A 142601-nucleotide genomic window follows, 5' to 3' on the forward strand; every position below is an offset into this window, starting at 1 on the left:
TATTTATTTCCCAGGCCTGTGCTGCCAAAGGATCTAATTTCACGTCTCTTTCCACAGTGAAATCAGAACAATAACAGAGGAGGTTCATTAAAAGCTTTCAAGGTTTCCGAAACATCCTTTTCCTGAGAATTCCCTCCGTGTGGTTTGTAAGTTGTGTTTATCATCCTGTACACATGCTAATTTTGTATATAAACAATGAAATCCCACAGGGACTAATTTGTGATGTTTTGGGAAAGCTCAGTTGGCATGCATTTACTGTATAAATACCGGATTTTAGAGGTATAACAGATTTGGCCATAGATAACTATTAATAATAATTAATAATAACTGTGTGTGTACATATATATATATATAAGTGTAATTGATTCCATTGATATATTCGTGATATATGTATGATGTAGTAACATCAGTTTTATTCAGATGCCAAAACTGAGCAAAAATTTAGTGCAAATGTTATTTATGTGGCTAAAAGATAAAATGAAATTCTGACAGTTTTTCAGGTGAATTATATTTCATTCTAGATCTCCTAATAACACAAGATGGTATTAAATGCTTAGTTTTATGATCTCTGTATTTTGGCAATGCAACGATGATTGAGATACAAATGTTTCTTTTTGATACGTGCATTTTAAAATTAATTTTCATATAAAATGATGTATGGATGATCAAATAAAAGTTGCTTCAGTCCAGTAAATGGTGAAATAATAAAAATGCAATTTATCTTATGTTTACTTTAGAAAAAGCATTACATTTTTAAAGTGAAGTGATGTGACGTGACATACAGCCAAGTATGGTGACCCATATTCAGAATTCGTGCTCTGCATTTAACCCATCCAAAGTGCACACACACAAAGCAGTGAACACACACACACACTGTGAACACACACCCGGAGCAGTGGGCAGCAATTTATGCTGTGGCGCCCGGGGAGCAGTTGCTCAAGGGCACCTAAGTCACGGTATTGCCGGCCTGAGATTCGAACCCACAACCCTAGGGTTAGGAGTCAAACTCTCTAACCACTAGGCCAGAACTTCCCCAAAACTTTATGAAGTTATCACATTAAAAAGATTACCTGAATAGGACAATTTTATAGTTGTGAATATTTGAACTATCAATCAGAGGACAGAAGGCATGAAGAGCAGGTTTTTCGTCAGAGTTCTGACCTTGTTCATTTATAGGAAATTCATGTACTCTACAGTAAGGCTTTATAGGGTTAAATGTTCATCTGATGCCAACACAAAATGCCTTTACAGCCATGGGAAGGTTTTTCCACAAGGAGCATTTCATCTTATAAAGGAAACAGCACAATTAAACTTATTTTTGTCATGGAAAGTTTTAAATAGGCCAGTTAAAAGGATGAGGACAAATTCCATAATGATGAGCAACAAGCTCTGCTACACACCACTGTACACATATTAACACACATGAAATAAAACTTCTGGATTAGGCAATTATTATGTGAATGAATAAAGATTAACTTTAAGATGATTAAGATGATTTAAGATGATTACGCCTGTTCCAATAGTGTGTCAAGTCAGAAAATAAGGAACATCGACCAAACACAACTTTCACATTTGATGTAAACAAAGAAAAAACAATCAACAAGTTACACGACAAGAATCCTGATGCAAATTAAAATTCCTAATGAATGCATCCATTTAGTTGTTATTCAGATTCTGTCATTTACTCACGCTCATGTTGTTCCAGACCTATGAATTTGTATCTTCTGCTATTTTTAAACAATAATGGTAACCAAACAGTTGAGGTATAGCTATTGACTTCTACAGTAAGGAAATAAAATACTACAGAGGTTGGTTACCAACATTCTTTAAAATGAAATTTTCTGTGTTCAGAAGAAGAAAGATATTCATACAGGTTTGAAACTTGAGGATGATAGAATTTTCCATTTTAAACTATCCCTTTAAATTTGAATGGAATCCACAAAAGAAAGTTCAGAACGTCGCATAGAAGAAGACTGTGCAACTTGACTTGACAAAAGGTTTCTTTTTTTCTACACAAAAAAGTGGAGCAACCGATTAAGTTAATTAATCTAAGGAGAAACAGCGGAAGACATCGGAGTAAAAGAGAAACAGGAAAATGAAGGGGGAAAAGGCACCAGGAAACCATCAATTGTTTACACTCCATAGAAGATGATTTCACAAACACATGGAAGTGAACACGTCACATAGTTGCTTCTGATGATGCGCTTACTGTAAACAGACGCTTTTAAGAAAACCCAAGTCTTGCACAATAAGCCTTTAAAAGTGCTCTTTTGTTTGCACATGTCCAGGCAGATTTTTTCTTTTCTTTTTTACACAGAAAGCTCTCACCTGAGTTTGGTCCCGCTGCCGTGTATGTCTCCTCCTTGTCCTCTTCTTGCATTATCTCTCCATCATACTCTGGATTTGGGGTGTCTTCCACCGGCACCACTGTGAAGTTTGTGGGCATTTTTTCCCTCACACCATGTGCTCAGTGTTATATTCCTTGAGTCTTTTCTCTCTCTCTCTCTCTCTCTCTCTCTATCTTTCTCTATCTCTACGTCTCTCTGTCTCACCACAAGTCTCTTGGGCTCGCCACAGTTCGAAGTTCTCTGACTTCTTCACAACTGTTGTTCAGACGCGGCAGCCCATGTGATCACTCTCAACCAAATAAGCAGCTGTACACAACTCCTCCCTCGAGGAGCGACGGGCTGTTCTGTCCTGCCACAAAGCTTTGAGCTGGTGCTTCCTGTTTCGTGTTAACTGCCCTTCTCGTTGTACCTGTGAATGCTGGGAGGGAGATGATTGTTTGCCGTGTCAGAGAGTCATCTGAGACTGGCCAAAGTGACGGGAACAAAAGGCTAAACACAATGTGGCATTCCTCAACCCCAGCCCTATTCCCTGCCCTACCCCCTTTATGACGTTCCTAAAGGGAAATGTGTGCTACAATCACTCCATTCAGGAACCATTAGGACTGGAGAGGAATTGACGCTTAAAATAACTGCATCGCTACTGTTTCTCTGGAAAGGCTATAACTAAAACTGCATGAATGTTTGGTGGACACCATGTTTTTACACAGAACTCTGGAGTGTTGATTAGCATAATTCTTTTTAAAAATATGTATGCATTGGTTTAAAAAAAAATAGGCATAGAAAATGAGTTTCTGTTTTCTGCTTCAAGGGTGTGTGCACACACATACCCTAACTGGACTGCCAATGACAACGCACTCGTTGGTCATGTGAAAGAGGCTGATAAGGTTCTCAACAGTTAACTATGCTGACTTCACAGGAACAACCCGCAGACCTGCATAGCAGCTTTTCAGTGGTGGAGAAATCGAGAAATCTGCTGTTGTGGCTGCAAACTAGAGAATAAAAGTCTTCTGTTCTGTGAGGTCCAAGCTAAATTCTCACAAATTGGTAAATATGGAGAAAACAATAGCATTTTGGAAGTGGTGTTCACAACAGACGGCCTATATAATCTTTTCAATGAAAAATGAAAAAAGTTGTTTTTTTTTTGGCCATATGTGATTGACTGTCTGTCAACAATCCAGCAGGTGGCAGCCTATACAGTTTTCGAACAGACTGGATTTGGGCTCTTGCAGAAGTTACCAACTGAAGCATGGAATAAAAAGCTAAAGGTTAAATAAATAAAATATGTATGTTAAAAAAATTATAATATAATATACATATTGTTTTGAGAAATACACTTGTACTTCTATCTAAAAAGCTGAACTAAATATAAACTGGAGATGCTTTCTTTAATGTATACTAACAGCATTGTGAAGTTCATTATGTCACTGTCCTATATAGGGTATTATAAGCTGTGCATTGCACTTAGTCAGACAACTTTACCTGCACTGTGATAAGATTTCAACAAGAGCTTTGGATGAGTTTGAATTGTGCTCAAAGTTTTCTTATCTAAAAGTGAATTATTCAAAGTAGTGGTCGACCAGTATAGTTCTTTTGACAGCCGATGCCGATTTCTTGGAAAGCAGGGGGGCCAATATAAAGCCGATATATTTTTGTTATTTATATTTTAATTAATATTTTAAAAAATTGATAATTTAAAAAATCTATTTGATAATGGATTAAAAATAAATGTGTAAAATAAACATATACTTTAGATGACAAAGTTTTTTAAACAAATAAATTAATATTTAATAAAAAATATAATTGAAAATGAAGTAAACACTTTAACCAACAGGGCACTCAGTATTCTGGGAAGTTTGTGTGCATTGGGAATAATATTTTTCAAATAAATCCAGGGTAACATTCATTAACATACAGCACACGGAAAATAAGGACATGAATATGACAGTGGGCAAATGCATAAAGTGCAGCATAATTTGAAATCATGAGTTTAAAGTTTAAAGCATTCAATTCAAACGGACCGACCATCACACAGAGAACACGTGATCATGCTGGATACACACTTCACAAGATCTCACAGCTGGATTTGGCAAAGTTTGCAAGGTTTGTGAAATCAAATGTTCATTAGCCATTTCAAGATTTGTTTAAATGATAAATGTATATTTGCTTAATGCTGACGAGCAAACGAGAAAGTATTAAAATGTTTGCCTTTCTGTTACTAACTATATAAAAGCAATTGTTATAATACTTTTTGTATTCATTAATTCCTTTGTTTAACTGTTCTATCTGATTATCATACAGACTTCTATTTAGACAGAACTGTTAACAACGACAGTAAACAAGAGAGAGAATGTGAGCACTGTGTGTGCTCTCAGGCGCTGCCACTGTCAGCGCCGTCAAAATCAAAATCCCGCCTCGAACACATCAGCCAAGCAGAAAAACTTTTTGGCCGATGCCGATATTTGAAAACTGCCAAATATCGGCCGATATATTGGTCGACCACAAATTCAAAGTTCTATCTTTATGATTGATTGATTGTAAACCAGGGACCCCTACCAACACTGTCAGACAACCAAACCTAAATCTAGTATGGAAATGCTATATTTTATTGGTAACTTGGGCTGACAATGACATGGTGAAGAAATTTCCCTTGCGATGATTTTGAGCGGCTATCGCAGTATGCACTATTTTTTACATCTATCTATCTATCTATCTATCTATCTATCTATCTATCTATCTATCTATCTATCTATCTATCTATCTATCTATAAACACACACACACACACACATATGTATGAGTGTGTGTGTGTGTTCATATTGTGGTCGCAACAGCCCTTTAACAACTCTAATACAATAACAATTGTGCTTCATTTGTGTTGCAGTAGTATGCATATTTTACTCAATGTACTTTAAGCAATCAGCAAGATTTGAACTTTGATGTTAACAATAACTTATATAGGGAACCCACTATGAACATTTTTAATGTCTTTCTTATCTGACACAAACGGCTCAGTTTATGAAGCTGATGATCTCAATCTGGTGTCAAGGGCTGGACTTAAGAGCTACTGCTGTAAAATATTCAGTATCCACATACAGTTTATACATTTGTACATTTAAAACAACTTAAGAAATCTGCAGTACCCTCTTGGACCCCCGATAGAAAATAATTGATCCAAACAAAGAATCCACTTATATTATACCATCTTTATATTTAATTTATACATACTGGTTGTATGTTTTAAGAAAGAAAGTTAATTTGCAAATACATGGAAATCATCTGAAGTTTACTCTATCCATGTTGTCCAATCATAGTACTAGTTTAATCATTTTTCTTAGCTTTTCTTCTACCAATATATTACAGTTTGCGCTCGACCTGGTCTAACTTACCACTCTAAATCAACTTTGTGCTCGCTGAAGAGTGGCACTCTGAAAGGTAACATCAGGAGGAGTGAATCATGCAGTCCTCCACACCCATGACTCCTTTCCCTCCCCAACCATCCTCTCAAATCTATACACTACTACTCAATCTTATTTTTAAGCGCTCCCAAACACAGAGGGGATGTTTCACAGTGATTGAGTGGACTGGGATAGAAAGTAGATTTGCATACATTTGCAAAAAAAGGAAGGAGGTGACGTGAGGTAATAGCGCAGACAGATGTTTTACTGAGCGCGAGGATGCGCGCAATGACAGATTCAAGGCGTAATTACTGTGTGACTTTAAAGTGGCGCGCGCTCGTGTTGCGTTGTTACGTCGATGAGGTGTAAATGTAAAGCTTGTTTGCATGTCTGAGTCCTGGCAGCGCAGTCAGTTTAGCTCTCTTATTGAAAATAAGCACAAGCAGAGGCGGAACTTGCAGAACTTTTTGCCCCACTAAAGTAGGACATAATGCCTGTTCGACGCGGACACGTTGCGCCTCAGAACACCTTCCTGGACACCATCATTCGAAAATTCGAGGGTCAAAGTAAGTGAATGACTTTTGTTGTTGCTTACTTGTTTCGTTAAATAAGCACTGAATATGTTCAGATGTTTATAATGATGGTGATGATGATGATTATTATTATTTTTTTAAAATAATTTTATAACCGGTATTCGTTTTTTCAGACTTTTATGATGACGACGATGAAGATTATTATAATTAAGAAATGTTTTTGTATTATTTGAATATGTGATATGTGGATCATTTCGATCATTTGAATATGTGAACTGTTTATTATTGGTAACTTTACAATTCACAGCATACACTTATGGACATTATATATTTTTTCATCTAAATAAACAGATTTTTGATGTAAATGTATTCATTTTATATATATATATATAATGTGACATTGTATGAAGTATGTGTTTTTTCTGTGAAAAGTGTCTTAACAACTGTGTGACTTCAATAATTAATTTTAATTTCAGCAATTTATTTAATTGTATTGCATATCACTGAAATTTTGTCTTTCTTTTAACTGAGATAAAAAAAAAAGACATGCTTTCATTCACAATGGTAGTTTTTTTTTTTTTTTTTTCTACGTGAATGTGATTTATGAATGTCTTGCATCTCTTGCTTTACCTTAACAGATCGCAAATTCATTATCGCCAATGCTCGAGTTGAAAACTGTGCCATTATCTTTTGCAATGATGGTTTTTGCGGCATGTGCGGCTACACACGTGCAGAGGTCATGCAGAAGCCGTGTACCTGCAGTTTTCTGTATGGACCGCATACTGGACGACCAGCGGTGGCCCAGATGACCAAAGCCTTACTGGGCTCTGAAGAAAGGAGAGTGGAGATCTCCCTATATAGGAAAGATGGTAAGTTTCTGGGGGTGTTTCTTATATTTATATATTTAAACATTCATTTTTGTAGGTGTCATTACAGTGACGATTAAAACAACTGACCTAGAAGCATACCAGGACCACAAGCAATTTCATGCACTTGCATTCATATGATAAATGTTTGTCAGTGGCTTGCAACCTTGCACTCATTATATTTCTTTGGACCCACTAGTGCTTACTCCCTAAACATTATATTATTTATTTTCTGCTGAATCCTTCTGTGATATTTGATGTGTTCCTTGATGATTGATCTTGGAGTTTTGCCTCTCTTGTGGCAGTTTCTCTTACCCATGCCACCGTTTATTATGGATACTCAACTAAAAGATGAGGATTACAGACTAGTACAAGGGCTATTCTAATTATTTTTATTTCTGTCCTCTCTTATTTAAAGATAGCTTTTCTGGATGATGTATTGATTTCCAGGACAGCTGGGAGTATAGGAACAATAGTCATAGAAGACATCATTGCAAAGGACAGTTTCTCACTATCCAGATCAATTCCCAGTGCTATGAGCCAGTAACCCAAATGGTTGCATAAGGGTGTCATAACATTGTGTCCTCTAGAGGTGCTTAGGACAGAGGTCAATGCAAACAGTGCGGATTTGAGTTTACGTTACTAACAAGTCAGCAACTTATCATAATCCATGAACTACCAGAAATGCTCCTGAATTACTATTTTAAAGGGAAGAATATGCCAGCATGTTAACAGAGCAGATAAACATACACATGGTCCATCCTAGAGTTTGCCCGAGCACATGGTATTTTTCCACTGATCTGGATGGTAGGAATACTTCTCAGTGTGACCCTTTGTAACCTAACCACCCTAAATTTCTCAGGTGTGCTCAGGCTACATTTATTCATTCTGAAATATGAGACCTCTCATTTTCTGACTTCCTTACGCTGTCTTAACAATGAAGTTTAGGATATACATGTGTACAGTCGTGGTTGTGTATTGACTTATGTGGTCTGTGGGTACTGTGTCATTGTAACCTACAAGTCAAATCTATCACCTTATGCCCATCAGGATCGTCATTGGACGGCATGTTCAGTATGTGTATCAGAATGCAATAGCAATATAAATATAAGCTATTGTTGGTGTTCAGATGCCATGTTTGAAAGTTTAAGCATGTTTTATGAAGGAGGTGTGAAATGCATTATGTGAAATCCTTGTTCATTTCTAGTACAGACTAGTTACCAGAGCTTTATTGTTATAGCAATTCTTCAGTCAGTCAGTCAGTCAGTTTTTTTTTTTTTTTTTTGGGGATTTGTGCTGAAGTTTGTGGATGTATTGACAGCATCTAAAATGTAAAAGTATTAATGTATGCTACAGAAATGTAAAAATGTTTATCATAAATATATTCATGTAGTTACATTTTACTGTTTTGAGACCCTAAACCTTTTTAAAAAACATAATAGGCAGATAAGTGCAGAATAAATAATTTTAGTTAAAATATATTACTATAAAGATGTTTTTTCTAAATTAAATTGAGGTCTTTTCTTATGAAGAGATTTGTTTTATTTGTGTTAATTATTTATTTTTTGGGGGGCTTGTTTTAACATTTCAATTTAGTTTTGTTATTTACATTCTATTTAAATTTTGTCATTTAGCAGACACTTTTATCCAAAGTGACTTACAAATGAGGACAATTGAAGCAATCAAAACCAACGAAAGAGCAATAATATGCAAGTGCTATGAATCGCAGCGAATCGTGAGTTGAGTGAATCGTTACAACCCTAATCGTACATTTTATTTCTAATTGACCTCAATTAAATACTCCAAAAGACGTTTCATGCAGATACACAAAGAAAACAGAGAACAGCTTTCATCATTCAACAACATTCAGTGTAAATGATATGGGAAGAGATGTGCTTTCTTGTGTATCAATCCCATAAGAACCCTAAAAATTGTTGAGAATTAATCAGTAGCAGGACTTAGCACCAAGATTTTTTTTGTTACTCTAAACCATAAATTCAACTAAGATGTGTTATAAATGTGTAGATGGCTATAGTCCAGAGGGTCATTTATTACTGAAAACTAATGTGAGGTAATGAAGGTGTCATGGTCAGTAATAACGTCATGCAGTCTGGAGAGGACTACTGGACGTTTCTGCACAAATTACCTGCTGCAAGGACACACAAAAAGCTCCTCTGAGGGAACCTTGAAGGATAATGATGCTTCAGCTAAATTCTGCAATACACAGGAAAGCCATGGGGTGTATTCAGAACCTTCTAGGGATGTACAAAAATGTAATTTTGAATAGAAAACTAGTATAATCAGCATAAAGAATTTTGTTTTATGAACCTGAAGAAATATTACCTTCTCATTATGTTACCCAGTGCACCATTGCCCATTTTCCTGTAAAGGCGAAGATCCTTGCCACTTAAGAGAGTCCTTGGGAAGGACTTTGAAAGCAAAGCGTGGAACTAATGGTGGTTTCACCAGTATTCCTCCCACAAAAGAGCAATTGCTATTACTGGAATGTCCAACCCTCTTTAAAGCCTGTTGGTCCTCTGAGGTTTATCTATGTAAAGCATAGCAGATGATCACTTAATGATGACCCCTGAGGCAGATTATGCTCTTGCAGTAAATGATCTGGGGATGACTTTTAATAGGAACTCCCCATTTCAAAGCTTGCTACATTTTGTTTTTCTTTTCCTTAATGAGATAAATCAGAGCCTCATTAGTTTGAGCTTTATATTTGATGAAAATAATGGCATTATTCTTTAACAGAAAAATGTAACTGTAATTTGTTGCTTGTCTTTATGCAACAATAGTTATTTATAGTGGAATAACCAAACTGCTCTTTCCCATAATAAAACCTGTTCATCATATAATCTATTGTATGACTCCAGAAAGTTCTGAAATACTTTTCATGATGTTTTTTGTTTGTTTGTTTGTTTGTTTTTTGTCATTTTTGGAGCTTGACAGTCTATGAACCCTATTTATTTTCATTAAAGGAATAGTTCATCCAAAACACATATAACACATTTAAATGCACCTATTGTACATATGGGATGGTCTGATGGTGTATGTATCTTTATATGCACAGATCTGGTGAAATTTAGCATATTGCTTGCTCACCAATCATCTGAAGTGAATGGGTGCCAAACAACTGATAAAAAAATATGACAAGTAACCCACTCCGTTAATTAAAATTCCAGTTGTTCAAGTAGTGTCTTGTAAAAAGAAAAGTTTTTATGAAACAAAGTTTATAATTTCAAACAGTTTATTCTAGCTAAAATATCCATATTATTGCTATTTTCAGTAACACTTTCTCTCTTCTGAATCAGTAAAGAAATATGCACAAATCAAGCACTATATACAAGTGACCACAGACCACAGTCGGTGATATGTGCAGACAACAGGGGATGGACTTTTTGCATTAGAGGAAGCATTATTATGGATTAGGAACATGGATTTTGCCCAGAAGCAAATGTTTAAAATTAAAATGCTTTATTGTTTCATACAAACCCATAGATTTTACTTCATAAAATATTAACACACTGTCGTGTGGAATGTGATTGTGATGTTTTTATCAGCTCTTTGGACTCTCATTCTAACGGCATCCATTCACTGCAGAGTATCCATAGGTGAGCTAGTGATGTAATGTCACATTTCTCTCTTCAGTAACTATTCAGTCTTTGGATGACCTGAGGGTGAGTACATTTTCAGCAAATTTTCATTTGTACTTGAACTGTTTGTTTAAAAACGTAAAATAACAGCTTTATTTCCAGTATTTCCAGTATCTTCTCTGGACTATCTTATAAGTATGAATAACTTTTTAAGAAGTATTTTTTAAAAACGATAAAGAAATGATAAGTAGTCACTTAATGATCAAAAACTCAAAAACATGACCCAATTATGAGCATAACAATGAAAGATCAATGGAAGACCTATGATCAACAGATAAGACAGAGGATGACCCTGCTCATCAGTCTTCATATTCTGGTAATGGCCTCCTCAGCTATAATTAGACATAGTAATGGCTGAAACCATCTCTGGGAGTTAATTATTAAAATGTCCGTTCTTCATCCCTGAACTGTCATAGGAGAGTCTAGTCAGAAAGCCCTTCTCAGCGTTCATCAGAGTTTGGAGTAACTTACTTTTCAGATGCTGATATACATTATGGATTTATTAGTTTGTATGTTGTTAACCTGGTTTTGCCGACAGTATCACCATAGGATCAAAGTTAGAGTCAAACTTGATGAATACTTTACAAGTGATAGAAAATGTTCGAATACAATTCATCTTTAATGTTAATAGATCCTCTGCTAATTTGTTTACAGTCATCTTCTAGACCAATTCTGTTTTAATTGTTTAAGGGTTAGTTTGAGTATAGTATACATGGACAGTCTACCATGCACACAGTTTCAATGGAGGGACTGAGAGCTCTCGGACTAAATCTAAAATATCTTAAACTGTGTTCCGAAGAGAAACGGAGGTCTCACGGTTTTGGAACGACATGAGGGTGAGCTATTAATGACATAATTTTGATTTTTGGATGAACTTACCCTTTAATGTTTAGTTATCATATATCTATTTTGCTCCTAAAAGAACATTGTATTTAAACCTTTTGTTTGTCCACTGACTTATTGACTATAGTGTGTTTATGACATGCCACAGGTTCAATGTTTCACTGGCCAGATTTCTAGGTATTTTCAGAGCTGACAGTGTAACATGAACCCCTGGCAGGCTTGTAGTTGGTGTTTTCCTAAGAGGAGTCACAAATACGCCAGCAGTTCAGCTCAAACCTTAGGCTATTATCTAAATTTGCATGCTATTTGTTTTATGATATTCAAATCCTACAAGTAAATCGAGAGGATAGCAGGCACAAGCTCATATACTGGTGATACAGAGCTGCCTGCTACATCTTGCTTTCTTTGTTATTGCAGCAGGTATTCTCAAGAATAAACACTTGGAAACCATTCAAAAAGTAAATCTAAAATTATAGAGTTCTGCAAATTTTAGCAGAATTTGTGTGCAACTCATTCACATCATTACTCACTTCACTCAGCCACTATTTATTAAGTATTCTAGCTAATTTGATAGTGTTTTCTGCTGGAAATATGAGTGTAGTGTTTATAACATTAAAATCCATTCTGTAGAAATTTGCAGTTAGATTTTGTTTATTTTGGCTGATTTGAAAGTGCTTTCAGAAACAAATACTAGAAAGTGACTAACACTAGAATCCACTTTGAGATCTTGAAAATTTTTCAAATGAAATTCTAAAAAAAATCTACAAATTATTTTGTATACCATCTTATTTATCAGTTTCATTTAACACAATGGCTAAGGTATACTCAGAAACAATCTCATGATAGTGGAAAAAGGTTCTACAGGTTATCAGAATTTTCTTTACCCAAAGGAAAACATTTTTAATAACTCACTGACAGACTCATTTTGGTGATCCCAAAACAATTCTACTATGGGACTGTGAAAACCTTTTTTGGAAGCTTTGTTATAGCATAAGAATGAATGAACCACAAATAAATATGTGTAAAATAAAGAGAGAATATGTTTCCTTCTTTGTGGCACAACAAGTAAAAGCAACCAAATGGAATGTACTGAAGCAACTGACATAAAAACTGCAGTTCAGTAAGTGTATCGCATTGGTGATACAAACTGCATGAGGACAAAGGAGATAATCAAAAAGTCTTTTAATCCGGTAATTCCAGGAGAGCAGGCACGAAAACCAGACATAGACAGAGAACGGACGAAAACTAAGGGAGAACTGAGGACCATGAACCAAACAAAGCGTCAACAGACAACAGGTGAACTGAATGACATAATCAGTCAACCCAGGAAAACTAGGTCACAATGGAGAACAAGAAAACAGTAAACAAAGCATGGATGTAACAGTTCACTCCGTCCAAGTAAGGCTATAACTAAGTTCAACTGAGGAAGGAGGGTGAGGGCTCTGGAGGAAAGCATGGAGTAAGAGAAAGGCAGAAATAAAAAGAGTCCAAGAGGGAGTGGAGGGTGGGAGGAGCCAAGGGGAAGCCAGGAGAAGGAGGAGCCAGATGTTGGTCCAGAGACCAGCCAGAATGAAGCCCCAGGGCGGAGTCGAGGAGGGAGGAGCCATGGTGGAGAAGGCCTTGATGGCACCCTGGGGACAAATGATAAGAAGAGAGCCACTGGAGGTGGAGACCCAAATGGAGCCAAGCAGACGGAGAGACAGGGCGACACTGAGAATCCGGAGGGCCAAGGCAGAGCTGATGGCTCAGGTAAACATGGTGGAGGCAGGGATCCAGAAGAATGTGGCAGAGCCGGAGCGACTGAGGACAAAGGTGGAGCCAGAGGGAAAGAGGAGCCAGACAGAGCCAGAGGGATGGAGTGAAGAGGCGAAGCCGAAGAATGGAGTCCCAAGGCAGCGGATGGTCAATGACTGATGCAAGTTTGTTCGCTGGCTCGTGTGTCATGGCTGTGACACCTCCATCGCTGGCTGGTCTATGGTTTGGGAGTGGGGCTGGAGATGACCTCATCAGCGGGGCAGTCGGAGAAATACATTTAATTTTTCTCCAGCACCCACTCCACAAATGCGGCGAAAGTGTCCCTGGGATCTTCCACTGGAAAGCATGTCTTCAACTGCTTGCTCAGTCTGGTGTGGTAGAAAACACAGAGCGAGCTATCAGGGTAATTTGTCAGGCACGCAAGATGTAAAATATCCCGTGTGAAGTCTTCCAGTGGAAGGTCACCTTGCTCCAGGTATAGCATGACCACAGCAAGAATGTCCATGGTGACAGAAGAAAAAAAAAAAATTTAGTGCGTCCTTTAGTCTCGCATTGATGATACAAACTGCACGAGGTCAAAGGAGATAAACGAAAAGTATTTTAATCAGATAAGTCCAGGAGAACAGGGACGGAAACCAGCTTAACATAGACAGAAAACAGACAAAGACTAAGGGAGAATTGAGAATTTATAAGCCTGAACCAAACAAAGGGAACTAATGAGATGATTAACAGAAGACAGGTGAAGTTAAGGAAACTAGGTTACAACGGAGAGAACAGAAAACAAGGCATACATGTAACAGTGAGTCATATTTTGATTCAGGAGCAATAATAATTCATTGAAATGAAACTTCATTTTACAAAGTGAGTCATGTGTTGGTTCAGTATTCACTCTGACAGATTCAGTGACTTAATTCATTGGATTCCTCAAGCTGAATCAAACAACTCCTGGTTTTCCTGGGTTTTAGAGCCCTGATTTTACCATTTTTAAATAAATTCTGTGAATGAAAAAAATTTAGAAACAAATAACACTAAAAATCGCCAACATAGTTTACATCAGGACTCTAGTATGCCTGCTAATCTGCAATTGAGAAACCTTATTAATAAATCTAAATCACAAAAAGGATTTTAAACTGATCAATTAGTATTTTTATACTATAACCACCACTTCCAGGAAAATATCTGAAATATCTATCTGAAACCACAGGATAATATTGATACAGTGCATCTAAACCTAACAAGAGGATGTGGTGGAGAGGAGGAAGAGAAAGATGGTGGGGGGGGGGGGGTCAGGTTTCAGAGCCACTAAATCCCATTATTAATTTCAGTTTTCTATGGTGCTTATGTTCTTATGAAAACAATACAATTTCCTCTGGTGGCATTAACCTCCCTCATCCTAATAGCCGTCTCTGTCCTTGGTACTGAAAAAGCCAAAATCCGATTTAGTTTGTATGGTTTACAAATGAAAGCTTGCCTTTTTTATGGATCTAAACAGACATACCTTGACATTTGCAGATTAGATTGAGATTCACTTTGGAATGTTTGCGGGCATCTCTTGAAAGGCTTGGTTTTACAAATTAGATCATTAGTGGTAAAGTCACACCCTTTTGTATTTCACTAGCAGTGTTTTTTTCTTGAGAAATGTTGACATAAAATGCCTTCATGGAGCAATTAACATGTATAATAATAGCACATCAGCATTTCTGCTCACCTGTGTTGGTCTGATACCTTATACCCTCTGAATATAATGACGTGGAAGATGCCGTTGTTAAGCAGCAGATGGTTATGCTCTTCGTGACTGTGTTTTACAGAAGCAGATGCTGCTGGTATGAATGAAATGATTTACAGAGCAATTGAGGAGTGTGTTTCACTCTATAATCCTTAGAGATGGCATCATGTTCCCGAATTCCATTGTTGTCCTGTCTGCCCTTGAGTTCATCTCACTGTGAAGCACTCCTGGCCATCAATACTGGCCCATCAGACTGGCACAGAGAGGGGCTGATTGGTTTGGCATTGTGAGAGAGCAGGAACCACAGTGCCAATGTGGGAAGGCTATCAGTTGCCACAGTGAAAAGTCAGGGCTCAGGACATCTGCCAAGCTGGTTATCGCAGACCTTAACACAGACCTTTGCCGTGCTCAATGATTGTAATAGCATTTGAGGTGGACAGGTTGTGAATAATAATAAATCCATTTAAATACTTAAATACTGTCTGCACCAACTATGTGTTTGCAGTGTAAAGAGGATCTTTTGTTGTTGGCTGCCCTCTAGTGGTAACAGAAATGTGACAAGAGCTGTTGAGTGACCATTATTGGAAAAGTTCAGATTTCTCCCCTTTTCGCAGGTGTGTGTTTGCCGTGCTTTGTGGATGTGGTTCCAGTTAAGAATGAGGATGGCTTAGTCATCATGTTCATCCTGAATTTTGAGCTGGCAGATCAGCAGGACAGACCCTTCGACAGCTCACCAGGCAGAGAGATCAACCACAAACACACCATCCCATGGCTCTCTAAAGGTACTTATTGCTTACATGTCTGATAACCAAAATTGCAAACCAGTTTTACAATACAGTATGAACCAAAATTATAAATATTAGTGCTGTCAAATGATTAATTATAATTAATTTTTTTGACAGCACTAATATAGATTATAAATCTTATGAAGATGCATTATGAATATTTTAATTAGAATAAAAAATGTTTATTCTGTTTATTGCCGTTTCATAATTTAGAATGACTGCTGCTTACTGAAAAGTTGAATAATTTATGTAAACAATGCGTTATTTACTTGTCCATTTTTTGCGTTATGGCATCGTTGAATGCTTTTTAACTAAATGGTAGTATTTATTGGTAGACTTGGTTTTGAAGAACTGATTAGTGTGAATAAGTTGTAAAAAGAACATAGATGTTTTCATAATAATTTTTATGCTTTTAGAGTCAATCATTCACTAGCAACACATCTATAAAAGCATCTATATTGGAATATTTATATACTGCTTGTTAAACATTTTATGTTGCCAGATTACACACCTCTTTTTAAATGACTGTCAATGAAGATGCTTTCAGGCAGCAGTATAGTTATGGTTTTTGTTGGAGCTACCATCATTATGTTTTAATAACATACTGCAGCAATAATCTGACATATACTTCCTTATATACTTATATATCCATATACCTCATAAACCTCCTTACTCTTTGGCATTTCCTCAGCTAAAAGGCGGCGTCTCAGGCTGCCCCTGCCCTTGCTGCGCTCCCTGAGTGGCAGTAAACAGTCTGTGAATGAAGATTCTGAAAGAGGCCCCATGCAGCCGATGCCCCATATGGGCCATGAGTCCATAACCCTGGACAAACTGCTCTCCCTGCCTGAGCGCTCTGCACTGGGAGGATCTCAGCAATTTTTTTGGGAAGATAAGGCACAGAATGAGCCTGAAAGTGAGCCAGGGCCATCAGAAGCATCCCCACCCCTGCCTCACGGCTTCTCTCAGTCCTCCCCTCGTCTGCACAACCTCACCTCAGAGGCATCTCCATCAACCTGCAGCATGGCACACAGCCGCTCCTGCGAGAGCCTGCGGCCCTCACCCTCCACCAGTGACTTCAACTGGGACAGGAAACTGCCCGTCAGACCCAGTAGTGCAGGTAATGACACACCAGCTGGCCAACTCACTGTAAAGAATTGTGCCATTAAATAACAGTCATTTACTGGCAGAAGGGTTGCCAGTAAGGTACTGTTCATTTACAGCTCTCAACCGTTAATTTACAACTCTTAATTTTTTTTACAGTGTTTTACCATAATTCTACCATGAAAATGAACTCCACTCCCATTGCTTCAAACAGTTGAGTTTAAAAACTAGCATTCATGCGATGTCAGTACTGTGAACTTATTTCTGTTGAGTTCACTGAGAAGGAATATTTCATAGTGTAAAACTGAAAACACTTAATGTGTTATAATAAAGTAACTAAAAACATGACTTTTCCGTAACGTATCCGCAACGCCACATTTACTGCCTTTATATAAAGCAGCAGAACATCAGTCTTTATGGCTCATCATTGACTGAAGCACATCCCTTAAAAAAAACTATAAGCCCTGCAACAAAATCCTCAGTTTTAGATGAACACTTATAAAGTGTGCACAATACAAAGTGTTTGAGTAACACTCAATCAGTGAAGTTAATGAGATGATTCTGTGATTAACTGATGATTGACCATTAGTGATGAACACCTGCTGTTAACAAGCAGAATCACTGAAAGAAAGAGGAATTTTTAACAGTGTAGTTAACCAACTAGGTTCTAACTTGTGTTGCAAAAAAAGAGGGATAAGAGAATACCACCATTATGGATGACAATCCAGTAAACAGTTGAATGGTAACTTTGCAAAAAATATGACCACTGAACAGTTGCAACTGACCAATCGGAATAAAGTATTCAAGAGAGATGTGTGATAGTTGAAAACAAAAGGAAAGTCATTGATAAGGATATTAATTAGATCTTTGTTTTATTTTCTTCTAGGTGCCATGCACTACAAAGCCAGCTTGCAGAATGCTACTTCCGATTCAGATCTCATTCGGCTCCGGACCTCAGCTCAGGGCCCCCGAATATCACACACCTTAACAGATATGAAGCCAGACCCCTTAATCGCTGTTCCACCGGGTGAGATTGACATAATCTCCCCCTGCAAACTGATAGACCGGACCCATAACGTGACAGAGAAAGTCACTCAGGTGAGGTTAAAAGTCTTATTGAGAATGTGACTCAATAACAAAATTGCTCCAAAAATAAAGCAGTTGGGGAATGTCAGATAGAAAAAATATATATATTCTGCATCAGAATACCTAAACATTATTATTACAACAATTAACTTACATAATATAATTAATCTGCAGATTAGGAGTTAATAAATGATATTAAGTGAAGATCATGTTCCATGAAAATATTTTGTAACAATGTAAAATGTTATAAGTTGACTTTACTTAGTAAAAGTGAGGAAACCGATTGCCTTAAAATTTCAAAGTAGTGTGTTAATTTTCAGTTTGCAAAACTTAAAACAGTTTGTACATAAAACTTTATAAAGTATACTAAGTACCGCTTACTTAATCAGTTGTGTTAACTTTTTATAAGTTTTCACATTACTTGAAAAAAATTGGGAAAACGAATGCCTTAAAATTATCAAGTAAGCTGAACTAAAAACATTAAGTAAAGACAAAAAGCAACAACCGAACTGATGTAAAACATTTTTCATTGTCTACAGGTAGTACAGTGTACCAAACAATGTCATTCGAGCAACGCAAAATTCTAAATATTGTTTTTTTGTTTTGTTTTTTACATATGATTAATACTTTTTTAAAAAAATGTATTATGGCAATGCAAAAAAATAAATAAAGGTTTTACAATATAACATTGTTCTAAGAGTAGGAAAACATTTTCGACCAGGGTTCAACAATGTATAACTAAATTAAAATAATTGTAAAATTTTTGTGCAAACACAAGCTTAAAGGGATATTTCACCCAAACATGAAAATTGACTCTCCCTCATGTCATTCCAAACCCACAAGATTAGTCTTTGTCTTTCTAAGACTTCTTTTAAGGAAACCTTCGAGACTTATGTTCCTTCAACGAAAGTCCAGGTAACCAAAATATTTTAATTTCTTCAGATTTTATTTGGTGGATATGGAGTGGATATGATTTGTTTAAATATGCCTTAATGACGTTTTTAACATATTTTAAGTTTTGGATACCTGGACTGTCAACAAAATGACAGAAACCTCTCAGATTTCATTCAAATTGACTTGATTTGTGTTTCAAACCAAACCAAAGTCTTATGGGCTTGGAATGACATGAGGGTGAGCAAAATGACAGAATAATATTTTAGGGTTTTCTAAATCTCAAACAGCCTTGACTTTCATCATCAGCAGATTTTTAGTGACTGTAGTTTTGGTTTCAGAGATTTGTGTCCAATGGAAAGAAAGACTCAAAGAAAGTTTAATAAAATAAAAGTTGTACTTGAGCTTTAAAAAAACATCTTAATGGAGATTCCTAGCTGTCTTCTGCCAACACAGTCAGAATCCGATGGAAATCTGGTGTACGTCACATTCACAGTCCTATAAACACCCAGCTAGATTACAGTTCATGGTACATTTCAAATAATCTCACAAATGTACATTTAACTTGAGAATTTGGACCATTATCTTATTCTCTAGTATGTACAACTAAGAGAGACAAACAATGGTTGTTAAATATTGTGTACAAAATTAATAGTACAATTATGGCAGAACAAATGGAAAGGTGATTCAGCTAATTTTTGTCATATTTTTTAATTGCTCAATTATTATACATAAATCTAACATATAATAGTTAGATTAAATATGGAAACGGTGCAAAGCTACATTGGATGTGATATAACATAACATGCACATAACATATTAGTGCCTGTAAAACACATTCAAAATAACATTACAACATATACTATATCAGTTAATTCTTCATCATTCATGAAAAAAATGGTAGGGAGTAGATGTAAACCAAGTATTTTGAAATTAAGAACACTTCATGAATTTTAATATTTAGGTCAAAAAAGCTTTACAAACGATTTAAACAAAAATGTATTTTGCTCATATTTCATGAATGATTCAGACTAAAAATAAATAAAACATAAAAACTCATTGATAAAAAACTTGCCATCAGTGGTGGACGAAGTACACAAATCAAGTACTTGAGTAAAAGTACAGATACGTATAGTAAAATATTACTCCAGTAAAAGTGAAAGTACTCCTTTTTCAATTTTACTCAAGTGAAAGTACAAAAGTACTCAATTTTTTATGTACTTAAGTAAAAAAGTACTGAAAGATAGATGTTTGCAATTTTATATAGGCTACTTAATGTAATTTTATATTAGAACATATATTTTTTAATAATCTTACTGCTCAAAATACCTGGGATTTTTAAAAAAATAACCACTATATGGAGTCAAGATATATTTTTGTTGTTGATATGGACTACGCTGACGAGAGTAATGTTCACTGTGAAGCTTACACTGTGATGTCCCTGAGAGAAAACAGAGATGACCATCTGATCTTCACCAGTAAGAAAAAAAGTGTTTTAAAGTTTGTTGTTTTACAGAACATCACATTTATATATGACATGATAATAAGGCCTGAAGTTAGGAAGAACATTTTAAGGAAAATATAATTATATTTTCATAATGATTTTTTCCTTCTCAAATCTTGTCTGTGGTGTAAAAACACCCCTGGCCAAACAGGGTGCATCTCTTCCCCTCTTTGATAATTACTGTAGTTACCATGTTCTAAACATCACATCCTTTCTTTTCTACCCAGATGTAATAAATAAATATATATATATATATATATATATATATATATATATATATATACACACACACACACACACACACATATATATATATATATATATATATATATATATATATAGGTGATTGAACAAAAATATTTGGACATTATCTACCTCAAGTTAGCACCAGCCAGCTTGTTAGCTAGACAGTTAGCATCAGCTAACAATATTTACTTATTTTCAGTACGGTTATGAATAAACATTCATGTCTGTCTACTCGTCTAGTTAATCCAAACAATATAACGTTACTGTTGATAAACAATATAAAAACAGACGTCACATAGGACATGGTAGCATTTTAATAAAACTGTTAATATTACGGCAGCGGGGAATTTGAACATGCATGGGTTATTTTATTTAATCTGGGTTAGTTTAATAGTTATATATATATATTTTTTTTTTATTTTTATTTTTTTTTACCTAAAACACAGAGACGCTGATTGATGTGTCTGCATCGTCTGCACTCGAGCATTTCAGCGGGCTTAAACAGATCACTCTTTACAGCGGATTTAGTTCCCAACCAACTGACAATTTTGACCTAAATAGGATTTTCAGTTACAATAATTAATCCTAAATTTCGACATTAATAACTTACTTTTAGCAACATCAGACGCACGCGCGTTCACAAGATCTCCTGGTTCTTACTTCTGGGGACTCGCACTAAACGGTTCATTTGAATCAGTGAGCGGTCGACTCCAGAACAGCTGCAATCGGATCATTCTAATTCGTAAACGAATCGTTTGGTGCGATTCGCGATCCGATTTAAAAGTTTATTTTTAAAAGACTCAGTTCCTTCATGATGAATCAGACACCGCTTCTCCGTGTCGGAGCACGTGATATATTATAGGGAGTAACGATATGTTTTATGAAATGTAGTGAAGTAAAAAGTACGATTTTATGCTTTGGAATGTAGTGAAGTAAAAGTAAAAGTTACTCAAAATAAAACTACTCCAGTAAAGTACAGATACTTGAAAAATGTACTTAAGTACAGTAACGAAGTAAAGCTACTCCGTTACTGTCCACCACTGCTTGCCATCAAAGATGGCATAACCATCATAACATCAGACATAACATCACATCCAATGTAGCTTTGCACCGTTTCCATATTTAATCTAACTATTATATGTTAGATTTATGTATAATAATTGAGCAATTAAAAAATATGACAAAAATTAGCTGAATAACCTTTCCATGTGCTTCAGATCGACTCCACATATTTGTGAAACTGCGCATGACCACTCTAAAAATATTGATTATTTTAAGTTCAGCTTACTTTAATCCATTTTGTTTAATAACTATAAAAACAATAACAGTGCTAAAACGTTTATTTTACTTAATTTTATTAGTAAGATCATCAGTTAAATTTTTCAGTGATGTTTCCTACTGTAAATATATCAAAACACATTTTTTAATAGTAATATGTATTGCTAAGGAATTAATTTGGACAGCTTTTTTTGAATATTTTGATTTTTTTGCCCCCTTAGATTTTCAAGTAGTTGTATCTTGGCCAAATATATATATATATTGTGTGTGTATATATATATATATATATATATATATATATATGTGTGTGTGTGTGTGTGTGTGTGTGTATATATATACAAGCACACACACACACAAGCAAATATTTCATACTAAGCTGACAAAGTAAGGAACACAGTAAGATTGCAAAATATCGGCCAATTGATTAGCCTGACTGATATATATGCCTGTCTTTGCATAGGTCATTAATAGATTAGCCAGTGGTTTCTAGCCATATTTTATCCAGTTGGTGGCAGTAAAAACTGCTTTTATGTAATATATATGGATGTAGCACTGGTCATTTAGGAGGGATTTTAAACTGTGGTCTGGGGGCATTCTCCACAGCCATGTAAAAAAACTGTAGTTAATGTACATGCAGTTCATTTATGCAGTCATTTATAAGTATCCCACTGGAATATCTAATTCCTGGGGTTAATGCAGCATCCTGGTCAGGGTCATATAGGTGACAGCTCTGCATAACTGGCTGAACAGACACTTGCCATCCATGAAGGGCGTACCAACAGAGCGCAGAGGGAATGAGGTCATGCCAAAGGTCACATGGCACATGCCGCGAGGTGTCCTTCCATTTTCAGCTGAGTTGTCTGGATGCCCCATGACAGAAAGATCTATATCTCCACAACTGAGTAGCCATTAGCACTCATGTGGATGTGTGTTCAGAGATGCTTAGTCATTTGTCACTGTTTAGAGTAGTGCTCTGTTGACATAATCAGTTGTTTCACATTTTTATGTTGTAATTTATTTAATTAAAGTTTATACATCCACGACATATCTAAATATCATTCAAAATGAATAAAAAGTGTTTTCATTGTAGTATTTTAGTTTTTTGTTGAGGTGGTGGGGGGTTCACATTTAAAAAGCAATTTTGGTGTTTATTGTGTAATACACAATAATAATACACAAAAAAAAAAGTAAAAAAAAAAAAATTCATGAAGCTAATATAACGATAATGAAGCTAATATTCATTTCATGAAGCTAATATAACACCGGCACTAAAAACTTTTAAAAATAAGTTGAGCTCAAAACTCACTTTCAGTCAGCAGCGAGTGTTTAATAACTTTATCCGTTGTTGATTTTAATCACCATTCAAGGCAGAAATATTTATAAGCGATGCAAAAGACTGCAGGCTAGGTATTAACGTTACCATAGTAAACACGGAAAATGTGACCATTTGGAAAAATCAGATAGCTTTATCTGTCACAAGTCTTTTTGTTTTTTGTTCGGGGGCTTTTATAAAAATATATAGAAATTATAATTCTTTCTAAATGTGCTGTAAATAGGCTATGATTAATGTATCACTTATTATAGTAAAACATAGATGCTTTTGTATTTAAAAATTTAACAAAGCATGCAAATAAAGCTAGTCCCAGTGACTTATTTCTTATTAGTTTTCTGATAACTTCTCTTTGTTGGTGAAATGATGGTGTTCCATGACGTTGTTCCCGAGCGGGATGTAAAGGGGGCCTGAGTTCTTGCCTGACCTGCCAGAACATCCACCTCAAGCAATAAGCTCTTTCCATCAGAAGCTCTTTATTATTTCTCTTTTGTTTTATGTGTGGGTGGGAGTGGGTGGTGGGTCCTGGAATTATTGGGTAGGATGACAAAAACTGTTTGTTTAGTTAATGAATTATGCAGTATGGAAATGTTATGGCGCAGAGCAAGTTGTATTTGTTCGTAGACAAAACTCATGAGAAGTCCCTTTTGCCCATTCACAGAGTGATGATGTTTTAACTGTCTCCAGTTTCTGTAAAATGCTTCAATACTACCAGGTCTATAGCTAAGCCATATGGCTGATCCTGAATGGATGTTGATAGACATTCATTGTTAGATCTTGCAAACGGAGAATGGCTAATGAATATGCTAAGTCAATTCAGGTGAAGTTGTGACTACATGGACTTCCCATTGAGTAACTGTGGTCGAGATCGCAGGATGCGTTTTTGCATTCAGACACCTAGACAGAGTGAAATACAATTCCAGGTTCAATTCACTTCCAGAATAAACATTTCCTAATAATTTACTCACACCCGGCCCCCATGTCTAAATTGGGATTGTCCAAATTGCAGTTTCACTGCAGCTTCAAACGGCTTTACACGATAGCAGCCGAGGAATATTTTCGTGTATATACTTTTTAAACACAACTGCTCGTCTTGCACTACGCACTTAAGAAAAATGGTTCTAAACAGTACCAGAAAAGGGTTCTTTGGCTTGTAACAATAGCAGAACCCTTTTTATAAGAAACAAGCTTTTAAAATGCTATATAGGACATACATGGTTTTATAAATAAGCTATTTAATGATTGAATAATGAATTTGATGATATTTTCATTAATATTAGTATCTTAACATATTTATAGCATTATTAATAATGATTATTATTATTAATATTATATGTATATATTATTTATTCATATAGTTTTTTACTCTTCTATCTGCCTGATATTACAATATCCAGCAGTGTCTGTTAGGGTTTTACATAAAAACAACAACAACAACATGTCAAATAGGTACTTTTATTTTTTAATTACATGTGAATTTGTACCAAAAATGACAGTGCTCTAACAACAGTTATTAGCAAAGTACATTAATAAATGACAATTGGCATCGAGCATAAATAAATACTTAAAAAGTCAAAATAAAAACTGGAAATAGTAAAATGAAGACCAAGTTCCAGTGAAATAATGTATTTTCATAATCCTCTATGATGCCTGTAAGTCCATCTTTATGTGTATTTTGGTGTGATTGAGTGGCCGTTTCTCTTTGCAGATGACGAGGTTGAAGGATGTGACATAATCTGAAATACACAATTGATTTCAGAGTTACAATGTGTCTCATTCCATTTGTTTTAGTTAAAACAAAACAAAAAAAGGATCATAAATTAAATATGTTTGTAACGTAGTGGTGATGAGGAGAGAAGTATCCTTAACTGAACAGGGCTGGTCACACTTATTTGTTCTCTGAAAAGAGAAAAATACATGATTTGCCATCCTCAACCAGAGCTGCTCACACATACATGTGATCAAAAAAGAAAAGGGGAAATTACATGTTTGTTTGAAAACCAGATACAATTTTAAAGTTAAATTTCTATTAAAATTTAAGAATGAAATAATTTACCTATTGAGAGTGTGTTGAAGTTTGTATTTGAAATCTTGGAGAAACTAAGAGTCCATTAAATTGATCAAAAGTGGCAGTGTGTAACAGTGTTAGCGTATTTACTTTTTCCAAATCAGTGCTGTTCTTTGTAAATGTATATTTCTGAAAGAATTCCGAAAGACTTGTATCTCCACAAAAATATAATGCCGCCACACAACTGTTTTCAAACTGATAATAAAAATGTCTTGAGCAGCTAATCAGCATATTAGAATGATTTTCTGAAGAATCGTGTGACACTGAAGACTGGAGCAATCATGCTGAAAATTCATCTGTGCCATCACAGAAATAGATCTGGTTTTAAAGAATAGTGTAAAGCATTGCAACCCCACACTTTGTCAAATGTACGTCAAATACATTTATATAGATAGTCAAATTGAAGTGCAGCACATTTTATTTTTATCTCAGGCTCTTGACATATTCCCTGCTTCCTAACCAGGTGGACAATGGCAGATGATTACATGCTGCATTGATCAGCATGTGTGGGATGCACAGTGTGTTTGCGCTGTGATCAGTGACTATTAGCTCTGAGATGTTCTAAGAGTGGATTTTGCTTTTATAACTCTCCCACCTTGATACTCAAAAGGCAGTGCATGATGTTTCAGTTACTCATTAGTGTTAGTTCATAGTTTTCACCATGTGTAGTAGATTCTGCTGTGGAATCCAGACAGATAAAAGCATTTCCTGTGAGAAATATTTTTTTTTCAAGTGGTGTCCCAGATGTGTCTTTTTAGGCCTATACTTACAACAGCTGTGGCCAGGCTCCATGTAGAAATTACAAATGTTTTGATGGTACTTGCGTTGATGATAGAAAAAAATCTATGAAATTTATGCTGAGCTCAAGGGGCATAATTGCATAATCAATAATTTAATGAATTGTAATAGATTAACACATTAAATTAACAACCCAAATATACATTTAACTGAGCAGCGGTAGAAATGAGTAAAAAAAGTTTTTTTTTTATAAACATTTGCTTGTTTTCTAATAAAGTATTAGATTAAATGGCCTTTAGTAATGATGCTTTATCTTCTCAGGCCTCATTGTGGTCCGTTTTTTAACATTTATTCATGTGCTACCCATGAATATTTTTTTATAATGAGGATAAGTATTAAAATTTGCTCTTTAGAGAGTTGTCCTGTTTGGAGTTGAAACAGAATGGAGGATCTACTACCCTTCTGTTTTCAATCTAAAATGCATTACTTAAGCCAAAAAAAAATTCTGTAGCTGATACAAATGACCTCAGTTCATAGTAACTTGAAGTATTCAAAGTAAATAAATTGTGACTGTAAGGAACCTGGAAAGAATGGTTAAACGAATCTACTGATATTTCATTTTAATTATTTGTGACGTCCTGGTTATAACAGGCTGTACACTTGAATACACCATCACTGAGCACACTGTTAATAAATGAGCAAATATAGCTTATGGGGCATATCATTAAAGAACTGAGCAAACATAAATTATGTACTTGAATAACATTCCAGTGTGGACTGGAGAGACATAAATGCTTTTGTTCATATTTTCACCACTGCAAGTGCATTTTGCATGAATGCACTAATGCATCTAATTTTTACTTAATGTATAAATTAATTTCTCAGCAATAACTAGAAAAGATGGCACCGATAAAGGCTGTAAAGGAAAAGGTTTATATCAAAAGATCAATTCAAAGGCATTACATTTTGAGTGTTTTTGCCCTCTGGATGCTGTAATGTTATCATCCTTTTGTTGTAACTGACTTATTTTGCTGTCTCTCTGAATGGCGCTGGACTGGATCCAAAAGCTCCATTAGTTTGCAAAACTGCATTAGAGGACTCTTGGCAATGGCAAATTACAATTGTAATATAAAAATATCATAAAGAAATGAAGCAAAATACTGAACGTCAGACAGATATGTTCCAATTAACCATCTCTTCCAGACCAAGCTGATGGGGAATTTAAAAAGTAGTGTTCATCATTGCAGTTTTGCAAGAGTTTTTCCAGGAAAGCATGCTGATTTTCCTTGTAGAGGCTTATTTGATTGTTTCACCAAAATTATCTGAAAAGTGCCCCATTCCATAATACATCATGATGGATGTGCAAGGTTTGCCATTAGTCATCATGAAATGTGCCTTTAGCTATGAGTATTTTGGGCAAGTTCAGTTGAAACTTGTGTCTAACTGAGCAGGTTTAGAATAAAGACTATTCAGTGCCTTTAGATATTTTGTTCATATTTAAATCTCCCAACAAACTGCAGAGAGTTTTTATCATTTTAACAGTAAACATGTAGCTAAAACTGTATGTGTGTTTAATTATTATACGATTAACCAGTTTTTAAGTGATTGTCAGCTGTGAACATCTGTGCAAATGTAGGAGTCCTGGATATCTTGTTAAAAAGTCATTAGAGGAAGAGTTTCCGCCAAAGTTTGCTGAAAATGTACCCACCCTCAGGTCATCCAAGATGTAGATGAACTAGTTTCTTTGTCTGAAATTTAGCAATGCATAATTAGCACTTGCTCAAAAGTGGATCCTCTGCATAGAATGTGTGCCGTCAGAATGAGAGTCCAAACAGCTGTAAAAAAAACATCACAATAATCCACAAGTAATAAACTTGACTTAAGTGCAAGTGGTGAAATGCTAAATTTCTTTAAATTTAATCTGATGAAGAAAAAAAAAAATCATCTTAATCATTGATGGCCTGAGAGTAAGTACAGTTTCAGTAAATGTAAATTTTTGGATCAACTACTCCTTTAGAGTATCAATTAAATTACAAACTTTTTAATAGAATAATACATTGAAAGTTGGAAGACGATATTGACAGTTTGAAAGCAGGCATTTACACAAAAGTCTGACATTGAAACACTAGCACATACAAATTTAAAATTCTGATGTGAATCCAAATTATATATTCTGAAAACAATGCATAATGCCCTATGGCAATAAATCAGCAGAGTGGATGGTAAAGTCACATAGACTGACATAATAAAAAGAAGTAAACACAATTTCTTTCCAAAGAACTGTTTGTGGGAGACTTGAATAATTTATCATTCCTTCAGAATTATGTATGATGACTTCAGGCATCTTAATTTTAATATACTGTTTATCTTCCCAACAGCCTGCTCTTCTTTTCTGTCTTTACTCATAAACCCAAGCATGATATTATTATGCATTATTCTAGGAGCATGAGAAATTCCCACTGATATTAAGAATTGTTTGTTGTAGTGGCATGATAAAATCATTTCTTAGTTTTGTCGAGGTTTACTATCTTTACGATCAGCTCAGTGAACTTAGTGTCTGTCACACTATATTAAAAGGCCTTCGGAGAAAAAACACATCTGGAGTCACATTCAAAGCAGCCTGAAGTGTTATTATATTCAAAGAAATCATATTATCTTTGCCAAGGTTTTTTTGACACGTTAATGACAGGAGAAGACAGACATACTATACAGTGCCTTTTCTTTTGATGTCTTTGTATTAAATAGCTTTTTTTCGTTGTGTCTCATATGCATTGTCATTATTGGTTAAACTAGATTTCTCTCAGTATGTTGATGTGAAAAGTGACTTAGCATGCATGTTGTCAGTCATGGGAAAGTAATTATGTTGTCAGGGGTCATTTAGAGTAAATACATGACCTACCGATCAATCGTTTTCATAGTGAATGCTAACCAGCACATGCCAAAAAAATAAGTTAATGGTCAGAGATGTATTTAGAAGGGTGTAGGGCTTTATTTTCACTAGTTGTTTGGCAGTGAGTGCTTAATAGTGTATTTTGGTAACACGTTGCATTAAGATTAATTTAGCTAATGCATTTGGCATCTTAAACTAGCAATTAACAATAACCAACCTTAATAAATGTTGTAAAAGTGATGTAAATTTCTGCATACACTTTACTCTTCGAACATTTGGTAACTTCTCTTTTATTCAAAAAGTTCACATTAAAATGATCATAAGTAATTATTTAACAATGTTAAAAAGATGTATATTTCAAACAAATGCTGTTCTTTGGACCTTTCTATTCTAATATCTTAAAATAGTAGTGTATGTTAATACATTTTAGCACTTCAACTTTATGAATTAACATGTAATTATTGTTATATTACTATATTACTAAACCTAAATTAATAAATGCTGTAAAAATGTTGTTCATTGTTAGTTCATGATACCTGATGTTAACACACCAAAGCTTATTGTAAAGTGTTCCCTATCTATTGATTGAGAATAAGTATACTGATGTGAGCAGTGACCAACATTTTATAGAACATTTTATTAACAACATACATTTGTTTGACTTTAATTTCATACTTGTAATTTAAGTATGATTAATCCTAATGTGGGTGACAATTATCATAAGAGAAGCAAGTTAGAGGTGAGGGTCTGTAACATGCCTGGGAGCTGGGCACATAGAGAAAAAAATACTTTTTTTAGCGTGTTTGTGCTTATCAGGGGAACAGAGGATATCCATCAAGCCCTGCAGCTGGGCTACTGAGAGCGAGGAGGTGGATCAGTCAGCCAGCTGCAATTACATCTCTTGCCGAGTGGGACTTCCACAGAGAAGAGAGAGAGAAAGAACACACACAAACATAGTGTTTCTGAAAGCGAGGGAGGGAGGGATGGAGAGGAATACCAGAGGCAGTTTACTCTCTTTAAAAGGCAAAGCGTGCAAAAAGTGGAACAGCTGCCCTGACAGCTTGATGATGGATCCATGCTGCTGCCATTCAGATTCATTTGGTCTTTTCTGGTTTTTGTGCTAGAATCAAATGTGAAGATAGACAGTTTGTTCATGTTGTGCTGATTCACTTGGAGCGACCGAAACAGCTTGAAAAGGGGATGAGCAGCAGGAGGACTTGAAAGACTGGATGATTTGCTTTCCAACTTTGAAGGATGGAAAAATGAGCGAAATTTAAAGGCGATTCAGGGGTTTATTGGAAGTCACTTGGGAGATACATTCTGAAAGAGATGCCTTCAGACTGACGGAACTGAAGTGGTCCACCTCAGAGGATGAGAGTGTTGGCTGTTCCTGCAAGCAGTGGGTGAAATGAACAGTGGTGTTTAGACAGCTATCTTTATGGGGCAGAATTATGTCCTTTAGTGCCAGAGGCAGCATTCCTCAGGAGGGGGTGCAAGGGAGCAATGAGTGGAAAAACACACGGGTCAAGAGGGCTGTTCGCATCTCTAGTATTGTCGCACATGAGGTGAGTTCCCAAGGAAGGTATAATTGTTTTGAACACTTTTATATATACTGCTGTCAAAAAGTTTGGGGTCAGTAAGAATTTAGTTTTATTTCACCCATTCTTTCATTCAGTGAGTACATTAAACTGGTAAAAATTGATAGTAAAAAATATTTATGATGTTACAGAAGTTACAGAAGTATTTCAAATAAATGCTATAATTTTAAATATTATAATATTATAATTATTAATAAATAAATAAATAAATAAATAAATAAATAAATAAATAAATAAATAAAATATTAAGCCGCATATTCTCCTGAGCACCCAGTTAGCATATTAGAATGATTTCTTAAGGATCATGTGATACAGCTTTGCCATCACAGGAATAAATTATGTTTTAAAATATATTAAAATATAAAATTTTTATTTTTTCAATATAATAACATTTTACAGTATTATTTTTACTAATACTTAATAAATACTATTATTTAGTTCTATTTTTACTTTAATTGAATTAAAATAAATGCAGCTTTAGTGAACATAAGAACCAACTTTAAAAAAGAATGTGAATGTGTATGAATTTCACATTTAAATATAGGTAAATTCAGACTATGAATATTGAGGTTCTTTGGAATTTGGTAATGTTCTGTATATTTAAAGTAAAAGGAAACATTGATTTTAAATCAATTGTAACCTAATGATAGTATGTGTGTGATTTGTCTCCAGTATTGAGAGACTGGAGTGAAGAATGATTTCAGGAATTACTGCAGGTATTCTGGACAGCATCTATAAAAGCATTCCCATCATCACTGTTACAAATGTGATTTTTGAATGTAATGTACAAAATGTATAAAATGTAAAAGTGTTTACCTTTCATATGCACTGCAGTTGCAATTGCCATTTCACATTATTCATTAATTTTGCACTTGAGAAAATAATAGCCAGCATGAGGGTGAGTAAATTATTCTAGGATTGAATTGTGGGATAAACTATTCCGTTAATGTTTTCAGATGTGCCTGTTCCTGTATTTAATGTGACGAAAACATCAGACATGAACACTGGCACAGGACAGAAACACTGGCATTTGTCTCTGCCCAGAGCCTTGTCTTGGCCACATGTAAGATTGGTGTTGTTGTGTCAGACCTGGGCTCTGCTCACCACAGTTTTTCTGTAGGTCAAGCACCCTACATTCATCTCAGCACAAGGATGCCCTTGACTGCCACACCACCGTCTGTGAGGCACTGACAGACAATTGCTCACTGCAAATGGCAGTACCCTTATGGGCTGTAGCTTCGTTGATCGATGGTTGCCCTTTCTGAAAGCTTCCCTGTGAGATTAACTTTCAAATGACAGCTCCCTTCTTTAGTTAAATACGTCTAAACCTTCTACCTTTGATGTTTTTTCACAGTCAGATCAGGATATTCTGGGGCTGGATATCATCCGGTTGCTGTTGAATAGCATTGTTAATTGATTTGAGGAAGATAATTATGTACCTCAATAATGGTCTTTTAATGGAGGGTCTTTCTGTATGAGGACGGCAGCCTTCATGGATGACTCATGCCATCATTGTGGCAGTATGACTATCGCGGCTTTGCAGGTGAGACTCAGATACATCAAAAAAGGTGGAGGGCCCGTACTTATGCCCCGATTTAGTCGGCCCTCTGTTCTGCAGAAGAGGGCTACTTCAGTGTATATTCAGGGTAGCCTGAGGGTTACAGAAGGAGCAAACCTTCCGTGTGAATCTCTCTAGCATGCTACAAGCCGTGGAGTGGCCAGGTGAACATGTTGGTTCCTCGTACAGGAATCTGGCTTTCATTTGGTGCTACTCCGGATGACCAGGTGTCTATTGCGGCATCGGAGGGTGAGCTGGATTCTGGGGATGAGGACATCCATGCTTACGGCCAAGGCTTACCTTGAAGCTGGGTAGGCTGCCTCCACCCCACACGCCATGGCACTCCTGAAAGTATACCAGGCCAAGGCATTGAAGGAGATGCACGAAGGTAGTTCTGACCCAGGGTCGATGTAAAAGCTGTGCATAGCGACGGACCTCACCTTGAGAGTGACGAAAGTCCCTGGGTCAGATGATGGCAATGTCGGTGGTCCAGGGACACCATCTCTGGCTGAACCTGGCTGATATGTGTCAGGATCATTTCTCAATTCCCCTATCTCACAGGCCATACTTTTCAGCGATGCAATCGAGAGCCCAACTGTTCTTGGCTCCGTAGCTCATTCGGACCGTCAGGCTTGGCTATGCAACTCAGTTCACCTGTTGTCCCCAAAAGTTCAGAGGCATCCAGTTCACCTCTATGCTGACCAGCTTCTGTCTTCAGTCCCTCCAGTCAATATGAGGTCAGGGTTTTACAGCCCTTTTTTCATTATACCTAAGAAAGGCGGTGGGTTACCACTAATCTTGGATCTGCAAGTTTTGTAATGGGCCCTTAACAAGCTACCGATCAAAATGTTGACGCAGAAATGCATTTTCAAATGCATCCATCCCTGAGAATGGTTTACAGTTATCGACCTGAAGGATGCATACTTTCATGTCTCAATTCTCCCTTGGCACAAGCCGTTTCTCTGCTTTGCATTGAGGGATAAAGACTTGTGCTCTTAGCTGTGCTGGCTTCCATCAAGAGGGTATGGGACCTGCATGCATTTTCAGTTAACAAATCGTGCCTGGAATTTTGCCCAAGGTTTCAACCACACCTCTCATATATCAGGTGGTGATAAAAGCTTTGCTATGTTCCGTTCGCGCTTTATACCTATATGTGGACTGTACATGGAGCTGTAGGACCTCAGAGCAGCTCTTCATCTGTTATGGAGACCAGCAGAAGGGAAAGGCTGTCTCCAAGCAGAGGTTGGGTTTATCAAACCCATGGTGTGCCTTGCACTCTTGGTTTGAGAGCACACTTGACAAGGAGTGTTTCTTCATCCTGGGTGTTGCCGCACGGTGCATCTCTGAAAGATATTTGTAGAGCTGCAGGCTGTGTGACACCAAACACATTTGCTAGGTTTTATAGCCTTCGTGTAGAGCTCAGTGTCCTCTCATGGAGTCGCCTTAAGTAGCCAATGAACCAGATAGACTGTTCGGTATCTCGCTTGCTGCACACTTCCCCTCTACAGACTGGATATATGCGCTTATTCTGCTCTTCAGTTCAGTTTCCCTGCATGGCAAACCCTGTGTAGTTCTTCTGTCACCCTCGGCAGTCAGATGTGGTGAATACTTGTAAAGTTATTACAAATTCCAAATGTTGTACTGCCCTTATTGTCCAGTCCATATGTGTAAATTTCACATAATACCTCCCTGTGGGCAGGATGTGGATTCCCTGGAAAGGCTTTCCCAGCACGATACATTAAAACTTACTGTATGGGTATAGTGGAACAACGGAAATAGACTCTCTCCACATAATCCCTGTCCTTTCATCCACCACATTTGCCACAGGTAGCATCCGTGGCGCTTTGGTACGTATGTAACCCTCAACCCCTGAAGCAAGGAATGGAAACATCACGGTTGGGCCACCGGCTCTGCACCTCAGCGAAAACCTGAATATGCATGGCGCCTGCTGCCTACTTATGCAATTATTGCATGCCAATGTGCATTGGCTCATTTAGTTTACTCTAGAAGTAGATTGGTCTCTCGAGATCCCAATTTGTCAGTGACAACGTGAAGTCTCCAGTACCTCCTTTAGGGAACGAGGGTTACATATGTAACCCGAGGCACACCAACACCATGATAATTTAAACAACTTTTGGTGCTTTTGGCAGTGTTGGCAGGTGCCATATCCTGCTGAAAAATGAAATCAGCATCTTCAAAAAGCTGGTCTGCAGAAGGAAGCTTGAAGTGCTCCAAGATTTCTTGGTAAACAGGTGCAGTGACTTTGGTTTTCAAAAAACACATTGGACCAACACCAGCAGAAGACATTGCACCCATAATCCATGACCGACGGAGGTGCATCTTGGTGGCAGGGATTTAAAACTTTACCAAGACTCAAACTGACACACGCAGAGACAGGATTTTTTTCGAACAGGTAGGGTACAAGTGATTTAAAAAAAATTCAGCCTGTGTATATATATCGTGGATATATTATTTACCTGATATAAGATGCGTTTGGTTTTGAGTCAAGTGCTTCATTGTAGTACTAGTAGATCTCTTCAGTGCACAGCGCGAGCAGACAAACAACAAAGCAGAATGACTGGACTGTCACACCCATACCATTATAATGAGAACACCATTATAATAAAATGCTGTGAATTTTTAGAGTTTAGCTGCCGTGTTTCTGCACATTGTTTCGTGAAGAATGTGTCCACATAAGGAGTTCGCAGATAGCATATAAGTCCTAATATTAACGTTATGTTGTATAAATAATGAAGCGTATTCTATATGAAATTATGAGTTTAATCCCATTGATAAAAAACTTGCTATCAAATGATCACTCTACTGGTCATCTTCAGCGTGCACAGCTCTAAACAGAAACGCAGAACATTAATAACTACTCTCATATACTATAGGCTGACTTTATAATGAGAGCACTATTGTAAAAATGGTTAATTGTTATGGTTTCCCTGACGTTAAGTGTTAACTATCTTTAGGAAACAATCAAAGAAACAAAAAACCAATTATACTTTTTCTAATGTTCTGTGTGTTGCTCAAAAACAGAATATATTGTGTCATTTAAAATGATTCAGTTCGATTTGGTGAACTGGTTCAAGAAGATCCGGTTAAATCTAATGATTCGTTCGCGAACCGGATATCACTACACTTGAACGCCCTCACAACGGACCCGGAAGAAAAGACAATGCTGAATAAATAGTTTTTGTTATTTTTGGACCAACATGTATTTTCGATGCTTCAACAAATTCTAACTGACCCTCTGATGTCACATGGACTACTTTGATGATGTTTTTCTAACCTTTCTGGACATGGACAGTATACCGTACAGAGGTTTTCAATGGTGGGACAGAAAGCTCTCAGACAAAATCTAAAATATCTTAAACTGTGTTTGGAAGAATGAACAGAGGTCTTGTGGGTTTGGAACGACATGAGGGTGAGTCATTAATGACATAATGACATTTTCATTTTTTGGTGAACTATCCCTTTAAGAGCTGTAACAACCATACTGTGATACCTTGCAACCTTGATATTTTTGTTTAAGGTTATCATACTGTCAAAATCTCATACCGGCCCATGCTTAGTATATATATCTATCTATCTATCTATCTATCTATCTATCTGTCTGTCTGTCTGTCTGTCTGTCTGTCTGTCTGTCTGTCCGTCCGTCCGTCCGTCCGTCCGTCCGTCCGTCCGTCCGACCGACCGACTGACTGACTGTGTGTGTGTGTGTGTGTGTGTGTGTGTGTGTGTGTGTGTGAGTTGACTTTAAATAAGTGGTTCCCCCAATCCGAAATTCACTTTTTTTTTTACTATTACTATTTTTTTACATGTATAATCAAATATATAGAATAAATTCATACTTAGTCAAAGTCAGTAAACAAAGTATACATTTTTATAATTTTAAATTATAAAACACAGATCCCTTGCCAACATATGGCATCTAATCTGATAAATTAATAAATGTGTTTACTTCAGGTTTCACTGCATAGAGCTCTGTAAGGTAATATATGTCTTGGCTATAGATCAAACCTGTAAATTGTCTGGTGAGTCAGTGAACATGGAGCCAGTAAGGATAACAGTTTTTTTTATGGTTTATTGGAGCTTCATTGCAGTTCTGTCCCAGAAGGCTATTTTGAGTCCCAAGGCTGGTTCCTTCACCCTCACGTCCTCTCTCTTTCCTACCCCTGCTGTGTTCTCATCTCACACTGGCCTTGGACAGACATGTCCAACCCTTCACCCTGGCAAACACAGCTAATTCACAAGGACAGAGTAATCATGCTACAGCAGCCAAATATATTTGTCATAGATTTTGTAAGACATTGGTAAATTGAACATGGCATAAAATATAATGTTTGATTATATGTAAATGCAGATTTGAATAATAAAGTGGATTGTTTACAGCAGTTACATTAAAAATATATCTTCAAGCTGCAATTACAATGCTGGTAACACCTGTGGAAAGCAAAAAAAAAAAAAAAGCTGTAGCAAAAGTTAATCTAGAAAAACTGACCTCAATAACTTGGGGGTAGAATGCATTTTGGGGCTTCATCTGAGATGATGCTGGATAATCAGCACTGGGTGAATCAGGCCTTGAGATGAGGATTTTGGCGTGATTTATTATCTAAGAGGACAGAAATTCAGTTATGGTAATGCACATTTCTGCAGGTTCATCTTCAAGAGAATTGAAGTATTGATTGAAGGTCTCAAAGTTAACTCCTCCAATACTCTGGATATTAATAAATCAAGTAAGAAAAGCTTTTTACTAGAGATAAAATACAATTAGCATCTTTGCAGAACAGCTTAATTGGTGAACTTCAAAGAGAAGAAGTCACACTATTTAATTTTTGTCCAAAATTAAAATTATTTTCTAACAGCATTTCCTTTTTTTTTTCCTTTTTTTTTTTTTAACTACCATTTAAGTGTATTGAAGCATTTATGTTTGTTTCCCTATTTGACTTTATATTTCTCCATGGAGTAACTTCTTTCTCATAAGTCACGTAATAATAAGTCTGTCCAGATAAGACCTGCATTACATGTATGTGACTTTTCAGGGGGCCGGGAAAATTTGCAAGAGGCCCAAGAATGCCTTATTTTTTTCAGAGTGTCTGTTTACAAAAAGTGCAAATAACCCACATTGTTGGCAGTTTTGCCAAACTTTTTTCTCTCCCTTTCAAATACTAAAGTGCAGATAATTGTCACTATTTGCCATAAGTAGTATAAATGGCTACTACTAAAAATCCTGCCATTTTAACATAGTGTAATTAGCATCCATTTATAAAGGTAAAACATTTTTTTATTCTTTATTGGAAAAAAAAGCTAAAGTCTAATCAGTCTAATGAGTTTGGTGCGCCCTCTTACAATGGTCTCTCTCTCTCTCTCTCTCTCTCTCTCACTCTCTCTCTCTCTCTCTCTCTCTCTCTCTCTCTGTATGTACATTTAAGTGACTGGCAGCTATTTTCCATCTCAATCAGAGCAGTAGCATAAACAGGACATTCAGTTTAAAAATGGTTTTATTTCAAAATTTAGCATTTTTTATCAAAGTGTTTTAGAGCAATATTACACAGCACAGAGCATAGCAGTAGATGGACTGCAAGATACCAGAGAAGCAACCACTCAATGGAAGTAGAAGTCAGCTGAAAAGAACCATAGATATAGGGGTGGACAGGTCCTGGATCCTGAGGAGAGCAGCTCCTGCGCTCACCGTTCTCCAGTAATGCTAGAGGAATGAGGGATTCTGCCACTTGAGCTGTGAGCAGTTGCGGTTGGAAGATTATTTGTGGATCATGATTCTGACCTTGGTGCTGAAGCCATTAAACAAGTTCTTCCCGTCCTGTGCTCCATTTATTCAGCCTCAGCCTTCATTTCAGACACATATGCCTTGCAAAAAAAGCTCCCAGAGCCTCTGCTTTTGGGACAGGACGAGTCCCACTGTTGGCCAGGAGAGCAGGGAGGTAAGAGCAGCAAGACACTTTGATGTATTTATTTATGTGGATTATTAGTTTAGAGGGTCGGTTATTGTTGTCTGTCCATGTTTTGCTGGTCCACAATTTAATGAGTGCTGAGGAAAGTCAAGGATGTAAACTACACCAGCCTTTTCATAGATTTTTAACCTAGTTACAAAAATAGGTGCATGAATGAAACATAATTAATCTGGAAGCTAACTGAGATTTCTGTGAGGACAAGTGTCAGTGGGATGAGATCTTTTGATTATGAAAAAAGCCTGACTTTGATTTCCATAAACAAATTAAGTCTTGAAGATCTGTTTTTTTCTCCCACTTGCTTTTCAGTCTGCTGCGGATGTATTTCTTCATCCTAATGGCACATAATAAACAAGAGAAGTATTAGATTAACATAAATGAATTATGATTCTGCTTCACTGGCCTTTGGTTGACTAAGTTCCCTTATGAAACAAAAATATTGCAGTATATTAGAAAATATCATGTAATATATTAGGCATATATTCTTATATATATTTATTTATTCCAATGTATTGCAATATATTGAAAGCGGCAATCATTTGTATATTTTGCAATATATTATATAATATATGTATCATCAATATATTATTAAATGTATTCAAATATATAAAATATTAGAAAATAAAAAGGGAAAATAATATATTACAATATATCACAACATATTTTAAGAAATATATTGGTAAATATATTTTCCTTTCGTAAGGGTTTAAGGCTGTCGTGAAACAGAAAATCATTTTAACTTTTATTTACATTAAATTAATCATAAGTACATACAAACATTTGTACCTGTAAGCTCTGAAGATTAGTTTATATACTTTTATGAGATATATTTGTGTGTTGGTGTGTTTATTAGTATAATTAAGGCAGTAGATTACAAGTAAGAGTGATTAAAATTCTCTCACTGGAGCTTTGAGCAAATGACTAAACACTGGTCAACTCTTTAGGGAAAGGGAAAAGTTTAGCTGCTAAGAGGGTGTTTACAAGTGTAAAGCATTAATGTTCTCCCTGCAGTGATGTGTACTCAGTGAATATCTCAGAGACTAAACATGGCTTCATTACTTCACCCACTCCAGTTACAGCCCACTCAGTTCCTGTCAGAAACATGATAATAACTCTGTCCTACAGTGAGTTGGGTGTTGGGGGGTGTTGACTAAACAGTTTCTAGTTTAACTGGCTGGTTTATGAAAATGTGATTTTTTTTTAACTGTTGTTACATCTGCATGTCCTATACATACATGTATTTTCAGTACAATTAGGTTTTAATTGGATTTTATTCTTATGAGGACATAATATATTAACTTATTTAAACAAAAATAAATAAATAATAAATTGGAAGAGAAATAAAATGGCATATAAATATGATATTTATATGACATTTTATTTATCTTCCAATTGGCATATAAATATTATATTTATATGCCATTTTATTTTTCTTCCATTATTTATTTATTTTTTTACACTGTGCAGCATTTCATTAAAAAAACTGGAGGCACAATTAAGCTTAATTAAAAATCAATTAAATTATGCATACAACTTTACAAATACAGTAAAAACTTTTTTATTATGAAATATTATTACAATTCAAAATACCTCTTTTCTATTGCACACCTGTGCAATAATCATGATGTCCAATCAGCATCTTGATATGCCACAACTGTGAGGAGGATAGCTTATCTTGGCAAAGCAGAAGTGCTCACTTACACAGATTTAGACAGATTTGTGAACAATATTTGAAAGAAATAGGCCTTTTGTGTACATTGAAAAAGTCTTAGATCTTTGAATTCAGCTCATGAAAAATGGGGGCAAAAACAAAAGTGTTGTGTTTATAATTTTGTTCAGTGTATGTTAAAATGTAATTTATTTGTGTGCAGGCAAAGCTGAATTTTCAGCAGCCATTACTCCAGTCTTCAGTGTCACATGATCCTTCTAATATGCTGATTTGGTGCTCAAGAGACTGTTGTTGCTTATAGAGTACTTATCAGAATTTACATGTCATTTACAGAATGGAATTGCTTTTGTTTTTCTTCATTTACTACAATGCATGTTCTGAATATTCTATCACTGAATATAAATGGCCTTAATTCTGCTATTAAATGTACCTCTATATTACAATATTTATACCGTAAATCGATTTCCTGTGCACTGATCCAAGAGATGCATCTAAAAGAATCTGACGTGGAACGTTTCCAGAACAAGTATTATAAACTGGCAGCCTTCTCCTGCACTCTTACTAAAACTAAGGGGGTGCTTATCTTAGTTATCAGGAAGTTACAGTTGCCAGCTAACATACCGGAAGTGATGATAAGGGAAGATTTGTTTATATCCGTTGCAAAATACATAATGACAGCATTGGTTTCTATTTATTGTCTGAATAAGGCAGACAGTCCATTTTTACAAATATTTCCAATACATTGCTTGAGCAGACTGATTGCCCATAAGTGGTGGGTGTTGATTTTAATGCCATCATAAATCCTGTGTTGGATGAATCTCACTTTGATACAACAGCTAATCCATCTTCTAATTCAGAATTAGAAGAATTCAGGATACCACTTGCAAGGGCTTTACTTTTTTTTCCTAATATGCATAAAAGTTTATCTTGGATAGAATACATCTTTCTCAGTCCATCTCTAATTTCGTCTAATTCTTCCATCTCTATATTACCAGTCTTATTGTCTGATCATTCTGCTGTGTTGTGTAAAATTCATCTTTCCAATATTAAAGCCAAAGTCCCTAGATGGCGCTTTAACATTTCATTATTGAGCAATCAGACATTCATCAATTCGCTAAAAGAACATATAAAGGAATTTCTTGAAATTAATACAAAATGTGATGTAGATCCTAAAATACTGTGGGAAACGACTAAGTGTGCAATACAAAGATTCTATATAGCTTTTTCTTCCGCTTTTGCGAAAGCGAAAATTCATCAGCTTACACAATTAGAAAGTAAAATTCAATCATTACAAAACCTACAAAAACAGCATTTTACTGATCAACGGGCCACCCAGGGCCATCCTTAGGGGGGTACGGACCAAGGGGGACATTCTCCCTATGTCAGCTAAGGACGGCCCTGGGGCCACACAATTGTCCTCCTTGAAAGAAGAATATGATTTACTTTCACATTCAAAGGTGGAGTTTATCTTGCATTGCACTAGGCAAAAATATTATTTCGAATCGGAGAGACCTAGCCACTTATTGGCTCTTAGGCTGAGGGAATGTGAGTCCAAAGCATATATCAGCACAATAAAATCATCAGACGGTCAGGTCTCCACAAACCTTATGATGATTAATGACATATTCAAAGATTTTTATATAAATTTGTGTAAAGATGAAACAGATTCTGAGGAATCTGTCCTAAGTGCTTCCTGCTGAGCACTTTCTCAAGCAGGCGCGTGAGGCATCTTCTTCTTCTTCTTGCTTTATGGTGGATCGCAGACTCATAAGTGCATAACCGCCACCTATCTCAATGGTCCACTTGAGAGATAGGTGGCAGTAATGCAGTAAAAACTCTTTGGGCATTTTTGAGCGAGATGCTAATAGTCTAATTAATACAAATACAAATTGATAACATGTTTGAGCCAAGTTTATGTCTTCTTAATGATGATTCTGGCTTCTGTGTAAGCTCAATACAAAAATAATGCTGATTGCTGGTTTTACATGTGCAAAAAAGACAGTAATACAGAACTGGTTTACACCGCACATGTGTGGGAAAACGTACTGTATCCAAAGTCTTTTTAAAATATTCGCTTAAAAAAGAGCTCTCATTGTGAAGTATATTTCTTGTCAGGTGCTGTCTCTGGGTGCAGATGTCCTTCCTGAGTATAAGCTCCAGGCTCCCCGAATCCACAAATGGACCATTTTACACTACAGTCCCTTCAAAGCAGTCTGGGACTGGGTCATCTTACTGCTGGTCATCTATACAGCGATCTTTACACCTTATTCGGCTGCGTTCCTGCTCAGCGATGAGGAAGAGGCCGCCATGCAGCGCTGCGGCTACTCTTGCAGTCCACTCAATGTGGTAGACCTCATTGTGGATATCATGTTCGTAGTGGACATTGTGATTAACTTTCGCACAACCTACGTGAACCGCAATGATGAAGTGGTCAGTCATCCCGGCCGAATAGCCATCCACTATTTTAAAGGCTGGTTCCTCATAGACATGGTGGCTGCCATTCCTTTCGACTTGCTCATTTATCGCTCTGTGGAAGATGTGAGTGAATTTATGAGTAATTTTAATGTTTTTAAAAGGAATAGTTCATATATAAATGTAGATTTGCTGAAAATGTGCTCAACGACGAGCCATCAAAGATGTAGATTAGTTGTTTCTTCATCAGAACAGATTTGGAAAAATTTAGCATCACATCACTTCCTCACCAATGGATCCTCTGCAATAAATGGGTGCCACCAGAATGAGAGTCCAAGCAGCTAATAAAAGCATCACAATAATTGGAGACCAACAGAGTGTTTGTTAAAAATCCATCAAAGACATTTTTAACTTTTAACCATTGCTTCTGGCTAAAAAAAAGTTTTCTATTTATAATAATGCTTTCCCATTCCGACGGCACCCATTCACTGCTGATGATCCATTGGTGAACAAATGATTTAATCCTAAATATCTTAAAATCTGTATTGATAAAGAAATAAACTGTTAATTTTTGGGTTTAGTATTCTTTTTATTATGCTGTTATAGCTTCTTTTAACCATCTCTTAACCTTTCAATCCTCATTGTTTTCCTGTATTGACAGACGACGACTCTGATTGGTCTGTTGAAGACTGCTCGGCTGCTGCGATTAGTGCGTGTGGCGCGTAAACTCGATCGCTACTCCGAGTATGGAGCCGCGGTGCTCTTTCTCCTCATGTGCACCTTTGCATTAATTGCTCACTGGCTGGCCTGCATCTGGTATGCTATTGGGAATGTGGAGAGGAACGGCCCGTCTCGGATCGGTTGGCTTGATTCTTTGGGTGATCAGCTGGGGAAGCCATATAATAAGACAAATCCTGCATCAGGACCCTCTATTAAAGATAAATACGTCACTGCCCTCTACTTCACCTTCAGCAGCCTCACCAGCGTGGGATTTGGAAACATCTCCCCAAACACCAACTCTGAGAAGATCTTCTCAATCTGTGTCATGCTTATTGGAGGTTAGTGTCTATTCTTATTTCAGAAGAATTCTTTTTTCTTCCAAATTGGGATCTGCAATTGGGTGTTACTGTATGAGGTCCAACAAAAGTATATACAGTACAGACCAAAAGTTTGGACACACCTTCTCATTGTCTATTTTTTTCTGTGGCATCTATACATCATGTAGATGTACACTGACATAATTTTATTTATTTTTATTTATGTATTGCTGCATTTGTTTTTGTCAAAATTAATAGTATTTTAAATTGTAATGTCACTGTGATATTGAAACTGAAATTTCAGCAGCCTTTACTCCAGTCCACCCTGTGGGCAAAATATTAACACACAGACACACACACACACACACACACACACACACACACACACACACATACACACACAAAAACAATGAAGATTCAGGTTTCTCTCTGATTGGCTGATGTGGTACCTGCTGGTTGTAATACATACAAATGACAAAGTGGTTTGTTCGTTGCATTGCAAAAATCAGTCTTGAATAATTTAGGCAACTTGTCATTATTTATAATGTTGATATTCGTTCATTTCATATTTACATGATTCAGTGATATTTTCAACATTAAATAAAAAGACTGTGAATAAAATGTTTTTGTAACTCATATTTAGGTAACAGAGTTGTATATCGCAGTATGATTCAAAGTCTTTAAAGAATGAGGGAAAAGATGTCCTCCATGAATCTCTGTGTACAGTTAGCTTTAACCGATGTATGTGTGGGTCTGTTGACATCATCTTATGTTTTGATTATTTGTTTTTATGAGAAAAACCGAATCAGGCTGAATGGACTCAGGCGTGAATTTCTGTTTTGCAACAGCTCTAATAAGTAATAAATATAGTGATATTACTGACCACAAACATTTGAACAGTAGTGTATAATATCACAACTAATATAATATGTGATTTTTTTTACGTTTCATTAATGATTAATATGCTTATATTTTCATGCACAGCATTTATATTTTAGTAATGGGGTCTCTCACAAGGAGATTATTATATTTGGGGGTCTTGCTTTAAAAAACTGTGTCTAAACTTGTCTAAACTTTCAATAAAACAAAATTTCTACGGTCTGAAAAAGGCCCTACTTGTAAAGAATCAATAATGGTAAACTTCCCCACAAAGCTTGATTAGTAGATATGCACTTTCTGGCGCATTTTTAAGACTTAAGTGGATCAATCTTTTCTGACACTGCTCTGAAAGAAAATGCTTGTGTGTTGTTGTTTTTTCACAGCGCTGATGTATGCTAGCATATTTGGAAATGTGTCAGCCATCATCCAGAGGCTGTACTCTGGCACCGCGCGTTACCACACTCAGATGCTGCGGGTTCGGGAGTTCATCCGTTTCCACCAGATCCCCAACCCACTCAGGCAAAGGCTGGAGGAGTATTTTCAGCATGCTTGGTCCTACACTAATGGCATTGACATGAATGCTGTGAGTCACAGAGCCACATACAGAATAGCCCTCTTGTGAACACCTGGGCGTACTCTATTTTTTCCACTCTGTTTATTTTTGCATATACACATGACAGAGCACATAAGGTGGTACCATTTATCACATTAACCTGTGTTCTATCACATTGCAGGTGCTAAAGGGGTTCCCAGAGTGCTTACAAGCAGACATCTGTTTGCATCTGAATCGTACACTGCTGCAGAACTGTAAAGCTTTCAAGGGCTCCACTAAAGGTTGCTTACGTGCTTTGGCTATGAAGTTCAAGACAACACATGCTCCACCTGGAGACACCTTGGTCCACGCTGGTGATGTCATTTCAGCACTATACTTCATTTCTCGTGGCTCCATTGAGATCTTAAAGGGAGATGTGGTAGTGGCCATTTTGGGTAAGTGATAAATCAAAACGATAAGAGCAAAAAGATCGGACCATCTATTAGGGCATTCCAAGGACCCCTTCCCCCCAAAAGACTTTCCTAAAATAATTAAAATGAATGGATTATGGATTATGACTGCACTTATAAATGCAGAATGGAACAGCAGTGTCAATTATTTTTGTTTTGTTTTGTTTTATTTTAGTCATCCTTGGTGCATTTCAGACGGTTGAAAAATTAGAAGGCTATGGCTCCATCTTGTGGACATTTGTATTATTTTTCGTTCTAGGTTTTTTTTAAATAACATGCAGCACCATCTGTTGTTGATGCATAAAAAACATCTGTTTTCTAAGGATGAATTTGGAATAACATACTAGCATACTGCATACTGCTCTTAAGCCATGGTCACACTAGACTTTAAATGTTTAAGGTGTTAGTGAGGCCAGCAGGGGTTGCTCACCCTGTAGTTTGTGTGGGTCCCAATGCCCCAATATAGTGATGGGGACACTATACTGACAAAAAGCACCATCTTTTGGATGAGACGTTAAACCGAGGTCCTGACTCTCTGTGGTCATTAAAATTCCCAGGATGTCCTTTGAAAAAGAGTAGGGGTGTAACCCCGGCATCTTGGCCAAATTTAAGCTGGTGTGTGGTGGCTGCCGTCGCATCATCCAGGTGGATCCTGCACACTGGTGGTGGACGAGGAGATTACCCCCTTCTATGTAAAGTGCTTTGAGTTCCCAGAAAAAAAGCGCTATATAAATGTAAGGAATCATTATTAAGCATGCAAGGTTCCTTCAGACCCTCGATAGTCGTGTCACAGACATCACACGCTGCAGTGTCTTTTTTTCAAATTAAATCAATGTAACGAAAAGTGTAGTGTGATTGGCCCTTTGCTGTTTTTGCCTTGTAATGCAAAAATAGAACTGGGTGGAAGTTTGAATTCAAAGTGTTTAATGTCTTTTACCTGAGGAAAGATGCATTGTGTGACTAGGTATCTCTTCCTTTGGCTTATCCTCAGGCAAGAATGATGTATTCGGAGAGCCCATTAACTTATATGCGCGTCCTGGAAAGTCAAGTTCTGATGTGAGAGCACTTACGTACTGTGACCTGCATAAAATCCACAGAGATGATATAGTGGAGGTCTTGGACATGTATCCAGAGTTCTCAGACTACTTCTGGAGCAACCTGGAGATCACCTTCAACTTGAGAGATGTAAGCTTGCACATGTCTGTCCTTAAAAAGTACTTAGGTACTTAGGTAGGTGCACTTTTAAACATTTGTCTTTATCTTCTGAACAGACTAACACTAAATCTAGGTCAATTAGCAGTGACACTGAAGATTCTGACCATGGCTGTCTTGACCATAACACACGAAGAGCAAAGCTGTTCTTCCAGTCGAACAGAAACTCTATCCAACAAGGTAAGAGCAAACACTTTGTAACAGCTTCTATATTCTTTTAGATTCTAGGATTTTATTTCTACTGCAATTTTTCTTAGTAGCAGATACAGAGAAAACTGAAGAAAATCTCAATAAGACGACTTTCAGAACTCAGAATTCAAGCAAGCAGCACAAGGATAGACAAGCTGCTCATCAGGACTCCCAGTCCAGCAGTGATGAAGAGGAAGAGACGATAGTAGACTGCTCTCAGAGCCGTATCACTAGTGTCAGCAATGCTAATGGAGACAAGAACCACAACAGCAGCAACTCTTTCAATGCACTGTCAGGTAGGATTCTGATCATGTGAACTGTGACTAATCTAATCTCTTTCCTGTTAATACTGGCTTACTGTCTAATTTACAATAGGTGTATTATACAAGTGTTATGTATTTGCTTACCTAAAAAAAAGTGGGCTAGGAAATAAATGACAAAGATCTTAACATTTATGTTCATTTGAATGACACAACTGGATTTAGTTTCAGTTGCAAAGTTAGTTTACCTAAAAACGTAAGTTGTCATCTTTTACTCAGCCTCATGTCATTCTACACATATAATGCTTTCCTTCATCCTTCATATTCCTTTCTTCATATTTTTGATGAACCCTGAGAGATCTTTTTTCCCCTCGATTGAGACTCCAATACTAAACACTTTGATGCTACAAAAAGTTCAATAAAAGAGATAAAAGAAATCCATACAAATCGAGCGGTCCATTTTTTTTTCTGAAGAGACACAATCGCAATCGTCACTCTTCTGTGAAAAACAAAATAACAAAGGTAGTGGTTACTCTTCAGCCAAAGGTTTTGAAGGTTTCAAGCATCTGGAAGGATGCAGAAGCACCACACAAATATTGTAACATATAAGTCATTATTCATTGATAATCTCTCAAACCATTGAGCTATTAGTCATTATGGCCAGATCACTGAGTCAGTGAGAACTCAAGAACCAGATATGATTCATGATTCATCATGAATGAATCATTTGGGCTGGTTTCCATTGTATAACCACTTAAACTTATAATTTAAACTTATGACTTAAAATAGTCATCTATTGTATGACTATTGTGCTTGATGCTCCAGTGAAATAAGTCAACATGAGCGTGTGAAAATATAATGACCAATTTTTCACTTCTGGGTGAACTCAGTTTTTACACAATTTTTCCAATTAGGTGCTCTTTCTGGGGTTTCTAACATCTTCAGCTTCTGGGGGGACTGTCGTGGCCATCAGTACCAGGAAGTACCCAGCCACAGCATGTCCTTACCCTCATCTTCGGTGCCCTCTAATACTGTTCTGCACAGTGTTACCCATCATCATTGCACTGAGGTAGAGAATAGACTGGAAATGATGCAGAGACAGCTCCACCGGTGAGATCCTGTTACAGTATTGTTGCTATCTTGGCATCCTTTACTCTTTATCCAGTTAAATTGAGCTGTATTTGTCATCTTGTTTTTTTATTTCATAGTTTGGAGAAGCGCATGTCAACAGACATGGGGGCCATAATGCAGTTGCTTCAGAGGCAGATGGTACTAGTTCCACCAGCCTACAGCTCTATGACGTCCCCTGTAGAAGCATCTCTTAATCCTCCCAAACCAGGCCAGAAATTGGTGTATCCTTTCAACCCTTTAGAGACAGAAACACCAGCCATTCTCTCTGAGGTATTTCCCAAACTATCAAACAACTGTCATTTCTTTTCTTTAAAGTCTTTAATTAATTCTCTTGGATTTTTTCCTAGATACTTGACCCCCACGAATTTGCTGGCAGTGCCAAAAAGTCCAGTGAAAGTCTGTTAGGCGCAATGGAGCTCCAGCTCCTGGACTCTTCCTTACAGCCCTCCTCTGAGACTCCTTCTGGGGCTTATACGGGACGATGGCCACATGGCATGGGCCACAATGCAACAAATGTCCCTGATTATCTTCCAGCTCACACTGATCACCAACTAACAGTCATAGATGATCGAGGTAGTTACAGTTTTTTGGATGCAGAGCCTATTGGAACTGTTCACCATTCAGAGTCTGGACTGAGGTTAGATTTGGAGTGCTCAAGACGCCTATCACTGCCAGTGCATCATCAAGTAGAGGATGATTCCTCAATCCAAAAACGACATGCCTCTAATCCAGGGTGTTAAGATTGAAACTTTTATTCAGTATCTCAGTGGAAAACAATGCATACATCCTAACGGCCACAGCAATGTTGGCAGGGTGTTTTGAAGTCCTTCTACTTCAGGTTCATATTAATTACCTCAAAGAGTCTAACGTTGAGGCATTATTAATGTCCCTGTGGTTTGGAAGATTTGTGTTAGCTGGTCTAACGGTACTTGTTTTTATCTGCCTCTTTGCGAAAGTGTTTTCTCGTTATTTTGAGGTGTGAATGTATGATTTCATTAGCGTATAAATTTTTTTAACAGTGTGGTTTTGTGTTGAATTGATTGTTTGTTTGGATGTCTTGGACATATTGTAGCAATACACTGGAAAGTCCTATCAGAGTATGATTTATTAGGGTTTAAATGGTCATTTGGAAATTTTATCTCAGGTGGAGGAACCCGAAGCTCATCTCTAGTAGCTGAAATACCTCATAGAGTGAGTTATTCCAGGGAACACCGGTGAATCCTGCTGAACAACATGCCCATAGTTTACATGACTGAAAGCATGTGTTTATATCTCTCAAGGCCATCCAGTGCACAGATTTTCCCTTCAGAATATGTTATCACTCCAAGTATATAATCATCAATTTGGCTAAAAGGTCAAAATCTGATTTAGACAGTTTATGAATGAAAACCCATTTTGATCATAATCCATATTATTAGTGCAATTAGTGTTGAAATATACATATATATATATATATAACACATGATATCAGTTAGCACTGGTTCATGCCAAACACATCCAGTAGTAAGCCATACTATAAATGTGAAAGATATTTATAGGGAATGTGGTTTATAGAAAGAGTATAGCTTGCAATGTTAATATGTATTATAACTTGTAATTTATTGCAAATCTCAGTAGGAATATTTATTGTTAGCTTACTATAAATTGATTATTGTGCAGGTTCTTTCTCTTATTAACTTATAATCAAATTCACACTGAATAAATTAATTAACATAATTCACAAGTCTTTTGACGTTTATGAAACGCGTCTCATCTGACTGAACGAAAGAGAACCATCAACCTTTCCTTGTGTTTCTCTGGTGTCAAAAATAATGTTTTTCTTTTTCTAAATGTCACCACCTCTGCAGTGCTCCTTCCAGCAAACACAGATGAAATCCATTTTTTCAAGACTTTGATATTGATGTCAGTGGATTCAGTCCATAGAGATAGAAAGGGAAACTGAGAGTCTCAACCAATTTCCAGTGAAGGCTTCTGCTAAATTAAAACAGGAAGTTTGTGTGAATGTACAAGAAACTTGCACCCTTTTGCACTTCTTGTTTTGCTGTCAACCTAATCTATAACTGTCCTTTGAAATGTGTTTTCAGCATCAAATAGCCTAAGCATAAGAAAGGCCCACTTAAATATTCAAAATAGAAACATATCCATAAAATAAATAGTTAAACCTGGTAATATGACTTTAAGACCATTATACTCTATATAACAAGAAGGAAAATTAATTTAACGGTTTATTCAAGTGTAGCTCCTAAAAGGAAACTCAGGTTTAGTGTAATAGGAAACCAGTAGAAAGAGACACACCCATTCACAAAAAATAAAGGGAGTCCTGCACTTAGCCTATTATTGTTATATTTTTATATTTATGCTCCTTAATCACGTTCCAGAACCGGATAAACAACACAATAGAGGAATTCCGTCCTTCCGCAACACTTGATGCTCTTTTACACTCGCAGGCAGCCTATGCTTGTAAAGCGCGGGTGACATAAATGCATGAAGTTACATTCAGGGGATTTTCACATGCATTTTCGCATAAAGGACAGGGAACTACAAGGGTTTCACGTCTCAACGGACAGTATGATGTTTCTCGATACAATGTCATCAGGTCTGATGCCCATAGATCTATTCAGTGGCAAAATCAGCGCGCTGTTGCTGGTGTAGGCCTATTGATTGGCGAATCTTCCTGCATATCATCGGTCATCAGCATAATCATTGTGTCCATTAGATGTCCATCAATACTGGTGAGGGACGCATGTATGAACCGAGAGGATGCATAAGTCCAGCAGCAGCATATCGGAACGAGGACAGTTTTCCTGAGTTGTGATTGGTCGATGGGAATAAGGGGCGGGGCGTCGCCCTGCGATCACAGAGGCGCACTGTACGAGAGGGCGGATCTGACTCTGCACATCGGCCAACACTACAGCGTACTGAATTTTAAAAACAACAACATAGGGTAAGTGCACTTTGACATTGTGACTAGCGCTCACATTATACAACCTCACAATCGGAAATGCATGCCTATGCATTAAAATATCCTACGCTTAATGAAGACAAAACGATTTGGCGCGCACGCGTAGATTGTGATGCAGTCCCAGGCATTACTTGACAGGCGTTAGTTATTTTTACATACACGCGAGATAATCGAGCGTTGTAAATAAAGGGTGCACGTCGACCTGCCGAGATTTCTTTGTCTGGGCACTGCCGCAGTTTGGATGTTCAGGACAGGTGTCCTCCGCAGCAGCAAAGCTCTGTATGAAAACTACTCTAGTTACATAACTTCAGTAGCCTACAGTGCCACATATTGTTTCAACATTGTGGACACTGTGGGATGATGAAATCGTGCGAGGTTCCTAGAGGACGTTCTGAGCTCTACACCCCATATAGCCTAAACTGCAAGCGAGCGAAGCTACAAACCAGAACGCGTCTGTTATAATAAACTAAGATGGCATGATTGTAATAAGCGCGTTCTAGTTTGTCGCATCGCATTGTTCTCATTCATACTGGGTCTGTGCATCGCGTGCTCGGCTCTCTGCAGCACTGCACTCTTCAACATGCCTCGGACATGCGTCATGCTGTAAAATGCAATTGAAATGGAACACGCGATCAGGAACCGACGCACCGAGGGTCATGCATGGATGTCTGGGACTGTGGGAGACGTTCATATGTGTTATTAAACATAGCTATTCCCCCATGGCCTCTTTTTCTCGTTTGATATTCTGAATTGTTGCATTCTAGAGAGACAGAGGAACAACACTTTGACCACACCCCCCTTAAGTCTAATTCCATATTCGGTTATTGCACATTATTTCTTCTTCTTTGCACTCTGACTGGCTTTGTTTGCTTTGCATAAAGGTAGGTCATAAACAAATGTCAGTGGTGTTTATTCAGGTAACGCTTGTATGAAGGACAAGGATGTGTCCTTCTTATATTCTTGTCTGTATTTTGTTGTTATTATTGCATTTCAACTGGGACTTATATTGTTCAAAGATCGATTCGCTTTTAAATATCAGGATTAAATATAGAAGTGATTTATACCATAAAGGCTGTTGTCATTCTGCAAATGTTTTCATTTGCCTGACATCATATTGGGTGTGAATGCACGTTAACATGTAAATTATCTTAGGTAGTACTACATAAACAATACACTGGTAAATAATAATGTTCCTCTCAAACAAAAGCCTGTATAAATAATATAAAATCACTCTCAATCGCAATTACTGTGTATTTTAATTGATTTAAATAATTTAATTAATAATTTAAATGTAAATGATTTAAATTTGCTTGGTAAATGTTAAACCTATTTTGATGGATTATGATCATTAATCATTATATTTGAATGAGCTGCCACATTTGAAATCTACATATTTCATAATAACCTATAGTGGTGCTGTTATGCTTCTGATGGTAGCTGGTTAACACAGTTTTTAACTAGACCAAATTGGGGTCTAGATCAAGCTAGACCTTGATAAAGCTGGTAGACAATGTCAGACTTGTAACAACCCAGCTCCAAAAAGCAGCTTGGGCACTTTAAACTGATATGATATTTTTTTTAGTGGCAATATCAACCTGAATTTAACAGGAATTCTGACATTTGTCTCAAAATGTATTTTTTGTTGCCCTTTTCCCTATCAATATTCAATATAAAAAATATTTAAACTGAAAGCTTAAGACCTAAAAATTCATCATTTTAAAATCAGACATTGCATCACCATGGAAATGGTACTTTAAAATCATTTTATAAAATGTATTTGTTAATGAATTTTAACAGTTAACTGTAAATTGTTTTATATAAATATAGGGTGAACCAACAGTGTCATCATATGTTGCTGGGAAAGGGAAGCTCTGTAAGATGGCATGCTGTTTTCTGGACAGCCGTGATTCTGGGGTGTCAGGTCAGGGCCTGCCGGACTGTTGTGATGCCCTGCGTCCCGTCATACATAATCTTGATTCCCCTCACTGATGGCCTCTGACTCTAATCCACACAGACACCCCCCCTCCGATGTTGTGCTGTGACCATGGGCAGGATGTTTATAAGGGAGGCCAATAGCACTCTCCCCATTTTAGGATGACGATATAAGCTTAGGGTGAGAAATGTTCAAGATTATGTTTGGTTACAAAAATATCAGCTTAGCTGATAATAATGCAACACTTCAATCCAACTCAGCAGTTTGACAGTTTAAGGTGCCTTATTTTTGGATGCCTCACTTTTACTCAGAATAACTTAGAGACAGACAGAGACTGGTAGCGGCGCAGATACATAAACCCTGTCACAATGAGTGGCAGCCAGTAATGGCATGCTCAATGGCTTTGGCACACAATGGAGCACATTGAGCCAGACCTCCGTCCCACGTTCTGTGTGCATTCATACAGGAATGGTTGGAATACAGCGTTTACACAGCAACACAAATGGCTGCCAAATGCCAGCCCAGTAGTCTCTTCTCAAAAACTCTTTTGAGCTCGCCGTTCTCCTTTAAACCGCACGAGGACAGAGCGTGCGCTTCTGTCAGACTCTGTTTAGATTTTGGAGCATTTGTTTTGAGCGACATTTGAAGAGACTCATCTGGTTCTTTGTTGAATCTCTATGTTTTACACAAGCCCAAACTATTAGAATAAAAAAAAAATGATATCTCAATATTCTCTCTTTTTTACTTTATAGGGAGTTTATATACTTTATAGTTCACCCCAGAGTTGACTGTTTACTAGCCCCCATGTTTATTCCAAACCTGTATGCAATTCTTTCTTTTGTGGGGTACAAAAGGATACATTTTGAGGAACATTGTTAACTCAGCACTGAAGCCCACTGATTGACATTTTATGGACAAAAACATATTTCTCAAAATATCATGTTACACAGAAGAAAGTCAGTCATACGGGTTTGGAATTACAGGACATAAGGGTGAGAAAATGATGACATATAGTACCTTTTGGGTGGAGTATTCCAAAAGTGTCAAACCTTAGAGTCATCTTGTGCTTCAGTGGAAGAATAACTGCTGTCTGTTAAAATAGTCAACTGATCAGTCTCACACATTTACTTACTTGATTAGTGACCTTGATTTTTCATCCTGTGGTCTGTGACTTATCCTATCTGCACTTTTCTAGTCATGCATTAAGACAAGTTTCTTTAATACAGCCTCAGATGTTCAGTGTAGTCTCAGACTTTTGGACGAACACTGTACTTACTTACACACATACACCCACCCACAGAGTTCAGGCCTCTTGAATCAAACAGATGATTTAAGTGAACAAGAGTGTCCCTTCAAAACAGAGAGTGATGGCACTCTGTGACATGCCACTTTGTGCCAGGGCTGGTGACATCACGCAGGGCACAGAGAAAAACTGCTGAATCACAGCAGGACACAGGGCCGTGTCAGAGTCAGAGCAGTAGAAGTGCAGGGATGTACCTGTGTCTCATTTACCACGGTCTGATGAGTGAGCCTCAGGATACCACACCATATGACCTGCCATATGACATGTTGTTTGTTTTTTCTCTCTTTCTTTGGCTTTAATAAAACAATATTGTTATCATTAAATCTAAAACATTTTCAGTAATACAGCTGAAATACAATAAAATGTAAATAGTATATGAAGCACTAAATCTTAAAGTACATACAAACATCGTATTGCTTTGGAACTTAATATTAATAACATATTTTTAAATTCATCTGTGTTTGCTAAATCATCATTTTTTAAATGATATTTATTAATATTTAGTCACATTTATTCAATATTTGTAACTTTAAAACCAAAATGACAAAAGCTGGAAACTAAATGCAAATGTACAATCACAATTAATTATATTAACAATAATAATAATAAAAAACACTCATGAAAAATGTGCCGAAATATTACTTATCAACAAAATTGAATGGGACGATGTACTGTAGAAAGATTTCTGTAAGAGGTCATTTTAAGGATTAAATGTTTAGTTTATGTTCATACGGTCTAATGTTACTGTACGTCAATGTGTGTGCTGGACAGAAACAGCTGATTACAGTAAGTGTTTTGGGATGATGTTGTGACGTCTGACAAATACGAGGGGGAATCACTCTACCTCTAATCCCTTCATTTTCTGGACCAGCTGGGCCTCTTACCATCCATCAGGATATCAAGAGAATTACTCTTTACATCCATCTACATACAGGGGGATGGGGAAAACAAGGAGGGGTGGAAGGAAATGCAAAGATGTGGATAAGTAATAAAAGTGAATTGGAAAGAGGAGATGGATTCTGGGTAGGGTCTGGGGCAGCAGCATTTTAATCCCATGTTTAGCTTTGAACAGACTTGCATAATCATATTAATGTCTGATCAAAACCATTGTGGAGATTTGTTTGGCTCTTAACTCATTTGCCCCCCGCTGTCAAAATGCACAGCGGCTTGATTTTTGGTTTGTATGTTCGTCACGCAACATTGTCGCATCTTTTTGGACCTTTGTTGAATAGGACAGTGCGTAATTGTTTTAATCTGGGTTCTCTGAATGTGGATAGTGTGACAGCTAGAGAAACAATGAGGCACATGCATTGGGCTAGTGCACAATGACAAGCTCTCTCTCTTTCTCTCTCTCTGTACCTTTCTTTCTCTCACTGACACTGTTTATTGGCATTATAAGGAGCCGTTTTGTGTGAACTGATAAATTTGAGCAAATCAAGAAGTAGAATTTTAGTCTAGTGGCACCTGATGTCCTATCCTAAACAGGTTCACATGCTCGTAGTGTATAATTGTGTTTTATAGAAGCATTTTCTCTCGCGCTCTGCTGTTAAGAGGAGATAATCAATTTAATCTTTTAAAGTGCGACTTGTATGACAGCTGTACATTTGGCATTCAGCCACATCCTTCAAATTGGCTGCTGATCTTAATATGTGGTGTACAGGCAGATGATCAGATTTGTCTAGGTCTGAACATCTGGCCATATTTGTGTTTTGTAAGCCTTCATATGAGAAGTCTTGGAGTGTATGACCCATCATATATTGGTCATTGATTTGAAGATATTAATTGTTATCTATTAACTTATGAATGTTAGCTGTAAGGAGCAAAAATAGTCCATTAAATTTTTATTGCAGGATTATCTAGGGCAAGATAGAGGGAGAATATGTTTATGCCTTTTCAGCTGCATGACTTTTTAATTGTGTTCAGGCCTTCTTTGTTTTCACTGATCACCCTCATTTTTTTTTTTCTACAGGAGGATGGACTTCAGTTTACGTGATGCCTTCACAGATGGGGCACCTAAGGCGACCCAGGACAGCCTGCTGAAGAGGGATTTTGTGGCTGGGTTGGAGGCACAGACCTATGATGATAAAGTGGGCGAGACCGTTGGGAAGACAGAATACCGCCCCCTTCTGGATGGGAGGGATGGCAAAAGGGAAGGTATGTGTTTTTAAATACGTTTTTCCATAACTGAACATTTACCCTTCTTTATGTTATTCAGTAGCAAAATTGTTTAATTGAAAACAAAGTTATATGATTGTTAAAGGATATTTAATATCCAAGCAACTTTTTTTATTCCATACAACAAGCCTTCAAATTGATAGCATAACTGTATATCATTTATGACATACAATTAGAATATGTTACAGAAATTTCTGTGCTGTTCTTTTGAAATTTGTATTCATCAAAGAAACAAATTGTATCACACTTTCCACAAAAAGATTAAGCAGCACAACAGTTTGTAACATTAATGAAAATACAATTTTTTTTTCCTTGAGCACCAAATCATCATTGAATGATTTCTAAAATATTTTGTGACACTGAAGACTGGAGTATTGGTTGATGAAAATTCACAGGAAAAAATAATAAATTAAAATAACTAATAAATTAAATAATTCAATTATATTTAGAAATTGATTTGAAAAATAAAGCAGTTAATTTAAATATTACAGGTTTTATTTTTTTCCAAAACCTACAAATATTATTTAAATATTATAAATAATATAATAAGTATATAAATCAAATAAAATATAATACAAAATGCATATTATTTGCTGCTCTTTTTTTATTTTATTTTTTTTAATGCAGATAGGTTGGTTATATTGTGTAGTACAATGCAACATTAGGAACAGCCCGTTCACTTTCACTTTTGTAATTTACTGTCTTCCTTTTGCACTGGACTGTAATCTGATGTATCTAATCTGAAGTAGATGCTGTTTGTGGTTGTTTGTGGTTATGGTTGTCTCTCTTCTCTATCTGCCAAAACGTATAAAGGCAAATGGCAGAAGCACATTTTATTCCTTTCCTCTAGTTTCACATCCTGTTCGAGTTGGTTTCATGAGAAAAAACTCATTGAAATTCCAAGGTATTTTGGGTTGCTTTTATGCTTGTTTGTCTAGGACATATGCCTGATCATGGTTGGCAACATCTCAGATCTAAGAATTTCCCCTAAGATTAGGTTCTTTTCTCTTTTTTTCACCTCGCCAGCCGCCTCAAACCATTCTGTCTTCTGCCAAGAACCCTCCCGAGTGAACTCTAGGTTCAGTTAAGCAAACGCCATCCTTCCTCTTGGGTTACAACCATCACCACTATTTATTCTCAAAAGTGTTTATTATCTGCTGGGGCACAGTTTTACAGTTAAATCACCTGGTATGCATGATAGCGCTAATAGTGTCTAGGCTACTGAATAAATATGCTAAATTTGGTATTGTTTAACACTGGTGCTTTTTGTAAAGTCAGTCATTGGTAAAACATTTACAAACAAACCATAAAGGTCACATAAAGACTATGAAATAGCTGTAGGTTAATGAATGTTTGATGAAGCTTTTGAGCGTTTGGCTTTTGGGATTGGGCCATCCTTTTATATTTCCTTTTCATTAGTCATATGAAAGCGTTTGTTTTGTTTTCTACATGTAAGAGAATATGCAGAAATGTTGACCTTTACAGTATGATATTGGGCTTGTGCTTGGTATAATGCTTAGACATCAATACAGCAGGATGCCCTCTGAACAACAGTAAGGTATATGTGTATGTGTGCAGCAGTGAGCAGATATGTGGATGCGGAGATCAGCAGATCTTTCTACAGAAGATGTCACAGATACTTTTCATAGCTTCAGCCAAAGATCCAAATGAGTGTGATTACATTTCTGCCTCGGTTAAGAGAGAGAAATGGCCATGTATTTGATGTTACTCTAAAGACTTTCACTCTCAGTATGATCAGGCTGTAGCATCTCATAGTTAGCATATAGCAAAAGCTTATGTTTCTGTAGCTTCTCATCAGATCATTGCTGGAACTGACATTTTTTTCAGAAATAATAACTAAGCATACGTTTATGTATTGAGAAAACATTACTGCCTGCTAGCAGGCAACGAAATATATGTCCTGCAACATTTTTTTCCCCCTGAAAAGGTTGCGTGAGATAATAAAGCTTGTTTATTGACAAAGTAATAAAGATTTATGGAAATTGTAAGTTGTCTGTTGACAAGCGCTTGGAGGCTCATTTCTAAAGAACAAAGTACAAGATTAATCAATAACTATGCTGGCTATTAAAGGCTATGCAGCCCCTTCGAATCATAATAAAATTACACTTACAGTTCATTATTGTATACATTTTCATTCATGTCGTTTTTACTAATGTTGTAAATAACTAATTATTTGCAGTGCTCATCCTGTTCTACTCTCATATGACCTTCCTTTTCAAACAGCTGCATGTTGCAGACATCAAGGCTATTCAACTGGGTTAGAAATTAATATTTTCATTGTGTAGTATAACAAATATAATAAAATACTCAGTTTATTCTTTTTAATATGCTGCTTTAATAAATTTGACATGGGTTAACATTTTGTTTTATTGTTCGTTTTAGTTGTGTGGTCTGTGGGAAGGGTGAAAAACTCATCACTTGTCACAAAATCTAAAAAAAAAACATATAAGCAGTCTCTTATTACTAGATTAAATATGATTTATCTTTGATTATTAAATATTAAATATAGTCTTTGAATATACAAAAATAGCAACCTTGGTTGTTATTTATGTCTAGTTGTTATTGAAATACTGAAGAAGCTTGTGTCAACTTAGTAGTTGGTATACAAACACAAATTACTAAATAAAGGAAAATAATTCAAATGACATGAAATAGATTCAAGTAGAATTATTTTGTGTATCAGTGTGCTTTAAAAGAATACTCCAGCCACAAATGTGCATGTGAATTCTAACCTATGACTATCTTTTCTTCTCTGGAACACAGAAGAGGATATTTTGAGAAATGCCTCAGTGGTTTTTGTCCATACAGTGGAAGTCAGTGGGGTCCAGTGATGTTTGCGTCCCAGTGTTCTTCAAAATGTCTTCTATTTCATTAATTAGTCGATTCGTTTTAACAGTATTTCTGTAAAAATTCTGTAGTTCATCCATCATGTTTGTGTGTTTTTGCATAACCATATTGCATGTTAGAGACTCTCTGGTTCTTTGTGTGCTTGCTGCTGGTACTCACAGCACAGTACTGGTTTATGACGTTATATAACTGATGCTGTGCTTAATAGGATGTCTGCTGCTCCCCCCTTAAACTGCAAAAGGAGGCTCTCTACTACAGCATGACTTGCAGTCTGCACCTCAAGTGCCTCATGTCTGGGACAAAAGTGGCTATTTTTAGTCCCTCTTCCATTTTTTGGCTTTTAACTGAAGCTTGTTTTCAGGTTCATATGCTTCTCTTTGTGTGGCCATTGCTCTGCTCAGTTTTTTTTAGTACACCCTTAGCATCCTGGAGCATAAAGAACATTGAAAACATGCTACTTGAGGCATAAATGCAGAAATCACCCATTACGGTCGACCCCTCTCTACCTTATCAACATTCAACACAAAGGCCTGGCCAACAGATTCCCATTGCATCCTTGCTAATATAGCGGACACAGCGTGACTCACAGTGACACATGCACTGATCCTGTTCCACAGAGAGGATCATTGCATGGAGCTGGAACAGCCCAGTCCTGTGGGAGTGCGTTCATTAATCCAGGGCTGGTATCTGAGCTAATGCTGGTTCAGTGCTGGCTCCTCGTGTCAGTCAGTTTTGATGCTGACAGAGTGCTTTGCCTAGGGAACATAGAGCAGCCTCAGCTGGTTGTATAACTACGGTAACAGGCCTGCAGTCTCAGACTGTCCCATCATCTTAGCATCACTCATCTCTAGTTGCCCTTCTCATAATGGCGAAATATTGTAATGGATTGAAGCAGGCTTATTTTCGGGGATGCCCCTCCCCAGTGCCTTTGACAGGGGACACATTCAATTAGACAGTCAATCAGATTTCATGAAAGTCACATTTACAGGACCTAATAAATGCCATTAATCACTAAAGTTACCAATGAAGAGAATGTGTTCATCTTGCTGTTAAATATTAGACTAACTAACAACAATAACAAGTTAAATACAGTAGCTACTGTATGTGGTTGTTTTTATATACTGTCTTTGGTGTTGCCATCTGCCATCTTGGATTGTATTATTTAGTGAATTAATTTGCTGGAAAAAAAAGCACTTGTAGCATTTCCTGCATAAATCATTTGCTCTTTAGTTTTAAAAACTAACAATGTTGATGTACTTGTAGAGAGTCAGTTTGTCTGTTTTCTCTTTTTTTCAGGGTCTGGGTCCTTGAATGCAGGCCAGCCTGGAGGGCAACGTCCGGACCCTCAGGGAGATATCCATCCCAGCCCGCCTGGACAATATGTCTATAAGAATGACTTTCAATCAGGTGGGATCATTGAGTATGTCAGGCTTGCTTAAGAGAATTGAATTAAATCGTTCACCAAAAAAAATCGAATTATGTGCTAGACATTAGCCCAAGTCTTTCTAATTCCAGGTCCAGCATCAATGATGGAAAAGCCTGTCCAATTAGGTAACCAGCAGATGGGATCTACTGTGAAGGATAACAGCATGGACCCTTTTCTGGGTAACCACTGCAGTGTTTGATCTTGCTGCCTTAAAGTCGTGGGTTCTATTCAGTTCATTTCCTCAGGCTCGGTTAAGTTTTAATGCGCTATCGCTCTGCTGCTCTGTGCTTCAGGGTTCTCTCAGCCTGGAATGAAAATTGGTATGAATATGAATGTTGGCATGGCCCCTTTCCAGAGCTCCAAACCCCCCAGCATGGGTGAACCTCAGAAGACCTCACCCTTGTTTGCCAATGAACCACCCAAACCATCCCAGATAACTGCTAATCTGAGTGACACAAGCCCTCGTAACAGCCTGGAAAGTTCTGCAGGTAAAGTCTATCACCACTTAAGGCACCTCACTGCAGTCTAGAACAGGTAAGACAGACTTTAAACACAGATATTAACATACTGATTGATTATTATGTAACAGAATGTTCTATGATCTGAGCTGTCATATCATTCCACTGTGTCAGGTCAAGGCATGGATGCCTCATCAATATCTTGTCACAAGATAATTGCTTCATAATTTTCATGGTCTTCAAGATACCACTTATTCTGAGTATGATTTTACTGATATGATAAGCAATTGTAGGATGTTAACTCTGGTATTGGATGCTATGAGTATATGTAACCTGAAAAATAGGGGTAGTGAAAAATTAATTAGGGACTAGACTAAACATCTTACAGTGTGAAATGTCCATTCCAAATAATTTTACATGATAGATCATAATAGCCAATGATCGTTATTCACAGTTTGTTTTTGACTAGCCTGTGTGCACTATGTCTTCAAGTGCGCATTATGGTGGAAGGCATTTTAAAGATTTATCTTCAGCCACTCTGTAATATTACTTTTTGAGTGTGATGGCTGTGAAACTTAGAAGAGAAATGTGTATTTTGGCCCAGAGCCAGTTTAGAAAGCCATTTCACATTTTAGACCTCATATCTGAAAGATTGATGTTACTGCCACTGGCACTTCCTCCAAGTGACAGTTTATAACCCTTTGATCAATGAAGAGCACTGAGTCTAGCGAATGAAGAAAGGCATGTAAAATAGAAAATCATATAATGTAAAACTGAAAAACACTTTGGTTGGGTCTAGAAATTAATTTAGGTTTCATCTTAATATGCTTTAATGGCTGGACTATAGCGCTGATAAACATGATCCAAATTCAATTAGCAGTAGATTTTGTTTCCCTCTAAATGTGTTTTGATGTTGTCAACCACTGTGTTAAGTGTTTGTCTTGTCATGGATTTTGGTTTATTTCAGTGACATTTATTTGCCCTCATTCCTGAGATATACTGGGTATTCCATGTCATGTGCCTCATCTCTGTGGCTTTTCTTTGAGTCAGTCTCTCTATGAATTGCCTCTGTTATTATCCGTGACTGTTATTTCTCCATGAGTTCATTTGCCTTTTTGCACTTTCACTTGATGTGCTCTCAAGTGAGCACATCTTAGTCTCAGCACATTCTTTCTCAGCCACTGCTGAAACTATTACACCCATTTAACTGCCCTCTACAGCTAGTATGAGCATGATATCCACGGATCTTACATTAAGGAGGTAGTTTACCCCCCAAAAAAACAATTATGTCATTAGTTACTCACCCTCATGTTGTTCCAAACCCGTAAGACCTTTGTTCATCTTTGGAAAACAATTAAAGATATTTTTGTTACAATCCAAGACCTTCTGACCCTGCATAGACAGCAATGCAACTACCACATTCAAGGCCCAGAAAGGTAGTAAGGACATCAATAAAATTGTCCATGTGACATCAGTAGTTCAATAATTTTAAGAAGCTATGGGAATACTTCTTGTGTGCAAAGAAAACAAAAATAATTACTTTATTCAACAATATCTTCTCTTCACTCTGACACTTTGACACACGTTCATGACAGTACCACACAGTACTTTTCTGGGCCTTAAATATGGTAGTTGCGTTACTGTCTATGCAGGGTTAGAAAGCTCTCGGATTTCATCAAAAATATCCTAATTTGTGTTCTGAAGATCAACAAAGGTCTTAAGGGTGAGTAATTAATGACAGAATTTTCATTTTTGGGTAAACTAACTATTTGACAAAGATCAGTGATAGGCCTTTATCAGGATGTAACATAATCCAAAGAATTGAAACGCCAAATTTGTTTTCTATAGAGTTTATATGGCTAACTCTGATGGGTACTTTGCCACTGGAGAATTTCCACTGGGTTTTCTTTTGTTCTGCAACATAAATTACAAACAGTCATACGTCAGACTAGAATTTTTTGCTTTGGGTGTCCTTTCCCAACCAACTGTCCTATGAGTGAGTGACATGACATACAGCCAAGTATGGTGACCCATACTCAGAATCCATGCTCTTTATTTAACCCATCCACAGTGCACACACACAGCAGTGAACGCATAAATAGGGTTAGTAATCAAACTCTCTAACCACTAGGCCACGACTTCCCCTAGCACAAAAAGGCACAAAAACAAAAGGGCACAAATACAAGAAACCAAAAACTCATAAGGTGCTTGTCTCCCATTGTAATATTTCACATAATGCAAACTGGAGAATCAGCAATTTCCACACAAAGGGTAGCATGTATATTTAGTGTGTTGTGAAAGTCTCCGCAAGTAACATTAATCTGAGATGAGAGATCATTTAATCATAAAAAAAAGAAAAAAGAAAATCCAGTAGAAATTTCCAAGGAAACCCATGGCTAATGCTAATTCTCATCTGAGTTTAGAACTATAAACTGGATATTGCTACAGTATTCATTGTGAATTTGTGAATTAGTGGATAGTGTCTGTCTTCATATCATCTTCTGGTGTAACTCACCACATGATGCAAGTGATCAGTGGTTCATAGGTAGCTGATCTTATGTCTCTTTGGACTCTTAATAGCTGTTATGAGTTGGAGATTTTGCTGTCCGATGATTTGTATGGTAGTTAGTGACACTTCCTCTTCCTCTCTGTACACAAAGAAGTTTGGGGAAGCCCTTGGACAGGTGAGGAAATGCTCTCTACGGAGCAGTCCCATGCTTCCAACAAGGCAGAACAGAGTCACACTGATGCCTTGGGTTCCCAGAGTCTAGATGCAGCATCTGGTGAGGAAAAGTCCATCGAGGAAGGAACCGAAAAGCAGCAGAAGCGAAAAAAGAAGAAACGCAAGGACAGGGAAGAAATGTATGACCTTCTGGACAGTCTTGGTTCCCCTGACTCAGAAGAGACTTCTGAAAGCTCCAACCATGGCTGCCCCTCACCTCCTTGTAGGGATGAAGAGATGTGGGAAAGTGAGATCCAAGAAAGAGGGGGAGGACGCATCAAGGCCAAGAAGAGTAAAAGCAGGATGAAGCTACCTGAAGAATGGAGTGCTCCTCCAACTGTAATGGACATGGACTTTAGCAGCCCTAATTTGGGTGATTCAAAACCCCCATCCAGTACTAGCATAGATCAAGGAAGTGCACAGCCCTCACTCACCCCTGAACCTCTACACCTCACTGACACCCAAGCATGTAGACCCAATCCACCCGGGGAAGCAAACACCTCCATATTCGCGAATCCCGTAGATGACTCAACTCTCAAGAGTAACAGGGATATGTTAGAAAAGGATAATTCAACTAAAGACAATATCAATAAGTCTAACTTAGAGTTGCCTGGTATTCACTCTTCAGATCAGTTACTCAATGACCCAAATGATCCTGACCAGAAGTCAAGCCTTGCCCTTAGTCCAACTCGGACTGTTATGTTCCTTGACTCCGTGCTGCAGGAACAGACACCAGATGCAAGCCCCCCATCCCAGAGCACTCCCGTGAAAACCCCCATCCCTCACAGCTCTGCCCCAGAGGCTGCTCCTGATCTGACCACTGGCTCACTGTTCATCGGCACAGACATCCCTGTCTGTCAGAGTGCACCTGCTGTTAGTCACTCTTCCCCAACAATTCCCCCCAGCACTGCTGTGAACTTAAATCCTGAGGCTACACCTTCCATCCCTTCACAAACAGAGCAACAGGAGCCTTCATCGGCACAGCCCCCCCTACTGGAAGGTTGGTGATAATGAAGACTGTATGGAGATGATTTACATAATGCATGGCTCAATGAAGTGGGCCCTCCTCTGCTTAGCTATCTCTGTTGCAGAAAATACTGTAGCAAGACACTAAGTACTCCATGTTTTTCTCTTTCTTTCTTTCTTTCTTTCTTTTTCTTTCTTTCTTTCTTTCTTTATTTCTTTCTTTGTGTCAATCCTCTATAGCTTGGACCTTTGCTGCATGTAATACATTCTTATAATAGAGTTGTTTAACATTTCAGTGCAGTCATAACACACTGATCGCTATGCATCACGATTGGCAGCTGACTAACTGATATTCTTTAGTTTACCATCCCTTGGATTTCTCTTGGTCACAGCATCCCTCAAAATGCACATGTCTTGTAGATGTGTGTCAACTAGTCAACTGTCTATGTGCCATTGTATATTTTCTAATCATTCTGTGGGTGAACAGCTTTCTTTATGTCACTCCTCCTGGCCATCTTATGCTATATGACTCTTTATTCTGCTTTAGTCTTGTTCAAAACTGTCAATCCAATGTTTATGAGATTAAGAGGTCTGTCTGCTAATTCACCTGCTACATATAGATTTTGAAATTATTGTCTTTAGATGTGTTTAACCTTTTACTTTTAGCAGAAAAAAAGTTCTGTAAGTATGAGTTTAATTATGTTATTTTCTTCTTCTTTTCATGCTAATCACTGTTTGAACAAAACTGGACGTCAAACAGGTAAGAAAATATCTCATTATCTCACTGTGAATAGTGGGTACAGCCCACTGTATATACATGCATTATGTACTTTACAGTACAGTACAGTATATTTATCAGTTATTTCATTAAGCTCTTTTGCTATTTTTATATGGTGTTTTGTATATTTAGATTATATAAAATAATTTAATGCTCACTTACAGTTCTTTAAAATAAATAATAATAATAATTGTTAAATGGAATATTTATCAAATCTCAAAATGAATATCCATTTTTGGTCACACTTTATCTTAAGGTCCAATACTCGCTATATTAACATACCATTAACTATGATTTTGCCTCAATAATCTCCTAATTTTCTGCTTCTTAATGGTAAGTAATGTAGTTGTTAAATTTAAGGTAATGGTAAGATTAGTAATGTAGAATATGATCTTGCAAAATATGTGCTTTATAATGACTAATAAAAAGCCAATACGTAAAAGGAATACTAAGTAATAAGCAACTATTTAACAGTAAGAATTGGTCAATAAACTGAAGTTTTACCTGATGTTCTTACTTTACATTAGGCTGAGAAGCCTGAATTCACTTGTAGTATTTAAAAATATTGATTTTACATTTAAGTGTTTCATGTTTTATTTACTTCACAAAAATACTGTAGTGTGTCAGTGTCATTTATCTGTTTTTAGCCATAACACCTATCCCTATTGGAAATCAATAAAACACACAAGTGAGAATAGAAACGTTTTTTCCAAGCTTTTTTAAAGCTCCAATATGGAGGAATTTTGTAATAAAATTTCCGAAAAATAACTTGCACAGTGTGATATATTTCCTCCAGTTGTGTACTAACAATATCTAAAAAGTCTCCAAAGATTTTTTATTTCAGAGAAATTCCGATTTTAAATAACTGGCCATCCCGGAAAAGAAATGTTGCCTCTCAGTGACGCAATGTGGTGGTTATGTTATAGACGCGCGTATGGTTTGGTTGTCGTTGTTATGGATCACGATTACTCTTTGGCGAGTATTGAAGTGCCAGTAAAACGTAAGCGTCCATATTCGGATACATGCAGACTGTGTGACAAACGGGGGAACAAAACTAGGATAAATATCGGCCAGGCGTTTAAGAGATGGAGAGAGCTGCGCGAAAATCTTGGACTTGACAGAGACTCTGCTCTCGCGAGTGTATTGATAGACAGGTAAGCAAATCAATTATTTATTTTGTTAGTGTACAAGTAACGTAATAGTTACAGTAAAGATGATTTTTAATAGATATGAATTACACCACATGCCTGTACATTCTGTCACTGTAGCATTTTTTTTATCAATAACGTTACCTGTGAGAAAATAAGATAACGTGGCAAATGGACTGTTTCAGTTTCAATAATAGCACTTATAAACAAAGTTATATTGCTCTTTGTACTAAGGTAAGGATTTTTATCACGTGTGGTGACCGAGATTATGGCAGTACAATTAAATACAATCGGATATGTGTTGTTAAAAATATATTTAGTCATTACTTGCAAATGTTCATTCAAATTTACTTTTAGAACGATTTGTTTGAGCATGTTAAACAACACGGCATTAACCATAAACACGTAACACTGCACAACATTAACCCAACAAATCATTTAACAAATAGCTGTAAGTTGTAACGGGATAATATATGTAACGGAGGCCAGCGAGTAGTGTTGTGCAAGGTTGTGCCTCCTTGTTAGTGCATCCGCCTCCCATGCCGAAGACCCGGGTTCGAGCCCCACTCGGAGTGAGTGCGAGGAGCGTCACAGAGGACCCGGGAGAGAGGAGGTATTACATAAAATAATACGATCAAATATACAGGTAATACAAAAACAAATAAATTACCTCATCTGCGATCATGATTCGTTTATCCAATTTAGATACATTGCTATGGTGAAAACGCATTAAAAACGACATCTCCCATCGTCACCTGCTTCATAGCATCATCCAGCTTCGCCTTTGTTATTGTTGGAAATGCGCCCTCTTGTGGTCAATTACAAAAATCACATATTGCAGCTTTAATGCCTTAATCATCTAAACTTAATGTTGTCAGTAAGGCTGCATTGTATAATGCTTACTTTTCAAAGCCTCTATGTCAGTGCTACCCAGCATTCTCACTAATATCTGATACTGAAATTATTGTTTGGTTTGGTTGAAAAAAGCTTAAAGGATTATTTAATTTCCAGAATAAGAATTTCCTAATAATTTACTCACCCCCATGTCTTTCAAGATGTTCACGTCTTTCTTTCTTAAATCAAAAGGAATTTAAGGTTTTTGAGGAAAACATTCCAGGATTGTTATTTCCATATTCATTTCCTAAAAAAATGTATACCTAAAAGTATATATACTTTTTAATCACAAATGTTTATCTTGCACTAGCTATGTGATGCGCATTTCTGACTTAACACATTACCTAGTCACATTGGTAAGGTCACACATGGTTAGTTCTTTGGCTGTGCATTTCGGCTCAGAAAGATATAGGGTAGGGTAAGAAACTCCATAGATTTTTATATCCAACTTCGACAATCGTCCGACATCATTGTTTTACCTTTTTTTTGTGAAGTTTATTTGACTTTCTTTGCATTTTTGCTTTGTAAACACTGGGTTGGTACTTCCACCTATACATCACACGTGACCTTTCCTATGTAATGTGTGATGTCGAGCTAGTGCAAGACGAAGCATTTGTGGTTAAAAAGTATATACATTTTTTTTAGAAAATGGCGATCTTTCTGCTAGATAAGACGGCTGTTCCTCAGCTGAGATCATGTAGAGCCCTTTGCAGCTGCATTGAAACTGCAATTTGCACTTTCAACCCACTGGTCCCCATTAAAATCCTCTATATTGAGAAAAATCCTGGAATGTTTTCGTCAAAAACCATAATTTCTTCTTGACTGACATGGGCGTGAGTAAATTATGAGGTGAACAAATCCTTTCAAGAACTTAATGTGAAAGGAAATTTATATTTACTACCTTTTATCTAATCAAATTTATTAGTTTATTCAAGAACAGAATAATTAGGATGAGTTATTTTTAGTTGGTGATATTTATAGGTTGAATTCATACTCCCTATAGTATTTCCGTGGCTTTCTCTGTCTTTCATCGCCCTCTCTCTCACACAAACACAAACACATCTCTTATCTCTCCCATCCTCTTGCAGCAGCTCATGTAAAATTGATGGCTGGTCCATTCTCCATTATATAAGTCTCGTATAGTTGTTCTTTTTATAGTGAGTGATTAGGCTGTGTTCAGAGGTGTTTGAGAGGTGATGGACTCCGGTAGGGATATTGAGTACTGGGCAGTAGCTTTGGATTAAAAGCTAACACAGAGATACCTGATGACGTCTTGTATGACGCTGTATTTCAGCTCTTCAGGTTTATTCACCCAGCTATTCATCTTGTTTTTAAACACATCATTCGGTCCCCTGTGGATTTCAGTCTTTTAAATGCTGAAATAAGAGATGCCCTTCTTGGCCCTTTATTCCCTTCCTTTATTTGCTTCAGCCTTCTCATCCTTTCTTGCCCTTGCTCACTTACTTCCTCTCCCTCCCCTCGAGTGGTTCCAACCACACAGGACCCTAATATCAGCAGCTGCATTGACGGGGAGACTGTTGCCATGGATATGGGAGGCGGTTTCCTTGGTGATGCAGCGAATAGGACCTGCCAAAGAACAAGCTAGGGTGTAACAGTAGGATATGTTCCAGAAATAGAAACTCTGTGACATAGCTTCCCGATTACTCAATGAGCGTGCATTTCTACCCCACGCTAAATGTGTTAAATGCACTTCTGGTGCTGTGTTTTCATTACTGAGAAGAACATTGTGATTATTTAAATTATTGTGAACAGATTTCAAAATATAGAGGTTGGCACTGGCATAAAACCACTCCATTTATGCAAAAGCTCTGTTTATAGTCATCATAAAATGCTACAATTAAATCTATTGTAATGTAGGTACGTTTTTATATGATTAATAATATAATTAATAATAATATAACATTAAATAAAAAACCGATAACTTTTTTCGTTCCAAAAAGGGCAGAACTGTGTCTAAATGGCACATAATGGCAATAAAAAGGATTTTATTTACAAACATTTAGAAAAATGTAGGTAACATTTTTAGATATTGAATCATCATTGCATTTCTTAAGGCATTTTCACCTTAGTTTCAATTTCACAAATTCAAATGTTACACGTTACACATATTACATGTACTTACAATAAATTATGTATAATTACATGCAAGTAATCCTAACCATATAGTAAATACATGTAGGAATTAATATTAATCAATACTTCAGTTTATAATTACACTGTAACAAGGACACCTTAAAATAAATTTTAACCAAGATTTAAATTGTGGAATTGAAACTAATAAGGTAATACATTAAGAAATGCAATGATTGGATAGGAAGTTTCAATATCCTCTCTATATTGAGCCAAAGGATGCAGTGCAATGTGTTCTTAGAGGAATGTAAACAGTAAAATTCATCTGACATGTCCTTATGCAACAAAACCCATTCAGAAGATTCTGGCAAATTACAGCAATGAGACTGCCAGAGAGAAAAGACTTCTTTTATATTTGTCACTGGCCTGGAAGGCCACTGCAGCTGATGCATTGTAGTTTGTGTGTGTGTGTGTGTGTGTGTGTGTGTGTGAAGTTCACTCTAATTAAGGTGCCTGAGCCAATCAGACTACACAGGAATAACGACATTACATGCCCCTGCTCAAGTCTAGAAGGGTGTATGCAATGGGAGCCAGAAATGTAATATGCAATACAGGTTTTGTGGTGCCCCGATATAATTTTAAAACCACGTTTTTACTGCTCACATTTTTCATGTAAGGATGCCTGTAATTAACTGGTCTAGTAGGTTACCTAAGGTAGAGGTTTAAATGTGTGTGCTATTTCTGTGCAGATACATACTGTAAAGTGCTGAATACTGCAGAACCCTGGCGTTGTGAGGGATTGTGGAAGTGATTTATGCAGCTCAGCCTATTTATGTTTAATTAATTTTTTTCTTTTTTTACATGAATAATTGTCTTGCATGATATGGTAATCAGGTGTGTGTCACCATAAAAACTTCATTTCTCAAAGACAGAAGACAGTGAGAGGACATGACTGAACTGGAATGGGACTGATGTGTCTAATTGCTGGAAGGAAAGGATTTTTTAGTTTTTTTATGTTTTGAAGGGCTAGTGTCTGACATCTGATTTATCTGTTTTAGTGTGAGAGAAAAAAAATGCCCTTAAGAGCCACAAACACATTGTGATCTGCACAAAACATGTTTATCCATCACAAGTAAACATGTGGGTATTTTAGGTTGCATTATTTTTTATTTTTTTGCCTTGTGTTTAATGATGGGGACATGTCTGCTACCTTTCTACATTGGTCTAGTTTTACTGGCTTGACTGGTAAATACTTTTGAAATCAAAATTTTTTCTTTTTGTTTTTTTGTTGGAGTTGACGTAGTTCCATTAAATTATTTGCATTTACCATTGTTTTTCTCTGCTGTATGCAGTACCATTAGAACAGACCCATTTGGGGTCACCAACCAACATTTAAAAACCACTGCATTAAAACATCAACTAAGGCATTGGCACAGTTATATTAAGGCAGGAAATACGATTGCATTTGCTGGTTTGTCCATGCATTCTGGATCCTTGCTCTGGTAACATGCTTGAATTCCTGGTCAAATCCAGACATTCCAAAACAGAATGACTTATTTCTGGTGTGGAACACAAAATAAGATATTCTGAAGAATTTGTATATTTTTGTCCTTACAAAGAAAGTCAGTGGCATTCAACGTGGTGACAGTTTTTCACACGAGAAAGAAAACACAAGGGTGAGTAAATGATGATAGACTTCAATTTTTTTGGGTGAACTGCACCTTTAATACACTCTCATAAGAAGTCTCTAGAGAATGAAAGTCACAGCACACAATGGAGGTCACACTTCCGTCAACCTCGTACGTGAGAGACGGAAGAATATAATGATTCAGCTGATTGCTCTAAATGTGATTTGTACTGATGTTATTGTGTTGAGTGAGGGACACAGCACCTGAGGACCAGGCAATGATGACATCCTCCGCTAAGGGTGAAGGTGCAAGCTTGCATCTGCTAGAACATTCTGAGAACCAAACGAGACAATGTGTGAGTGAGAGAGAGAGAGAAAGGGGTATTTATAAACACGCTGGATGCTGTTTTCAGTGCGGAGCATCCAATAAGGACGCGGCTCGCGTTATCATGTGCTCGAACACTTGGAAGGAATGTGCGGATTGAATTAGGGTGAGAGAGAGAACGAGAGAGGAGGAGGATTTCGGAGATAGACACAGAGTCATCTCAGCCTCGGCATTGAGGGAGGTTTAGAGACCAGCTCATCTAAATCAATGCTGTTTACTGACGGATATCTAGAGAATATATCTAAATATATCTAAAGAGACAAGGACTGTAAAGATGTCATCCCAGCGCTCAGAGTGCAGAGATCTGTGCGCGGTGCCACCCTCCATGCCAGGCTTGGAATCGTCAACAGCTGCCCAGGGCTGGAACTGGCAGCAGGGGCAGCCAGGCGGTCTGCAATCCTCCAGACTGTTAGAGGACGACAAGCAGGACCTTTCCGCCAAGTCAACAGCACTCAGCCAGGAGGCGGACCAACGGGTAACCAGTCTCCAGAGTAGCAGGGGTGGGAAGAATTTGGGCAGTGCAGCAGAAAGTCCCACAAGCATCTCGTCCTCTCCATCACCCCTGTCTCCAGGGAAAGACCTTTCCACCAATGGGGTGACATCGGGACCTTCACCGAGGAGTGGCGTCTTGACATCCTCAGACAGCGATTGGGATCCACCCCCCAGCATCTCGAAAACAGGCCTCGCACTGAATTATTGCGTGATCGGCGTGGTGAATGACAGCTATGTGGAGGGCAAAGTTGAGGGCAAAACGGAAACACGCCCACCCATGTCACCCCCCGTGCAACAAAATCGAGTGGTCCAGCGCACAATGTCAGGCAGTACCCACCTGACAGTGCCTGCTAGCCTTCAGCTGCCCGATAAATATCCAGGGAAGGATGTGCCGCCACTCCAGACCACCGTCAAATACTTTACCGTAGAGGACAAACAGAGTCTTCTGCCACCCATGAGTATCCCATCAGCCCCTGCTGGTGTGCCACAGAGTTCTGAAAGGATACAGTTGCCGCCACAGCCATCGGGAAGTGGAAATGCTGTTTCATCCCCTGACAGTCAGCCTAAAGGTGTCTGTAATGGTAGGTGAGATCAGCTGCTGTGGTCTCTGTGGTGTGCCAGTGTAGGATTGGGCTCTGTTGGATCTCTAGATCTCTGGTTCTTGGATTAATTGCGTTCTTGTGTCTTTGCATCAACAGATGTAATTCAGTTTATCCGTGTGACAGAGCTGAACATACACTACCATTCAAAAGTTTGGGGTCTTGAGTTATTTTATTTATTTATTTAATAATATTAAACAGTAATATTTTGAATATTAGTACAATTTAATTGTTTTTTTAATGTATTTTAACATGTAATGAAATGCCATTACTCCAGCCATTAGTGTCACAATATCCTTCGAAAACCATTCTAATGTGCTAATTGGATCTCAAGAAACATTTCTTTATTATCAAAATGGCCACAATTTTATTTTATTTTTTTTTGTGAAAATTTTAATTTCTTTCAGGTTGCTTTGATGAATATACAGCTCAATAGAACAGTATTTATTTGAAATAGAAATCATTTATAACAATCTTAAACTCTTTACTGTCATTTTTCTATCAGTTTAATGTGTCCTTTCTGAATAAATGTATTATCATTAATATTTATTTTGTAATCTTACTGACCCCAAACATTTGAATGGTTTTGTATATTGTCTTTGTAGCGGACCTTCTCTCAAAGATAGTCTGTTATAGATGGTTGTCGTTGCAAATTATATTGAGCACATCTAATAGAGTGAAATAAAGGGATAAAGGTTTAGGGTGGTTATTTACTGTAGCTTAGAATGTTAACTCCTTAATGTGGGTTTAATCTGCTGACATCATGTCATGTATGCATATTCTACTTTTTTAAACACTTTTCAAGATTTGTTTATTGAAAGAGGTTTTTCTTGTAGATCAGTTTCCTCAAATGCTCCTGCAGATGGTGTGCTGTTTTTATTGTGTATGTGCACATCTGTGTATTAACACACCTGATGAAGACAGATTGCCAGATGCAAAGGTTATAGATACGGTTATGAGATTGACTGAAATATGGATAAGATTTTTTGCGTGTGCCGCTGGCCGGCTGCAGGGGTACACAAAAATTATCAACAGAGTAACCTTTGGATGTCCTTTTGTCATAATTTGCTTTTGCTGTACTGAGATGAGCCCACGTTTCACACGTATACACTTTGGCATATCACCATCCATTTATCCATCTCTAACTGTGTGAAGAGCTTTAGAGGAAGAGTTATGGTTTTCATCAAGGGTCTCTGAGGGTACCCTAAGGGGTCCGTGGAGAAGATAAATTGAAAACATTCTAAATGTTCTAGACATTTCTAACTTTTAACAAAATGTAAAACTTTCCAACAAATGATGTTTCAAGCATTAAAAGCATTTTATTCCTCGATAATGTTAGTAAAAAGTGTCTGAAAAAATCTAGCTTGTATAGAGCCCTGGTAAAGAGGACAAAACAGACTTTAAAATTTGTATTTTATTTCATTAAAAAAGAAACATACTTTCAATATATCAAAGTAAGAAGGACATAGTATTACAAATATAGTTAAAATATTCTTTACAAAAATACTGCAAAAAAAAATACAAAAAACTAATAATAACAATAAACTGGATGCTTTTGACATTTTGTTGGCCTGTCACAACTTTCAATGAGTATTTATCATCTGTCTCAGGAACAGTGTGCTCTTTCTTTCTGTCCTTTCTTTTTTCTTTGTTGTGTTTTCTGTGTCTCTCTCTCACACACACACACACATACGGTTTTTGGTGCTTTGGTCTTCTGTTGGCCATTGATTTTTCACTTTGTGGGGTGAATGGTGCCAAGTTACATAAGACATCCAGACGGACAATGTGCTTTTCTGTCTGTCCGCTCAAGGCACTGTCAGTTTCTGTGCCCTTTACCATGACCTCTCATGCTTTTCTACTTTAATTGTCAGAATGTACTGAGACTGAGGCATAAAGTGGAACTTACTGCTAATTTGTCTTTAAATCATCTTGTATATTACAACAAGCTACAACCAAAAGCCGAACAAACTTACATTGATCATAATGACAATTATAAAGATAAAGATAATAATTGTAGATAGACATTTGCTTGATTAAACATGAGGATTTCAACTTTGTCTTTTCAAAGTAAAAGAAGATAAGACAGCCAAAGAGAAAATGGAGAAGGTGGAAACCGCTCCGAAGATGGAAAGCGTCAACATAATTGAGAAGCAAGACAAGCCTGAGAAAATTGAGAAGATTGATCACCTGGACAAGAAAGATGAGATCACAAAGAAACCAGACAGTGTGGATAAGACTCAGAAGAGTGAGCAAATCATCAAGGATGAGAAGAAAGGTGAGAAAGAGGAAAAACACGATAATAAAGCTGAGAAAGTAGACAAACCTGAGAAGACAAACAAGGAGAAAGACGAGAAGAAGGACAATGGAGAAAAAGTGGACAAGACAGCCAAAGCTGAGAAGAATGCGACGGCTGCTAAAGGACCTGCTAAATCTCCAACAGCTAATGGGAGCAAAGAGGTGACCAGCCCAGATAGTAAGGCCAAGGTAAGTCTGAAAAACAAAGGGACTTCATTAATTTGATGTTTTATTTTATTTTATTTAAACTGCTACATTTTAGAAAAAAGAGGTGTTTGCTCTCATTTTTCCATCTTTATAAAGAATAAAAATCAGTTACCCAAACTAACAACTTATGATTTATGAACAATTTGTACAGCCATTGCTGCTACCTTGGTTTTATCATGCTCCCATGTTTGCATCTAGTTTTTCTTTTGTGCTTTTGCAAATACATGCATGTAGCCTTCAGTTGGGTCAACCAAACAAAGCTCGGCAAGACCTAACTCGCTGTCCACTGGAGACAGTGCAGGTGCCACCAAACGCACCTCTCCCATCACCAACTCTGCCAATAAAAAAAGCCCTATGCCCAAGGCAACAACCCCCACTGCTGGCACCAAGAAAACCCCCACCACCACATCTACTCTTAAGACTAAGGCCAAGGTGAGTTAACACCATTTCCCTCATCTGTGGTTTGGCACTCAGCCAAAAATCCACAGGGGAGACCATTTGTGACTTTCTGTAATGCCCATCTCTCTTCTCTTTAAATCGGCCCATGGCTTGCCCTCTGTGTCATTGTCAACTCACAATGTCCTTCACCAGCAAAATCTCAAGAGAGAGGCGTGTTTTTAAGCTACTGAATAAAATATAAGGTGCCGTTTTATCAGTGAATAAATTACAGATATCAATTAATTTGACAGGGCTAATTATATGCCTCCCTCTTCAAATCAGGTTGTAAAATACTTTTTCTCCAACTTTTATGCATGGTGCTTGTAGATTATGAATCCATAATTCATTCTCACCTTTTTATCTAGTGTCATCTCTTCTCTGCTCATTTTCTATATGGATGATTTATCATTTAGGAGAAATGTTTTTTATCCATTAGTTAAAGGGATACTCAACCCCAAAATTAACATTTTGTCATTAGTCACATACCCCCATGTCGTTCCAAACCTGTACAAGCTTTGTTCATCTTCGGATCAACAATTCTAAATATTTTGGATATTTTCCCTCCATATACCGTATTCTGCATATGCTCTTCTGAGTCAGCCACGCCACAAGGATGCACTGTTTCTACGTGTATTTAGCTTTGATTTGAAAGAAAACAGCGCATTCTTGTGGCGCGACTGACTCAGAAGAGCATACACAGTATACTGTGATATGGAGAGACACAGAGGAGACTGCTGACAAAGAAATTGTTAAATAAAGAAGTTATTTCTTTGTTTTCTTCGCTTACAAAATTATTCTCGTCGCTTCATAACGTTACGGTTAAAACACTGATGACAGTTGGACTATTCTGACGATGTCTTTCATTCTTTTCTGGACTTTGACAGTGTTATTTACTTGTTTCAAGTCTTTCATCCAAAATATCTTAAATTGTGTTCTGAAGACGAACAATGCTTTTACATTTTGGGGTGGAGTATCCCTTAAAGGGAGATTATTATTATTATTATTATTATTATTATTATTATAAAAATAAAAATCTAGGAGATTATAGTAGTATGTTATAATATGCTTTACATTTTAATTTGGGACAGGATTTATTTTAGCTCATTGACTGCTAGGTAATGAATGTTACATTAGGAAATTCAAAGTTTGCTCTCTACAAAAAGTTTTAAATATACAAATTAACAGAAAAAAAAAAGTATTACTATCACAGACAATGTCAAAGATCCACACCAATACCCAATATACCACAATCCGTTCATATCGTTCATCTCGGTCACGTCATGAAATTTATTTATTTATTTTTTTACGTTTTTTAATTAGTTAAACTCTGCCTAAACTGAACAGTCATCCTCAAAGATTACACCACTCTTATGTATGTAACTCATCTAATCAACCTCCTGACTTCAACTCATTTTCATTCATGGTTGTTCAGCATTCTGATGTCTTGCTCTTTTCTTCAGTCTTCTGAGACAGCCACTCAGCATCGCCCTCCAGTGGCAAAGGCTAAAGCTGCATCTGCTACGAATTCTAAAAATGGCACTACTATCACCCCAACTACCACCTCTGCCCGACACTCCTCTGGTGAGTTGTTCCACCATTCAGAACTTTAATTACATTTTATAACTATGAAAAATAAGCCATAGACTTACAGTCCTTATAATTTTCTGCGTAGTATAAATATCCCAGATTATAAATAATTGTCGTAAAAAAAATTGTTGAGTCTTTGTTTATTGAAAGACTTTGTAAAGGTGTTTTGTCAATCAAACAATTAGCAAGTTGTTAAACAACAATGTAATCCAGTGCTTTGCACTTCTGTCCTTCACATCTTCATTTTGCTTTTCATTGCAATTAGGTTTGTAGCTCAGGTTATGCATTCAGTGATTTAAAGTATAATCATGTAATGACATTTAAATTGACATAATTTAATTTGATTCTGTGTTTTCACAGCTACAAAGACTGAAAACCAAGCAGGAGAGGTGAAAAAGACAAGTGCAAAAACCACACCAGGTGAAAACAAATACATTTTCTTATCGAGAGAAATAACTTTAACAGTTAGAATTAAACATCGTTATAAATTACACATAGTATATTAAATTTACTATACCTCCTGGCAATGGTATTTACATACGGTATAATATTATATCAGATTTTGCTTTGGTTTAATTACTGAAAGTCTTGTAAGCTTCAGTTGCACTTGCACTAGACTGTGACTGCTTATTTCTTTGCTTATCATAGCATTGTGGTACATTGTAAACAAAACTTTATTTACCAGTAGACTAATAATTTTCTATGCATTATAATTTTCAGAAGTTTCTTTATGACGGACAGGAATATTGGAACATTCAAATGTTCTCACCATTATTATGTGCAATATATGAATCATTGTATCATCTAAGAGTATGTGAATGGATAGCAGTGTAGGGAAAGTTCACTTTCTACATGAACTAGTTCAAAGTTCAATTCACAAATTTTAAAATGAACTAGTTCAGTTCATAGTTCAAACTATAAAATTTTGAACTAAGTTCACACAGTTCCAAAAATGAACTAGTTCATAGTTCTTTTTTTCCATATGTTGCTGCGAGCTATTCTTTTTCAAAATTATTGCAACAGCCCATATAGAATCACAGACAGGAATTATTTTATCAGTTTTAACAATGAAGCTATGCGTCAGATTTCATCTTCATATCATATCCAATTTTGAATCCTTATCCAACCAGGGTTTACATTAGCATTGAGGGGACAGCATTGCCCCATTTTTGCTTTAATGCTTTGTCTCCCATTCTCACCGACCTTGTCATAAACATCAAAAAGTTATTTTAAATGATCATGCGCCTTCTTGCTACATGCTGCTGTCGCCTCCATGTTTTTTTTTTTTTTTTGATGACGCGTCACGCATGCGGCGGATGGCGGTGCGACACTGGTGGCTGGTGTTGCCAGATTGGGTGTTTTTCCGCTACATATTAAGACCCATTTACGGTGTGTTTTAGCCGGGTTTTCGACTGGAAGGCTCTATAGAAATCAGGCACCCTATCGAACAAAGTTAACCTGAGAGAACGTGGCGTTCACATACACCAGAATGAACGAGTTGACAGTAACGTTAATCCGGCATTAATACGGCACGTTCAGTTCACGTTCGCCCAAAATATGAACGAGTTCAATGAACGCGTTCAGGCACAACGCGTTCAGGCACAACACTGTAATGCACTAGTGTGTAAACTGTGTGTTGAAATTAAGACAATATTAAGACAATCCTTTCAATTAGCAGATACTTGAATAACACCCATTACATGAAATTAATTCAGTTCTGGTCAAATAAACCAACAGTCCAACAGATTTAAGAGTGGAGAGATCTTCTTTCAAGTGGTCAGCAGAGGTGCTTATGTGCAAGTGCTTAGGTGCTTACTTTTCTGTAGCTGTAACTAAATGCTGATTTGATGACGGCTTTAAGAGCAGGGTGAGAAGTTTACCTCTTCTGTTTCCTGAAAACACAGCAGTTCTGAGCTAATACACACCGACTAGTGAATTTGTTAGTCATCAAATCTGAAGCTGCTGACATAGTCAGGGATAGACTTACTCACAGAGGCCTGTCTGAAAACATCACACTGATAGAACCTTCAACTCCTCTCTACATCTCCTTGTACACAACAGACAAAAACATTGTCACTAAGATGAGAGCTTGGCACTTTTCTGGTGGCTTAGGGAGAAGAAATATTCATGATAAGTCAATGATAACAAGATTTATCTGTCTGTGACCTCTCATGCATACTGTATTAATCCTCCTGGATTGTGCTGTTTGCTGCTACAGTGACTTGCATTTTGTTTTTCAGTTAAAACAACTCCAAGAACAACTCGCACACCAACTTCTGCAGCCAGCACTGCAGCCACCAATGGGACCCCGACCCCTCGTCCCTCCCGCATCACCAAACCCCCTGTACCCAAGCAGACTCCCCTAGAGAAGAAGCCTCCTGTACCTCGAGCCCCCAGAAATGTCCGACCCACCAATGCACCACTGCCGGATCTAAAAAACGTGCGCTCCAAAATCGGTTCCACTGATAACATGAAGTACCAGCCTGGAGGAGGCAAGGTGAGTTGACTGGTCAAAAGAAAACCAGAAGAATTTGTATGTGCGCAAGGAATGAAATTATATGGACTTTAGAGACACACATACTATAGATACTATACTCAATCTCATTTCTTTACAGCCTTAGATTTAGTTTGATGCATTTTTTGGCAACATATGATCATAAGCTCATGTTCTGCACTATTGCTGCTATTAAATACATTATGAAACTTTATATTTTGTTAGTTAGTTGCTTCTCATACTTACGTCTCATGTCACTGCTAGTCGATGTACTGTAAATGCCATTATTCATTTGATTGATGAACTTTTAGATACTGTCAGTTTTGACTGATCTCATGGATGCACAGCTTTCAACAGTGTTCTGTGATTGACATCCACCTGCCAGTAGAAAACATTACTGAATCTCTCCCAGCCACCTATCCTTCCCCATCTCTTTGAAATTAAGAAGTCCTTGTGTAACTGGATTCCCCGAAGGGTTTTCACTTTTCAGGGAAGGTCTAGAGAACCCAGTGCATTAGGACTGGCTGTTTCCATATTTACACCCATCTGTAATACAGGCGGTGACTGTCAACTAAAGGCCACAATGCATCATTTAAATTAAAATGTCTTTTTATGAAACCCTTAATAAAGGATGTTTACTCTCTGGGTTTTCCATTAATATTTAAATGAATAGTTCACTCAAAACTGAAAAATTTGGCATCATTTACTCATCGTCTTATCGGTCTAAACCTGTGTGACTTTCTGTCTCCCGTGCAACACAATTTGTTTTTGTTTTTTTGACAGTACAAAAAAACAGCACTGATTTTGTATTGTATGGACAAAAACACAGTAAAACTTTTAAAATATAATTTTCTGTTCCATATTAAAAAAAGAAAGTTGTACCAGTTTGGAATGACAGAACTGTCATTGTTGAGTGAGTTATCCCTTAAGTTTCTGTTGGCTTTGTATTTAACTGAACAGACACAGTTAAATACACTATTTACACACACAAACCGTTAGCTGATTCTTTCAAATTCCAAAGTAACCTTAGCATAGTTAATCACTTATCGTGGTACATCCTATACTTCCTTCTCTGAGACCTTTGACCCTGGGCTTTCTGTACCTCCTCCCTGCACTGCACTGACTAAAGGGGTGCTTGTCTCCTCAGGTCTCTGCAGCCCAGGGCAAGACTGATGCTCTGCCAAAGACCAGCCAGGGCAAAGTGAGTCCCTCCCAATGACATCTCCCTGACTCAATATCACTCTCTCTCCTGCTCTTACTCCTGCTGCCTTTCCAAAGATCATCGGATCTTGTAGAAACTTGCTTATGCAACCCTAATTTGCAACCCTAAAAAATGTACACAGATTCACAAAGGCCTTAATATCAGACTATTTGTGTACTAAAATTAGGTTAGAGTGGTTTTCTGAATTATAAAGAAACTTGCAGGCACGTGTTTGTTGTATATAAACATGTCTACATAAATGTGTTAAAGAATGTTTTTAGAGCAATGCAGCCTGATCTGTGTATTGTATATCTTCTGTAGATTTAACACCACACAATTCTGTCTCTCAGGAGTTCACCTTCACCTACCAACCAGATAGATGTCATATAGTGTTTTCTGCACTAACCACATCCATCTAAAAATAGCATAACTGCATGTTGTACAGACTCAGCAATAGTATCAACACTCTATAGTGCAATTAATTTCTTACCTTATAATGGATTGTCATACTTGCACTCTTGCTTTTGCTTTTACGAAAAATGCTTTCCCACTGCACACACACACACACACACACACACACACACACACACACATATATATATATCACTTTTCTTGCAGCTTTCCACACAGGGGACTGTGGCTATTCTTGGTGAATTTAATAGATGAAATGAAAAACTGAACTATACATTACTTTTCAAAATATTCTTACACATAATAGATAAAAAATATTATATTATATTATATTATATTATATTATATTATATTATATTATATTATATTATATTATATTATATTATATTATATTATATTATATTATATTATATTATATTATATTAAATTAAATTATATTATATTATATTATATTATATTATATCAGTGGTTCTCAACCAGAGGGTTTCAGAAAACTTCCAAAAGGGGCATCAGGAAGATAAAAAATTTGTTAAATATATATATATTATATATATATATATTAATTGTATTTCTTAATCAGTAACTATTATCTTTTTTGAAAAACAAAGTTCTTGAAACTTCCGTAATCACAAAAGGAATTGTGGTTCATTAATTGATTTACCTGTATCAATATTAATATTGATAATAATGTATTGTAGTCATTATACAGAATATGAGCCTTTGAATATTGTATTAGACAATATTGCCTTTAAGTCAAAAGGTTGAGAACCTCTATAAGTGTCTTACGTAACATCTGTTATTGGCATATGGTTAAAAACTGTTTTCTTTGCATTTAAAATTGCTGTGTTTTCACTCCCAAGATCACCTACAGCCTCCTGCTGTTTCACAATGTCAGCTGTGGGTTTTGAGGAATTGTGCCTCTATACTGTATATCTGTTATCTATTATGTATGCAGTTCCATAGATATTGTTTAACAGTGCCTTGCATGTCAATAACTAAGTAGACTCTAGTGCTACTGGTGTTTCTTTGCTGCTCAAAGAATCATCATGGTCATGTTTTTGTTTTCAGCACAGCCTTAAAACTATGCAATATTGTATTTATCTCCAAATTACATTTACTTTTCCTGGATTGACCTGTCACTGCAGGTCAAATGAAACCGAGTTAGACTGCAGCCCCTCAAGTGTTTAAGCATTACCTGAGATTAATGCAATAAAGTGAGCTTTAGGCTGTGAAAACACACTCTTGAGTCAGAGCGTTCCTGGCCTGCTGTTACTCTGTCCAAACAAATATGTGAGTCACACAAATAAATCCTGCACCAAACAGCACAACAGACATTTGAATCTAACATGGCTGCCACATAAAATGTTCAAGAAACAACTTCTTCAAACACAACAGCAAAAATAACTGTTTGCTGCAAATAAATGAGTAGCTTCATCATTCAACACTACATGAAGATACATGATGATTCTTCAGTGGCATTGTGCTACTACTCTTTACTTTTAATTTACAGTATACATTGTTTAACACTCATAGCCTTCATAGCGTTTGTTTCTGTCTATTTTGCATGTGTCTACCTTTAACAGTGTTTCCCTTGTGGTGTGTTTAGGTTCAGATAGCCCACAAAAAGCTGGACTTCAGCCATGTCACCTCCCGATGTGGCTCCAAGGACAATATGAAGCATGTTCCTGGTGGAGGAAATGTAAGCGTACAGTGTCATATTGGCTCAACGGCTCTCTTATATAAAATGTTTAAAAGGGTTAGTCATAAATTACTCACCCTTTTGTTGTTCCAAACTCATTAGGCCTTCATTTATCTTTGGAACACAAATTCTGAACATTCTGAGTTAAGAGGTAGTAAGGACAGTGGTTCATCCTTTACTTTACGAAGCTACGAGTATACTTTTTGTGCGCAGAATAATCTTCGACGCAAGATTATGAGAGTACCACGACGCATGCGTGTGATGCTGCCGATGCTAGATTTCAACAGAAAGGAAGAATTGCAATTTTTACCAAACTTTACTTATTCAAACCAGAATATACAGACAAAAAAACGAAGAGAGATGGACATTCTACATGAGAACACTGGCTCCTTTGTCCGCAGCGTGCGTTGTGGTACTCTAATGAATTCTTATAGAAAACTGACATGGAAGAAAAGAAATTACTGAATAAAGTTATGATTTTTGTTTTCTATGTGCACAAAAAGTATTCTCGTAGCTTCTTAAAATGAATCACTGAAGTCACATGGACTATTTTAACTATGTCCTTACCTAGTTTTTGGGCCTACTACATGGTAGTTGCATTGCTGTCTATTGAGGGTCAGAAAGCTCTCAGATTTCATCAAAAATATCTAAATTTGTGTTCTGAAGGTAAAGGAAAGTCTTACAGGTTTAGAACGACATGAGGGTGAGTAATTAATGACAGAATCTTCATTTTTTGGTGAAGTAACCCTTTCATTATACGACACTTAGAACAGCAAGGAGTTACTTTTACAGAATGTGTCTTAAATGTTCTTTTCTCTTAGGAAATCCATTACCAGAAACAAATGCCACTTTAGTCTAACAGCTCTTTATTCCTGGTGTGCAGGTTCAGATTTTAAGTAAAAAGGTTGACTTGAGCAAAGTGACCTCTAAATGTGGATCCAAGGACAACATAAAGCACAAGCCAGGTAGGGGATGGGTCCATTTTAATATCCCCTATTACTGTAAATGCAGTGTGTGCTTGCAGTAAACAGCCATGTGAATGATGATTAATCTCTCTCAGGTGGTGGTGATGTGAAGATTGAATCCAATAAGGTTAACGTCAAGACCAAAGTGGGATCAATGGACAATGTAGGCCAAGAACCAGGAGGTGGCAATGGCAAGGTAGTAAATAGCTTAAGAAGATATTACATATTAGGAATGTGTCTCTATCATTATGGATATTACATTTTCCTGAAGGTCTTTCAGAAGCAAGCATGTGGTTTGTAAAATTCAGCCCCCTCAGCGCATGGAAATGGGCTTTTTTATTTTATATATCTATTTATGACATCTCACATGGCTGAGCACCAGTTTGTGTGTTTGTTATGGGATTGAGTATTATACTTTTTTTTAATTATATATATTTCCTAGTGGATGAATGTTTTGTGAGAGCGCTACATCAAACTGAAAAGTTGAGAAAAATGCATGTAAATATGCTACAAAGTTTGAAAACAAAAATTGTTTCAAATAAATCCTGTTCTTTTTCATTTTCTATTAATCAAAATGATGATTTCTGTATCATAGTTTCCACAAAAATAGTAGGTGTATGCTGTTTTTAACAAGAAATTTTTCTTGAGCACCAAATCAGCATGTTAGAATTATTTCTGAACTATCATGTGACACTGAAGACTTGAGCAATGGCTGCTAAAATAAATCAGCCATCAAAATATATTAGAATATATATTTTAAAAAATTATATTGTCAAAATATTTCACCATATTACCGTTTTACTATATTTTTTATAAAATAAATTCAGCCTTGGTGAACATACAGTAAGAGACTTTTTTCAAAAACATTTTTTTTAAACATACCAAACCCTAACTTTTGTATGATAATGTTCTTGTATAATAAATCTTATGTACTTGTACAGTTCAAAAAGGATAGAAAGTGTTTGTGTTAGTTTTGTTAACTCTTAACACAACTTTTTAAGAAATACAATACAACAATGTTTTTTGATTAACATATATTTTTTCCACACACACACACACACACACACATAAATGCATGTTTGTCACCTTTAACCATATTCTATAACTCCATGCTTTTGCATTGTGTTAACAGGCTGAGGGGGTTCAGCAGAAATCTGAGGGAAGCCCATCTCCCCCTGCTGTCTCTCCACCTGTCCAGGCAGGCAATGGGGCAAAGGAGAACGGTCTGAAAGAGATCTCTCCTGCTCCTGTACCTTCTTTGGGAGAGGGGCCCAGGGACTCCCAGGGCTTGGACAAGCGCATCCCTGGGACAAGTGAGTGCAAACTAGGCATAATCTGCACTTATGTGTGACTCCTTTAAAAGAGAAACCTGAAGAGATATAATATATTGTCTATATTAGCATTCAAGAACTTCAGAAAAAAAGAGTCAGAATTCAAATTGAATTGGCCACAGCCCACAGGAATCTGAACTGAAATTTGAATTGGAATGACAAGAAGAAGAATGTATAGAATTACAATTCAAAGAATATTAATAGTTAATGCAAATGTAATTTAGACTTCTTAAACCCTGGTTCACAAAAGTTAATTTATTTAATAGGACAAAATAACTGAATAAACTAAATTCAAATTTCAAACACATCTATTTACCATTCTGTCATTCTCTCTGACAATAAGGGCTATGAACTAAAACGATATTATGCTGTTTTTTTGTTGTTGTTTTTTTTACTTTCAAGCAAGGCTTTAAATTCTACATCCCATTTGCTATCCCATTTCAAATTCAAGAAATAAATACTGAACAAACCTGGTTTATATCGGAAACAGATAGTCTCACTCTTTTTTTAAATGTCGATTATTCTGAATGGAAATGTACAACACATGTTGTTTCCTAACAGCTTTTCCATTTGTTTGCCACCAGATTGAGTCCCACAAGCTGAACTTCCGCGAGAACGCATGTGCTCGCACGGACCACGGCGCCAAAATCATCTCCTGGTCCTCCCTGAGTGGCAGCCACCCCCACCCACATCGCAGCACCTCTCTCAGTGTTTCTCTGGGGTCCGCCATGTCCTCACTCTCAACCCAGCTTGTCCCATTCACTCAGCTATGAGATGGGTGCAAACCAGTACACTAGCAGGAGAAGGACTCTGATTTCAACACAGCCTGTCCCTATCTTCTCATTAGCTTCTTCTCTTGTTTACACTTTTCTTAGTTTTTTTCTTTGTTGGGAGAGCACCCATGAGATCATGTTTTGGGAAAGATCCAGGCTGTGGTTTAATTTACAGCACTTCTTTTCGAATGAAGGGTTTGGTTTGAGGCTAGATATGGGGTAAAGTCACCAGAGTGTTAGAGACAGAGTTATGGATGCTCCAGCTGCTTAGCTCTTAATGTCATCTTTGTTAAATCCATAGCATTTTGTCCATAACACCAGAGTTTCCTTCTAAACTTCTTACGAGCCTGTGCTATCCTTTAAACAGACCTAACTTTAGAGGTAACACCCTCTTTTCTGTCTCTATCTGGCAGTAGATGTTCTCCAATGGGAACCCCAGAACTCACTTGAGATGTAGCTTATTACATCATATTACAGCAGTTACGTTCCCTGTATTGTTAGTATTTGGGGCTGTCTTAAATCCCAGTCAAAAGGGACAAATCAGCCACCAGCCATCCATCTGCTCCCTTTGCTCGACTGACCCTGTCCACCTCACATGAATTATAAACCCTGTTCTCCCTCAGTATTTAAATGAGCACTTAATCATTTAAAACGTAAAGGTTGTTCAAACAATAGCATATTTACATCTTCAGTGAGTTTGCTGTGTTGTGTTTGCGTATATTCCTGTAACGATGAGCTGTATCATTATGTCTAACCATCTGATTACATTTTCCACTTTCCATTTCTCTCAAAGCATCTTGTGAACTAATAGGACACAAAAACACATGACACACATAAACTACAGCATGATACAGGAAGAGAAAAAGAAGTGGCACGCAAACTAAACAGACAGGATGGAAAGAAATATGGATGGATAAAGAAAGATTTCAGAAAGTTCAAATGGAAATGTGTTTACACTCCGTGTACAGGTCATTATTATTTGCAAAAAGGTCCAAATCATCCCCACTTTTAATTAAGTATTATATCTCCAAATCTATAAGGTAAACAACTTTTACACTGGACATTTGAACCAGCATGTGCAAGGGCCCATTACATTAACAGTAAATGTATTCTAACTAAGCATTGCAATACATTACATTTCCCTATTATTTATTCCGTGGCAATTGATAAATTGTTGTTTAGAAATTACTATTTAATCAAACAGTAGTAAATGCTATTTGTTTGTTTTTTACCAAGTGATATATTATTCACCATGTAGATGAATATCATAGTTTTAAACTCTCCAAACCTACTATTGTAGGGCTGCTTTTTTGAAACTCTTGACTAGTGAAACTGTTTAACAGTGAATTTGTGGGCACTTTATTGGCAGTAATATTATTCTAGATATATTTAGCTACACAATGCCTGCAGAAAAAAATAAAAATAAAAATAAAACATTTTGCCGTTGTTGGTTAAAAGTGATTGACTACATGGTGTGAAATATGTATTTTACATATCGCGATCTTTTCCCTGGTATTTTACTGTGACGTTATGGTAGATCATCGATGGGTGGTAATGTTGTAACATCAAAGAAAGTAATGTCGTAACATTGAAGAAAATCCCACGTAAACCTGAACAACAGAGACCAGGAAGTAATAAATTATGCAAAAATCCTAATTAGCTGATGAGCATTTAAAATGCACTTTATGGTGGACGTTTTATACTACAACGAGAGCGATAAGATTGAATGAGCACATTTTACTAAATATTATCCCCCTCAAAAACAATCCCAGTTAATCAAAAATGCTAAACCTGTACCTGTATCTCTGAGAGCAGTCTGTAAATAGAGTTTGTGCGAGTGTGAGCAAGTGTGTTTAGTGTAGAGCAGCTGCGCTAGGCCAAACGGTCCTGTTGTGATTAGTGTGTACTGTTCAGGGGCTATGCCAGTAAACTTCAGTGTTGTACTCTTGATAGTGATCCTAAACTTTCATGCCTTCAGACAGCTCTATTTTGTCATTTCCATAATGAATGAACAGTTCTCACATCCCCCACACGAGTCCACTCAACGCAGTTTTGTAAATACACGTTTCACACTTTACACCCCACAGGGGGAAAACACTTCTAGGTTGGGTTGTATAGAGAAGCAAAGTAAAGATTTTGCATCTATGAATATTTCTCCAGACAGTATTGTATTCTTTAAGACAGTCTGCCTTTTTTTAAAAAAGGGCTTGCAAACAAGAATGTTTTTAAACTGTATTGTATTCAAGGAAGCAAAGAATATATATTATGTGTGTAACTTTTTCTCTTTGTCATCACAGGTCACATACTAAATACAATGTAATCAATAGGAGGAGGAGTGTGATTGATTTTGCCTAAGGATGGAAAAACTCAAAGGACTCTGAGGATGTCCTTCTGTGTAAAAAAGGCACAGCATTCTGGTAATGACTTGAGTAGCCTGACACAGGATGCAGAAAGTGGGTCGAGAGTTTAGAGGTAATCAGTAACCACAGGAACAATGATTCCTCCCACAAACTGCACCTGACACATAGACCTTGAATGTTGTTTGAATATCCATGCTGCACATCTGAATTAGACTAACTGTAACTGGTAGACTAATCGGCATGCTTAAAACTAGATAGAGCACTGGAATTAGGCAGCAAAAGAGCCCCCTAGTGTGTCTGTTAGGACTCACAATGTGTGTACTACCCATAGAACACACCGAAAGAGCATGCTGACAACAATGGACTACAGACATCAGTCCTAAACTGGATTTAATGTCTCCCCCCGATTTAATATGTATTTTTTGGTATGAAAGAGGTCATTGTGATTAATTGTTAACTAGTGATGTGGATATTTAATCATGAATAAATAAAAAAGAAACAAACAAACAAAATGTGCTTTTTTCACAGCATTGCATGTCATCTGCAAGGATGCATACATTATTCAGCATTCCTGAAACAGGGACTCTTTTAGGAAAAAAATCATATTTGGGCTACTCTAGTCAGTAGTTTAGGGATAATGATGTTGTACTGCACAATAAAAATGGAAAAATTAGTAGAGGTACTACTGTAGTCCCTTAATTTAAAACTGGTATCTGACACCGTATGACTAGTGCTACATGAAGCTCCACAGCTTAGCAGTACGTTTATACGGAAATTTGCACTCTTTCACAATTCCAAAATTAATGGTTGTCGTCAGACTTTTAACATACCATAGTAGCACCATATAAAAGGCACTTTCAGTTTAATAGAACATTATGTCAAATATTTTTTTTTTTTTTTTTACTGGTAGATTAAAAGTAGCAAGTTTGAAATTCACTGGTAAGTGCTATTCCATGTGTCTCAGCCCTGAAGTGGACAATGTTAGCTCACCACAAAACAGATAAAATTGTCATGTCTTCTTCAGTGCATCCCTTTATGAAATGTATTAATTCATGAATGAAAGCGAGGACGAAACTTTTCTGTAAATCCTGATCTTTCCTCATTACTTCGGCTGTAACAGAAAGAGATACATTTGCAATATGATTCAAAACACCTTCACTTCATAAACTGCTGAGCTCCGCTGTCTCTGTGCTATAATTTCAGAGACTAGGTGTGAAGATGATGACTTTCATGTGAAGGCAGTCTTGTCGACAAACTTCAAGACTTTAGTTCACAGCAAAGTAAGGATACATTTTAAACATAAGATTTTTGGAGAGAGTGGATGGAAAGAAGTGGATTTCTAATGTGGATTTCCATGTCTTCCATCTATTATGATTTACTGAAATCTGTGTTAACACATTAATATAGAAATAGTTTTAACCTGGCTAGTTTATAATAAATACGAAGACAATAATTAATTTGAGAAAAAGCACTTTCATGTATATCCTTGAGTTTTAAAGCAATTGTTTTGATAGATGAACTGGTTTAACCTTAATTTATATAATTCAAAAATATAATAAATAATAGTCATTTAATGATTTATTTTGTATTTAAGATAAAACAGTTACACCCTCAACACTGCACATTTTCAGTGTCTCCTGAATTTTTTTTTTTTTTTTCACAAAGTAATGTTAAACATTTTTACACATAATAACTCAGTCACAGCACAGATTGAATGCAATTAAACTTTATTCTACTATATGGCTGAAAAGAGCCAAGTGGATAACTAATACAACAAATAGGAGACACGCAGAAGGTCCATTTGAGCTTTACTCTTCATCATGTCCCTTCTGTAGAAAAAAAAGAGAAAAGGGAGAGATTATCAGTTGTGGTAAAATATTTTAATTACATTATGTTCTCTAAAAATTTATTGTATATCAATGTGGCAAAAATCTACTTTAAATGAGCACTTGAGAAATGAGGGAATTATGACTTCATGTGACTTGATTGGTTTGAATCAGATGCAAAGAAAAATCAGTCTGCTTAATCACTGGCCTTAGAACCGACATCACGAGTTTTAGCACGTAGTTTGTTGACTTGTGACTCTGCAATGTCAGCTCTTTCTTCTGCTTCATCAAGTTCGTGCTGGATTTTCCGTAACTTGCTGATATGTGTGTTGGCTTGTTCCTCCTAAGAAGCAGGATTAGCAGTTCTGAGATTACAGTTTGAACTTAATAGTATGATTTATCAAAAACAGTGCGATATTTAGGCTAATACTTACAGCTTCCTCTGCAGCCCTCTTGTAAGATTTGACCTTTAGCTGAAGCTTATCAACAAGATCTTGCAGTCGAGCCAGATTCTTGCGGTCCTCCTCAGTCTTTTAAGACAAATTATAGCAAAGAGACTTGAGAATTTGTTGAATTAGAATGTCGTTGTCGTCACATTTTCTATTATTATATTTTTTTTTACCTGGTAGGTCAGTTCTTTAATACGTCTCTCATATTTGCGAATTCCTTTTACTGCCTCGCTACTCTTCTTCTGCTCAGATTCTACTTCATTCTCCAGCTCCCTCACCTGTTGACACAGTGTGCATGTGCTCACAGAGTGCCACTTGCAATAGTCAGAAAACATTGTTGGGATTTATGGTAGGTCACTCACCCGAGCTTCTAGTTTCTGGACTTGTTTCTTTCCTCCTTTCATAGCAATCTGTTCTGCTTCATCCAGGCGGTGCTGCAGGTCCTTAATGGTCTGCTCCATGTTCTTCTTCATGCGCTCCAGGTGAGCACTTGTGTCCTGCTCCTTCTTCAACTCCTCAGCCATCATGGCAGCATCAGTTATGGCCTTCTTGGCTTTTTCTTCAGCGTTCCTGCATTCATGCACTGCCTCTTCCACTTCTGTCTGAAGCTGGGATGTGTCAGTCTCAAGCTTCTTCTTCTGATTCAAGAGGCTTGTATTCTGGACAACGGAGACGTTTGCACTGGATTAAAAGCTGAATAAATGGATCTGTTCAGAAAGAAGAATAAGCAACCAGTCACATACCTGGGAGTGCAGTAGCTGCACTCTTTCACTGGTATCCAGCAGCTCTTGCTCTGCAAGCTTGCGGCCTCTCTCAGTTTGCTCAAGAGCTGCTCTCAGCTCCTCTAGTTCAGCCTGCAGAAGGTTGTTGCGTCTCTCTACAATCGCAGTGTTCTCCTTGAGATCGTCGTTTGTTCTCAGTGAGTCATCCAGCTGTAGCTGAGCATCCTAGAATATGAGTGCAAACTAATTAAAACAAACATTTCAACAACTCTCTACCCCTTCAAAAGCTCTCGCTCTTAGCCTCATTGTCTCACAGTATTGATTCAGAGTGCGTCTTACTTTCAGATGTGCTTGGACACTCTTGAGTTGTTTTTGAGCCTCTGCTGCTTGTCGATTTGCCTGACTAAGCTGGATCTCCATTTCATTTAGATCCCCTTCCATCTTCTTTTTTATTCTGAGGGCCTCGTTCCTGCTTCGTGTTTCGGACTCCAACGAACTTTGCAGCGTATCGACGGTTCTCTGCAAATTGCGTTTGCTCTGCTCCATCTCTTCATCCTTCTCGGCTAGTTTGCGCTCAATATCAGCCTTTGTTTGGTTGAATTCCAGCTGAGCTCGCAGAATTTTACCCTCCTCGTGCTCCAATGAGGCCTTTCAAAGAAGATTGTGATCTGTTACTTGGTTTGTAAGACCATTCACTTTTAATGCTTGTATTTAATATAATAATCGAAAAATATTGTTTTACACATAATTGCATGAGATTCTGACGTCTACATATGAAGGAATAAAGCTGTATCTGAAAACTTACTTCTGCCTCTTCCAAAGCAGACTGAATCTCACTTTTTTCCTGTTCCAGCTGTTTTCTAATTTTCTCCAGTTCATGAATGCTCTTTCCTCCCTCACCAAGTTGCTCAGTGAGATCAGAAATCTCCTCTGGATGAAAAGAATATTGCATTTTAACATATTGCCTTATGTTCTCCAGCCTTAGTGATAATGTCTCCGTACAGTGCTATCAATAAATTCTTCCACCACCAAGTCTTTTCAACATTTACTTTTATTTATTCAAATTATATGTTTTTTAAATCATTTGCAAAGTTACCTTGGAGATTTTTATTTTCTCTCTTCATGGTCTCCAGGTGATCCAAAGATTCTTCATAGGAATTCTTCAGCTTGAAGAGTTCAGTACTCAGACATCTGGCTTCCTTTTGAGAGCTCTCTAGCTCAACCTGCGACTCTTCGTACTTCTGCTTCCACTCAGCCAGGACCTAAAAGCATTTTTTTCCCATGTAAATAGATTATAGAATAGCTGGTAATTAAACTTAATTTTTAAGATCAATCCAAAATCAAAGAACCATGTTTGGTTACTTTATCAAAGTTTCTTTGTTTCTTGTCCAAGGCTGCTGCAGCTGCATTAGACCTCTCCAGGTCCATCATAAGATCTTCAATCTCATTTTGGAGTCTGTGTTTAGTCTTTTCAAGCGATGAGCATTTCGCATTTACTGCTTCAACAGCTTCTTCAGCCTCCTGCAAACGCTGAGCCAGTTTCTTCCTGTTTTAGAAAACAGAACAATATTGAGGAAGATCATTTCGTTTGCACACCCTAAAAGAAATAGATAGACATTTTATTATATTTTTACCTTACGTTTGGGGAAGCTTGGCCAACTAACAGAAAAACTTTTTGTTCGTCTTACATTTTAAAAGAAACATAACACAAACAAAAAGCTTATCTGTCAGTAGAGAAGTTAAACCTATATGAAAAAAATATATGAAATTCTATAGAGAAACATATCTTACTTGGCTTCCTCCAGTTCCTCAGTTCTCTGGATGGCATCAGTTTCATACTTGGTTCTCCACTGAGCCACCTCAGAATTAGCTTTGGACATGCCTCGCTGTAGCTCTGCTTTGGCCTCCTGATCCTCCTCATACTGCTCTCGGAGCAGATCTGTGTCATGACGAGCTGACTGTACAGCATGGGCTAGAGCATTCTTCGCCTGGAGGAGGACACATTGTTATTTAGCAGATCAACAAAAAGAATGCAATTAAAACTAATATTAATCAGACAATGTTTCATACAATCACACCTTAGTTTCCTCCTCCAATTGCCTTTTAAGATCTTCAGTTTGCTGAGTATAAGACATCTTGCTTCTAGTTAGCTGGGAGACAAGAGAGTCCTTCTCCTCCAGCTGTCTTGAAAGTTCACCTGGGTATGTCATCATGCATTTTATTATTGTTGGTGTTTTGTCACTCATAATGATTGAAAAAAGTTATTTGACAGCCTTACCATTTTCAGATTGTAGTTTAGATTTTTGCATTGTGAAGTCATTGATACAACGCTGGCCCTCCTCATATTTTGTTCTGTATTCATTCATTTGATCTTCCAAAGACCTGCAGGTCTTCTCAAGATTTGCCTGAGCAAAGTAAATAATTTGGCTAGAAAATTACTTCCCAGCAAGTAAACAACTCCAAATTTTAATTTCTGACTACTTGTATTAACAATACCTTCGTCTTAACAACATGTTCCATGTTTGAGACCACATCATCCAGCTCCAGCCTGAGTTCACTTTTCTCCTTTTCCAGTTTTTGCTTGACTCTTTGAAGATTGTCTATCTGCTCTCCCAAGTCTGCCACGCTGTCGGCTTGTTTCTTCCTCAGTGCGGCGGCAGTGGCCTCATGTTGTAGAGTGGCCTCTTCAAGGTCTCTCCGAAGTTTCTGAAACTCAGTTTCCCGTTTCTTGTTCATCTCAATCTGAGCAGCCGTAGCTCCTCCAGCCTCCTCCAGTCTCTCACTGATCTCCTCCAGCTCTCTGGCTAAATCTGCTCTTTGTTTCTCCACCTTGGCTCTGGCAGCTCTTTCTGCCTCAAGCTCCTCCTCCAGCTCCTCAATACGTGCCTATTATCATAAATATGTTGGAGTTATCTCTCATGTCTCTTTTGATTTTTCCCATGTCAGTATGCTCTTTGTGTGTGTGTGTGTGTGTGTGTTACCTGAAGTTCCTTCAGTTTTTTCTGTAGCTGAATACAAATAGTTTGTTCATCCTCGATTTTCCCATTGAGCTGACTGATCTCAAAATCTTTCCTATGATTAAAAAAAAGATACACAGATAGACAGAGATATATTAGAACATACAGATTGGACTGTAAAAGAACGGAAGAATTTGATTTACTTTTTCAGACGCTCCTCTAACTGCTGTTTGTCATTCTCCAGGTCCATTAAGCTCTCCTGGGTTAACTTCAAGTCTCCTTCTAGTTTCCTCTTGGCTCTTTCTAGATCCATACGGATCTTTTTTTCTTGCTCAAGAGATCCTTCCAACTGTTACAAATAATTCAACATGTCAGTTGGTTGCATGGTCATTTGCTTGTATAAGAATACATGTGTTGTAAAATGTAAAACTCACATCATCCACTTGCTGCTCTAGCTTTGCTTTTGCTTTGGTGAGGGTGTTGACTTTGTCCTCCTCACTTTGCAGGTCATCCAGTGTCTGCTGATGAGCTTCTTGCAAGGCCTTTTTCTCCTTAGTAAGCTTCGCAATGATGTCGTCCAAAGCTGCCATTTCCTCTGTCAGGTTCTTCACCTGCAAAAGAACATTAAGTTCTGAGTGTTTGTACAATATAACTGTGCGTGCGTGCGTGCGTATGTAGAAAAACATCCCAGACCTTGTTCTCAGTGGCATGCTTCTCTTTCTCCACTTTAGCCAGAGTCAGCTCCAGATCATCAATATCTTTCTTCAGCTCTGAGCACTCATCCTCCAGCTTCCTCTTCTTAGCTGTCAGCTCTGCGTTCATCTCCTCCTCATCCTCAAGTCGCTCTGTGAGCTCTTTGGCTTTTGCCTCAAGCTGGATCTTGTTTTTGATGAGCTGGTCGCATCGCTCTTCTGCATCACAGAGATTGTCTTGCTCCTGTTTTGGAATGATGTTAAAACTATTCAGTCATTTCTATACTGTAGAAACACATTTACTTCTGCATTTCAAAGGCACAAAATATTAACTGACCGCTTGGACCTGAAGTTGTAGGTCATTCTTCTCTTGGAGAAGAGATACCATTTTTTCTTCCAGTTCTTTCCTTCGGGCTTCAGATTTAGCATAAGCCTCTTTAAGCTTGGCAAATTCATCTTTCATATTTGCCATCTCTTTTTCCGCTTCTGCTGACTTTAGTAGAGGTTTGATCTTGAAATATAGCTTCATCCAGGGCCAATTCTTCACCCCCATGAAGGCACGGACATTCCACTGGATAACCAGTAGGGCATCCCTGTGAGGACATTCCATTTTTATGTCAGAAAACATAACATATTTATATATATATATATATATATATATATATATATATATATATATACAGTATATATAGATTTGTTTTGCTGTGATTTGTGCGTAATATAAAGAATTCTTGCCTTCTGTCAACTATCTTCTGGAACTCAATCCTTGCTAGAAGGCCTCTGGATCTAGCTTGAATACCAGTAATAATTAGAGACAGTCTGTCATCTCTCATTTCTTCCAGCTGACCCAGTAAACCAGCCTTGAAGAACACCTAAGCAGATTTCATTATAGAAACATGCATTTTACCTACAGTATTACATGACCACTGTCATCCTTGTTCCTGAGATTTTACCTTTGTGTGTCCAAATTTATATTGATTGTGATCAATATCCAGTGAACTCAGGAGTTTCTCAGCTCCTTTCCTGCTATCTATGAATTGACCTTCAGGTATGGCTGCAGGGTTTAGGATTCGGTACCTGTAAATAAGTATAGAACACCTCTAATAATGGAAACCATATGAATTTAGAGTTTAAATGACACAGAAAAATAAGAACCTCTGTTTGAAATCTCCATATAGGATTCTATTGGGAAAGCCCTTCCTGCAAATCCTGATGCCCTCCAGTACACCGTTACAGCGTAGCTGGTGCATGACCAAAGGATTCTCCATTGCACCAGGAGTCTTTGTCTCATTAGGTATGATGCAGCGCACAAAATGAGGGTGAGTTGATCTTAGGTTTGTCATTAACTTATTCAAGTTTTCCTGTAGGGAAAATGTACACAGAATTTAAGCTATTCAGTGATATTAAGGAGTACTTTCAATTACCTAAAAAACTACTGATTTAGATCCCTAGAAACAGCTTCATAAAATTAGAATACATTATTTATTTTTATCTTGTCATTTTTTGTATGAGCATTTGAGTCTGAAATTCAATTACCCTGTGAAGCGCAGACACAGTTTGGAACGAGGAGCCCTTCTTCTTACTTCCACCTCCTTTACCTCCCTTACTATTCTCTTGACCTGGTCAAAACAAGGTACAGTAATTAATGTAAATCAGTAGTATTTAAAACACTCATAGGTGCATATGAGATTCTATTGTGCATACATAATTATTACATACATACCAGACTCTGCCCCAGCATAATTAGCAAAGAGCATTGACAGCAGCTTTATTGTGGACTTTTGAAAGAGTCCAACCACAGTCTCATTCAGTGGGTCTTTGTTCTTCACCAGCCAGTTGTTGATATTATAGTCAACTGTACCAGCATAGTGAATCAGAGAAAAATGAGACTCTGGCTTCCCTTTGATTGCTCTGGGTTTCTGGAAGTTGTTTGATTTCCCAAGGTGGTTGTCATAAAGCTTGGCTTTAAAGGTTGCATCACTGGCTTTGGGAAACATACACTCCTCTTCAAGGATGGACATGATGCCCATAGGCTGAATTAAGGAGTTGATAAGATTGAGTTACTGAAATGGCAGATAGCCTTGTTAAACAGTTAGAGCACCATTAATGTATGACGACTTTATCGTTAGCACTACTTACTTTCTCAATGAGATCAATGCAGGCCTGTAAGTCCATGCCAAAGTCAATGAACTCCCATTCAATCCCTTCTTTCTTGTACTCTTCTTGTTCCAGCACAAACATGTGATGGTTGAAAAACTGTTGCAGTTTCTCATTGGTAAAGTTGATGCAGAGTTGCTCAAAGGTGTTGAACTGTAGTTATTACGTTTATTGAAAGGAATTGAAAGTATAAGTTAGACAATAATATGACTTTTAAACTTAACAACATGAGGATTTATCCATGAAGACTTACATCAAAAATCTCAAAACCAGCAATATCCAGTACTCCAATGAAATATTGACGAGGTTGTCTAGTGTCCAGAGACTGATTGATTCTTACAACCATCCAAAGGAACATTTTTTCATACACTGACTTGGCCAGTGCACCAATAGCGTAGTACACCTGAGCACAAAGAAGCATTTGTATGGTTTTCTGTTATATTGATAAGTGGGCATTATTTCATTACTGACCCTCCAACTCACCTGCTGGACATTTTGCCCTTTGGTGACCCACTCATTTCCTACTTTCACTCTTGGATGGCATAAACCTTTGATTAGGTCAGCAGAGTTGAGGCCCATCAGATACGCAACTTTGTCTGCAACTGTCAAGTTATTACAATTTTAATAAGATACATTTGAATTTAGTTTGCTACTTTCTAAATATAATCTACATACCTTCAGTCCCATCGGCTTCTGCTTGCTCCTCCCTCTGCTTTTGTTTGAACTTCATATTGCCATAATGCATAATGGCTCCAGTCAGTTTGTAGATGCCATTTTTCTCCTCCTGAGTAAAGCCTAGCACATCAAATGCTTCCTAAAATTTACAGAATTGAAGGTGTCAAATGAGAGCTTCACAATAACAGAAAAATATATATATGTAAATCAATTCATTCTTACATCAGTAGCAAGTAGTTCTTCACTATCATTAATTGAGGCTACAGTTGTTTCTCCTTGAGAGATGTAAGCGTAGTCATAGGGGTTATTGGTGATGAGCAGCATCTCTATTTTAAGAAAGAAAAAGAACCGTCGGTTTGTAGTGGTAAAACTGTAAAAGGCCTTTAATTAGGGATATATACTGTGTCATACCTAGCAGCTCAGGTTTCTTCTGAGAAAGGATTTGGTAGAAAATGTGATAGTCCCTTTCAGCTTTAAGCTGGAACGTCACCCTTGACTTCTCCAGAAGATCTGATATTTATTTAAAAAAATGTAAATGTTAGTCTTTGACCTCAAGTGCTTTTGTAACACCGAAACAATGGAATGACGTCTTACATGTCTCAATGTCAGCAGAGGCCAGCTTGCCACTGGCAGCAAAATGAATTCGGATAAATTTTCCCTAAAAGAATTGAAAATTATAATATTATGAAATTAAACACAAGACTTAGATAACAAAAGATAACAGAAGTATTATTAATAATTACATAAGCTGAAATTACTGAAACACAATCAGTATGTCTTATTAGAACCTATTGCCTAAAATGTGTTGAGACCCACTCAGTATTTGTTTTCAAATAACTTTAAACTGCATTAACATTTGATATTATCTGATTTCCCCCTGATTATAATGTTTTATATCATAATTATATCAATAGTATAGATATACTATCACATTTATATTGGCTTAGCATGCAGTCTTCCATCTGTCAACCCTATGTTCTCTTTATATCATTTTGGTTTATCAAGGGGGTATTTTCACACTATATCTGTGATATCGTTATGACATGCATGCTGTACATTAGCCGAAATCTAAACTGGACAACTATTTACACGTTCATTAAAAGTTTTAATAAATGTTCAATGCTGAAGCTTACAAATCTTGAGGAGTTGTCATTTCTGATGGTCTTTGCATTACCAAAAGCTTCCAAAGCAGGATTAGCCTGGATGATTTGATCCTCCAGGGTTCCCTGTAATGAAACAGCAAATGTTTAGTCACCTTTTCAATCAGTTTATTTTCAATTAATGTAGCAACAGATGACAGTTATGAAAATGACACTTACCTTTTTTTCTGACCCGTCTTTCTTTGCTGAGCCTCCAGCTGCAATGCTTGCAAAATACTGAATGACTCTCTTTGTGTTTACAGTCTTTCCTGCACCAGATTCTCCGCTACAGTAACATAGAACATAACAATAAATTGTGTAAATCTTTAACATGACAAGAAATATTTAATTAACTAAGGAAAGAGATTAAATGTTAAACAATTTTACTTACGTGATCAGAATTGACTGGTTTTCCCTGTCTGAAATGGAGAAGACTATAATGTTACTAATTTCTTATAACTATCGATCTTTACGAGGATAATGATCATCCAGAGATTAATGTAGAATTCAAAAACCTTCACAAAAGTCGACACTTTTTTGGTTCACCTTGGTTTTGTCCATACCTGTCAGCATGTACTGGTAGGCATTATCAGAGATGGAAAAGATGTGGGGAGGAGCTTCACTCCTCTTCTTTCCTCTATAGGCTACAACCACCTCCTGATTGTACACTGGCAGCCACTTGTAAGGGTTGACAGTGACACAGAAAAGCCCCGAGTAGGTCTGTGGGGAAGGGACAAGTAAAGTTCAGTAATTGAAACTAAATGGGATTTATTTTCAAGTGACACTGAACTGGTCTGCTCTCACATAGATCATCCATGCTGCATAGCGCTCTTTGAGGTTGAACAGCACGGCTGGCTCATGAAGGAAGGTGAACATTGCCATGTCTTCAATTTTATCAAACTTTGGTGGGTTCTGGGGATGAATGTCAGCTTCCTTTACAGTGACAGTCTGTAAGAAGCAGAAAAATTTGAATTAGAACCATTATAATAATACTTTCATGCAAAAGTGGCATTAAATTTGCTATTGTGTGCCGATTGTATTGTAACATTGCTCTAAAATCAAATCATCTCGAAGCTAACATTTTCATTTAGTCCTTTATTTATTTTATTGTCAATCATTTTCAAAATTATTACAAATTGTTGCTCATGTTTTCAGCAACCACTTGTACCACTAAAATAAACCAATATATATATAAACCAATATAAAATGTGAAATATCTCTGTCACTTAAAATGTTGCCCTTAAAAATAGCTTACTTTCAAAATTCTCCTTCAGATCATGTTTATTCAATTAGTTGAGCCTACCTTTCTTTTCTCATTCACTACAGTGACTTTGTCACCTTCGCGGCTGACGATTGAAGCTTTCACATACTCTTCATCTGGATCAGGCACAAAACATTCCTTTTTCATATCAAATGGACGAGTTTGTGCTTCCAAACGCTCTCGTTCTGACTTCCGCAGGTAAGAAGCCGCTGCTCCAAACTCTGCCATATGAGCATCCGCCATGATTCCCTTGTCTGGACATGATAAGGGAGGTTAAGTCCATGTTTTTACAATTTTGCTGTGATCAAGCAGTTGCATTTATGATAGTTGAACATTGCCTTGCAGCGATCATAAAAACCAGCTTTTAAATAAATCTAGAAAAGGTTCTTAAACATAGAAAATATGCATGACTCTTACCTGATGTGCAACAGGTGTGGCGGCTGAAGAAGAACCTGTCCATGTAAATAGTTTCATTGTTACTCCTTAATGTTTTAAACTTAGTGTTACATCACTAAACAATGCATTACTTAAAAGATGCAGTCAGAAGAAAGCAGCAATAAGAAGTAAAACAGATTAATCATGAATAAAATTTTAGAACAGATTTGTATAATTTTGTATTAAATGGAACTATTCAGTTATGGTTCAAATCTTACCCTCAGATAAAACCTCTGACTTGTCTGTAGACCAACCATGGGATCTCTTTATAAAGGAAGTCACCCTCCCAAATTTGGCAAAGGCATGCCACAAGGCAGGAATGCTATCGCGTCTGAGCACTAGTTAGGGTGCAGCGAGGGTAGTTGGGTATTAGGGAGAAACAAGAACCTGCTAGTTGAGTTAAGTCTTATCTTCGTTATATTTGTTAGTGCTCCATATTAGGATTTCATTGATAGCAGAGCACTAATTTAGGTCAGCTAGAAAAGTTAAGTGGTGTGCACTTGAATGAAATGTGAATGATTAAAGCCAGACGAAATTGTACGTTGAAGAATATTTGAGGTGAATATCACTCCAAAAGGTGGAACAAAGAAGCAAGATATTTATAGAAAATTCCGTTTGTGTGTTCTTGTGGTTAGCCATCACTGCATTACTTTAGTGCCACATGAGGGTTTAACAGGCAACAAAGGGATTCAAATGCTGGATGTCTTAACAAACTTTAGATGGAATTCTATATTTGTCATCCAACATTGTTTAGAATACTCAGGAGAAGGTATCAGATTTCAGTTAAGGGATACATTTGAACTGCATGCCATGTGGGCTCTCAATTACCCAGAGAGCTTAAGGGGGGTTAATATGTGACATTGTGTTTTTCGTCAATCTTTGCAGATGCAAACAACAATGTCAGATGCCCTCTGAGTCTGCATCTATATTAAGCATCTTAGTCTGCGAGATTATCCAGGCAACAAGTGTCGAACAGCACACACAGTGGTCTTTCACAGATGTCATATCTCAAATTCAGTAAAAAAAAAAAATATATCATTCATTGTCAGCAAGTGTCTCCCACAACAACCAATGCTGTTGACAACCCATTGTTTCTTTAAGACAAAGATAACCCTGTTAAATTCCTGCAAAGTGGATCTCACTGACTAAGGAGTGAAACCGCATCATACTGTGAGCCTTTGGACCTTACTTTATGTCTCTGCCTGGGATCAACTTATAGCCCATCACCTAGCCATTATAGGCGTCTTTCCTCATAAATAAAACCAAGTGACAGGTCTACACAGAGACCCAGCAATATTTTATAGTATGCTAAAATTCTTGTAATGGTATAGAGTCCTGCACTCATGTTAATTCTTTGTTTGAGGTTACACATGTTGGTATGTCCATGCCGATGTCCTTGGAATTTGTTGTAACTGGGAGTGATGAAAGGGGCACTAATCCATAGGCCTCATGGGTAGACATTCTGTTCATATAGGACAAATAAATGCAGACGGAAACACAGAAATTGTGTTTAAAGGCAAGTACAAAAGGACATAGTTATAATAATATTGTCAAGTTACTGTCATCAAAATGGATAATAGTTATTTTTTCTATATCTGTTTTTCCATTTGTAGAATATTTGAAAACGACTGAATATCTGATGCATAAAACTGGCAGACATAACTGAAGGTGAGTTCCCTTGACAGTTACCATACAGAAAGGGTCAACAGATAAACAGGAGTTAACTGCATATGATAAGTAATACGACAAGTGATATTCTGTCACCCAGTGACATCTTTTAAACTATGACTGGCGTCAAAGTGCTAAAGGAAGTGACAAAATGCCAAGCCATTGTTGAAGAGTCAGAAAAGATAACAATGACCTCTCTTGTTTTTTCAAATCAGCGCAGCACTTAACATTAGGAATATCATTCTGACTCACAGGTATGTGCTTTAAAATTATTGAATTTTGGTCATAAAATGAAATCACTGCTATCCATGAATGTGAAACTATCATAGCTGGTTGCTTAATAACACTTGTCATGGGATTACATATAGATACCCCCAAACTGTACTGTTGCCAATTTTATAATTTAATGTGACATAATTGACCATGTTATCAAGAATTTAAAATACATATCCAACTTGTGTATTTAATATGTCCAACATAAAATGCAATGAGACTCTTTTTGACACCTTAGAATATTTGTGAGTGCAAGTGTGAATATTACAGCCATGACGGGTGTGATCAAAAAAAGAAAAGAAAAAAGGACCCCTGTGAGCACATTTTATTCTCAGCAAGGCAGAGGACAAGCACAGGCCTGTGAGGTGAGTTAATAAAAAATTATTAAAAAAAATACCTGGAACTGGAAAAATAAACTGGTATTGGTATAAAACTATCCTTTTACATTATATAAGAAGTCATTTTTCTTTAGCTTTTGTGTTTTATAGAATGATAGCCCTTGGTAGCTTCTCTTTTTTGTCTGCACACTTTTGTAATATCTATACATGAAATGCATCTAAGTATAAAGATGGTCTGGCACACTGATTTATCAGTGCAGCTGTCTGTGGTTATATGCATAAGTGCTTCAGAGTTGTTCATTGCTTTCCCCTTTCTGTCCAATCTATTTTGAGAACCAAAGGCTTTGTTATATCTCTTTCCATTTTATACATATACTGTAGCGCTTCCCTGTCAGACACTTAAAGCCTTCAATCCCTACTGTAATGTAGCTTGCAGTCAAGTTATGCTCAGTGCATTGAGCTCATCATGCTCATATTTAGTATTAGAGTTTAAAGTGCTATATGTTTGAGGCACAGCTACAAATGAAACTCCCATATACACTGAAGGATCACTGTGTACCTTTTGATAAATATAACCTATAACATTTTTAATAAAATAAATCTCAGGGATACAAATGTTAGATTTTTTTGTATAATGTGTGGTCAAATTTATAATACAGTAATGTTACTTAATTTACATGAAATAAAAATTCCAAAAGAGCACTTAGCTTGGATTCTACCATTACAGTTCTGGTCAGAATTGTTGGTACCCTTGGTAAATAGCATCAAAAAAGGCTGTGAAAATAAATCTGCATTGTTTTCCATTTGATCCTTCAGAAAAAAATAAATAAAATAAAAATCAAATTATTGTTACCCTTAGAAATTCTATAGTAAACTAACAATATAAAGTATATTTTCTTTTATATTTACATTTTTAGCACACCGGGGTGACTAGCAGCATGATATTATCCAGCCATGACCTTTCTATTTCTCAGGAGAATAAATATTCAATTATTCAATAAATATGAGGTTATATGAAGGACAAATTCCCTTAATCATTCATCACAATGAAAAAAACAAAGAATATAGTTAAGAGAAAGATAGTTTAGCTTCAGAAATTAGAAAGTGACTGTAAGAAAAGAGCTAAAGCATTGAAAATCCCCATTTACACATTCAGGGCAATAATGAAACATTTTCAATCAAAAGAAAATATTACGAAATCTGTCTGGAAGAGGACCTGCTTCTATATTGTCTCTCAATGCAAATGGAGGAGAGTTTAGGCCCTTTCGCACCACTTTAGTTCCAGAACTAAATATACAGTACTAAAGTATTGGGATGATTTTGCGCAAACTATTACTCAGTACAATTTAAAGGGTTGCATTCGCACCGACCGTGTGTGTAGTGTACTAGGATTTGACGTAAGCCGGTCGACAGCGATGGGTTTGCACACATGAGTAAAAAAGTACCCCATGTGAACAATTAAGTATATTTTTATATATTTGTTGTGGGCCTATATTTCGGCTGGAGGTCCTGGACATTTTGTTCAGATGCGTAGCATCATGGATTCAGTTAATACCAACAGATAAGAATTAAAAAACTGACTGTCAATGCTAGAAATCTTATAATGGGTCAAGGTTGGATCTTACAACAGGACAATGATCCAAAAACAAACATCAAATTCAAAACAAAAAATGGATCACCGAGCACAAAACAAATATTCTGCGATGGCCATTCTAGTCTTCCTTAGAAAATGAGTGTGGTGAAATGAAGAGAAGCAGCATCAACATGGAGCTGGGAATCTGAAGGGTCTGGAGAGATTCTGGATGATGGAATGGTCTCTTGTCAGATGTTCTCCAAACATATCAGGCATTGTGAAGACTCAAGAGCGGTTATCTTGGCAAAAACACGTAAAAGAAAAGTGTTGAACAAAAGGGTACCATTAATTATGCCCACGACTGTATATGATGTGGCAACTTGGACCATATAAAAGTAGCACAGTAATCTCCATACACACACACACACACAACAAAAGACTAGATGCAGAGTGACTTTATTTCATGAAAGTGAGGGAAACAAAAAGCAGTCCAAGAGTGCACATCAACTAGGTCAAAAAAGCTCAATGTGGGTGCTACCACACAAAAATAAGAACAAAACAAAGTAGGCACACCACAGCTCCAGAGACAGAGACATATTTAATTATATTCTCACCACAGGTGACGTTTTGAGCTTAAACGCTCTCCATCAGACAGTCTAATGTTTTGATCTTATGAAAGTGAGGGAACACAATAGTGTAGAGAAAGAAAGGCAAGCAAGGAAAAGCGATTTCAGAGGATTTCCAGGACTTCATTCTTCATCAAACCCTTTCTGTGAGAAATAAATGTTGACAAAGGAAATAGTAGGCTCCATTAGTTAATAGGGAAGGTATTATGAAATACTGGATTTTCTTTTAATAAACCAAATATGACTTGTGAGCCTGCAGTTAAAATATTTGTGCCCAGTCAGATGCTATCTAGAATTAGATTGCCCATCCCTGTAATAAATGCCTACCATTGACTAGCAATGGGAAATCAAAGTGCCTGTCTGACATATTAGCTATAAAACGAGTGGGATATGTCCAATGCAAACTGAAATCAAGCAACTTTTAGCTTTTTAACATTTTAATTAATGATTAATTAATTGTGTCCAATATACCTTTGGCCCCACATCACGACTTTTGGCACGTAGTTTGTTCACTTGAGATTCAGCAACATCAGCCCTTTCCTCTGCTTCATCTAGTTCGTGCTGCAGCTTACGGAATTTGCCAAGGTGAATGTTTGCCTGTTCTTCCTATTAGGGGAGGCAAACATGAAACATAAGGCACCCATATACTTTAGACAATAACATCCACGCCAATCTCTGAATTTCACCGGCACTTACAGCTTCCTCTGCAGCTTTTTTGTAAGCTTTGACTTTCATTTGCAGCTTATCAACCAAATCCTGAAGACGGGCTACGTTTTTACGGTCCTCTTCAGTCTAGGTTCATACAACTAAAGATTAATCTGGCGTACGTTTATTCGGATCTTTATCAGACTTAAAGATTTTCTCACGTAGTCTTAAATCTAATACCACCTGATACGTAAGTTCTTTGATGCGGCGTTCATATTTACGGATTCCCTTAATAGATTCAGTGCTTTTCTTCTGTTCAGCTTCAACTTCACACTCCAGCTCTCTGACCTAGGAGTAATACAGTAGGAGTGCATTAGACATGGCTTTATTTATTTTGTCTTAAATGAGCAAGAAGTGGACTGTGAACTCACCCTAGCCTCGAGTTTCTGGACTTGTTTCTTTCCTCCTTTCATAGCAATCTGTTCTGCTTCATCCAGGCGGTGCTGCAGGTCCTTAATGGTCTGCTCCATGTTCTTCTTCATGCGCTCCAGGTGAGCACTTGTGTCCTGCTCCTTCTTCAACTCCTCAGCCATCATGGCCGCATCAGTTATGGCCTTCTTAGCCTTTTCCTCTGCATTCCTGCATTCTTGCACTGCCTCTTCCACCTCACTCTGAAGCTGGGTTATGTCAGTCTCCAGCTTCTTTTTCTGGTTTATGAGACTGGTGTTCTATACATTTAAATGTTGTATGTTTGTGTTACAGGGACCATTTATAATGTAACCTTACAACAAACATCCATAAAGAATCTTCACGATTTACCTGAGAATGCAAAAGCTGTACTCTCTCAGTGACATCCAGCAGCTCTTGCTCAGAAAGTTTGCGTCCACGATCTGTTTGTTCCAGAACAGCCCTAAGCTCCTCCAGTTCAGCCTGAAGCAAGGTATTACGTCTCTCTACAATGGCAATGTTCTCCTTCAGATCGTCATTGGCTCGAAGAGAGTCATCCAGCTGAAGCTGGGAGTCCTACAACATTTTTCATTTAGGGAAGTCAAGGTTTTATATATGTATATAAAAGAAGTGAATTGTGTAATAGTAACACATTTGTATTACCTTTAGATGGGCCTGAACAGACTTGAGTTGTTTTTGAGCCTCGGCTGCCTGTCTGTTAGCCTGGCTCAACTGGATTTCCATTTCATTTAGATCTCCTTCCATCTTCTTCTTTATCCTGAGAGCTTCATTCCTGCTACGTGTTTCAGACTCCAAAGCACTTTGCAAGGTGTCTATGGTTCTCTGTAGGTTTCTCTTAGATTGCTCCATTTCTTCATCTTTCTCAGACAGTTTGCGCTCAATGTCGGTCTTTATTTGGTTAAATTCTAGCTGAGCCCTAAGGATTTTACCCTCCTCATGCTCCAGAGAGCCCTGTAATAAACAGAATAAGCTTCCTCCTGTTATTATTGCACTGATATTCATCTCAATTTTTGTGGCTACACCTGTACCTCAGCCTCTTCCAGAGCAGCTTGTATCTCAGCCTTTTCTTGTTCCAGCTGCTTACGAACCTTCTCCAACTCATGGATCGTCTTCCCACTCTCACCAAGCTGTTCAGTCAGGTCAGAGATCTCCTCTATAAGAAAAAATAGCATTACCATTTCATACCATTTATCATTCCGTTATCATACATAATTGTAATTCTGTGCAAGTATGCAAAACAGCAATGAAGAAACCTTGCAGAATCTTGTTCTCTCGCTTCATTGTCTCCAGGTGATCCAGAGATTCCTCATAGGAGTTCTTCAGCTTGAACAGTTCTGTGCTCAAAGATCTGGCTTCCTTCTGAGAGCTCTCCAGTTCACACTGAGACTCCTCATATTTCTGCTTCCATTCAGATATGACCTAAAAAGAAAATTTTGTTAAATTTACTTTTTTGTAAAAACAAATTTTTATTTGTTTTTATTTTATCTTAAAAAAAGTTAATTATACATCCAGTTGTTTTGTTTTATAATTCTGATAATTTTACTATTAATCTAAAATCTGTAAATATATATAGAGAGAGAGAGAGAGAGAGCGTGATTTCACCAAGTGCAACATGTTCCTGCATCTACATTCCAATCAACCAATCAGAATTGAGATATAACATTTCAGGATTTATCTGTTTATGGCTTACAATCAGGGTTAGTTGCTTCTTTACCTTTGTTAATCAGCTTTCATTTCCCACTGATTTAAGAATAAAATATGGGTAGGGTTAGGTTTAGGGGTAGGGATTGGGCAAAGTCTATATTTTAGGACAATAATGTTGATCTAGGATAATCAAAATATGTTGATCCAGGAACATGTCTTACTTTGCAAAATCACGGTGAACATATACATATATATATATGAGTAAGTAACTTTTGACTGGTATATATTCATAAATCTCTAATTGGATGAATTCATACAATTATCAGTCTTGTATAAATGTTGTCTTAGTCTCGTTTAAAAACTACCTTGTCAAAGTTTCTTTGCTTCTTGTCTAAAGCTGCAGCAGCGGAGTTGGCTCTCTCCACGTCCACCATCAAATCTTCAATTTCATTCTGAAGTCTGTGTTTAGTCTTTTCAAGGGAAGAGCATTTAGCATTTACTGCCTCCACAGCCTCCTCAGCCTCCTGCAAACGCTGAGCTAGCTTCTTCCTGCATGGAAGGAATTAAAAGAAAAGACTTTTAAAAAGTAGAACTTGAAGTTCACAAATGTACCTTGCAGAAAATATTTATAGATCAACACAGGAAGCAGAAGATTTATAGATCGACACAGGAATCAGAATTATGGGGCATACAATGCTGGGTCTTTTTGTGTGGGTCCCAATATCCAGTACATTAATGTCCACAGAGATATAATGGTTTCACATCTTACTTGGCTTCCTCCAGTTCCTCAGTTCTCTGGATGGCATCAGTTTCATACTTGGTTCTCCACTGAGCCACCTCAGTGTTGGCTTTCGACATGCTTCTCTGTAGCTCTGCTTTGGCCTCCTGCTCCTCCTCATACTGCTCTCGGAGCAGATCTGTGTCATGACGAGCTGACTGCAGTGCATGGGCTAGAGCATTCTTCGCCTGGGAAAGATTTGTTTGATTACTTTGTTTTATTAGATTACAAATGATAAGTAGTAGAAATATAGGAGAAGTGGACAAGTATGTTACCTTATTTTCCTCATCTAACTGCCTTTTTAGGTCCTCCAATTGTTGACTAAAGGAGTTCTTACCCCTTGTCAGCTGAGAGATTAATGATTCCTTTTCTTCTAACTGTCTTGCATATTCATCTAATGTTTTGAACAGAACGGGCAAAAAAAACTTGTTATCATACAATATACCATTTTATAGTTATGACAAAATTGTTGATTTACCATTTTCCGCCTGAAGTTTTGCCTTCTGGGTTGTAAATTCATTGAGGGACCTTTGATTTTCCTCACACTGGTTTCGGAATTCATTCATCTGATCTTCCAGAGTTCTATTAACTTTCTCCATGTTGGTCTATTTAAAAAAATGCATTAGTATAGACTTAAGACAGGATTTTTTTTTCTTTTTATGAAGATAAACCTTGTTATTCACCTTGGATTTGACAATCTGCTCCATGCTGGAGACCACATCATCCAGCTCCAGCCTGAGTTCACTTTTTTCCTTTTCAAGCTTTTGCTTGACTCTTTGAAGATTGTCTATCTGCTCTCCAAGTTCAGCCACACTGTCGGCTTGTTTCTTCCTCAGTGCGGCGGCAGTGGCCTCGTGTTGTAGAGTGGCCTCTTCAAGGTCTCTCCGAACTTTCTGAAACTCTGCCTCTCGTTTCTTGTTCATCTCAATCTGAGCAGCCGTAGCTCCTCCAGCCTCCTCCAGTCTCTCACTGATCTCCTCCAGCTCTCTGGCTAAATCTGCTCTTTGTTTCTCCACCTTGGCTCTAGCAGCTCTTTCTGCCTCAAGCTCTTCTTCTAGCTCCTCAACTCGAGCCTAGCACAAAACAGAAGTTTTTTTTCACTCTAAAATGAAAAGTGCACTGATAATCAGAAGAGATCATTAAGTATGGTCAGATAAAATACCTGCAGCTCCTTGAGTTTCTTTTGTAGTTGTATAATTATGTTTTGCTCATCGTCAATTTTACTGTTGAGCTGACTGATTTCAAAGTCTTTTCTGAAAATGAATTTATGACCTTTATATAATTAGCATATTCAAACATCTAAAACAACAGTAATGTGCTAATAAAGCAGTTGGTCTTACTTCTTTAGTCGTTCTTCCAGCTGCTGTTTGTCATTCTCCAGGTCCATTAAACTCTCCTGGGTTAACTTCAAGTCCCCTTCAAGCTTCCTCTTGGCTCTTTCTAAATCCATTCGGATTTTCTTTTCTTGCTCTAGAGATCCCTCAAGCTAACAGATTTAACCAAAAAGCTGAATCTGCTGCAACAAATGTGCTCCAACGACAACAACCTTTTACTTAATAATAATTACTTACATCATCCACTTGCTGCTCTAGCTTTACTTTGGCTTTGGTGAGGGTGTTGACTTTGTCCTCCTCACTTTGCAGGTCATCCAGTGTCTGCTGATGAGCTTCTTGCAAGGCCTTTTTCTCTTTTGTTAGCTTGGCAATTATATCATCTAAAGCTGCCATTTCCTCTGTCAGGTTCTTCACCTGTGTTTATAAAGCTAATATTAGTTAATTGTTTTATGAGAGACATACTTTCCTTTTCACAGTTAATTGCAGTTTGTATTAAACCTTGTTTTCAGTGGCATGCTTCTCTTTCTCCACTTTAGCCAGAGTCAGCTCCAGATCATCAATATCTTTCTTCAGCTCTGAGCACTCATCCTCCAGCTTCCTCTTCTTAGCTGTCAGCTCTGCGTTCATCTCCTCCTCATCCTCAAGTCGCTCTGTGAGCTCTTTGGTTTTTGCCTCAAGCTGGATTTTGTTTTTGATCAGACCTTCACACCTCTCTTCAGCATCACAGAGATTATCTTGTTCCTGTTTGCATTGCAAAGATTCAAAAGATTCATGCGAAAAAAAAGGATGCATATTACGGTTTATTCCGATCTTTTATGAATGAAGTTTTACAAGCATACCGCCTGAACTTGAAGTTGGAGGTCATTCTTTTCTTGAAGAAGAGTAACCATTTTTTCCTCTAGTTCTTTTCTACGAGCCTCAGACTTTGCATAGGCTTCCTTAAGCTTCAAGAACTCCTCTTTCATATTGGCCATTTCCTTTTCTGCTTCAGCGGATCTCAGTAATGGTTTAATTTTGAAGAAGAGTTTCATCCAGGGCCAATTCTTGACACTCATGAATGCACGTACATTCCACTGAATCACAAGCAAGGCATCCCTTTTTTATTTGTGGAGAATGCAAAAAAAATCAATCAAACATCACTTATAAACCCACAATGCCAGATTAAGTATAAAGTAATATAATGTATGGGATAGCTGTTACCTGCGTTCTACCATCTTTTGGTATTCAGCCCTTGAAAGAAGACCTCGAGATCTAGCTTGAATTCCAGTGATTATTTTTGATAGACGCTCATCTCTCATCTCCTCCAGCTGGCCTAAAAGACCAGCTTTAAAAAATACCTGGAATAATAATGGACGTTAAATTCACAACCTTGTTTTGTCCCAGCATTTTCCACATTCCCAGAAGGTGGCCTTAAAAGACTTACCTTAGTGTGTCCAAACCTGTACTGCTGGTGGTCTATTTCAAGAGAACTCAGCAGTTTCTCTGCTCCTTTTTTGCTGTCTATGAACTGTCCCTCAGGGATAGCTGCAGGGTTTAATATCCGATATCTGTAGAATCACAGAAAGTATTATTTAAAAATAAAACAAGCAGGTTTTGCAGTAACGTCTAGTCATTTTCTTCTTCACTTGTTTTCTAGGTACCTCTGTTTGAAGTCTCCATACAAGATTCTGTTGGGAAATCCTTTTCTGCAAATCCTGATGCCCTCTAGTACACCGTTACAGCGAAGTTGATGCATGACCAAAGGGTTCTCCATCGCCCCAGGAGTCTTTGTCTCATTGGGGATGATGCACCTTACAAAGTGAGGATGAGTTGATCTCAGGTTTGTCATTAGCTTGTTGAGATTCTCCTGTAAGGAAACACGTGTGTATTAGCACATTTGACTAGGAGATACCAAATAGTTTTAGAGATTTTAGATATTGGCAGGCTTTAACACACCCTGTGAAGTGCAGACACTGTCTGGAAGGATGACCCTTTCTTCTTTTTTTCTTTTTTCCCACTTGCACCGTCTGCCATGGCTGGACAAAATATAAATCAAAGGTTTGCATTTTTGTAAATTGGGAGTCATTTATAAAGGTTTAAGAATAGAGCTTAAATACCACAAAATATCCTTGACACACTTGATATTGACTCATCACATGACTTCACATTACTTCAAATTTAAACTGTCATTTTTTTTATTAAGACATAACAAGCAAACCTGACTCTGCGCTTGCATAGTTGGCAAATAGAAGAGCCAACAACTTCAGTGAGGATTTCTGGTACAGTCCAACCACAGTTTCATTGAGGGGGTCCTTATTCTTCACCAGCCAGTTGTTGATGTTGTAGTCCACTGTACCAGCATAGTGAACCAAGGCAAAGTGAGCCTCTGGCTTCCCTTTCACTATCCTGGGTTTCTGGAAATTGCTTGATTTCCCAAGGTGGTTGTCATAAAGCTTTGCTTTAAATGTTGCATCACTGGCTTTGGGAAACATGCACTCCTCTTCAAGGATGGACATGATGCCCATAGGCTAAGGGTAAAAGGAATATGGAGAAATGAAGTTAAAGAAACGCATATATAATTTAATTGTAATGCTTGTTGGTTAAATTTGCCTACTCACTTTCTCAATGAGATCAATGCAGGCCTGCAAGTCCATGCCAAAGTCAATGAACACCCATTCAATCCCTTCTTTCTTGTACTCTTCTTGTTCCAGCACAAACATGTGATGGTTGAAAAACTGTTGCAGTTTCTCATTGGTAAAGTTGATGCAGAGTTGCTCAAAGGTGTTGAACTGTAAATTAATTCGCAAAAGTATCAGTTTTATACATGAAAAATATAGACAATTAATATGCTGAAGTGTTATTAATTGTGTGTTAAGCTAAGCGTTCAGTTCTCACTTCAAAGATCTCAAAGCCAGCAATGTCCAGCACTCCAATAAAGTATTGGCGAGGCTGCTTTGTCTCCAGAGACTGATTGATTCTCATCACCATCCAGAGGAACATTCTCTCATAGACTGCTTTTGATAAGGCACCAACAGCATAGTTTACCTGCAATAATCAGCGCATGAAAGTTTTGTTTGATTGCTTTGTCATTCTCTCATTGTTGTCAGCTTGAATTGTGCTTTAATACCTGCTGGACATTTTGTCCCTTGGTGACCCACTCATTTCCAACTTTGACCCTTGGATGACATAGACCCTTGATGAGGTCAGCAGAGTTCAGACCCATCAGATATGCTGATTTGTCAGCATCTGTAAATCAAGTTTCCTTATGTAAAGCATTATTGAAATACAGCTGTTCACAGTAGTGATGCCATTTGACTTTCCTGCGAGCTTCCATTCCTTACCTTCAGTCCCATCAGCTTCGGCTTGTTCCTCTCTCTGCTTCTGCTTGAACTTCATGTTGCCATAGTGCATAATGGCTCCAGTTAGCTTGTACACAGAGTTCTTTTCATCTTGTGTGAAGCCCAATATATCAAAGGCACTCTGTGAAAGTAGAAAACTTGGGTATTTGACTGCCTTAAAGCAAGACATATTACTATTATCTGGCCAAAGATCATCATGGTTTTTGACCAGCTACTCACATCGGTTGCCATTAACTCTTCAGCATCATCAATGGAAGGAACTGTGGTCTCTCCCTGAGAGATGAATGCGTAGTCATAGGGGTTTGATGTCACTAGTAACATCTCTGTTTATACAGTTTCAGCAGAAGAGAGGAAGTTAAAGATTACAAGTTCACGTTTTGTATTTGAGTATCTGAGCTTTCATAATTTGCTCACCAAGGATCTCAGGTTTTTTGTTGGATAAGATTTGATAGAAGATGTGATAGTCTCTCTCAGCCTTTAACTGAAAGATCACACGGGACTTCTCCAGGAGATCTATTCAGATAGATAGAACATAGTTTTATGAAGTAGTACACATTAATATATTATTTGCATTTTCACTTGTTTGTAAAGACAGAGCAAAGACATACATGTTTCAATGTCCGCAGATGCCAGTTTCCCCCTTGTATCAAAGTGAATTCGAATAAATTTTCCCTAAAAAAGATATGTAGAAGAGCCAGTTTAGCCATCTTACACAATATTGCATAAATGTTACTATGCTCAGCTATTTTGATTTACTACACATTCACTTACAAATCTTGAGGAGTTGTCATTCCTGATGGTCTTAGCATTACCAAAGGCCTCCAAGGCAGGGTTCGCCTGGATGATTTGATCCTCCAGGGTCCCCTAGATGAGGAGATCAAATCACAAAAGAAGGTGAAACATTTTTGAAACAGGTTGCATTAAAAGCTTATTCAACACATTTATTTTTGTCCCTTCATTAACGTAGAACCTTGTTCTGAGCAGATGCGTCCTTCTTCCCCCCACTTGCTGCAATGCTGGCAAAGTACTGAATGACTCTTTTAGTGTTCACAGTCTTCCCAGCTCCAGACTCTCCACTAAAGTCATAAAAACAGTATTCTGGTGAGAAATATATGACATGACCATGATGTCCGTATCTCAGTGTCCTGAATGAATGGGTTCTAAATTTGCATGGTGTAGAGGCTGATTTTTATTTGCCTTAGTAAAGCCTAGTAATATAACAGTTTTAGGTCCACTTTCATTGTATGGACAAGAGACAGCTAGACTTTCTTCAAGAACTCTTTGTAGAAGTAGTAACCATATGGGTTTCATTGACAAGTAGGTAAGAAAATTAGACTATTTTTAATTTTGAGCAAACTATCACATTGCCAAAACACTACTAAATCTCTGTAAATTTACTCAAAAATTTATAATGTTTTGCATGCGGTATGTTTTGTCACTTACGTGATAAGAATAGACTGGTTTTCTCTGTCTGTACAGAATAACAGAAACATACAGTTTTATTTATCAGTTTTGTTTTATTATTTTTGTATTTTATTATTTTCCTTTGGTTTGGTTATTTTTGAGAGTATCACCTGTCAGCATGTACTGGTAGGCGTTATCAGAGATGGAATAGATGTGCGGAGGAGCTTCACTCCTCTTCTTTCCTCTATAGGCTACAACCACCTCCTGGTTGTACACTGGCAGCCACTTGTAAGGGTTGACAGTGACACAGAACAGCCCCGAGTAGGTCTGTAGTACAGAAACGTTAGTAGAGTTTTCATCTAAAGGTAAAGCTTTGGTTTAAAGAAGAAGCAGAGACTCCTGTACACTCACATAGATCATCCATGCTGCGTAGCGCTCTTTGAGATTATAAAGCACAGCTGGCTCATGGAGAAAGGTCAGCATTGCCATGTCTTCAATTTTATCAAATTTGGGGGGATTCTGTTGCAGAACATCACTCTCTTTGACAGTGATAGTCTGTACAAACAAAGGAAAAGGTTTAAAGCAGGTTTTCCAGCCGAACACCCCAGAATTGCAGGAGGACTGTCAAATTGTCAATAACAAATTCAACTGAATGAAAATGTAAATTTTAACAAACAAATGTATTTAAAAAAATCAAAACATTTTGATCTTATTTCATTTCAAATAACATGAGATTATGTAAAATGGATGCAAAAAATAAGAATTAAATATTTAATAAAAATGAATCATTAATATAAAAATTATGCAAAAGTTGGTGTTGCTTACTGTCATTCAGTTGTGGTTGTAGTAATGAGCGCACAAAGAAGGAGTAAAAGAAAAGCAGTTTTTAATGAATAAACACCGACCATTTAAATTAACATTAATCCAGGACAGAGGAGAACAGAACAGGCTCAAACTCAAATAGAGCAGATAACAAGGGTCAGACAGGTGAAGAGGATGACTAATAACAAGGGACAGGTGATTTACTAATAATGATAAAAGAACGGGAAGGAACAAATAAGGACAGATAGGAACTAAACAGGACACACACGGAACAGATATCGCCGGGCATGCTCCCTGGAGGCTGGAGCAGGACAGGAGCAGGGCAGACACAGGGAGAGCCTCCAGGGCAGATCAGGGAGGGCCGGGAGCCATGGCAGGGCAGGAGACTCAGGAGGCCATGGCAGCACCTCTGTGGTCTTAGCCAGCTCAGCCACAGGTATATGGGCCTGCTAAAAACATTTTCTTGGGGAAATCTAGGATTCCTTGGGGGGTCGGGGGGGCACTTGAGGGCGCTTTCGAGGAGTGAATTCTGGAGCATGCTTTCGAGGCACACTGGAGGAGCGGGCACTGGAGGAGCGGGCACTGGAGGAGCGGGCACTTGAGAGCGCTCCGGAGGGTGCTTTTGAGAAGCGGGCTCTAGAGGGCACTTTTGAGGAGCGGGCTCTGGAGAGAGGATGGGGCAGAGAACTCCGAACGTCTTGCCACAACCGAAATAGCCGGTACTCAGCAGCAATCATCTTTATCTGTTTGTGGGTCTTGGATTCTGTCATGCGGTCGTGGTTGTAGTAATGAGCGCACGAAGAAGGAGTGGAAGAAAAGGAGTTTTTAATGAACATTAACACACATAGACCATTTAAATTAACATGAATCCAGGACAAAGGAGAACAGAACGAGGTCAAATCAAATAGGGCAGATAACAATGGGCAGACAGGCGAGGAGGATAACTAATATCAAGGAACAAGTGATAATGGTAAAAGGAGCTGGAAGGACCAAATAAGGACAAATAGGAACTAAACAGGAACATAAACATGACACTCACTTCAGTCTTTCTCAGTCTGGTTTAGATTATATTTTACTTCACTGTACAATGTTCAGCATATACTATTTTGTTCATCTGTTCAATGCATTGTTCATTATGTAGCCTATTTTAAGAATTAGAGAACGTAAGACTCCTTAAAAATGCCATCATTAAGTGGTTTTAAATGTAAAAATATTAAATGTTTTATATCGTTGAAAAGGACGTTCATATCAGTAATGATCTCAGATCATATTACAATATCTAAATTATATAGTGGCTTATCAAACTTTCTCAGAAACTTTTGTGTTGTCATTTTTCATAAGTTCATTTCAGATTGAAAGTTGTGTTATTTTTGCACTGACCTTCCCTCCTTGTGTCTCCACAGTGACTTTGTCACCCTCCCGACTTGTGATGGTGGCTTTAACAAACTCCTCCACTGGATCCGGAACAAAGCATTCCTTCTTTAAGTCAAAGAGTTTAGTTTGCGCCTCTAGACGCTCCCTTTCAGACTTTCGCAGGTAAGGGGCTGCGGCCCCAAAAACTGCCATTTCAGCATCACCCATAGTTAACCTTCAATTGTAAAAAAAAAACAAAAAAAAAACAAGAAAGAACTTGTTAGACCTTGTAGTTATGCAACAAGTGCTAGCATAAATAACATAAATTACCGAGTAGCTTATTGACAGATAGCAGACGATAATGGAGGATCCAGGTGTTTGTGATTCCACCTAAAATACAGAAAAAATATACCAATAAACTATATGTAATGATACATTTTTCATAGAAACTTAACAACAATAGCACAATAGTTAGGAAAGAACATACACACAAAAAAGCCCCACTGGGACCAATGGACAGGTTGCTGAGATTCAGCACAACAGCAGAGATGGGATTTATAACCGCGATTGCCCTAACCCTATAAGGCCAGCTGACCTGTGAGCCCCCCTTCTGGCATAAGCACATCAAACATACCAAAACAAGCCAATCTTTAGGTGCACTGGCACTTAGAGGTGCACCATTGTGACAGTTCGGGCTGATGGCCAGGAATGCTGAATATCTTTCATGTGAGTCACTGGAATAATTGTTCTCCAATGATTCTTTGGCCCTTCACCTATCACTCACTCATTTATTTATCTAGGCCCCTCTCTTATCTGTAATTTTGTTATGGTCCAGACCGGGACACTGTATTTTGGAGGTGTGGGGGTCTGGCCTTTTCTCAGGTTAAGATTGCACATCACACATCCAAACATGTGGCACAATGTCCAAGGTCACATTTACTGCTCTATTTACAGTGCAATACAACTAAAACCAAATTCTCAAATTAACATTTAATGGTAGAATCTGAGAACTGAATTCCTTTCATTATAAGAGATGAAATGTAAAGTGAATTGGCCATTTAGGAAGATAAATTGGAATGATATCTAATATCTTTTTTGTGTTCTGTAGAAGAAAGTCAGTCATACAGATTTTGAAGATGAGTAAATGATGAACAATAACCATCTTAATTTAACATTTTCATTAGATTTACATATCAAATCATGAATGTACGTACACTGTTGAAAAGTTGGAGGTCAGTACTTTTATTTTTTTAGGAAATTAAACTTTCGTTCCGGAAGGATGCATTAAATTGATCAGTGACAGTCAAGACATTTATAAATTACAAATATTATATTTCAAATAAGTTCTGTTATTTTAAACTTGGTATTAATCAAAGACTCCTAAAAAAGAAATCAACTGTTGTCAACATTGATAATAATAAACAAGGTTTATTGAGCACCAAATTAGCATATTAGAATGATTTCTGAAAAATCATGTGACACTGAAGACTACACTAATGGCAGCTGAAAATTCAGCTTTGTCATCACAGGAATGAACCACATTTTATAACAAATTAATTACTGATTTATTTTTATTTTTTTATAATATTTCACAATATTATAGTTTTACTGTATTTTTATCAAATAAATGCCCTGGTGAACATAAGATACTTTAAAACAAAACTAAAAATCTTACCAAAAAAACTTGTATAAATGGTAATGCAAGCACCCAGTATCTTTAAGATGATCTACAAACATAAGATTCTGTTTTGACATGACAAAATCCAGCATCCTAAATATCCTATTTAGGATGCTGGAATACTGGAAAGTAAGTGAATTTTGAAATCGAAAGGCGGCTATGTTATAGTTCCAGGGACACGGCAGCAGGCAGAGCTGCTGATGGTTTTTGTTAGATGATATTATCAGAAGACGTCACTAATGCAGCAGATTCCCAGCCAACTTGGTATGTTCACCAGAGAGACTTTTCAACACCTTGTTGATGTCCCTGTCACTCCAGAGCAGAGGTAATGACATTTATTATGGCTAAACTTATATCAGCATTATGTGGGATGAATCTGTTGACTACTGGATAGAAATTGTAATAATACAAATTAGAATAATATTTAATCAATACTGGAAATCCTCAGGAACCATCTCTTATACAGATAAATAACACTTTACCATGAGATTAAGGCATTATTCAACTTTTTATAATTCTTTTTTTCCCTATAATTTATAAATAGGCATGTTATTGTTACTAGTTATTGTTTATAACTATAAATGTTATAAATGTATTAGTATATGTAAAAATGTACATTAACCAAGGTATTAAATATTATACATAACTATTAATAATTAATAAATAATTTGAACACTTATAAATCCTGTAAAAGTATTGATCATTATAAGTATTATTAAATTAGAACATGTTAACTATTTTATTAATCTGTACAACATTTCAGTTTTACTAAACCAAAAAAAAAGAGGCCTACCTAGGTTTTCTTAAAGGAGTCACAGCATGTAAGCAGATCCATCATTTCGGCATCAACAAGAGACAGGTGTGATAAAAGTTATTGAACATTTTCTGACAGCGTTAGGCAGGGGATAACTAGGTGCCCTATGTAACAAACATTTGGTGGCTATTAGCCATAGGAGTATTGTGCATTCCTCATTCCTGAAAGGTCTCACAGTAACACCATTCCTCAACAGCACATCGACACAATAGAATACTAATATATAAACAGGATATCTGAGAGCACAAAGTGCAGCGCTTGAATAGTGTAAATGTCTCTTATTAGCACGTTGCCTGGACTCTTAATAAAGATCTAAAAAAACAACGGATCTAAAAGTCCTTTAAATGAAAAAAAGTGGCATTTGAGGTCGAGACCTTTTAGCAATGAGGTAGGCTACATATATAAACTTTTTGTTACTCTTTTAAATATACACTAATATACATTACATATATATATATAATAGAAGAGGCCTTAATTTAGCTCTTATTCATCGTCAATATTATTTTTTTTTATGAACCAAATTCAATTGCATCACTGGATTCTTTCCATCTCAAAAAGTTTAGTGTTTGAGATAATGCCTTTAAGTGCCCCGTGAGTGATTGTATGATGCTGAGCAGTTATTTCAGCCCAGTGGTGGGACAAAGCACACCCAGTCCTGCAGCTGCCCTGGGTGTCAATCAAAACTTTAGCAGTGGATTAATGATTAGTGCCAGGGATGACTGTGCTCTTCAGTCAAGTTTACAGGAAGCATATTTTATCTGGGTATCTTAAGAACCCGTTAAAAGGTTAGATGCAGTCATGAAGCAAAATGGCCTCCAATCATCCTGTTAATGATTTGAGCTTCGAGATTTGCAACTGTAGTAGTGATCAACAGTGTAGTATTTACTTTGAAAACAGGCCAGTTATAGTAGAACTATTATTGTAATGATGCAAATGTTGCCTTTATTGATTAAAAAAAGTTTCCATGCTAAGAATTTGATACAAAGGTAAAATTCACTTTTCATGTGTCTAATTGGTCATAAATGAGCATTAGAATGTGTGATGGGTTGTTTCATACTGTAGAACTACAGGATGTTTTAAAAGGTACTATTGTGTGGCTATTTAAAAACATAAAGACAGCTGATAAACCGCAGACATGCTGTTCATTCTATGAGAATGACACTGTGACTCCAATCATTCCCAAGAGCCCCTTTTAAGAGTCTGTGAACGCCTGGGACGAATCCCCATCAGCGTCATTATTTGTACATGGTATTTCCAGCCTTAAAACATTCTGACATGCATATATTTACACTCTCTTTCTCACACACACACACACACACATGGTTTATATACAGTACAGACCAGAAGTTTGGAAACACCTTCTCATTCAAAGAGTTTTCTTTATTTTCATGACTATGAAAATTGTAGATTCACACTGAAGGCATCAAAACAAGAATTAACACATGTGGAATTATATATGGAATTATATACATAACAAAAAAGTGTGAAAAAACTGAAAATATGTCATATTGTAGGTTCTTCAAAGTAGCCACCTTTTGCTTTGATTACTGCTTTGATCACACTCTTGGCATTCTCTTGATGAGCTTCAAGAGGTAGTCACCTGAAATGGTCTTCCAACAGTCTTGAAGGAGTTCCCCGAGAGATGCTTAGCACTTGTTGGCCCTTTTGCCTTCTGTCTGCGGTCCAGCTCACCCCTAAACCATCTCGATTGGGTTCAGGTCCGGTGACTGTGGAGGCCAGGTCATCTGGCGCAGCACCCCATCACTCTCCTTCTTGCTCAAATCGCCCTTGATGCCTTCAGTGTGACTCTACAATTTTCATAGTCATGAAAATAAAGAAAACTCTTTGAATGAGAAGGTGTGTCCAAACTTTTGGTCTGTACTGTATTTAGTAACCTAAAAGAAATAAGACATACAGAAAGTAATTAATTTGATTAAAATGAATAGTATCTGCTAAATTAAAATATTTATTGACCTCATCAGATCTTACTGATGAAGAAGTTGTGTACACATCATTTTTATTTCTTTGAGAAAGAAAAATAAACTTGTTACCCATGAGTCCTCAACTCAAGAGCCAGGGGGCGTCATTGGATAAGATACCAAAGGAGTAGCTCATCGGTTGAAGAGAGTTATTTTTAAACCCCTTTAAAGCGCCCCCTTCTGGTAAACAGTTGAACACAAGCAGTACCTGATTCAGTAGCCACGACTCTGTGAGGTAAATCTGTCCTACAAAAGCCCATACACACATATATTAAAAAGTGTGTTTGTGATTGTTAACCATACCTGTGAGGGCCAAATGTGCTCACATATATAGTGAAATATAAACACTCAAGGACATTTAACTGGTCCTCACTAGTTAAAAGGGTTTAAAATGGGACAAAACGTGGTTTTATTTAAATCTGGTGTTTTTGCACGTTTCGGTGATGGGTAGGTTTAGGGGTAGGGCTTGGGTTAAGGCATAGAAAATAACATTAACCTGATATAAAATCAGTGTACTAATACACTGAAATGTTTGTGTGTGTAAAAACCTTTTGGTAAACAGATATTCTAGCCTAGAATATTTTATTGCATCGTACAGATATCAATTACCTACTTAATTATGTCAATTTGATCATCATTTTGAAGATTTAAATGTTTTGTAGTCACTGCATTTTATTAATTATTGTATGGACATAACACTGCATACATTTACTTTCTAATAGTGTGAGCTTTGAATAGCAGGAGCTACAGATTCATACTTTGTAGTGCCAGTTCTGAATGAAACTGAGGAATGAAAACAAGGCAATGAGAGACAGAAATACATGACTTAATTCAACTGATGAAACCACTTTTAGTGGCTAAAGACTTTCAATAGACAGAAACTCAGTAAAACATTAGCGGTGAGTTTTTACAATTACATATGACGTTGGACCTTCATATGCTGACGTAAAGACTGCAAGTAGGGAGTCAAATTCAGCTCCTGCACAGTTTAGCTTCAGTCCCAATTAAACACACCTGCACCATCTAAGCAATGTCTTAAGCATACTAGAAACTTCCAGACAGGTGTGTTAAAGCAAGTTGGAGCTAAAATAAATGCTCCTGCTCCTGAAGGGCCGTATCCCACCCAAATTAAATACACCTGAACCAGCTTATCAAGGTCTTACTAGGCATACTACATTTAGTAATTTTAGTCATTTACATTGTAAATGTAAATACTAGAAACTTCCAGTCAGGTAGGCTATGTTGGAGCTAAATTCTATCTGTAGGACATAGCCCTTCAGGACTGAGTTTGGTCTACCCTTAGCGAAAAGTAGTGTATTTCAGGTTTATTTTACTAATAATAAGTAATATTTTTAAGTATACTTTATTTAGCAAGTATATCAGTGTTCTAGTAGTATACTTGTAAGTGTACTGTTTCAATACTCCTTGGAACTAAATTTGCCCAATTTCTAGTATATAAAAGTAAATTTTAAGTATACTTTAAGTATAACAGTAACAAACTTTGAGTACACAACTACTTTACCTCTATGTTTGAAGTTTGTACTACAATTATAATAAAAGTGAACTTATATGTTGTTTAATAATTAAATAGGCCTACTTTATACACTTTGAAGTATAGTCTCAGTAAACTACTAGTTTAGTAGTTTTACTGCAAGTTTACTCATAAGTTTTCTTTAAGTGAACTTTACATCATACTTTATGTATACGACTATGTCCCTAATTAGGTTTGAATTTGTATATATTTTGTTATATGAATATCTGATCATACAAAACATGAAAAGAAAGAACAGGGCATCTGCTTGTTATCAGACACATTTTATTCTAGCTTCATGCATTCTTTTTTAAACACTTTAATGTTGGTAAGTTTCCTAAAAAAAAAAGAAATAACATTTTGAACAAAAAAATGTAAAAAAGACTGAATTGGATTAAGAATTATAATCAAAACGTAGATGGAGTTGATCAGCACCTCAAAGCTTGACTGTAATTATTATTTCTTCATTGGTTGACTTTTATTTGACAGTTTTGCTGCTATTTCATGTCAGAAGATCGTGTTAAATAACACGTGTTAGTATCTGTTGTTTCTTTTTTCTTCTTTACTTGTGTTTTTTATGGAAATTCTGTGCAGAAGATGTGTACTAGCGCCCTCTAGGAGTATTAAATGTCCTTTTAAGTATATTTCTGAGGAGTACAAAAAGCCCATTTCTGAGAAGTACATAAAAACTAAACTATCCTATTTTAGGTTTAAAAGAAGTATACTAATAGCACACGTGAATAATCTTATTTTTCGTAAGGGAAGGCCTTTAGGCTACTTTTCATTTTGATACAAAGGTTCACAATCTTTATCTAAACATGAACTAAAAATACTGTGATCACTTGAAATCTTTTAGTTTTTTTTTTTATTTATTTAAGAATGAGAACAATAGGACAGGGACAGTTATTTACAGGAATACATCACATTACATGCTCATATGGCACATACAAAAGACACTATATTTAGCCTTTCTTAATATGGAGCTAATTAAAGACAACAAGGAGAGAGAGAGAGAGCAGACTGGTGTTCGTCAAAGACAGAAAAGATAATGTAGTTTGTCCAGACAGTGGAGACCAAAGAGGGACTCGGTGATTGACAGAGACAGGCAACACCAACAGCTGAATCTAAGAATGGAGAAAGCAGTAGAGAGGAATGAAGACACAGTACAAAGGTTAGAGCTAAATATGGCTGAATTGAAAAGCACCCCAGTAACTGTACACAGGATTTGGTGACATTTAACCTGCAGTGAACCACTGACATTTTACTAGCAGTGCCTTCTGCTCATCCACTGAAAAGAGAACCAAAAGGTGTCATTATCTAGAAGTTTAAGGGTTAATTAAATTCATATTAGCTGTTTTGAACATTTATGCACTTGTCATATTTGTCCAGTTTTTTTAACAGTGATCATTTGGTCCATCAACGACAATACAGTTAGTGTGTTTTCACACAGAACTCTCTGATTGCAACATGACACCCGCCAACACCAACACACAGAAGGCGACAACATTTCTTTTTCTGTTCTGAGGGGGTGGGGAGCGTGTGTGCCATGTGAAAGGTGCAAGAGAGCCTCTGTTACAGCAGTTGTGCTGCTAGAGAAATGAAAGAGACCAACGGCTTCAAAGAACATGGAAATCAGGAATGAACTGGATTTTCTTTCTCTTGGATGCAAGGAATAAACGGAAGTTTTAGGCTGCGAGAAGATAACGGGGTAGTGCAGATTCCGGATACAGAGGAGAGCTAGGCCTTGAAGGACACAGAGTGTAAGAAAAGGAAACTACTAAAGTAGCACATGCCATTTTAATACCTGGATTAAATGCAACAATATATGTGACTGCAATTACAGAAGCATATCTTCAACATACATTACCAGAAAAGCGATTCCAGTGAATGAGAACACCCTTTTTCACTTGCAACACACTTGCACAGTTGCATTGGTCATTGGACAAGCTTACATAAATTGTGAATTTTTGTATCATTTACATCAGGACAATTTTACTATTCCAACACACTGCAGCAGTCACTGAGGAGGTTGTGTTGGATTCTGAAAGAAACTGGGCTTTAACAACAACCAATCCATATTATCTGTAATTTGCTGGTATAGTTAAGTAAAGGATACAAATGTTTCTAAACTCTATACTTGTGGTCATTACTGACCTGGCAGCTGGACTTCTTGGCAACGCATCATTTCGACGTCATTTTCATTTGTTGCTGTCATCATTGCTTTTGTTCGGGCCCCTCCTGAGCCTATGGGTTTCCCATTATAGTATCTTTGCAAAGAGGACTCACTTTCTCTACAGGTAAGAAACAAAAAAAATCATATTTGTGCAATTGAATATTCAATTATACCACAGCAGTTCTGCTGTTTTACAGGTAATCACAATAGTAGTGAGTGTGACAGTGCTTTATACAACAGTCCAATAAGTTAATATTGAATTATTTACATTTTAGACAAAAAAATAAAATAAATCAAAGTCAAATCTCACAACACAGTCAGGAAAACACCTTATTTAATTTTCGACAAAACTGAAAACAAGGCTGTGAGTGATAGGCGTGGTGAGCGTGATTTCACCAAGTACAGCATGTTCCTGGATCTAAATTCCAATCAACCAATCAGAATTCAGATATAACTTTTCAGGAAATATCCGTTTTAGGCTTAGAATCAGGGTTAGGTGCTTCTACACCCTTGTTAATCGACTATCATTTCCCAGTGATTTTAGGAATAAATTATGGGTAGGGTTAGATTTAGGGGTAGGGATTGGACAATAATGTTGATCCAGGAACATCAAAATATGTTGATCCAGGAACATGTCTTACTTTGCCAAATCACGGCGACCGGATAGGCGTACAGTACATTCAGTGGATTTTCCTATTGTTTAACAACATATAAATTGTTCAGCGGATGAAACCTCTTTCCAGAATAAACTTTTAGTAGACCAAAACTCCATAAACCAGTTTTGTATATTGTGAGTTGTAAAAGTAAAGATGTAAGGCATTTGTATACATTACATGTTATCCCTCAGTTTTATTTTCCTCAGCATTAAATAGAAAATACAGTCTAACCTGATTAACGTCTATAATGTTCCTGAATAAATCTGGGATTTTGAAGTAATCAGTTAAGTGAATGATACAATGACTCACTCATGAAATTGTGTATGTATTTGAAAAGAGTATTATATCTGATCCCATCAAATTATCTGCCTTGACCTAATGGAAAAATGAACCGTCCATTAGTTGTGCACTTCACAATGTCACCAGATGCAGTAGGTCAGCGGATACTTTTCACTTACTGTTTAATGAATACTGTAAATTTGGAAATACTACTCTTTTCATATACTGGCTTTCGTCTCTCTATAGGAAAATATTTATATTTGGATGCAGCCACCATATTCTTACAACTGAGTGCAATATATATATATATATGTGTGATATACTGTTCTCCATATTAATATAGTAATGTATCATTCATCGTTCGTTTTTAGGGTGTTCCTGCGCTCAGGTTGGGGCTGGACCTGCATCTTTGTTGGCTCTTTTGTCTTCGTCCTGTCTTTCTCAATTCGTCGCTCTCTCACACTTTCCCTGCGACACCTTTCTCGGCTAGCTGTGGCAGGTGGTCTGTGGCTGGGCTTCCGCAAACTGCTTTGTCTGTTGGAAAATGCCACCGGGAGCTGCTATGAGCCCATCAGTTCCACTCTTGAGTTGGCTTCAGGGACCAATGGAGATCAGCCTTTACTGCTTTTAAGAGAAGGTGAAACAAAGGAGGCATGTGTCCGCTCTGGGATGCTGTGGCGTGGCTATGAAGTATCTGAAGATGCACTCCTACTGTGTTTGTGCTGCCTGCTTCTAGCTGAGGAGACTGCAGTGTTTGGGCCCTACCTGAACCTGGGTGGACCCTCTGGAGCCCCACTGCGCATCCTTTTCCTGTTCTGCGTCCTGCTGTTGAGTCTTTGGGTGTTTCTGCTGCTCTGCCTGCTGGCTTACTTCCCACAGTTTCCTACTCAGCTTTTGGGAGGTGCCCTGGGTTGTTTGAGCTGGAGAGTATTGTATCAGGGCTGGTACAGACTTGGACCTAGTTGGTACTGCCCTGGGAGGCCAGGGGTGGGACTTTTGTCAACACAGAGCAAACAGGAAGAGACATCTGAGACGCTGTGTGAAAGTAATGCTAAAGAGATCAACTAGAGAAGGCTTGAGCAATTTGCTTGGTACAATTTGGACTAACTATTCATAGTGGTGCTGCAGTATACCAGTGGAGAACGCAGAATATCTGGCCAAATCTCTATCAATACAAGATGAATGTCTATTTGATCAAAATTGCTGGCCTTTATACATTAATGCGTGCTTACTAAACCCCCAGTCAAATTGAATAACATGGTCAAAATGTATTTTAAACATGACCATTAAATAAATTTTCAATGTTGTTTAGATTTTACTGACTTTCTTAATGTTTTCTTTTGTGTTCCATAGAGTAAAGAATGCTTTACAGGTTTGGAACATGGTTAAGTAAGTGATGACAGAATTTCCATTTTAGGGTGAACTGTGTAAGTTTAACGATTTAAAAATTAATGAGGTTCAAGTTTCAATATATTTGCCAACAGTTTGATCATTAATGCAGAACTGATTTCACACATAAAACCATGATTACAGAATAAATTAAGAAACAAATGAGACATCATATTGATTTATTAGATTCTTCCTTGACAATCTCAATTTGTTTTTTTATTTCAAAAATAGTCACAGAATTTCTAGAGAGCTCAGCCTTAAATAAGAAACTTAAGATTCATTGATGCCCAAACGCATGTGTAATTTAAGGACAGAAAATTAATTCTGGGTCAGTGTGGTATAAATATTTATGCAATTCCGTCCCATTTTGCAAAAATCTCTAAACATGAACCATCTTTAGAACAAAGCTTTCACAAATGAAAAATCATCAGTGGCCTTACAACAGACAAAAAATTTGCTTATTTGGACCACACAAGACCACAAAAAAAAGCATGCTTCAAATTTCTAATGAAAAAGTTTAATAAGGCAAGAGTAGGAATAGTTCCTGGTTAAAATTGACAATAATATTGAAAAAGATTATTTTCATACATCTTTAAAAAAAAAAAACCTGTACAACAGAACCAGAACTTTGAAAAAAGAAAAAAAGATGATGGATTGGATACACACAAAGAAAACTGCTTGCCTGCACGAATGAAGCTCCAAATAAAAGTCTGAAAAGGAGAAAAACGTTCTCTGAAAAATTTGAACAAGAGCAATATAAAAAGGCATGTTCCTTCACAAAGTATAACAATCCAGGACTGTGGTGGAATCAGACAGTCAGGAACCATTCATCATCGGTATCTCAGATGTGACACTGTCCAATGGCTGCCAGTGGCAATCCATGAGCGAATCGTAGAGCTCCTCACTGCGCTCCATGAATTGCTTATTTAATGCCTCCACATCCACCGGTGGGTTTGGGTCTGAGGGAGAACAAAGGTAGTGTGTAATCTTTAACAATGTGTGATCTTGATGTAATCAACAATTTGGCCAATTAAAAAAATTAAAACTGAAACGTTACAAAATATTACCTTCAACAGGGTCCTCCTCAACATCCTCTGTGCCATCATGTGACTGCTGAAGCAATACAACAACAAAAAAGTGATCAATTGCAGAACAGAAATGGATTATTTTTTTTTTTATCTTCTTCAACAATCACTATTAAAAATACCTCTGTGGATCCCTGCATGTCAAGGGGCACGGGGGGCATCCCCATGGGTGGGGGTGGTGCCATCATCCCGTGTGGAACTGGAGGGGGGGTAGCATATGGGTTGTAGCCGTAGTTATAACCGCTGTACTGATCATAACCCCACTGTGGATAGTAATTGTTGTAAGGCTGTTGATAGTACTGCTGTTGATAGTTGCTGTTGTAGCTGTTATTCTGGTTGTGGTAACTGCTTGTTTTATTGCTAAAATGAAAAAGAAAGAATGTGATGAGATTTCATGTGGATTTATGAAGTTAAAATTTAAATATCAGAATTAAGTTTGACTGACCACATAAAACTAAACTTAAACAGAAATTTTCAATGAAATGTACCCTTTGTTGACAGCAATGCTTATCCTGATGGGTTTTCCTCCCAGACCTGATGCGTTCTGAAACTCCTCGAGGGCTTTCTTCTGTTCATTCTCGTCGCTAAACTTCACGAAGCCATAACCCCTGTACACGTGAAAAAACTAGATCATCAAAACCTGCTCCCTCATGCTTCATGCGCCTAATCATGCTGTATATCGATATTTCAATATGTATTCAGAAAGTAAGAATTAATTTGATGGTAGAACTGAAACTTCTCTTTTACTTTTAACATGAAGTAGCATCACTTCAATTGTGAGTTGCTCTTGCTTACCCTATATGGGGAAAACAATAGTTTTAGCAGATTTGTAACAAAGGCAAATCACATCCATGTATTGTCTGTCCCTTTTTAGGAGAGGGAGGGTAAAGAGTATCGACTGACAATAAGCTTTGAACAAAATATTAAATAAAAGGAAAGGAGACCTCGTCTAGTTCAACTACCTCAACTTTGTTCATCATCAGTAGGTCGAACTGTCAGAGACAGCCAAGTAAGGTTATGCAGTACAGAGTTGGCGGCTGAAACATTTCATACCTGGAGTTCCCAAGGGGATCGGTGACAACTTTGGCTCCTTTGCATGAAGGGAATTTTTTCAGAAAGAACTGTTGAAGCTGGTAGTCATCCACATCTGATGTGAGATCTCCGACAAAGACTGAAAATTCTGGGCTGAGGAAGAAAGTGAACATGATGTCATGTAAAGTCAAAGAAACTTCCGCAGTTTGTAAAGTGACATATTTAATTACAAAAATGCAGTTACTTTTTTTTTTGTTCCCCAACAAGAGATTAACAACTAAACTTTTTTTTTTTCTCTGTACATGGTGTGCTTACCCAGGCTCTGGCCTTTTCCCATATGTTGCAAAGTTTAGCTTGAATTTCCTGGGCTGAAATGCAGACAAAATACAACCATTGAGCAATTAAACGACACTTTGCCTGTAGTATGGAGACAATTCGCTGACAAATAGAGTTATATTGTTTGAGTAAGGAAGCTATTATTTCCACATACCTCCACCAATCAGTACTGGCTTTATCCCATTCGTCAGCTAGTTCCTAACAGAGTTTATTCACCAGCTTCAAACAAAGTCATTTTAAAAACAGCCTCAACCACCTTCCTTAGGGAAGAAATTGAGCTCTGTAACTCGCCCATCACTAGCAATATATGGAGTAATAATTAAAATGTCTCGTAAAAGGTGGGGGCCATGCTGGTTATGCTTTCCTATGAAAATCTATATACACACATGAATGTATTGAAATCAAATATAGATGCCAAAACTACACAATCTAATGGGTGAAAGTTTGGTATCTTACCGGATTCGATCCTGGAACCAGCTTCCCATTAAGCCTCTGCACACAACGGTCAACACTGGCCTCATCTGCTAGCTCTACAAAACAGTATCCAGCCAAGCCTCTGAGAAATCACAGAAGAGAAAAGTCAATGATTTCTGTAAACAAACATACACAAGACTAAATCCGGCTCATCTCAAAGGCAAATAAGCAGAGTAATATAATAACATACATATTTTCAGTGAGTCTGTTTATTATATTAACACAAAGAAATAGGCTGTAGAACTAAAAAGTTGCCAAGATTCTAGATTGGCATGTTGTAACCATTAATATAAATATATTATTCTTTGTTTCTTTGACAATGAAATTAAAACCAATGGTGAAATATAAAATTATTGATTTAAAAGGTGTTGATTATATATAGAAACAAAATACTTTGTTTAGTTTCTGACATTGTTTGCTTGTTGCGATTCTGATTCGTGGAGATTACTTTACAGAATTATGGGTAATGTCGTTTTCAAATGGAATTCTGCTGTTAAACAATTATTTAAAAATAATAATTAAATGATGGGGGCTGATGGCTTCTACAAAAGCATGTACAAAAGCAATAACAAGCTCATGGCAGGTATGTCTATAAAGTATTAAAAGTTATCATTAAGAACATATTTCCTGCTTGATGGACTTTTTACTTCAGGAACCCAAATGTTGCTCATTATGTATCTTACCCGGTAAGTCGATGTGTAATTATTTTGACACCGTGGGCAGTCTCTCCCATATTGCTGAAAGCTTGCTTAATGAAGTTTTCATCCATGTATGGGTCTAACTGTAAAACAAATAAGACGATTAATGACCTGTAATCATATTTTAAACACACATATATACCATGTTTTTACATAACGTAGAGAAGTTCTGCGTCACGTGTCAGTTTAGAGCGCGGGCGTCAGAGACGTAGACAAGATGAAGTCAAACTTAACGTACAGTTTTGTGAATTAAACCTTGTTGTATAATTACTGAGTCAACTCGAAATCATAATCCGGACATGTACTTTGGTTCATTATTTACATTAACTTACGAGTCAACGACATGAAAACGCTTATGCAAATATGAGAGGTCTGCTGAGAAAATACAAACAACGGATTCGTTACCGCCATAGATATTTACAAATGTGCTAAAACATTAATTCGGTGTACATTCAGCATTTCTTCTTCAGTTTAGTGAGCGTTTGGGTGGCCTGTTGGCCATGCTTGCGTAACATCGTGCTAAACCTAAGTGCTGCTGCTTGTTAATTTACAAACTCGAAGAAAAGTAAACAAAAGCATAATACTTACATCACCCATCCATAAACTTGTCATCCTGTTAAACATTTTGCCGGCTGAAACTCTTGCACCGCAGAGGTTTGCAAAAATTAAGCGACAGTTAGCTGCAGTATTCGTGTAGCGCTTCGTGAAGCTAAGCTAGCGAAACGTTACGTTTACGGAATACACACACACTTCCGCTTCCGGCAGCGCAGAGATCAGATCCAGTGAACTCGAGAGTTCCATCCTGTCTGTTAGGTCTACTCAGGGTTCAGCGCACCGCATTTCTGTTAAGAGTCCATGCGTGGGTATATTGTTTTGTTTTTGTAATACATATAAGTAATTAACATTCCTCGCTACGCATGTGTTATTCTGGGTTGGACTTGAAGGGGGCAGTAGTGAGTTTTGAAAACTCGGGCCAGCCGTCCAGCAAAGGAAGAGACTCAAGACATGTGATGACTTTGGTATGATATTGATGTAAGGAAGGTGTAGCCGAGATGAACACATTACGAACAACATTTTTGCGCTTTACGGGGATTCCGAGTTTGTGTTGGTATGTAAAAAAAAAACATAAATTATTTTTAAAAATCTTGAGGTAAATTAATTTGCTTGACGTCCTTTTAATTGTGGATTTAACCACCAGCGTTAGCGATAACCTCACGTTTGACATAAACCCAACGAAATATTGGGATTAATCTAATCGGAATATATTCCAAAAACCACAGCAAAGCAAAGTTTACACAAAAATACAGTAAAAAATATTTCAAGAGTGTAATGATGATATAGTTACAAGATACATGTATGTAGTAATGAAATGTTTTTAAGTTTACATTAGTCATGCAAACCAGACCAATATACAAATTCATCTGTATATTTATCACTCTGCAACTAAATTTTGAGGAAAACTTTCTGTCAGGGCTCATGTACAGTGCATGCATGTGTAAATATTTTACACTTTATTCTAATTCACTTTCAGGAGTAATGGTCCTCACTCTACCATGTTCAGCTGCAGTCAGCTACGGTCTGTCAGTTCCTTGGTTCTGTCAAGGACAGGAGCAGAGCGGAAACCTGTCCTACAAGCAACCATGAACACCAAAGCAGAGGGAGCTTGTGTTTTCCAGCAGCCATCCTGGCACTATCAACAAGTCCGCACAGTCAAACGTGGGACAGAATATCAGCCGAAGAACATCAAACGAAAGAGGACCCATGGGTGGATCAAAAGAATAAGCAGTCCTGGTGGGATCGAAGTCATCCTACGCCGAATGCTCAAAGGGCGGAAGTCCCTCACACATTGAGACTCTGACCGGACAGTTGCTTTGATAGACCTTTGAAGTGAATCTCAGTTGAATGTCAGCTGTGCAGTAGAGCTTTTGAGTTTCTATTGAAAATAGTTGTCAAATTAAAGCACTTCATGCACAATAACTCCAATAGACTTCATTGGATGTTTTTTATTTTTATTCAGTTTGATGGATCTCATCCTCCTTTATACTTCCAGTTGAGCATATTCTTGTCAAAGTTTTGCTGTATGTAGTGTTACACTCAGATCAGAGCATTTACGGTTAGATTTTTGAAAAACATGAGCATACATACACAGGTGCATCTCAATAAATTAGAATGTTGTGGAAAAGTTTATTTCAGTAATTCAACTCAATTTGTTTAATCTGCACACAGATTGTCTTTGGTTCTTTTAATTGTAATGATTTTGTCTCACATTTACTGAAAAAAATGACTTTTCCAAGACTCTAATTTATTGAGATGCTCCTGTAAGTAATCAGAATGGGAAAAAGGGGTATAGGTGAGAAGATAAAAAAAAAAAAAAAAAAAAAAACATACAGATATACAGAAACTTAATTTGTCATGATCAGATTTTGTTCCCATTATTCGTACTAGTTAAAAAATCTGTATTATAATAATCATAAAAAAATTGTCATGGTCTATTGTATCACATTTTATTGAAAGTATTATAGTTCATTTTAATAAATAATTGTATATGCATTTAATTTGTATTATGATAATAGTATAAAAGTAAAAAAAAAAGGCTTTGAAGTAACGATGTACAATGTGTCTGATATTCAATTTTTTTTCATTTATTTTCGCAGTAATTTCATTTTATTGCATTGTGGATTCACACTCATAAGATCAAAATTAGCAAGGACAATGCATTATTTTTAGATTGTCATATTTACTGTATCATAAGAAAAATAATAATAATGCATAGAAAAATAGAAAAATCTATACATTTTACAGTGCTCATTCAAACGTCTTTTCTTGCTAGCCCATGCCTAAACTGATTTTATCATGCAGGTGACTTAGCATGCCGCCTTCGGTGAGTAAATTATATATGGAGGTCTCAGATTAATATATTGTATTAAAATGATTTCTGACATGCAGTTCCAACTCACTACATGGTTGCTTTATCACATTTAAGCAAATGTTAAGCATTACAATCAGTGCTATATATTAACTGAGTAGAATCAACATTTAATTCACTGTTTTTTTGAAGGATTAGTACCAAAGTCTGAGCCATCACCCTTTTCAACCTCAGATGGAAGCTCTTCTGATGAAGGGTTTTGGTCATTATTTGTTTGATGTGCATTAGTGGCCCTTGAGGCATCTTCTGGTTTCCCTTGTTCAGCACCAGTACATGGATTTTCCTTCCCGAAGTTGAAGAGTTTGCCTGGATTGAAGGACTTGCTGGGAGACTGTGATTTCTCGTGGCTCCCATGTGAAGCTGCTTGTGTGACTGCAGCAGTGGCTTCCTTTTTTAACTCTTGGGATTTGAGGAACTTTAGAAAACCGGGAAGTTTGGCCTCGCCGCTTGTGGGAGAAGTGGTAGAGGTGAATTTACCCTGGAGTGGGATTATGTGTTTAAGTTTCATTACATTATTGTTGCCTAAAAGGGAGCTGGGTCTTTTGAGTTTATCTCCCGAGCTGAACTTGGCCCCTGGGCTTTTTTCACGGGGATGTTCTTCACCTCCATGCAGATCGGACTTGTCTTGATCTTGTCGTGCCAATTCCTCGGCCATTTTTTGATGCTCCTCTTCTTCTTCAGACTTCCTCCTTTGCTGCTGCTGGTGCTGCTGTGCAAGGCGTTCATGTTTCTGATGCAGAAACAGACAATGATACATATTTAACTCAACTAACCAATATTTTTTTCCTTAATGTGATGATATACACATTAAAATTACATTTAGAAATATCAATATCTATACATTACAATGAACAATGTTAGCCTACACTCATGTGCTGTGCTACCTTTAGAGCTTCTCTCCGCTGGTATTCAAGTTTGGCCATCTCATCTGCCACCCAGTTTGGAATATCAGGAATTGCAACGTGAATTATATATTTGAGCAGAATGGCGAAGTGCTGAAAACCATATGAGAAGGTATGCATTCAATTTACTACATTTGAAACATCATTTAGCCAAGATTTAGGTTTGTTTTACACAATGTATATACAAAAGAAATGTATAGCTGTATTCAGCCAGAACTTATCAAAAACATTTACAGTGTAATAAAAGATTATATTTCAAATCCTGTTCTTTTGAACTTTCCATTCCTGAGAAACATACTGTATATCATGGTTTTCACAAAAAAATTAAGCCGCACACCTTTTTTTAACATTATTATCAATAAAAATAAATGTTTCTCTAGCACCAAATCAACAGAGTAGAATGATATTTGAAGGATCATGTAACACTAAAGACTGGAGTAATGATGCTGCAAATTCAGCTTTGCCAACAAAGGAAAAAAATATTTCTTAAAATATATTGAAATAGACAAGTTATTTTAAAATAATAATGTCCCACCATGTATCTTTTTTTTTATCAAATAAACGCAGCCTTGTTGAGCATATTCCTCTTTCAAAATACTCCTTACAAAAAAAAAAAAAAAAAAATCTTACCGACCACAAACCGCTCTTCATTCTTACCTCTAGCACTACAACAGAGATGATGGCCGTCTCGGGGCTCAACCAGGGGAAGAGTCGTTGCAGCTGTCCACACTGGCCAATAAGGTAACAGTTCACAATTATTGCGATCAGACCCATTGCCTCCATTGCGATCTGTTTCAATTTTAAGAACAAACAAAGCAATTGAACACAAACTAAAAATACAATCTGCTATGAATAATTTATTAAGCAACTCTGAATGGATCTCCTCACCTGCCATTGTCCAATGTTTTCAACCCTTTGCCCAAAGGGTCTCTGGAGGCCTGTGCAAAGTTTTAAGGCATCGCTTCGGATTTCTACAATGTTGTTTATGAGGGCACACATTGCTGCAAGAGGAAATGCAGAAGAGAAGAGCACAACGTAGCCAAACTGTATGAACATCTCCTGGTAATCCTGAAGAGTATCCTGCAAGTTGAAATAAAAGAAAATGAACTCGTTTTTGAAATAGCATTTCTAAACTTGTATGATTAATAACGGCATCAGCTGGTCAGGCCGATGATAAAGACAGAGGAGCACAGACCTCATAAGTTAGCATGCAACTTTCAATCTCTGGTTGGGTCAAAACAGTGGATTCGTTCTCCTCTGGAGGGTCCATCCAGGACATTTTCTTTTCCGTACTGTTGTTTTCCCCAGAAGATTGGATCTTTCTTCTCTGAGTTCCTTTAGGTTTACTCACAGAATCATCAGTGTCTCTATCATCATCGTCGTCGTCATCATCACGTATATCAAATATTAAGGATGGATCCATTCCTTTCTCCACAAGGGTAGGACTGCCATCGTCCTGTAAGTTGGCCTGTGTCGGTGCTTCCACAACCTTGTCTTTGTATTCCACCTTTTCGGTGAAGCTGACCTTCCTTTGCTTTAGTCCAGCATCATCATCCCCTTCCTCTGTTTTGGGAACTCTGTAGCTGGCGATTAAACTCCTCCTTTCTCTCTTTTCTGATTGCTCTGGAGGTGAGACACTTTTATTCACATCCAGACTGGCTTGGCAAGTCAGTCGTATTCTTTCCACTATTAAATGACTATAGTTCAGGAACATGGATTGAATTAAGTCCCACAATGTCCTCAGAGCACCTAATTTATGGTGCTCATAGAGATACGGCTGTAACACTTCTTTGATATTTTGTAGAAACTGGCGGAAGATCAACAACGTGGCCAGCATCTGTAAATTAAAAGAAAGCATTTTTTTGTCTGGGCTGAATGATTGATTCATGACACTTTGTTGTTTTAACAGTATTCTGTCATCTGTGTATTACCTCTTTTAACCGCTCCATGTCTTTGAGATAAAATCCAATGTAGAAAAGGCTGAGGTAGGAATTTACGAACTGAAACTTTAAAATGAAGAACACAATATTTAACCATTACAGATATACACAATATTTAATCAATGGCACTGTTTTTACAGTATGTCGATACATTAATAAACTGAACATCTCCTGGTATATATATAAATAGGTTAAATAAACCATTAAACTTACAAAAACAGTCTTGAGGATGAGATTATTGTCATAAGTGCTTTGAAGTCTGTAATTTTCTGTCAAAATTAAAAAAAAATGAACAAACAGGTGTCACTGAAGAAAAAAACAATAATGAACAAACTAGCTATGAAATAACCAAAAATTCAAGTTTGCTGCTAATATAATAACAGAATGTATGTCCCAATCTGGCTAAATTCAGATACACATACTGTGTACTGAAAATACAAATACACATTTTAAATGTTGTAAATGTTATTAGCAGATTTAAGTCTTACCCATATCATTGAGCCAGAGAGCAATTTTCTTGTACACTTCATCACATACAGTAACGGTTACAGCTAGAAGAATTTTTGGGAAAAATCTACATATGCTTGGCAACTCCTTTGTTTCAATGACAAATTCCTGTAAGAGACACAAGTCATGAATCCTGAATACCCTTTAACAAGATTTAGTTACAAGATTTGTAATAAACGTCACAGAGTATCCTTACTTGAAACTCCAGGCAGATAAACATGGCCAAACAGACAAAGCAGAGACAAAGGATGCAGATGGGAAAGCTGACCAACCAGCGGAACATTCTCCTCTTCCAGGGTGGGTAGAAAAACTCTTCACAGCCAGTCACCGGACTGCGACGCTTAATTCCCTGATATGAAAGTACATTTTTTTTTGTTAAAGTAGAAACTAGTCAGTAATATACATAGTACTGTCCTGAATAAGCTATTCCACATAAAAGATGTTTACATATACTCCACAGGACAAAATAATGAATAACTGAATTTAGAAAAATTCCCACGTTCAAAAGTTTACATACCCTTGAATCATAATACTAATGTATGTGTAATTTACTGGATGACCTACGACTGTTTATATTTGTGATAGTTGTTCATGAGTCCCTTGTTTGTCCTGAGAAACTGCTTTCAACAGTCTGCTGTTCTTCAGAAAAATCCATGAGCTCCTGAACACTGATGACGTTGTTCATCGTTCATGAACAACGATTACAAAATATAAACAGTCGTTTTCCAATCCAGGAAATGACACACAGTATTAAGATTCAAGGGTATGTAAACTTTTGGTCACTTTTATATATTAATTTATTATTCTGTCTTGTGGAGTATATGCAAATATCTGTTATGTGAAATAGCTTATTCAGGACAGTAATAAATAAAAATTACATGCATAATCCCTCTTAATTTGTTTTAATTATTAACATTTTTCACATTCTGCAAGGGGTATGTAAACTTATGAATACAACTGTGTGTGTGTGTGTGTGTATATAAACTTTTATTCTGTATGAAAACAGTAAACTGATCTATGATTTCGATTTCAAATAAATGCTGTTAAAACATTTAAACTTGCTATTTTTCAAAGCTTAAAGTCTTGACCCTAAATCAGCATATTATAATGAATTGTATACAAATAGAGGTGGTCATTAGTGACCTTCACCTGCTGTTATCAAACATTTTGTGTCTAATAATTTAAAGTTCTATAAAATGATGTCAGCACACCCGAAACTGTGGACGGGGTTCCTCTAGTGACTCTGCTGGGGTGTCCAGCGTTCCCCACTTATATGCCAGTTCTGCTTCCCGCCGCTTCCATCTCTCCAGGAAGAGCGTTGCCCACACCACATTGAAAATGGCAAACACCACACAGCAGATATCCTGACTTGTCTGCATATCAGAAAAGGTTGGTGATATTACCATGCCTTTTTAACCAAATAAAAAAAAAAAAACTCTTTCCATACTTCCATTCTAAAGCTATAGAATTGTGATATCAAGGAAAACAACCTGCCTGATCAGACTCAGCAAAGATCCAGAGCAGAAAGCCAATCACTGCTGGATACAGCATAGAGTTGGTGTAAAAGCCCAACCAAGCAAAGTACATGCCAATCTTCACACCAAAATAATCACACACGTCATCTGTCAGGAATGGGATAACAAAACATTAAGGCTTAATCTGCTTTTTTGCAATATAACAATATGAATGAAATCTGCCACGCATAACTATAAGGGAAAAATAGGTCTACCTATTTTGTTACCCCAAGATAAAAGGCCCTGTTGATTTTATTTTTTACTAAAATATTGTTAGATTGGCGCAAAGGTGAAATGCAACACACAATACAGCGAAATATGCCTCAACATAACATCATAAATCCAAAATTAATCATGTTTTCTTATAAGAGGGGCTCCTCTTTAGAGATCTCATTTCACATAACAAAACATGTAGTGACTCAAAGATTGCATTAAGAATTCAAACTGTAGCACTTCATATTTGCTCAGAGCAAATCAGTCTGTACTGGAGAAAGCAGGTAGGTACACATAAGTTTGTTTGCTAAAGGAAGAGCCTTGGCCTGAAATCTCTTTATACAAGCATTGAAAAGCACCAACTATTTCAAAATAACTAAAAGCTAGTTGACTCCTGTGTATGTTGGGAAAACACAGGAGTTCTTACCTAGAGGTTGCCTCTCGCAGACTGCCTGAACCCAGGACGTCATCAGCTGATTCAGGATTCTCTGCTCATGAAGAGGAAACATTTGAAGAATCACACCCCTGGCTATAAGCTCTGGTACTGCCAAGGACACACAAAATGTTTATCAGATTTAGGAAAAAAAAAACATGAATTCTTAAGCTTGATAAACATTTTAGAAGAAAAGAAATGGTACTGATTGGTTGGCCCTCCAGGAAGTGAATGTTATGAAGGGCCTCGCCATATTTCGCCCGCAGATTATCCATCCAATATTTGATAATACTCTGACGCTCCTAAAAAGAAATAACAGGGAAAAACTGATGCGATCGCATGAGAAAATGTGATTTGTAAGGAAACATGAGGTTTAAAGTGCCCCTATTATGCCTTTTTGAATATTACCTTTCATGCAGTGTGTCATGTAGCTGTATTTGAACATAAACTATCTGCAAAGTTGAGAAGCCGACAATGCATGATAGATAAAGTTATTGTCTGTCAAAAAAAAAAAATTACGGTTCTCAATTACCTAAACGAGTCATCGGGTATTTGAATTTATTCTGTTACAGCTCTACATCACGAAGTAACACATTTGTGGTTAATATCATGTCGAGAAGTTGCTGTATCATAGACTGGGAGAGTAAATGTGTTTTATCACATCTTATAATTACCACAAACTTGTTAACACTTGACACTTACCACTGAGAAACGTCCTGCTCCAGACGTGCTTGTGAATCAGCCTCTTGTCAATCAACCACTTCAACCTCCAGCTCGATTTGTTAAGCTACAATCCATACCATCTTTTCTATGTATTGACAAGTCTCCAGGGCTGTCATTCTGTCATGGCAATAAGCGTTTCATTTCTGACACCCGTTGAACTTGGATGCATGTAAACTAGTTTTAGGATACTGGCATAATAGGGGCACTTAAAAAATAAAAATAAAATAATGAAGGTCCTCCCCTTAAACCTTTAAATTCAAGGGGTCATATGATGCTTTTTTAAAGATCATTATTTTGTGTATTTGGTGTAACAGAATATGTTGACATGCTTTAATGTAAAAAAAACTGATTATTTTTCAAATACTGTACATTATTGTAGGTCCTCTATTCTCCACCTCTCTCAAATGTTCGACAAATCCATGCATTGTAATTGTTCAAACACAGCAAGAACTCATCGGAAATGTTAGATCCCTTTCCATAATCGCGAGATTGATCTTTCAAAATAAATGAAAAGACAGTTAATAATGTCCTTAGTTTTACCATCAGTTCAAGCCCGAAAGGGGAACAGAGTGGCGTGACAGACACAGTGATGAAGCTTGAATGTGTTTGCAGTGCACAAGCCACGGATGGTTAAGACAGCTGACTCAACTGTGTGACCCTCTCTCTCACACACACACACAGAAGTGCCAGATTGTCATAGCAATGTCAGAATGACCTCCTCTACTAGGTTCGTCCATAAAATGTGTTCTGTTCTGTTGTAAATGATCTTAAAGATTCCTAAATGCATCTATCTGACATGGCTGCTTCAATTAACTGTGTTTACTGAATCCATGCTTTCTTTCTTTACATGAACATTTGGAAGGAATTACGAAAATAATTCCACATAGTGACGTAATTATGGGGGCGTGTTTAAATGAGCCGTTTTAGGGGGGCATGGCAGAGTCTTAACTTTGATATCTCTTTGGATTTGAGACTTTAGTCTTTGCAACTTTACAGATCTTCTTCCTGCACCAAGAGCACTCCAAAGAGAAAGGAAAGATTTTAATCGCATCATATGACCCCTTTAAATATCAGTGGGGTATAAACCGTTTGTATGAAAATCTATGATCGAAATTGTACAAATTCTTGCAAATTAGCCACCAGTTTGCCAAAACAAACTTATTACAGAATGCCAGGATTTCGTTGACATCTATTTTTTTCATATGAGAAGACAAGAAATGAGAGATTAATGGCAGACCTGTGATGTGAAGAAACACAGCTCACTCTCGATGTTTTCATAGATGTCATCCTCCTCACATGAAAACCTGCGAGTGCCGCCTCCGTAGCGTGGCTTCACTGCCTTTTGCATCCCCATCTGTTCAGCTCCACGCAACAAGCTTCAGACAAAAAACAACAATCATTCTAATGCTTTATTTATGTAGTAACCAGTGACCAGCTGTCAAACATTTCAGACAATTTATATGGAAAAATACAATAACTAAGATGAGATGGCTCAAGCAGGTTTTCTACAGTGTCTTACTTCTCAAAGGTTGAGGTAATGAAGAATGCATAGGTGTGCGTGTATTTATGCTGCCGGATCTGGATTCTGACTTGTGGAATTCCCAACCGGATTTGGTTGAGTAACCATAACAGTGTATGGTCATCTGTGGTGTCTGTGGAAAAGATGATAACATTCTGAAATATGTCCATCAGTAGATCAAAGAAATTCAGTATTTTGTAAATAAATGTAAAAAAGATATTATATGTCCAAAATGCACAATTGCATTCATACTGTAATGTAGTAAATGTTACATATAAAATATTTGTGACATGAAGCTACCAAAAAACATCTACATTAATCAATAACTGTATTAGTGCAAATGAGAAAAACTGAAAGACATAACCTACACACCTGGGAATGTCATAAGAACATCACAGTTTTCAGTGGGTGCCATTGTGATCATAGTTTTATGCTTCATGAGGTACTGTCTGCCATGAAAGAGACGACCTCTGAGCAATTTCTCTGTTTGCAAAGAGAGAGAGAATTTTTTTATATATATATATATATATATATATATATATATATATATATATATATATAATTATTTTTTTTCTTCATTTAAGTTACTATACAAAAAAAGGGGGTCAATCAGGCCCTTAATGATGCATATATAAATAGCATTATAAAGTACACAAACACTACACCTTATTT

General features: G+C 37.1%; 9 protein-coding genes and 1 long non-coding RNA gene across 20 annotated transcripts in view; 4 read left to right on the forward strand and 6 right to left on the reverse strand.

The window, feature by feature from the left end:
* The window catches only part of LOC127951084 (solute carrier family 12 member 7), a 25625-nt gene extending 22762 nt beyond the window's left edge, over window positions 1-2863 (reverse strand). For 3 of the 4 annotated variants that reach the window (XM_052548729.1, XM_052548730.1, XM_052548728.1), the window contains exon 1: window positions 2329-2820. In XM_052548729.1, the coding sequence (XP_052404689.1) occupies window positions 2329-2446 (118 nt within the window). In that variant the 5' untranslated portion in view covers window positions 2447-2820. Of the gene's footprint in view, window positions 1-2328 lie in introns of all 4 variants that reach the window. The other variant, XM_052548731.1, reaches the window with a different exon arrangement.
* Window positions 2864-6138: 3275 nt separating this feature from the next.
* kcnh2a (potassium voltage-gated channel, subfamily H (eag-related), member 2a) lies at window positions 6139-49679 on the forward strand. The gene is made up of 15 exons (XM_052547336.1): window positions 6139-6308; window positions 6914-7144; window positions 15739-15906; window positions 16601-17026; window positions 17897-18108; window positions 41957-42379; window positions 42915-43311; window positions 44553-44752; window positions 44904-45156; window positions 46163-46356; window positions 46443-46563; window positions 46644-46868; window positions 47747-47942; window positions 48041-48233; window positions 48311-49679. The coding sequence occupies exons 1-15, from the start codon at window positions 6233-6235 to the stop codon at window positions 48701-48703; spliced, it is 3708 nt and encodes a 1235-aa protein (XP_052403296.1). The 5' UTR covers window positions 6139-6232; the 3' UTR covers window positions 48704-49679.
* Window positions 49680-50742: 1063 nt separating this feature from the next.
* Window positions 50743-89063, forward strand: map4l (microtubule associated protein 4 like). 5 transcript variants are annotated; one of them, XM_052548751.1, is made up of 17 exons: window positions 50743-50907; window positions 56131-56315; window positions 60501-60611; window positions 60720-60809; window positions 60924-61118; window positions 63749-64810; window positions 74859-75274; window positions 75527-75724; window positions 77191-77311; window positions 77678-77737; window positions 79558-79814; window positions 80959-81012; window positions 83030-83122; window positions 84006-84087; window positions 84183-84283; window positions 85220-85400; window positions 86003-89063. In XM_052548751.1, the coding sequence occupies exons 1-17, from the start codon at window positions 50786-50788 to the stop codon at window positions 86005-86007; spliced, it is 3333 nt and encodes a 1110-aa protein (XP_052404711.1). In that variant the 5' UTR covers window positions 50743-50785; the 3' UTR covers window positions 86008-89063. The 5 variants fall into 5 exon arrangements, with proteins under 5 accessions (XP_052404711.1, XP_052404712.1, XP_052404713.1 ...); XM_052548752.1 differs by having other exon boundaries at window positions 63752-64810; XM_052548753.1 differs by lacking the exon at window positions 75527-75724.
* A 1198-nt stretch (window positions 89064-90261) lies between these two features.
* On the reverse strand, window positions 90262-100672 carry myh7 (myosin heavy chain 7). Its single transcript, XM_052548036.1, has 37 exons — window positions 100472-100672; window positions 99973-100116; window positions 99732-99888; window positions 99560-99587; window positions 99349-99454; window positions 99163-99255; window positions 98624-98687; window positions 98441-98539; window positions 98252-98355; window positions 98030-98168; window positions 97838-97956; window positions 97608-97757; window positions 97337-97507; window positions 96921-97230; window positions 96734-96816; window positions 96353-96558; window positions 96151-96274; window positions 95933-96069; window positions 95535-95790; window positions 95199-95441; window positions 94940-95116; window positions 94709-94854; window positions 94530-94620; window positions 94045-94434; window positions 93827-93953; window positions 93627-93745; window positions 93340-93536; window positions 92911-93094; window positions 92645-92810; window positions 92354-92478; window positions 91888-92196; window positions 91570-91773; window positions 91189-91485; window positions 91000-91104; window positions 90812-90907; window positions 90586-90720; window positions 90262-90380 (listed from the first exon to the last, which is right to left on the reverse strand). Exons 1-37 carry the CDS (start codon window positions 100670-100672, stop codon window positions 90360-90362), a joined length of 5823 nt encoding a protein of 1940 aa, XP_052403996.1. The 3' UTR covers window positions 90262-90359.
* A 4484-nt stretch (window positions 100673-105156) lies between these two features.
* On the reverse strand, window positions 105157-117693 carry LOC127950773 (myosin-7-like). Its single transcript, XM_052548035.1, has 39 exons — window positions 117616-117693; window positions 117459-117518; window positions 117156-117363; window positions 115365-115508; window positions 115124-115280; window positions 114993-115020; window positions 114520-114625; window positions 114321-114413; window positions 114158-114221; window positions 113964-114062; window positions 113769-113872; window positions 113532-113670; window positions 113318-113436; window positions 113086-113235; window positions 112809-112979; window positions 112409-112718; window positions 112147-112226; window positions 111852-112057; window positions 111635-111758; window positions 111412-111548; window positions 111051-111306; window positions 110710-110952; window positions 110449-110625; window positions 110218-110363; window positions 110040-110130; window positions 109561-109950; window positions 109356-109482; window positions 109153-109271; window positions 108869-109065; window positions 108465-108648; window positions 107709-107874; window positions 107484-107608; window positions 107098-107406; window positions 106807-107010; window positions 106419-106715; window positions 106231-106335; window positions 106039-106134; window positions 105814-105948; window positions 105157-105486 (listed from the first exon to the last, which is right to left on the reverse strand). Exons 3-39 carry the CDS (start codon window positions 117354-117356, stop codon window positions 105466-105468), a joined length of 5820 nt encoding a protein of 1939 aa, XP_052403995.1. The 5' UTR covers window positions 117357-117363; window positions 117459-117518; window positions 117616-117693; the 3' UTR covers window positions 105157-105465.
* Window positions 117694-124106: 6413 nt separating this feature from the next.
* On the reverse strand, window positions 124107-127149 carry LOC127950855 (uncharacterized). The gene is made up of 3 exons (XR_008152553.1): window positions 127004-127149; window positions 125285-125421; window positions 124107-124254 (listed from the first exon to the last, which is right to left on the reverse strand). It is a non-coding gene; the product is annotated as an uncharacterized LOC127950855 (long non-coding RNA).
* fitm1l (fat storage inducing transmembrane protein 1, like) lies at window positions 124169-127556 on the forward strand. 2 transcript variants are annotated; one of them, XM_052548202.1, is made up of 2 exons: window positions 124169-124301; window positions 126610-127556. In XM_052548202.1, exons 1-2 carry the CDS (start codon window positions 124261-124263, stop codon window positions 127304-127306), a joined length of 738 nt encoding a protein of 245 aa, XP_052404162.1. In that variant the 5' UTR covers window positions 124169-124260; the 3' UTR covers window positions 127307-127556. The 2 variants fall into 2 exon arrangements, with proteins under 2 accessions (XP_052404162.1, XP_052404161.1); XM_052548201.1 differs by lacking the exon at window positions 124169-124301 and adding an exon at window positions 124438-125427.
* A 233-nt stretch (window positions 127557-127789) lies between these two features.
* On the reverse strand, window positions 127790-132024 carry LOC127950852 (tRNA selenocysteine 1-associated protein 1-like). 2 transcript variants are annotated; one of them, XM_052548200.1, is made up of 9 exons: window positions 131841-132024; window positions 131238-131335; window positions 130537-130636; window positions 130060-130112; window positions 129766-129897; window positions 129201-129320; window positions 128835-129072; window positions 128695-128737; window positions 127790-128586 (listed from the first exon to the last, which is right to left on the reverse strand). In XM_052548200.1, the coding sequence occupies exons 1-9, from the start codon at window positions 131874-131876 to the stop codon at window positions 128444-128446; spliced, it is 963 nt and encodes a 320-aa protein (XP_052404160.1). In that variant the 5' UTR covers window positions 131877-132024; the 3' UTR covers window positions 127790-128443. The 2 variants fall into 2 exon arrangements, with proteins under 2 accessions (XP_052404160.1, XP_052404159.1); XM_052548199.1 differs by having other exon boundaries at window positions 128695-128740; window positions 131841-132017.
* Window positions 132025-132127: 103 nt separating this feature from the next.
* LOC127950854 (uncharacterized) lies at window positions 132128-133235 on the forward strand. Its single transcript, XM_052548203.1, has 2 exons — window positions 132128-132360; window positions 132784-133235. Exons 1-2 carry the CDS (start codon window positions 132305-132307, stop codon window positions 133100-133102), a joined length of 375 nt encoding a protein of 124 aa, XP_052404163.1. The 5' UTR covers window positions 132128-132304; the 3' UTR covers window positions 133103-133235.
* Window positions 133236-133873: 638 nt separating this feature from the next.
* Window positions 133874-142601, reverse strand: part of LOC127950851 (anoctamin-8-like) — a 10873-nt gene continuing 2145 nt past the window's right edge. Inside the window, exons 2-17 of one of the 2 annotated variants that reach the window (XM_052548195.1) lie at window positions 142302-142412; window positions 141930-142062; window positions 141648-141786; window positions 139893-139989; window positions 139682-139798; window positions 139022-139149; window positions 138739-138900; window positions 137724-137876; window positions 137509-137635; window positions 137234-137289; window positions 137012-137086; window positions 136276-136917; window positions 135969-136160; window positions 135738-135869; window positions 135063-135173; window positions 133874-134908 (exon numbers count right to left, since the gene is read on the reverse strand). In XM_052548195.1, coding sequence (XP_052404155.1) covers window positions 134294-134908; window positions 135063-135173; window positions 135738-135869; window positions 135969-136160; window positions 136276-136917; window positions 137012-137086; window positions 137234-137289; window positions 137509-137635; window positions 137724-137876; window positions 138739-138900; window positions 139022-139149; window positions 139682-139798; window positions 139893-139989; window positions 141648-141786; window positions 141930-142062; window positions 142302-142412 — 2990 coding nt within the window. In that variant the 3' untranslated portion in view covers window positions 133874-134293. Of the gene's footprint in view, window positions 134909-135062; window positions 135174-135737; window positions 135870-135968; window positions 136161-136275; window positions 136918-137011; window positions 137087-137233; window positions 137290-137508; window positions 137636-137723; window positions 137877-138738; window positions 138901-139021; window positions 139150-139681; window positions 139799-139892; window positions 139990-140095; window positions 140186-140389; window positions 140451-141647; window positions 141787-141929; window positions 142063-142301; window positions 142413-142601 lie in introns of those variants that run through there. The other variant, XM_052548198.1, reaches the window with a different exon arrangement.

This window comes from Carassius gibelio, chromosome B2, assembly GCF_023724105.1.
Source record: "Carassius gibelio isolate Cgi1373 ecotype wild population from Czech Republic chromosome B2, carGib1.2-hapl.c, whole genome shotgun sequence".
Lineage (NCBI taxonomy): Eukaryota > Metazoa > Chordata > Actinopteri > Cypriniformes > Cyprinidae > Carassius > Carassius gibelio.

What these genes read in the sequence shown, in the direction of transcription:
- LOC127950854 (XM_052548203.1), top strand. Translation starts at nt 132,305, where the DNA reads ATGAACACATTACGAACAACATTTTTGCGCTTTACGGGGATTCCGAGT. An exon ending in GGGATTCCGAGTTTGTGTTG is followed by an intron (nt 132,361 to 132,783) that starts GTATGTAAAAAA and finishes ATTCACTTTCAG; the next exon opens with GAGTAATGGTCCTCACTCTA.
- fitm1l (XM_052548201.1), top strand. Translation starts at nt 125,249, where the DNA reads ATGTTTCTAAACTCTATACTTGTGGTCATTACTGACCTGGCAGCTGGA. An exon ending in AGGACTCACTTTCTCTACAG is followed by an intron (nt 125,428 to 126,609) that starts GTAAGAAACAAA and finishes GTTCGTTTTTAG; the next exon opens with GGTGTTCCTGCGCTCAGGTT.
- LOC127950852 (XM_052548199.1), bottom strand. Translation starts at nt 131,876, where the DNA reads ATGTTTAACAGGATGACAAGTTTATGGATGGGTGAT. An exon ending in AGCATTGCTGTCAACAAAGG is followed by an intron (nt 129,073 to 129,200) that starts GTACATTTCATT and finishes TTTTCATTTTAG; the next exon opens with CAATAAAACAAGCAGTTACC. An exon ending in TGAGGAGGACCCTGTTGAAG is followed by an intron (nt 128,587 to 128,694) that starts GTAATATTTTGT and finishes GTTCTCCCTCAG; the next exon opens with ACCCAAACCCACCGGTGGAT.
- map4l (XM_052548751.1), top strand. Translation starts at nt 50,786, where the DNA reads ATGGGAATAAGGGGCGGGGCGTCGCCCTGCGATCACAGAGGCGCACTG. An exon ending in TTTAAAAACAACAACATAGG is followed by an intron (nt 50,908 to 56,130) that starts GTAAGTGCACTT and finishes TTTTTTCTACAG; the next exon opens with GAGGATGGACTTCAGTTTAC. An exon ending in ACCAGCCTGGAGGAGGCAAG is followed by an intron (nt 79,815 to 80,958) that starts GTGAGTTGACTG and finishes TTGTCTCCTCAG; the next exon opens with GTCTCTGCAGCCCAGGGCAA.
- myh7 (XM_052548036.1), bottom strand. Translation starts at nt 100,672, where the DNA reads ATGGCGGATGCTCATATGGCAGAGTTTGGAGCAGCGGCTTCTTACCTG. An exon ending in CTCTGCTGACATTGAGACAT is followed by an intron (nt 98,540 to 98,623) that starts GTAAGACGTCAT and finishes AATAAATATCAG; the next exon opens with ATCTTCTGGAGAAGTCAAGG. An exon ending in CTGGTTTTGAGATTTTTGAT is followed by an intron (nt 97,508 to 97,607) that starts GTAAGTCTTCAT and finishes TAATAACTACAG; the next exon opens with TTCAACACCTTTGAGCAACT.
- kcnh2a (XM_052547336.1), top strand. Translation starts at nt 6,233, where the DNA reads ATGCCTGTTCGACGCGGACACGTTGCGCCTCAGAACACCTTCCTGGAC. An exon ending in TTTATCGCTCTGTGGAAGAT is followed by an intron (nt 42,380 to 42,914) that starts GTGAGTGAATTT and finishes CTGTATTGACAG; the next exon opens with ACGACGACTCTGATTGGTCT. An exon ending in CTGTGTCATGCTTATTGGAG is followed by an intron (nt 43,312 to 44,552) that starts GTTAGTGTCTAT and finishes GTTTTTTCACAG; the next exon opens with CGCTGATGTATGCTAGCATA.
- LOC127950773 (XM_052548035.1), bottom strand. Translation starts at nt 117,356, where the DNA reads ATGGGTGATGCTGAAATGGCAGTTTTTGGGGCCGCAGCCCCTTACCTG. An exon ending in CTATGCAAGCGCAGAGTCAG is followed by an intron (nt 112,227 to 112,408) that starts GTTTGCTTGTTA and finishes TATTTTGTCCAG; the next exon opens with CCATGGCAGACGGTGCAAGT. An exon ending in TCCAGAAACTCGAGGCTAGG is followed by an intron (nt 106,336 to 106,418) that starts GTGAGTTCACAG and finishes TATTACTCCTAG; the next exon opens with GTCAGAGAGCTGGAGTGTGA.